At 45.5% G+C, this 143,779-nt stretch overlaps 1 protein-coding gene and 1 long non-coding RNA gene across 18 annotated transcripts; one reads left to right on the top strand and one right to left on the bottom strand.

Moving 5' to 3' along the window:
- Nucleotides 1-33,131: 33,131 nt before the first annotated feature.
- Nucleotides 33,132-44,767, bottom strand: LOC123784521 (uncharacterized). 14 transcript variants are annotated; one of them, XR_006777479.2, is made up of 7 exons: nt 39,233-44,542; nt 38,613-38,996; nt 37,569-37,628; nt 37,147-37,320; nt 36,904-37,045; nt 35,354-35,563; nt 33,132-33,634 (listed from the first exon to the last, which is right to left on the bottom strand). It is a non-coding gene; the product is annotated as an uncharacterized LOC123784521 (long non-coding RNA). The 14 variants fall into 14 exon arrangements; XR_015722021.1 differs by having other exon boundaries at nt 38,613-38,794; nt 39,233-44,532; XR_015722023.1 differs by adding an exon at nt 44,628-44,767 and having other exon boundaries at nt 37,147-38,996; nt 39,233-39,308.
- A 154-nt stretch (nt 44,768-44,921) lies between these two features.
- IRF2 (interferon regulatory factor 2) lies at nt 44,922-124,118 on the top strand. Of its 4 annotated transcripts, none has more exons than XM_045785822.2 (9): nt 44,922-45,101; nt 85,197-85,289; nt 92,598-92,697; nt 93,881-94,057; nt 94,379-94,425; nt 103,540-103,657; nt 114,704-114,868; nt 121,800-121,846; nt 123,135-124,118. In XM_045785822.2, the coding sequence occupies exons 2-9, from the start codon at nt 85,203-85,205 to the stop codon at nt 123,441-123,443; spliced, it is 1,050 nt and encodes a 349-aa protein (XP_045641778.1). In that variant the 5' UTR covers nt 44,922-45,101; nt 85,197-85,202; the 3' UTR covers nt 123,444-124,118. The 4 variants fall into 4 exon arrangements, with proteins under 4 accessions (XP_045641778.1, XP_045641780.1, XP_045641779.1 ...); XM_045785824.2 differs by lacking the exon at nt 44,922-45,101 and adding an exon at nt 45,415-45,494; XM_045785823.2 differs by lacking the exon at nt 44,922-45,101 and adding an exon at nt 46,338-46,582.
- The last annotated feature ends 19,661 nt before the right edge of the window (nt 124,119-143,779 follow it).

The raw sequence follows: 143,779 nt of genomic DNA, 5'->3' as shown, positions 1-143,779 counted from the left end.
TGAGCTGTGGAAGATTTTTGAATGGCCTAATAAATATCTAATTGGGAGACAAGGCTGGACAGAAAAAAATTTTGAAGAAGTAATAATAAGCAATTTTTTTCAAGTTTAATGAAAACTATAAACTCACAGTTTCAAGGCACTCTCAACAAGCCCAAGTTCAAGAAATATGATGAAAATCACACCAAAGCACATCATGACCAGACAGTTCAAAACTACTGATAAAGAGGTAATCTTAAAAACAGAGTAAAAAAGAGGCATATTACATACAGTAGAACAAAGATAAGGATGACAGTAAATTTCTTGCCAGAAATAATGCAGGTGATAAGACAGTGGAGCAATATCTTTAAAGTATTTTAAAGAATCTAAAAGGCTGCCTAGAATTCTGTACCTGGCAAAACTATCTTTGAAAGATGAAATTGTGACAAAGATTTTTTTCAGATATACAAAAGCTGAAGGAATTCAGCACAAGCAGACTCACACTACAAGAAATAATAATGGTAGTCCTTCAAAGAGGAGGAAAATGATAATAGATGGAAACGTGGATCTAAGCAAAGAAAGAAAGAGCACCAGAGATGGAAACTGCATAGGTAAAAATATAAGATTTTTAAAAGTATTTAAATATCGTTAAAAGATAATTGGCTGTTTAAACAAAGATAATAACTATGTACAACATATATAAAACTAAACCATGTGATAATAATAACAAAAAGGTTGGGAGGGGAGAAATGGAGGTATGTTATTTTTAGGTTCTTTATCCTTGTGCTGACTGTTATAGAAAAAAACCTCTTTATTTGCAGATAATATGCTTATCTGTCTGGTCTTTATTGTAACTACTCAACCTTACCACTGTAGTGCAAAAGCAGCCATAGACAATATATCACCAATGAGTATGCATGCATTTCAGAAAAACTTTACCTAAAAATCAAGCATCAGATCCCATTTGGCCCATGGGCCACTGTTTCCTAACCCTTGGTCTATGTAGAAAATCCCGTAGAACCTACAAAAAATTTCTAAAACTGATGAGGTTAAAAAGGTTACAGGACACAAGACCAATATAAAAAAATTTGTTTTTATTTAATGACAAAGAACAATCAGGGTAATTACATATATTATTATTAATTATACATATGAAATATGTAATTATTCATTATTATACACTACTAAAAATTGTACATTATTAAACTGTACATATGACAGACATACGATTTACTGTGTTTCAATTATAGCTTAATAAACTTTTCTTGTTAAAAAATGTAGCAAGAATAATGTAACATACATACTCCCATTAGTCCACTTCAGTAATTTTCAGCATTCTTCTGTTCTCTTTCAAAGACTTTTGTCGTAAAGGGGAGCAGAGAAATGGGCCGTATCTAGAAGGGATTATGGGATAAAGCGAGGATTTTTGCTTTTTATTAAGTTGGGAAGCGCTACAGCCTGTCTATAAGCGGATGAGAAGAGAGGACAAATGGAGGCATAGGGAAGTGGACCTGAGTCCTCGAGTGGGCGTGTGTCCTGTGCTCAAGGAAGGCACGGGCCTCGGAGAAGAGCATAGCTCCTCTGTAACACACAAAGACGGATAGGACTTGCTTAATATGCCACAGCGGCTCTTTGTTAGTCATGATGATAATACCAACAATTACAGGATTGCGAGTCATTGGGAGGCCTTTGTATTCATTAATAAAATGAGTCACACAAATTCAGCAATCCTTGATTTTCTTTGATGAAGTTTTCAACCAGCATGCTGAAGAGTACCTTACAGGTACAGATTTCTAGAGGTCTCCAGCTAAGAAAGAATAATGCCCGCAACCCCAACTCTCCCTTGAAGCAATGCTCACTTGGTCTAAATTGGAGGAATCCATTGATAGGGAGGATGGAAAATCCTCTGCCTGTGTATTCAGTGTAGAGTTATATTGCCATTCAAAGTTTGCAGTACTTGAAGTATTTTCATGAACAAAAACCTCTGTCCCTTTCCCTGTTCCCTTGTCAGTCCCACCGCCATGAGTCCCATCACTGTTACTCATGCAGGAAAAAATAGCAGTAGCTTCCGTTTATTAAGTGGTAGTAGGGGCCGCTACCTCACCCCCCTCTTCACAATAGCCCTGTGCAGTAGACAGTATTACTCAAGGAAAATGAGGCTTACAGAGCTTAGGTCAGGGTCTCAAGTCACATCTCAGTAGTACCAGAGCCAGAATTAAAATCCAAGCCCGCGTGACTCCAAAGTCTTTGCTCTTGACAAGGATTGTATGCTATGCCACCTGCCCTTCTGAATGAAAAGTTTCACTCGTGTAGATATATGCATGTTTCCCTCCAATTCTAATTTATCGTAAGGACCACATTTTGACATAATAGAGGGTAAAAATAATTCACGGTTCCAACATCCTGTTGTAGCAACTGTTCATTTTTCTCCATTTCCTTTTGATCTTTACCCATATGTACATGTTTTACATAGCTGTAGATATAATTTTGTATTCTGCTGCTACGGTTAATATGATACCAGGCATCCTCCTTGCTGCTCTTTGGTCTTCAATGGACGCATAATACTCCATTTTGTTAAAGTACCATGATTTCATTAACCAATCCCCACAACGGACAAAGTTGTTTCCATTTTTTTAGGTTGTATAAACTACACTGCAGCAAACAATTTGATCTCCGCCCCTCCATCTTTCTTAATTGTTTTAAGGAACAAATTCCCAGGAGTGAGATTATGAAACAAGAATTGGAACGCGTTTATGGCTTTGACACTTTAAAAGAGAGTCAGATTAAGAAAGTTTGTACCTTCGGTGATAGTAAATAGATATCCTGCCCCACAAGAACAGATTAACTACATGAATCATGGTTTAGGGGGACCAAATTAAAGACAGATAGGGAGTGATTGCTCATGCATACAGGGTTTCTTCTCAGGGTGATGAAATGTTCTGGAATTACATGGTGGTGATGGTTGCACAGGTTTGTGACTATACTAAAAACACGGAATAGTATGTACACTTGAAAAAGGTGAATTGTACGTTGTGTGAATTATATCTCAATAAAGCTGCTATAAAGAATTAAAAAGAATATTTCCAATATTCCAAGTAACAGTTTCAACCATTGCTCTCAAATGTGCTATGTTCGTTTTTATATTTGGAAGCAGCACATCACAGTGCTTGAGTGTCAGACTGCCTGGGTTTGACTCATGGCGTCACCACTCAGCTGCCGTGTGACCCCCCGGCCAGCGCTATAGAAGTTGGGTCCTGCAGAAGCCCACGCTGAGACAGAGTTTGGGGTACAGGATATGTATTGAGGCTCAGCACTTACGAAAGCAGGGCAGAAGCAGGGCTGGGCAGAAGGGGTAGGAATGACACGCAGGTCTGAGACAGCTTCAGTCAACCCTGCGGGGAGCTCCAGGCGGTCAGTGTCCTTCACTGAGCTGCAATGGCCTGACCTTTATACACCGACCTTGTATGGAACTTGATGTGTGTCACCAGGAAGGGCAGGACTGCAGGCCAGGCGTGCTCTGCATCTGTGACCAGCCCTGGGGGGAGCACCCGGCAGGAGGCTGACTGCTCTGCTCCAGCCCCACCACAGGTGAACCACAGGACCAAGCCTCTGGGTGGCATATCTCCATGTCTGTCACAACACGGGGCCCTAACCTCTTGCCTCAATTCCCTCACCTGTAAAATTGGGACAGTAATAGTACCTACCTCTTAGGATTGTTAGAGAATTAAATGAGAAAATATATGGGAAACACTTAGAAGATATATGATATGATATCTGTTCATATGATAACTGTTCAGAAAATTCTAGCTGTTGTTATTTTATTATTATCCTACTGAATAATAAAGTCTGTTTTGCCCAGGATAGCTGAAGAATTTCGATGCAGCATGTATACTGAGAAGGTTCTGAAGACTTCTTTTTTATCGACTCCAGTTTTTAGAGCATTTTCATGTTCATAGCAACATTGAGCAGAAGGTGCAGAGTTCCCATATACTTCTGCCCCTCCCCCTCCTGACAGCATCCCCCACTATTCTGAAGACTTTTAAGAAAAGGAATAATACCTTTCTGTGGTGGCTTGTTTATATTTTGAGGCCAGAATGGGCAGAACCTGCAAGGAATGAGTGGAATGATATTGTGAAAGCTTCCCTGCCCCACATCTCCCCATTGTCTGTCTACTCCGGACTAATATTTCTATCCCGTTCGATCGTTCTTGGTTATTAACACCTCTGTTTGTCAAGCGTGGGTTTAGTAGATCCTTCCTGCTATGGCAACCAGCCGAGAGCAGAACCTCATGTCAAGGAACTGACTTTCGATAAATAGATGAGGGTTATAGCTGTAGAACGCACAAGCTCCCCAGTGCAGGAATCCCAGGGCAGTGGGCCTGGATGTTACCCATAGCAGATCCTGTGCACTTGGGAGGAGGGCAGCATGAGCCCATGGGCACCCTGCTTGCAGGGTTGCAAGAGAGGATCAGGCAAGGAGGGCAGATGCTCAGAAAGGGAGTTGGAAGGGAAAAAGGAGCCTTTGCTTAGTCACGATGTGACCCTGGGTACGGTTTTCCTAGAGAGGAAAGACAGCTTAGACTTTTCAGTTTCTGATTTTTCGGTCAATTTCAGTTTTTATCCATATCGGATGGGAGAAATTTTTTAAGGGTTAAAACAATTTTTCTTCTTTTCCCCCTCCCCCTCCTCCCCCACTCTCCTTCCTCCCCCCCACCCCCCTCCTCCTCCTCTTCCTCCTCCCTCCTCCTCCTCCTCCACTTCCTCCTCCTCCTCCTCCTCTTCCTCCTCCTCCCCTTCCCCTCCTCCTCCTCCTCCTCCTCCTCCTCCTCTTTCTTCTTCTTCCTCTTCTTCTAAATCATCAGAGTAAAATGGACTTTTTGGGGGAATACATTCTGTGAACTTTAACATGTATAAATTTAGGTAGCCACCATCACAATCAGGATACTGAATGATTGTACTACCACACGAAATTTCCTGTGCTATGTCTTTGTAATCACACTAATCTCTGGCAGCCACTGGTCTGTACTCCATTACTATTGTTTGAGACAGCGCTGCTTTTAATAATCTAATGTCTTATCCTCACGGAGTTTGCAAAGATCGTGGGCTTTGGAGTGGGAGAGAAATGCTACCTCTTCCATTACTAAGCATGCAGTTTGGGGAGGTGAACTTCATGAGACATGGAAAGAAAGGTAATGTATCTATAGGGTCACCTCTCCCACCCAATGAGGATAAGCCCATCTTCGCCATCTTGGTAATTGGGCCCCACCTGATAGATCAGGGTAAGAGTAAGGGGCGGGGAGGGTCCAGACTAAATGAGATAATATATATAAAATACTCAGAACAGTGCTTGTCATATGAGAAATGTCCAGAAAATGCTAGCTGTTATTTTATTCCTCTACTGAATAACTCAGTCAGTGTTGTGCAGACGACACCAAAAAACTGTGACGCAGCATATAAACCAAGAAAGCTCTGAAGACTTGTAAAAATAGAGACTTTATTTTTTAGAGTGGTTGTAGGTTCACAGCCAAGTTGATTTACAGTGGAAAGGGCAGAAAGTTACTTGGGGAAAAAATGGATTTGGCAGGGGAAATGGGAGAGGCAAAAAGAAAAAAGAAAAAAAAAAGTCAACACAGGCTGTGTTTGAAGGGAGAGTTTTGTTTGGTTTTCTTTTGGGGTGGGGAGAGGTTGAGACATAGGCAGACAAAGATGGGACAAAGATGGGAGGTACTTGCGGGCTTTGATCTGTAGGGCTTTAGGCAGATTCATGCTAGATGAGAAGAATATTACAGACATTTCATTGTGTGTTCTGGATGAAATCCTCCTTGGCATTTTCAAGGGATGATATAAAGATTTGAGTTGCTTTTAAATTATTTGTGGGTATAATTTATTGACATCTTCTATTGTTGTGCAGACCATGAAGCAACACAGCAGTCTTTTCTATATTATTATGTTTAATTAATGTGATATATACATATATATACATTTTTAAATGTGATATATAGACATAGCTTAATATATGTATACATGCACTGTTCAAGTTGCCTTATCAACACTATCTTACTTAACCCTCACAACAACCTGTAGAGGTAGGTATTGTTATTATCATTCCATTTTTCAGAACAGGAAACCCAGATTTAGAGAGGTAGAGTAACCACTCAGAGCTGTTAAGTCGATTTGAATATAGGCTTATTTTTTTAAAGATTTATTTATTTATTTTAGAGAGACAGAGCGTGTGGGTGGTGGGAGGGGCAGAGAGAGAAGGGGACAAGCAGACTCCCTGCTGAACAGGGAGCCCGACTACGACTACACAGGGCTTGATATCAGAACCCTGAGATCATGACCTGAGCCGAAACCAAGAGTCGGGACACTTAACAGACTGAGCCACCCAGGTGCCCCTGGAATACAGGCTTTTTAAAGGCAGAATCTTTTCTTCTAAGCATTATGCTAATCTGCTACTACTCTGAGCCTCAAATTTCTCATCTGTAAGATAGAGAATAATTCCTGACTCATAAAAGCATTCTGAGGATTAAATGAGATCATTATAAGCTACCTGAAGGGATTTATTTTTATTCTTCTTTGATCCCAATTGTCTGCTACCCTGCCTCGCACATAGGAGAGATTCAATAAAAGCTCTACCATTTTATGACTAAGCATATTCCATGCTGACGCTAGGTTTTATGCAGGACAATTTGGAGTTAATAATCACTGTGCTAGCACTGGAGATACAAGGATGGACCCTCCCCTGCCCTCAGGAGCTCATAATCCTGTGGGTTAAAAGCATACAAAGACATCATTCCCGTAGACGGGGGGTAGGTGCAGTTACAGAAGCAGTACAGATGTACCGTCTGCCTGAAAGTTGTTTGAAGGGATCATTTGGAGTTGAGAGGGCAGGTGAGAAGAAAAGGATAGGTATAGGAAGGCAAGACACAGTTTGGCGAGTGGAAAACCACTGGTACTCGGTGTTTGTTACTGAGGCATAAAGTGCTGGGCAAGAAATGGCCAGAAATCAAGTTGGAGAGATAAGCACCTTGTGTGCCACGTGGAAAAACCTGAACTTCATCTTGTTGGCCCCTCTTCCCAAAACATCTCTTTTTCCCCAGGCTTTTCAAACGTTTTGCCATATCCGTGTTGTCACTGTAATATTATTTGTTTGATATTAACATCAGCTCACTTTTTACTTGATCTTGCTTAGTGTAATGTCCCTGAAATCACAGTTTCGTTATGATAGTTTTATTTTTCTGATACAGTTTACTTTGCAGTTAAAAATTTAGAAAATATTTATCCATGGATGACTTAAAATCATCTCAGATACTACCCAGGGTATGTGTATCATAGTTAGATTTACTTTCTTTATAAAAAACAAATTTAAAATGTTTTCTCAGGAGACGGATGAGCACATTGTTATTTCTCATTACAAAATGTCTTCTTTAAGACTTAGGGTTTATACTTCCCTCTTTCTACTCTGGCTCCCAGACAAAAACTAGTTGGTCAAGTTAAGCCACAGTACTTCTTTTAAGAAGGTTTAAATGGAGCATTTGTTTATTTTTATAAGCAAATACAAGCATTGTGGAAAAACCATTTTATTTGTATGATTTTGTGAACATATTGTTTTTTATTTTAAGAGTTTTCTTTTTTCCCTCTTACTCCAATTCAATCTTGTTTTATAATCATGCTTCTAAAGTAAAATCTACAAAACAAAGTATATTTGAAGAATCTAATTTCTACCTTTCACTTCTAAGCGGTTCCTTCAATTCACTCTATAGGGAGTCATTTTGTTTATTAGTTTTGTGGTTTACCCTTCCATTTAAAAGCATATATAAATTGCATTTCTACCTTGCTTTTTTCACATTGTTTTCTGGGAATCACTCCATGACAATGTAGAGAGATAGTCTTCATTTACAGTGTAGTTTTGAGGAGAAAAGTATGCAATGCAGAAATCCATACATGGTAAGCTTTCTTATCACATACAATTAAAGTATAAATCAATAACAGAGATATCTGGAAAAACTTTAAATATTTGAATATTAATCAACCCTGTCTAAATCATTTATGTTAAAGAAGAAATCACAAAGATGAGGAAATATTATAATTTAATCAATCAATTAAAATTATAACATAATTATAATATGAATGATTGATATGCTATATATATATAAAATTTCTATGATACAATTAAAGCAGAGCTTACAGGGAAACTTATGGCATTAAAAGCTTATATTGGAAAGAAAGTTCTCGAATTATTAACCTAAGCTTGCACCTTAAGATAAAGCCTATAAAGCAAGAACAAGTCAAATCCAAACCAAGCAGAAGAAAAGAAATAATAAAAATAAGAGCAGAAATCAATGTACTGGAAAACAGGGTGGCAAATAGAGAAAATAAATAAGACAAAAAAACTGTTTCTTTGAAAAGATCAATAAAATTGATAACCTCTAGCCAAACTGATAAAGAAGAACAACAACAAACACACAAATGAGCAATATTAGGAATGAAAGAGGGGCATCACTACAAGTCCTACAGATATGAAAAAGATTTTTAAAAAAAGAAGTAATGTGGTCAACTTTATGCCAATAACTTTGATAGTAAGATATAATGGACCAATTTATTGAAAAAAAGAAAAAAACTCCACAAACTATTAAAGTTCACTCAAGAAAAAAACAACCTGAACAGCCTTCTTTTAAGGACTTGGACTTATAGTTAAAACTTTTTCACAGTAAAATTCCAGACCAGATGACTTCAGTGATGAATTTTACCAAATGTTTAAAAAAGGAATAGTATCAATTCTACATAAATTCTTCCAGAAAATGGGACAACATTGCACTCATACCAAAATAGGAAAAAGATGTAAAAAAACCCTAGAGATTAATATTTTTCATCAACACAGATGCAAACATCCTTAACAAAATATTAGGAAATAGAATCCAGCAATATGTAAAAGGAATAATATATCATGACTAAAGAGGGTTTACCTGAGGAATGCAAGGCTCTTTTTTTTAAGTTTATTTATTTATTTTTAAGTAATCCATACACCCAACATAGGGCTTGAACCCATGACTCCTGAGATCGAGAGTTGTGCTCTTCCAGGCACCTCTGCAAGGTTCTTTATTTAAATGGTTGAAAATCAATCCATGTAATTCATTTACCAACAGATGGTAAAAGATAAGCCATATGATAATATGAATAGAAGCAGAGAAGATGGTTTACAACATTTAGCATCAATTTATAATAAAAAAAAATTCTCAGGAAACAAGGAATAGATTATAACCTCCTTCATCTGATAAGGGACACTAAATTTAACATTATACTTAAGGGTCAAAGTCTCAGTGCTTTACTCTCCAAAATGAGGACAAAGCAAGGATGTCAGTTCTCACCACTTCTGCTCAATATTATTATAGGTCCTGCCCAGTACGCTAAGGAAAGAAAATGATAGTAAGTGCATATCAGTTTGAAAGGGAGAAGAAATAATGTCTTTGTTCACAGGTTATAGGATCACTTGCATAGAAAATCCCAAATAATCTACAAAACCTTCTAGAATAAATAAGTGAGTTTATCATGGTCACAGATGGCAAGGTTATAAACAATTGGATATTTAAATAGAGAAATCATTTCCCATACCTTTTAAAAAGGAAATACTTGGGAGTAAATTTAAGAAAAAAGTAAGACATACACAGAAAATTACAAAATATTGCTCAGATTAGAGAAGGCTTAAATAATGTTCATGGGTTAGAAAACTCAATATTGTTAAGATACAAATTCTGACCAAATTGATCAATAGATACAATATAATCCCAATAAAAAGTCCAGCAGGCTTTTTGTCAAAATCAACAGGCCGATTTTATATCAGATGCAAAATACCTAGAATAGCCACAATAATTTAGAAAAGGAGGGATAGAGAAGTTAGACTACCTGACTGAGACTTATTATAAGTTAGAGTACATAAGACAATGTGGTACTGGCATAAAGGTAAGATATAGATCAATGGAACAGAGCGAAGAGACCTGAAATAGACCTATACATATATGGTTGATTGATTGATAAGGGTACTAACATAATTTAATGGGGAAAGGGTGGCCTTCTCAAAAATGGTGTTCAAACTATTGGACATCCATAGGCAAAGAAATAAACCTTGGCCCTTACCTTGAATCATATGGAAGTTAACTCAAAATAGATGAGAGGCCTAAATATAAGAGCTAAAACTATAAAACATCCAGAAGAAAACATAGGAGAAAATTTTTGTGACCCTGGCTTTGGCAAAGATTTCCTAGTAAGAAAGAAAAAGCAAGAATCATAAAAGAAAATAAATCCAGAAATTGTACTAATCAGAATTGAGAACTAATCAGAATTAAGTGTCTTTGAAAGACCCTGTGAAGAAAATGAAAAGTCAAGCCATAGATTTGGAAAGAGTATTTGCAAACATGTATCTAATAAAGACCTTGTATGTGAAATATAAAACTCTCAAAACTCAATAATCAAAAGACCAATTTAAAGAAATGAGTTAACGGTAGATACTTCACTAAAGAAGACAAAGGGATAACATATAAGTACATTAAATAGATTCTCAACATCACTAGTCATTAGGGAAATGCAAATAGAAACCGTAATGAGATACCACTATATACATACTAACATGGCTAAAATTTAGAAGCCTGGCAATACTAAGTGCTGAGAAGGATTTAGGGTACCTAGAACTCTCATTCATTGCTGGTTGGTATGCAAGGTTATATAGCCTCTTTGGAAAACCAGTTTGAGAGATTCTTAAAAAGTCAAACACACACATACATTTTCTATATGACCCATAACCCCATTCCTATATATTTATTTAACCAAGAGAAAGGAAAACATGTATTCATACAAAGACCTACATGTGACTATTTCTAGAAGCTTTATTCACAGTAGCCCCAAACTAGAAATAATTCAAATGTCCTTTATCTGGGAAATGGATAAGCCAGCAGCGGTGCGTCCATGCAAAGGAATATACTCAACCATAAAAGGGACCAAGCTATTCATACCCACAGCAACATGGATGAAGTCAAAAGCTTTATGTAAGTGAAGGTAGCCAGATGCCAAAGGTTATACACCATGTCATTCCATTTACGTTACATTATTTATTTTTTTATATTGCTAATTCTGTATTTTTATTTTCATATTTTTTATCTATTTACATTTTATTATTTTTTTATAATTTTTTTTATTATGTTAGTCACCATCATTTACGTTACATTCTTTAAAAGGCAAAACGATAGAGGGAAAAATCAGACTAATAATTGTCAAAGTCCAGAACCAGGAAAGGGCTTGACTCATAAAAGGTCAAGAAGAGCTTTTTGGGGTGCTGGAAACTACAGTATAATTTGTCAAAACTCATCAAACTGTACTGAAAAGGGGTGAATTTTATTTTTATATATTATACCTTTATATACGTGACTTTAAAAAATAAAATAAAGGTAAAAAAACGAACAGGGGAAAGAAAAGAGTGAAGGCAGAGAGACAATAAGAGGACAGAGGGAGATACAGAACTTAAACCAGGACAGTCATTGTTAAGCTAGAGGCTTAAGGTTTGTAACCCCTGGTCTTTGTAATTGGAGAAACCCGAGCTTGAATATTGGCTTTGCCATTTAATAGTGTGTGAACTTGGACAAGTTGTTTATCCTCTGTAGCCCTATTCATTCATCTGTAAAATGGGGTGATAATAGTACCCATCTATGAATGCCTAGTGTGATGTCTACAGAAGAGATCACATATTTTTTGAGTAGTGCTTAAAACGTTAAAGTGATCTGATGTTGACAACTGAAGTGATTTTGGAAGTGAGGGAGTAGAGGGAGGTAAGGCGGGTGCACAGGTTTGGATTCGGGGGCGATTGACGGCCGCCAGCTGACCTACAGATGGGGAGGGCAGACAATGAGTTCAGGTTTAAAGAGCCTCTCTGACAGACATCTCAGTGAGCATTCTGCTGAGAGTTGCATATAGGCACCCAGACCTCAGTGGAAGTGAAAGGCTGTAGTCCGTGTGGATCTCACTTTCAGAGCAAAGAGATTAAAAGAAAAAATTCACGAAGTAGAAAACGAGTTACATTTTTAATTTGGGCTCATATGCGTCTTTGGGGTTCCCACTAATAGTCCAGGGGTTAATTTTATTAGGCTGATACACCAACTTTTGCGATCATAATCCCTTGTGTCTCTGTGCTGAAACATGGTAGGCACTCAACAAATATTTGTTGAATGCATCTGTTGAACATTTCCAGTTGCAAAGTATTGGAGGCTTCTGGAGTCCCTGGACTCGGACTGCACAGAGGCAGCTAAGACCCCTTTAAATTCACGGAGTCGCGTGGAAGGATGGGAGGAGCTGGTGCTACTTGCTACTTGGAGACTTTGCACCAAATTGATGGTTTCTTTTTGTCATGTCTTCCCCCAATTGTCTCTTAAATGCAGCTGCAATTCTGCTTTATGCATTCATTGCATTTTTTATTGCACTGGCAGTTGGAACTATGCAGGAAAAGACTGGAACCTTCTCTGATTTTTTTTTTAACGTTCCTTTTGTGACTTTGGCCACAGGTCCTGGAAGTGTCACAGGGAGAAGAAGTTTGAGCATCATGACTTTATGGCTGAAAACCATTTCAGCTCATTGTTACCAGCTCAGTCCACCTTGGGCACCAAAGTATCCTGTTCCCAATCCTGCAGGAGCCTGCAAATTCAATTAAAATCTGGTGTGACTTCCTGAAAATCACCAGTTAGGATGACTGCATTCCCTTAATTGAGCAGGATGGCTCATGTCCTAAAACTTGCTGCTGTATCTTATTAGTAGTTATTTCTTACTCCCCACGGTCCAAGGAAAAAGTCCTTGCTCTGTGGTCATCATTTCTTCTGTGGACCTTCAGCTCTCACTGTGTGTTTTCTCAGTATCTTGTGCATGGAGCGGGTTGCCTTTGAATGTCATAGTTATTGAGCAAATTTGAAAATAAGTGGGTTTGTAGGAGTCAGAGTGAGAAGTTAACGGACTGTAGGAGGCATGAGTCATAGCTGCTCTGAGCTTCAGAAACAGCTCAGCATGGCCAGCTGTGGGCACTTGCCTCACCGTTTTAGCAAGTGAATCTATCCGTACTCCCCCAAAAGGGGTGGGACAGGAGTGAGTTGGGAAGTCCTGAATAGGAAAGTCCACGTTTAAAAACTGTACCTTAGTATCTCAGTTTCACTCAAGGACAGTCTTTGAGGGCTGGTCAACCGTCTGAGCTCGCAGGAGTGACCGGAAGCAGGAACTACAGGTCATGGAGGCTGGAATACAGAGTCTCACTTTTTCTGGTAGAGGTGCCCTGAAGGGTCTGCTGGTAGCGCATATTAAAAACTGGGACATCCTTCATGCTTCATCCTTTTTCTTAATTCCGACATCAGAAAATTCACATGTTACGTTTACACACCATGCCCTCAAATGTCTTAGGAGGAAAAAGTTTGTAATAGAAAGAAGCTGAAAAAAGAGGCATAGCCACGGGGTGAGGTTCCATTTGTACCATAATGATCGCACCAGAAAGAAGTTCAGACATGTCAGAGATGCAGAGAGAAGAAAAGGCAAGCAGTTCCAGGTTGGATCCACCATTCGGCACAACAAGGGCATCTTCAAACAGGAGTTGTCGCAAGAGACTCCTGGATTTCGTAGCTCCCTGAAGAATGCTGTGACCGGTGATCTTGGTGAGGCTTGGAGGCTAGGTATAGAGCAGGGGAGTAGATGGAGGAACGTTCCTTTTTTTCTGCTTCATTGCCCTCCTTCTTTTCTGTGTCCTTTTAGCATACCTTACAAGGATCCCAAATCGTCACTCCCTTTATGGTTGAAGCACTGACTCTACTATAAAAGGCCCTTCAGCTCTTGGGCAAATGCAGTAAGTACACATGCCTCTGAGTCACAGCTCTGTGTTAAGATATTTGCCCTTGGGATCCCAGTGTCAAACTCTGGGAACTGTGCGGGCTCTCATACCCCTGTGTCTAAGCTGCTTGGCACTAAAGGTACATAGATAGATACTAGCTAGCCCTCACATGAGAAAACCCAGCAAGGTTGGCTTTATCAGGCCCATATCTAGTTTCCTGTGAACATTACAGTATGACAAGTCCCAGGGTCTCTTCTTCTGAATAAGAGCCTCAGGGTTGGGACAAGGAGAGAGAAGGAGTCAGCAGTAGCATCTCCGTGCACCAAATCCTCTGTGTAACCTTGCATCCCAGGCCCCAAAGGTCACCTCCGTCAAGGACATCATGGTTTGGGGGAAAGTAAATATTTTTCTGAAAAGTTGCCACTTGCCACCTGGGTCTCATCTGGGAGGAGAAAAATTAAATTGATACATATGACAACCCAGTGGCAAAAACAAGACCTTGACATTTTGTTTCTATTCTATCTTTATGACAGAAACAAAAGCAAGACAGTGGGTTTGAATAGATAATAGAAGATCATGGCAATCATACCCATTATGTCTGTTTTCTAATTCTAGAACCTATAACCATTACTCAAATATTCCTCCAGAACACAACTAAATACCATTGTTTTACACTTAGTGTTAAAAATATTTGGTGCAAGTATTTGGAATGTAACCAACTCTAGTGTGGTCAAATCCTAAACAATTTGAAAAGAAAAACAAATGTTAGCCTAGCAATGATCCAGGGTCTAATGGCCACCAGAATGGAAATGCATGGATAGAAAAGGACACAGGGTATAAAGGATATCTGCTGGGACCTCTCTCACCCCATTGGTTTCACTAATCTAGCTTGCCAAGTCAGGTTTGGTTCAACTAATCTGGCATGCCAGGAGCATACACCCTTCCCCGCTCTGTGGGTGCCCCTCCCAGAGCGGTGTTACAACCTTGCAGCCATGTATTTTTAGAATTTGAAGGAAAGACTTGGACTTGGACAGAAGAAATTTTATAAAGGAAATCCTCCCTAAAGTTATGGTGTTCACTAATTACTTCATTCAACGAACAAGTTATCGTCCATCCGCGATGCATACCGCTTGTTTGTCAGGCATTCACTTCCAGATGTTGACCATTCGATAACAGCACAGAAAAATCCACAAACTTTTCCCTCTCGTTTTGCCTGGAGGGAATGAGGGCTTTGTACTCCCCCTGCATGCAGGTGTTTCCTTATTCAGAAAGAGGGCTGAGGGCTGCTCCGAACATCATCGAGCTTTGTCATCTCAAGAACAGCCTTTTTTTTTTTTTTTTTAGAGCAACTCTACTAACTCCTTGTCTCTTTCTTCTCACATTCAAAACTGACTCTCTAGGTCTGGGGCTTAATTGGAGAAATATTTTAAATTCCACTGATAGGTGGCCCTTCACTGGTTCTTGGAAGTGGAAAATGCTTTGCTTTGGTTTTGAAGTAGCTCCAGGGACAATGCAGGACATTCAACCTCTTGCAGAGAGTTGTCAAACAGCTGCAGGTTATTACAGGAGCCGGAGAATATTCTGTGTTTCAGCTGAAATCTGTGCACATGACAGCAGCTGCGGAAGCCACTATGCATCAGGGGAAAGGGGCTCCCACGAGTGAGGGCCTGGGAAACGCTAGGCACCGGGACCAAGCCCTCCTACTGTAAGGCAGGGTGAAATCTGCCTGCATCCCGCAATCGTTCCATGTGAAATCTCTAATTAAATTTACTTATTTGGGTCTCCCAATTTTCTTCTCCAAGCAAGCACAAGGGTTTGCTTGCCATCCGCCTACTCTTGCTTTTGCAAAAGCCTGTCACGCGAAGAACCATAACTATTAATGAAGATACTCACGAAACAAAGTAATATATATTTAGAATATTCATCCCTGCTGAACTTTCCTCCATTAGCATCAAAATGGTTGGAAAAGAGAAAAAGCCGTAAGAATTCCAGAGAGGGCTTTAATCCTAAAGCACAGAAAACCAAGTGAATTGTATTTCCAAGGCACTCGAGGGCATATTTCTCCTGCCTTGCAAAAATATAATCCTGGTCCCTAAGAATCTTACACCTGACATTTCTCTTGATTTAATTAGATACAAGAAAGGAACAAAGCCACATTTAAATGAATGAACATGAATGCCTAATTATTTGTGTTGCAAATGACTGCATGTTTTCCTTACATTTGTGTGGCTTGCCAAGCCTTTCGCAGTATTTTTAGCTATATGCTCTTATTTGAATTTCACAGCAATCTTGTGAAGAAGACAGGTGACAAAAGGGACTGTCACCATTTTGCAGGTGAGGAAATTGAGGCCCCAAGAAGTCTCCCGGCTGAAAATTGGCAGTGGAGCTGTGCACCGGAAGCAAGGATTTCATCTTTGCTGCTCTCCAGAAGGAAGTGAGGCAGTTTGTCAGGGCAGCTAATAGCTGTGTGTAAGCGCCGTGGTACAAATATGCGGGAGCAAAGTAGCCAAGAGATTCAAAAAGAAGGAAACAAATGGAAAGTGGACTAAGGGAGGGGAGGTGGGAATAAGTGGAGAAATTATGCTAAAGGGTGTTTCAGTGCAGCAAAATCAGCCCCATGTGCCACAGGGTGGAAAAAGTCCCAAGCGAGCAACTGTAATGTGTGTTAACCTTCATGATTTCCCCAAATCAGGTCAGTGAGAATTCTCTGGGTGGCACCCAAGCGAGTCACTAGGCATTGCTTCTAGAAGATTCTGTAGTCAGTGCATGACACAGCTTTGAGATAAAGTTCATCTCTGGGGCTAAGCCAGGAAGTATCAAAAGATAGCGAGTGAAGTCAGGCTAAGGATAGTCGGTAAATTATTGACTAAGGAAATAGAGATGCCCCATACTAATCAATGTGTTATAGCAGGACATCTATATAAGCCTATCTGAGATGGGACATCCTAAGTGTTATTACCATGGAGGAATAGGAATCACTTGTGTTTGCTCTATGTAGGGAAGGACGAGTGTTAATAGGAGAGGGATGGCTGAAAGACAGCGCTTTCAAGTGAGGAGCTGGACAGCTGAATTCAGCAGCGGGCGGGGATGGGGGGTGAGAAGTAAGTGGTAGTCACAGATCCCCTTTTGTGAGCAGGATTTTTGTCAGGTCTCACAGAGCCTGGGGTGCTCTGATTTCACGCTCCTCAGGTTAGCCCCTAAGGGACCTGGATGACTGGAAGGGGCTGCTGAAGATGGAGGAAATAGTCCTGGGGAAGTCCTACCCGCTTATAAAGGAATAAATTGGTGTTCTGGTTTATATTTCAGGTCTTTGGCGACAGCTGGTGTGAGTTTGTCCTCCCATGATGCAACCAATTCTGGGGTTTCTGGATCAGCAAAGCAGAACCCTGATCTTTAAATGTGATGTGTATGCCAAGGCCCTTTGCCCATTTTGAGCTTCCTGCCTGGTGGCCAGCCAGACTTCTTGGACTACAGCCCTGCTGATTTCCCTTTGTGACAGTGGACATGGTGCTTTTTTTTCTTTTGTTGTTTAAATGAGTAATTTACTCATGGCAGGCAGGGCAGTAGTCTGGTTCAAGGGCAGTGGCAGCCTCATACTGACAATGGAGAGAACAGGGGCTGTAGTCTTGGTGTTACCACTAGCCATGGCTTCGATATTTCAAACTGCTTAACCCCAGTCTAGGCTCCTCATGGATACAGTGAAGGGACTTCATTAGATGATATTTGTAATTTGCTCAAGGTCACTTAGCCGATGAGTGACAAACAGGCCTTTACTCCATTACCCTTCCCCTACCTTAGTCTACTTCTCCCCACATAAATTTGGGAGTAAAGCCTAGATTGAGGGAGGATTCCACGTGGATAGTAAAGTAGTTTGAAGTGGATTTCCCTTCTCCTTACCTAGCATGGAATCAGGGTAGATTATGCATAGACTTGTTACCTACAAGAAGGCCTTGCCAATAAATGATCAACTCAACTACAACTCCCAACTTTCTCCACCTCACTGGACACATATAGAAAATCACAGTGATACAAAATGTTTGTATATTCCATGTTGGGGTAAATGCACGGGGTTGCACGTGGCCACTCCCAGGGCTAAGGGACTCAATATTTTGGCCCACTTGTACCCCATTTGCTCAAGCACACTGGCTGGAATGTTCCATCAAATATCCTCTCAAACCAGGGTGCTATGAGAAGTAAAGCCAGATTATGTTATATCTTCTCTTGGGATCTGTCTCAGATTAGTAGGATGATTTTTTTTTCTCGCTCAAGGGCTATAGGTAGGAAAGAACATGCTTCTTTGGTTGGGTGTCTTGCTGTAAAGTGGGGCCACATTCTAGAGACCGTTGCTTTCTATCGTACTGCTTAGTTTGTTATTGCTTTTCTTGACCTCTGTCATGGCTCGCATTTTCTTGCAGCATGATTTATTTAATGGTCGAGCATGCTTTGTTCCTTAATGATTATCACCCTAACATAGGTCGGGAAGCCAACTTCCATCCTGCAGTATTCCACATCAGTGTTGTACATACCGTTGAAAGCAGAGTCGTCCTTATCAGATCTCTTCCTCTAATACACTCAAAATTTTAGGTCTCATCTCCAAATCTCATAGTTTTGCATTATTATTAGATATATAACTGACTTGAATGTCAAGATCAGTATACATTAGTCCAGTTAGGGCTGTTTTTTTCTTCATGACATAGAGTAAAGTGCTAGCACATTTTTTGCACAACACCTTGTCTGTCTCGGAGCTCCACACATGTCTGTATGCCTCAGCACATCTTTTCAGCTATCTCTCAAGCATTAGGCACTGTCCTGGGTCTCTGCCCTCATTTTCCATTTCTCACCTCCTGATCTTATCTCTTCCCCCCATTTCTCAGAACCCTGTGTCTATTTTTCCCATGCTCTTGCCATGTCCCTTTTATTTCCTCTTTTCTCTTCTTCTGATTTTTCTTTCTTCTCTTTAGGATTTATTCTGTATTTTTGACATTTCTTTAGATTTCTGTAGTATGATAATTACAGTAATTATACTCATTACTCTCTCTCACTTTCGCAAGGGGCTACTAAGCTTCTGACCTCTCTAGGCTTATTATCCCCAAGTCATGACAGGTCCTCCTTCCTGCTCTGCTGGTCCCACATCTGAAGGGTGAGGCTTGAGGGTGGATCTTAGAGGCAATGCCTAGTGTCGGTGTCTGGGCTACGGGGTTTCCCAGTCATTGAGGATCAAGATGAGAAGTGTGAACCACAGTGTGAGAACGACAGGGTGGGAAGCTTTGGCAATCAATATGCAGGGCTGGGTGTTCCAAGTGGGAGGTAGGAGAATAGACTTGGAGAAAGTCCAAAGAGCTGTTGAGCAAGAAACTGGAACAGCTATTTTCATGGTTCCTGTTCTAGTTACCTATTGCCATATAACAAACCACCCCAAATTCAGTGGCATAAAACAACAAAAAAATACTTTCTATTATTAGCTCTTACAATTGTAGGGGTTGATCTGGCTTTGGTAGGCGGTTCTTGCTTGGGGTCCTCCATGTGGTTGAAGTCTGGTGGTGGCTGGGCCTGGAATTTGAGGTTAACACTTCCTATCAGCAGGGATTTCAGCTGGCGCTGCCGTGAAACACTCATGCATGGCTTCTCCATGTGCTGTGGGCTTCCACACAGCATGGCAGCTGGCCTCCAAAAGCACATGTCCAAAGAAAAAGCCAGGAGCAAACTGCATTGCCTTTTATGATGGAGCCTTGGAAGTTCCACAGTATCACTTCTGTCATACTGTATTGGCTGAGGTAGTCACAAAGGTCCACTCAGATTCAAGGGGAAGAGATACAGACTTCACCTCTTAATGGAGATGATAAGATCACATTGTCAAAAGAGTACGTGGGATGGGGGATACTGTTATGGTCGTCTTTGGGTGATACAGTCAGCTATAGTCTGCCCTCTGGCCTCAATGACTCACACCCCTCCCACAAGCAAAATATACCCATCCCCTCCCCAAGACCCCTAAGTCTCAATGCTTTATGGAATCAGGACAGGTCAGAAGGAAACAAAAACAGATCCCTAATGACTCTCTCTTTTATGCAGGGACTACCCTTTCTATTCTTTTTTTTTTTTTTTTTTTTTTTTTGAGAGCGAGAAAGAGAGCCCACCCGAGCTGGGGTAAGGAGCCAAGGGAGAGGGAGAGATCTCTAAGCAGACTCCCTGCTGCGCATGGAGCCCTACATGGGGATCAATATCAAAACCCTGAGATCATGACCTGAGCCAAAATCAAGAGTCAGACCCTCAATGGACTGAGCCTCCTAGGTGCTCCACCCTCCCTATTCTTTTGATCAGAAAGAAAGGGTTTCTCTTGGATCTTTTCTGCCTGTGCAACTTAAGCTGTTCTGAGTTTCAAATTGCCGTGAGTTTATGCCAAGAGATGGAGAAGGAAAAACACCCCAGACGTCTCAGCACTTTATTGGCCTTTCTTGGAGTTTTGATTTCCCTCCCCAATTCTCCTGCTATTATTACCTTTCAGAGTTCTCCTTAGTTGTTTTATGTGTTCCGTCTAGTGTTTTTAGATGTAACCAGTGGGAGAGAGACTATGGAATCTGCTCACTCCGTCTTTACTGGAACCAGATCCAGAAGCCATTTCTTAATTTTAGATTTGTTTGCCATCTGGGAACGAGAAGCCATTTTGTTTTCAAACTCAAGAAGTCCTGTCACCTTTATAATTAATTGTTTGTTCTTTAGCTTATCTTTATAACTCTCTCATTTTATTGTAGGCAGCTGGAAGAGGCCAGGTGGCACTTTCAACACAGTGCCTGGAAATGTCCCGGGCCAGCTCACACGTTCATTGGTACGTTTTCTATTTTCCAAGTTACCGTGGGTGTCAATGTTGCTAAACTTCCCTAAGCCACTCCATAAAAATGTCTCCTTTCTTTCAGGTTCCAATAATATTTTCCTCATGTTTATTTAAGTCTTTGCTGACAGACTTTTCAAGGCCAGTCCCAAAGCCAGTGCACGTGTTTTAGGTTTTTATTACAGCAGCCCCACTCTGGTTCCAAAATCTGTATCAATTAAAGTTAGAGCGGAGAAGCAAAAGCACTTTGAGTGAAACAAGGAGTTTATTGTAGGGATTAGAATGTACATGATTATGGGAGCTGGTTAAGCAGTCTGTGCAATCTGTTGTCCCTCCGACAAGACGTGGGTCTGAAGTCAGTGGGCTGGGCTAGCTTCAGGAGGGGAACACGGACGCAGAGTGGAGCTGTGAGGAGCGCAGGCACGGACTGGAACCTGTGTCGAGGAGGTGGGACCTGTAGGTCCCACACTGCGCTTTTACGCCTCCCGTCCTGACTTCGACGATGAAGCACACTTGCAGAAGAGCTGGTGCACCTCGTCATGGAGTTATTCACAGACCTAGCCAGGATTCAGAGAAGGTGGAGAAGCAGCGAGCCAGCAGACACACGGCATTGTGTGCGAGCTGCCACTTACGCCGATCTTCTGCTACAATCATGGCTGCCGCGTCACTTCCGCCTTCCAAAGGTTGCTCCTATTTTCTGGGAAACATGGTTCTGGCTTAGCTCTATCGGTGTACAAAGCCACCACAGTCCCAAGGGCCCCGGCTAGGAATTAGGAGTACAGCCCGAGAATGCGCCGTTTGTCTCTAATGGCAAAGCCTACCCCTTTGAGCATTTGCGTGAATCCAGGGAAAAGAACTCACACAAAGCTAGGGAAAGTTAGTGCTTATAAACCAGGGCTACTAGGTAACCAATGCATAAAAATGAATAAATGTCCACAATAAATTTTAATATAATAGTATTGCAATGATTATTCATGCTATTTCAGCATATCCCAAACTGATCATTAAGATATTAGTTTGCTAGGCCTACCACAACCAAGGGCCACAGACCGGGTGGCTTCAACAACAGAAGCATATTTTCTCATAGCTCTGGAGGCTAGAAGTCTGAGACCAAGGTGTTGGCAAGGTTGGTCTCTTCTGAGGCCTCTCTCCTTGGCTTGTAACTACCTTCTCGCTGTGTGTCCAAATGGTTGTCTCTCTGTGCCTGGACCTGTTTGGTATCTCTCTCTGTCTGCGTCCTAATGTCCTCTTTTTATAAAGACACCAGTCATTGTAGTAGGGCCCACTCTGATGCCTCCACTTGAACTTAATTTCCTCTTTACAGGCCCTATCTCCAAATACAGTTACATTCTGAGGTACTGGCGACTCAGGCTTCAACATATGAATTATGAAGCCCATAATATTTTCTATTAGTATAATAAAGTTTTATAAATGCTACATGATATCTTTTCTCGGAAATTCACAAAGTACATTTGTAATGAAAGATTACACAAATTCCAGTATTTGTCTTTTACACACCCCATTGTTTTATACATTATTGGTAATCCTAAATTGTCTTTCATCTTCTATACATTGGGAATATTGAACTACTGCGTGGTGACCTTCTCTGCCGGCTGGTGCCAGTGGTCAGGAAGGGAAGCTGGACATGAGGTGGAGGAAAGGCCTCACACACTGGACCCCAGGTCTGTGAAGTTGGTCTGTCACCACCTCCAAGTCTTTAGAGATGCTTGGTGAGATTCTACAGAGATCTGTGCGGAGGGAATTGGGTTTGTAGGTGGACAAGGGAATTGGCCTTTGATACGTAGAACTGCCCCCTCCATCGTACCAAGGAGACCTTCCAGATTGCTAGGGGCCTGGACCTTCCTTGCTCACCTACAGTTGCTGGCCAGTGTGAGCAACCTCTCACCTGGCCCAACCTCTGCTCCCTACTCTCTTCTTTTGTTCTTTACAGGTGAGAACAAGAGCAGAGCTGTGGATGTCGTTGGGGTGTGACAGACAGTGGGGCAAGGGTCCATCCAGGAAGGTGTGGGCAGGTTGGCTAGCTCTGCAGTGGCATGGAAGAAAGAGCCCCACCACACCCTAGCGTGGACACCCCATGTCAACCATCTACAGGTACCACCTGCTTAGGCCTCTCCTGGGTCGTGGCCTACTTTCTGCTTCCTACTCCTACCTTTCCAACCACCTGGAGCTCAGTTCAGCTTTTCTGGCTCAGGCTTTGGTTTTCCTTCTTAACTACAGTGAGGGTTGCTTCTCTAGGCCTGTGGCCCCATGCTGTACAATCCCTGCGGCATCAGTCTTGCACGAATTATCTAAGTCAGACCCTGGACACTTCACTCTTCAGTCACGTGAAGATCCTCACCGTGAGGCTGGCCCAGGAAGAAGCTGAGGGTTCCGTCTATTCTTGCAGTACTCTTACCGCGAATCATCTCCAGGGCCCCAGATAAGACTTGTCAGCTTCTAACGTTGGCTATGCTTTAACACTAGTAGCTTTGCAACCTAGTGAGGACAGGACTTTTTTTTTTTTTTTAGATTTTATTTATTTGAGAGAGACAGCACAAGCAGGGGGAGAGGGAGAAGCAGACTCCCCACTGAGCAGGGAGCCCGATGCGGGGCTTGATCCCAGGATCCAAGGATCATGACCTGAGCGGAAGGCAAATGCTTAACCAACTGAGCCACCCAGGTGCCCCTGAAGACGGGACTGTTTTAACAAGTGTACATCTCTGTGGTTAGTGACCCGGCCCATTCGAACAGCAGCAATAGCTTCCCTTTGAGCAGCGCGCAGAGTGCTTATCTCTACTCACAACCACCCTGAAAGATAGAGCATATTGTCCCAATTTCACAGATGAGAAAGCTGGCTCCCAGGGAGCAACTTCATACGGCTAGAAGGCGCCAGAGCGTTCACTGGGACCTGCATCTCCTGACCCCAGGGACGGGGCCCTCACGCAGGCTGTAACAGACATACGGTGTTGATGTTAAAACCCGCTCTTGGCCCAGCACTGTCCCCACTGACTATGGATTTATTGCGTGTTTCTTTATTTTCCAATTCACACTTTCCCTTGGTAGCCTCTGTCAGATGCTCCCCGGGGCGGTGGGTACACTCAGTTGCACGGCAGCGCTTCCCAAGGCACACCCCATTCGCTGACTTGCTTTGAGAAATATATTGTTTTTAAATTAAAACTGCCACATAAATGTGAGAGGAGGTACCATGCATTTCTCCCTCCCACTTGACCTTGATCTGTTATCTCTGTGGCTTTCTTTTTCAGAATCTCCTGTCCTCATCTCACCTCAGGCAGGCTGCCCCCTGCATCTCACTGAATGTACTTGCATTTTAAGCTGACAACCCCTAAAATCTTACATGTATCTTTTCTTTATCTGTTTTTCAAAAGATTTATTTATTTATTTTAGAGAGAGAAAGAGCATAAGCCGTGGGGTGAGGGCAGGGGTAGAGGGAGAGAGAGAATCTCAAGCAGACTCCGAGCTGAGCACGGAGCCCGAGTCGGGCCCGATCTCACGACCCTGAGATCATGACCTGAGCCGAAATCAAGAGTCAGACACTCAGCTGATTGTACCACCCAGGTGCCCCTTCTTTATCTATTTTGAGAACAAAATAATACATTTAAGGACATACCAATTTAATTAAAAAGTCTTAAAATACGCACAAAATTGTTGGAGTTGTCACCGTGGGATTTATTAAGCAGAATAAGGTGTTCTTGTTCTATGGTATTAAGAGAGGGCTCATGAAATTCTTTCTATTCTTTAAGACTTAGTTTGCAAAGCAGTTTTACAAATGTTTTCTCATTTGATCCTTAGGACTCTGAAAGAGGATTAGGCAAGTTGGTATTTTGCAGAAGAGGAAGCTGGCTCCGAGTGGGCCAATGACAGGTATGGTCCTGCAGCTGATCTGGAGAGGGGACGTCTCTTGATCCAAGATCTGTGCACTTTGACGACACCGCAAACTCAATGTCTTTACCTTTAATCCCGAGGGCGACGGTCTTCCGCGCACCAGTGTGCTGTAAGGACAGAAACCTCATCCTCCTTTGCATTCCTGCGTCCACAGATTACACCAAGAATTCTGGACCTGCTTTGCTGGCTATAATGGGACGGAAGTGTGGCTGAAACAGCATGAGAAGAGTCTCTGAAGCCGCCTTTGTTCCCTTGAGTCCGGAAGATGGGACACACAGTCTCTCCTCCAGCGTCTTAGAATCTTGAGTGCGACAGGCGAGGCACAGCCATTCGCACTGGCTGCGGAGAGAACCATCAGGTCAGTGGAGTCCAGAGCCGACCCTGGCCTCCAAAAAGTTTGTTTCCTTTTCGATGCCAGACAGGAAGGGACAAGTCTGAAATCCGATCTCTTTATCCAGGGATCGGAGACTGACCCTTTCATAGGTGAGAGATACAATCGAACAGTACGTGACTTTCTGCTGGTTTTGTCCATGATAATGAGACCCTGTGAGAACACACCAACCATGCGGAAAGCTGGAGAACATTCCAGGAGGAGGGAACAGGAAATAGAAAGCCCCGAGGAAAGAACGCACAGGGCGAGTTTCAGGAACAGAAAGGAGACCAGTGTGACTAACACAGGGTCCAGCAAACTTTTCTTGCCAAGGACCACCTAGTAGAGATTTTAAGCCTTTGTGAGTGGCAGCTACTCAGCTCTTTGTCGCACAAAAGCCACCCCGATAATGCCTACACGAATGAGCATGGCTGGGTTCCAATAAAACTTTATTTATGGACCCTGCGATTTGAATCGCCCATCATTTCCACGTGTCACCAAATCTTGTTCTTCTGGTTCTTTCCAACCTTTTACAAATGTAAAATCCATTCTTAGCCCAGGGGCTGCTCCGAAACTGGTGGTCAGCTGTTTGCCAGTGAGCTGCTGTGGGCGGCCCCCTGAGCTGAGGCGCCGGGAGGGAGGGGGAAGGAGGGTCGTCCTGGATGAAGCCAGACAGAGCTAAGTAGGTGCGGGCCGACCCCATGCCAAGGTTTTGTAGGCATTGAAGGGAGTGTGGGTTTCATTCTAATTGCTCTGGGAAATGCCCAAAGGGGCTGAGGCAGGAAAGCGAGGCGATCTATTTTAATCACACCCGGGTGCCTCTGAGTCCAGAATGGGCTGTCTGGAAACCGAAGCCGAGGCAGTAAGGAGCCTGCTCCAGCAGACCAGGCAGAGATGATAGAATCCTGACACGGAATTAGGGCCTCAACCTCAAGGGCAATGGCCTATCAGGGTGACAGGGCGGTTAAGCATCCAGCAGAGTGCCTGGCTCCGAGTAGCCTCAGTAAAGGTTAGTTCTGTGCACTTCCTTCCTTCTTTGGTGGTCCAAAACCCGGGAATACTGGTTTGGTCTAAGTCTCTCAGAAAAAGGGGTCATTCTAGGAAAAACAGGTCAGATAATCTCATTAAAGCGAGTGTTTGAGTTTTGTTAATGAGTCCGTGATGGGATACGTGTGGGGGTGCTCGAGGTGCATTCATATTTTTATTGAGACACAGGGAATAGCTAAAATGTGTCTACTGATGAGGGTTTATCAAGATCGCTGGCCTTGCTGTGGCTCTGAAAACACATTTAATCTATTTAGTTGTCATCACTGAAAGTATTAATATATCAAAAAGATTTTAGAAAATTATTCTTAGGTATAGAGAGAAAAAAAATCGGAGCAAAAACTATGTGTCGTTCCATTTTCTCCCAATCTCTTGATCTTTCCTGGCATTGAATAGGCATAAAGATGTAAAAAGCACCAAGGTCAGAAATTTGTCCCATAGTGACAACTGATCAACTTGGAAAGGGGATAAATCACCCAGAACCCCATATGGGACCACATGGGCCCATGAAGTTGAGATGAGGTTTGATGAAATTCTAACCAACCCAGAATCTGGGTGTCAAATGACATAATGTAGACGCTGTAGGGTTAAAGATCTTACATCTATTTGATTTCGTGTACTTTGAAAGGTAGGGGTGGTTAATCAGTAGTTAGTAACATTATATATATAGCAAAAGCATCAAAACGACCATAGTTCTTCGCCTCCAAAGTTCTGGAGGAGAAGCCTTCTCTGCCTCTTTCTTTTTCTGGTGCTCCAAGCATCCCCTGTGCAATCTCTCTCTGTCTTTGTCTTCCTGACACTTTTTGTTCCGTGAGCATGTCTTCTCCTCTTCTGTCTCTCACCAGGACACTTGTCTTTGGATTTAGGCCCACCAGAATAATCTCGAATGATCTTATTTCAATTTCCTGACCTTAACCCTGTCCGCAAAGGCCCAGTCTCCAATAAGATCATATTCACAGGTTCTGGGTGCCAGGACATGAACATGTCTTTTGGGGAGCCACAATTTAACCCATCAACGGTGGACTCTGTCTTTTTTAAAAAGTTACGTTCGGGGGTCAGCAGCATACCTTGCCTACATATAATGCGCAAGTTGATACAGTGCCCTAGGATTATTTCCTAATTGATTCCACTATGTAAATCTTGTCTTTTCAACTAAATTCGAAGTTTTATGTCCACTACAGGGTTTTTTATTTTTTTAAGTTTTGGATTATTTACACATTTTTATATGAACAACACTGCTGCCATGAATACCACATGCCTTAGCTTATATCTACAAAGATAGCAATACAATGAATATCCAGAAATGCTGCGTTCGAGGTTATGGGAATTTACACTAAGGTACGTATTGTCAAGTTGCCCTCCAAAGGGGTGGCACCAATTTCTGTCCTACGACAGCTGTGTGAGAGCATCTTTTTCCCTTGAACTTGCAGAAAATTATTTCCTAGCAGGCCCTTTGATCTTTGCCAAAATCATTTATTAAAAATTCTTATTTCAAGGGTCAGTTATTTAATTATAGCTGCAGTAAATATCTTTATAAAGTGTCTGTTACCCATTTTTTATCTACGAAATCTCTCCCTTTGTTTATGTACGTGCCCATTTTCCTTTTGGAGTTTTGGTCTTTTTATAAGTAGACTTTGGAAGAAATCTCATTATTTTTTATTTCACAGAAATTAGGACCTTGTTATATATGTTGCAAATATTTGTTTTCAGTTTGCCATTTGTCTTATTATTTTGTTTTTTCTTTCATGTTGAATTTAAAAATATTTATATATAGTTAAATTTATTCATTTTTTTCTTCAGTGATTTCCAAGATTTTTATTTTATCCACTCCAAGATATTTTCTTCTTATTGTTTTACAATATCATTTTTTAAAAACTTTAATTTCCACTTTCTGGTTTTTAAAATGTCCATTTATTTAAACAAAAAAACAAAGAACAGTTCACCTATGTCTCCACCCCTATGCCTTGCCTCTGGCAATCACCAATTTGTTCTCTGTGATCTATGAGCTTGTTTTGTTTTCTTTTGTTTTGTTTTAGACTCCACCTGTAAGAGAGATCATGCAGTATTTCTTCTTCTCTGACTTACCTCACTTGGGATAATGCCCTTGAGGTCCATCCATATATTTGCAAATGGCAGGATTTCACTGTCTTTCATGGATAAACAGCATTCCATTGTATATATATCATAATTTTCTCATCCATCCACTGATAGACACTTAGACTGTTTCTGTATCTTGGCTATCATAAATAATGCTGCAATGAGCATGAGGATGCACACATATTTTTGAGTTAGTGTTTTAATTTTTTTCAGATAAATTCCCAGAAGTGGAATTCCTGCATCATATAATAGTTCTATTTTTAATTTTTTGAGGAACCTCTATACTGTTTTCCATAGAAGCTGCACCATTTTCCATTCCCAGCACAGGGCTCCCTTTTCTCCACATCCTCGCCAACACTTGTTATCCTTGTCTTTTAGATACTAGGCATCCTCACGGGGGTGAGATGATATCTCATTGTGGTTTTGATTTGCATTCCCTTGATGATTAATGATGTAGAGGATCTTTTCATGTGTCTGTTGGCCATCTGTATTTTCTTTGGAAAAATATCTATTTAGATCTTCTGCCCATTTAATTGGATTGTTTGATTTTTTTTTTTCCTTTTGAGTTACAGGAGTTCTTTATCTATTGGATATTAGCCCCTTACATGATACAAGATTTGCAATTATTTTCTCCCATTTCAATAGGTTGATGGTTTCCTTTGCTGTGCAGAGGATTTTTAGTTGTAGTTCCACTCGTTTAATTATGCTTTTTGCTTTGTGCTGCCTTATAAATTGAATTCATCAATCTGATTATTACCTAGTACCATTCCATTGTCTTCTGGGCTTGCAAAGTTCTCATGAGAAATCTGCTGTCTTCTTTATTTCTGTTCTTCTCTGTATAATATTTTTTCTTCTCTTGCTGCTTTTAAGATTTTTCTCTTTATCATGTGTTTTCAAAATGTGATTATAATATGCCTTACATGTTTCTTGCTTGTTTGGTTGGTTATTTTCCTTAGCGTTTGCTGAGCTTCTTGCATTTGAGGGTTTCATCAAACTTTGAAAACTTTTGGTCATTATTCTTTAAAGATTTTTTTTTCTGGCCTTCTTTCTCCTCACCTTCTGGGGCTTCCCTTACGCATGTGTCAGGTTGCTTTGCATTTTCCCAAAGATCACTCAGTCTCTGTTTATTTCTTCTTTCAGTTTTTTTTTTTTTTAAGAGTGGGAAAGAAAGAGAGAGAGCCCATGTGAGCAATGGGGGGGGGCAAAGAGGGAGAGAGAATCTCAAGCAGAATCAGTGCTGAGCGTGGAGCCCGATACAGGGCTTGATGTCACGACCCTGTGATCATGACCTAAGGTGAAATCAAGAGTTGGATGCTCAACCGAATGAGCCACCCAGGCACCCTTTTCGGTCTTTTTTTTTTCCCCTTAATCTCAGTGCTTTATTTTGGATAGGTGGTATTGCTACGACTTCATATTGCCTCGTCTTCTGTTTTTAAACTGCTGTTAATCCTATCCAGTGTATTTTTTAAAACTTATTTTAGTACATATTTTGATTTATATAAAAATTGCAAAGACAGTGCAGAGCGTTCCTGTATATTTCTCACCCAGTTTCCCTTTTTGTTAACTTTTTACATTACTGTAGTACATTTGTTACAAATATAATGACTCAATATTGATGCATTACTATTAACTAAAGCCCATGCTTTATTCACATTTCCTTTGTTTTTCTCCAAGGGCATTTTCCCCATCTAGGATATGACATTACATGTAGTTATTATGTCTCCCTAGGTTCCTCTAGGTTGTGAGTTTTTCAGACTTTCTTTGTTTTTGATGATCTTTTTTTTTTTTAAGATTTTTTATTTTATTTATTTATTTGACAGAGAGAGAGAGACAGCCAACGAGAGAGGGAATGCAAGCAGGGGAAGTGAGAGAGGAAGAAGCAGGCTCCCAGCGGAGGAGCCTGATGTGGGGCTAGATCCCAGAATGCCGGGATCACGCCCTGAGCCGAAGGCAGATGCTTAATGACTGAGGCACCCAGGCGCCCCTGTTTTTGATGATCTTGACAGTTTTGAGGAGGTATCTTGTGGGATGTCTTTCATTTTGGGTTTGTCTGATGTTTTTCTCATGGTTAGACTTAACGTATGTGTTTTTTATTGCTGTGGTAACAAATTACTCCAAACCTAGTGGCTTAAATAGCACAAATTTATTCCTTATGATTCTGTATGTCAGAAGTCGGACATGAGTCTCACTGGGCCAAAACCAGGGTGTCAGCATGGCTGTGACCCTTTCTGGCAGCTCTGGGGAGACTCTGTGTCCTTGTCTTTAGCAGCTAAAGGCCATCTACAATTTCTTGGCTGGTAGTTTCATCCTCCTTCTACAAACCTAGGAGCTCTCTCTGACCCTTCCATCTCTCTGACCCTTTTCCACTGTCACGTCTTTCTCTCTCTCTCCCTTACTGACCACAGAGCAGTAAAAGGTCTCCACTTTTAAGGACTCATGGAATTCGATTGGGTCTGGCCAGATAATCCAGAATCATCTCTCCACCTCAAAGTTTGTATCCTTAATCTCATCTCTGAAGTCCCTTTTGCCATGGGTAATATATTCACAGGTTCTGGGCTTTGAAAGGTGAACGTTTTGGGGGCCATTGTTTTGCTTGCCACATTGGAGTTACGGGTTTGGGGGAGGAAGACCACAGAGGTAAAGTGCCATTCTCATCATATCATATTAAGGATGTATGCTATCAACATGACTTATGACCAACAGTGGTAATTTTGACCACCAAGGAGCCCTGGTTTCTCCTGTTGGAGAATGGATTTGGAAGCCAAGATCTGCGTGTGGGTTCATCTAAGCCTTCTTTTCACATGGTGTACTTTTTATCTTAGAAATTTCACTATTTGGTTCTTTTTGATATCTTCCATGTATTTCCTCATTAGGTTCATATTTTCCTTTAAATATGTGTTCACAATTCTAATAGCTTAAAAAAATCCTTTCTGCTAGTTCTATCGTCTGTGGCTTTTATTTGTATCTGTTACTATTCCTTGATTCCCCCCCTCCCCGCCCCTTGATTATGGGTCACATTTTCTTAACTTCTTGGCACGTTTGGTAATTTTTTATTTGACTTTAGACACTGTGTATTTCATGTTGTCGAATGTCTGGATTTTGTTCGTGTTTTGTCTTACCTTAATGAGTCTTTGACTTTGTCTGAGCAAGTAGTTTTACTTGCATATCAGCTCTATCCCTTTAAGTCCTGTTTTTAAGCTTTGCTGAGACATACAGGAAGTAACCTTTACTCCAGGGATTGTTCAGTCCTACCTGAGAGGCATAAATGCCTTGGATGATCAGTAAGGCCTCTTCATCCTGCCTGTTGGGGGATGAATGTTCAATTTCAAGGTCTGTGTGAGCTCTGGGAATATTTAGTTTGCCAGTCATCCTTTGTTCAGCATTTTGGAGTCCTGGTTTCCACATGTCTGGTTCAGGAGTCAGCAAACACTAAAGGGGACCATACAAATTTCTGGGCCTTTTTTCTATATAACTACCTCTTTTGAGAGCTTTGCCTCACAACTCCCGGCCCCTCAGCCTCTGTGACCTGTCATATTTGTTTCCTTCCTTCCTTCCCTGGTTCTGTTGGGTTCCCCCCGCCCCCATCACTGCAACCACAGTTAGAAATGGCCTCTAACAGAAAGCACAGCAGCGCTGGCTTATTTGTTTCCTTTTTTCTCAAGGATTCTAGTCAATGCCTGAAACCAGTTGTTTCATGTTTTGTCCAGGTTTCTAGTTGCTTACTGCAGGAGGTCAAGTATAGTCCTTGTTACTTTTTCATTGCCAAATGGTCTCTTCAGTTCTTCATCGTGATGGTAAAATTGGTATGGATCTTCACATATCTTCCTTTACACATTGTGCTAGACACTGGGGTACCTTTTAAATTTGGGAAATCACGTTCCTCAGAATGTCCCGAGGAATTTTCTTATGCTTTTACTAATTTTCTGTCCACTGTTATCTTAATTATAATTTTTCTGGAATTTCTTCTAGATATTGGATATCTTGGATGAAGCATTCATTTTTCATATTTTTTCCTATTTTCCATTTCTCTTATTTTATTATACTTTTTGTGAGATTTACTTGACTTTATCTTCCAATTATTCTATAGAATTTTAAACATTCTTATTTTTAATTTCTAGGAACGTTTTCTTGTTCTCTGATGGTTCCCTTTTATATCATTTTGTTCTTATTATATAGATGTAAAATCTTTTCTCATATCTTTAATGATGTTAATGAAAGGTTTTTTAAAGTTTTCTCTCCTGCATCACCTTTGTTGGAGGAATTCTTTATTTTTTTTGTTTTCACTGTGGTTATGTTAAGGCATTCACTCTTAAGATTAAGGCACCAAAAAGCCGACCCAGCCAGAAGCTCTTTGGACAGGAGCTTATACACCGGTGGTCTTCACTGAGGCAAACTGGGGGGACCATTTGTTTTTCTACTGAGGCCCTCCAAATATCACTGTTGGCCAGTATCTCCTCTGGGGTCGCATCCAATCTCCAATCTCGGAATTTTACTCTGCATGTGGGTGTTCTGGGTCTGAGCAGTGGAAGGGAGATGGAGATTTCATGTTCAGCATACAGACTACCTCAATTCACTTGCTTTGGAAGGAAGTCCGTCTCTGCCCATTTCAGTATTTGGAGGGAAAGGAGAAGTCAACAAACTGTTTGGGAACTAGATGAGGGTGGAGAACTGTAAGGATCTAACTGCTCCTCAGATAGACTTGGAAATTAATCCTGCTGCCCCTGTCCACTTTTTCCTTTTCCTGTGTCTTTTCTGTGGAAAATTAGCCCACTTCTCATAGATATCCCTCCAGTTCCCTTTGCAGGTGTTAAGGTTGGACTTTCCTTCTCTTTGCTCAGCCTTTGCTCCTTGCTCTTTGTTATTCCTCTTTCCAAAATCTGTTTCCTTATATTGTGGGTATGGACATCACTTAGTTTCCCACTAATGGATATACATTTCTGTTACCCGTTCTCCCTGAAATTTCTTGATGAATTTTGATAAAAGGTGGTTGGTTTGGTATATGTTTACTCTGTGATTCTGAACTCAAGAGTGTCTCACATTTTTATAGCAGAAAACATGACTCACCACACATGGATTCTTAGAATTCCTTTATTTTTGTTTAAAGCCTAAACTTGGAGATAAATTGAATTTTAATCTAATTTGGGCTTTATAATGGCTAACAGGAAGAAATAAAGTATATAGTGAAAGGGTCATAGGCACACACCATCAAACATCTGGATAAAATACTAGGTCAGTGCACAGGTGTTTTGCCCACATGAGCACAAGCTAAACATCTAGACAATAAGTATTAAGTTTCCCACAGCTGTTTGGTATCATGGACGAGACACAGACTTGTAATCAAAGTCACTTGTGCGTGGAATGCCGAGTTGATAAGTAAGTTGAAACTATTCTTCTATACGTCCCGAACACGGCCGGGAATAGGTTCACCCCCATCATTGTAGCAGCTGCCCACTGCGGCGCGCCCTCAGAGCAGCCAAGAAATTCACATCCACAGGCACGGACCTGGTGACTGTAACTTTTCTCTTTCATTTCTAAGGAATCCGTTGAAGTATCACAGGGAAATAGTTTTCCATCTATAGTTTGAGAGGTGAAAGATCTGCTTTAGAGATCTTAGTAAACACACATATTTCTTCCACATGTGGGACCTAGGGGTCTTCCTCCTCACCCCCATCTCTAATTTTTAGTGGAAAAAGTTAGTTCCTAACCCTACCAATGCATTTAATGTATAATTCAACAAAATTTCTTTGGCTTAAATACAGAACTAGCTTGGACTATAGGCCCTGATGAGTTTGTTAGATGGGTGTTCTCTGTGGGATGAGAGGACATTTTAAAGTCTGAAAGCTTTGTCAAGGTTTTTTAAAGCTGGCTATTAATCACACACACACAAATATATGTTTTTAATTACTCTATTTTTAACCTATTCTTTAAGGTACAGCTCAAATCCTACTACTTCGGGGAAGTCTTCTGAATTTTTCCTTTGGTAGTGCTGGTTACGCTTTGTTGTTTACTATCTGGAATTTTTCGTTTTTGTGCTGATGAAAGTGTCATATTGATATAATGGACGTCTATTTCCTGGTGAATAATTCTTCAGAAAAAATACAGAGAAAACTGGACTAAGCTACTCACTTTTTCAGAGGCCACTGAACTAGTGTCATGGACTTACAAGTAATATTGAGCAGAAATGTATACACCATTTTCTTAAAATGTAGTTAGCGGACCGACTCTATTATCTGCTTGCTTCCTTCCTGTGAGTACATTCAGCTTGCCTGGTGGGAAGCCATGTTGGTTCTTTAAGATGAATTTTGGAAAATTCATGAGTATAAAGCAGAGAACCCTTAACAAGAGCAGGGCTCATACTGGCGTGAGAACAACACCCTTTATTCTCACATTTTTACACTTTAGGAATTCTTCCTTTCTCTTCAGGTAGGAGAGATACACAGAAAGGACTAAGATGGGCCATTCCCACAGGGAGAGTAGGCAGATCCCAAAGGGAACTGAATTGCCTTCCTGCTTAAAAGTGTCTCCATTGTGGGTCTATTGGGTGGCTTTGGATTAAAGCAGTTTTGCCAGAAGTTCCTTGAAGCGACGTAAACATAGCGGACAGTCAAGAAAAATCTACTTACAATGAATTATCCAGAGTAGTTCTCACACACACACACACACACACACACACACACACTCTCTCTCTCTCTCTCTCTACCCTAACAAAATAAAAATCAAAGTGATTTTAATTTTTTTCTTTAATCTGCTCTGTATTTCCAGATTTTCATCTTAAATTTTTCATTTTCTTCTCAATACAAAGGTAAATTAAGAAAAATAGTAACCCACTTGTCCTCAAGGTGGCCAATATTTACAGCTTTGTATATATATCTGTATCCTTTTTAATTCAAACACTTTTTTGGGAGAAGGGGGGGTCACTGTTGTCTTTGTAAAAATAAGATCATAATATGAACATTTCTTTACATCATCTTTTTCTCTTTAAAATACAGCCTGGTCTCCTTTCTAGATCAACAGAAAGGCTTAATGTGTTCTTTTTTATTTGTGCATAACATCCCATAGAATAGATCAACCACGGTTTATTCAATCATTTAGTTACCAATAGACATTCAAGTGCTTTCTGATTTTGTCACTACAAAATAGGCCTGTATTGCTCTAATACTCTACTATAATCACGTAATACTTATATTAGAAAATACTATGTAAAATATAAAAAGAGATAATTAATACAGAGTCAAGAAGCACACTGAATCTGTTTGCTGAACAAACAGTAAATAAATGTATTAAAATGTTACCTGGGTGTGGAGCCACCAACCATTTCTGTCTTGAAATAATCATTTCATTGCAGGCCCTGTCTCCCAATGGAGCCTGCAAATGCACTGAGGTCAGGAACCACGCCTCCTTCCTCCTTGTCTCTTCCAAACTGCCGAGCACAGCCCTGCAGAGGGCAGGCAGTCCCAGACCCACACAATCCAACGTGCTCCAACACTGGGCTTGAAAGACAGCTGTTAAGATTTCAGAATGAAAATTTCCCATGTGTATAGTGTTGTAAAACTGGATTCCCAGGCCACATATATATTTATTTATTAAAATAAATTCTTATTTTAACCCACAATGAAGGTAAACTATATTACTTATATTGTCATAATTTCTTATTATTTCTGTGGTTAAAATATATTCTGAATTCCAAATGCGCATTTGCATGCAAAGAACCCTCCTCTCCTGTGTGTGTGTGTGTTTGCGCGAGAGCATGTAGGAGAGAGGGAGAGAGAGAGGGATAGATAAAGAGAGATTCTTTCCTTCACTGCCCTCAAATGAGATGTTTTCCCTCCCCTTCTGCTGATCTGGTTGTATGTGGAAACTGAGCAAGCAGAATAGGAAATGTGATGACTAAATATGAAAGTGCCAGAAAGACGAAATGCAAAAAGAACAAATTTAACAGAGAAGTTTGATATTTTTCTTAGAGTCCTCATTCATGTTTGAGATCTAAGAATTTGAATTTGATTGCTAAGAATATAGTAACGGAAATTTGCATATAAGTGAAATGAAAATTTATAATTAGAAAAATTTCTTTAGTTGTAGTAGATTTCCCTTAATTCTTATTCTTTTTCACATACCATATTTAAGCCATGATGTGAATCAAAGCAAAGGGTTATTTAAAAATTAATGATCATGGGATTTATCATTTATTAATAGCTATTTATCTGGACACATTATAAGAGACACATATGTCTTTTATATGTTCATTTGGAGAGTCAATATTTGAACTGTTAGGATAAAAACACAAATGCATTTGAAAAGATGAATGTTTTGATAAAATAAAAGATTAGGAGAAACTCCACGGCATTTGTAGGAAAAAATTATCTTCCATGTAACTTAAAGAGACATAGGTTTAAAAATTCTTAAAAGAATGTAGTGTAAGATATAAGATATGTTAATCAGTGCTTTCTTTTTGGAAGTTCCATGGAAAAAACTAGCTAAGACTCACAAGTCATTTATATAAACATCATATATCAAGAAATACTTTTCTGAAGTCACCTATACAAATTATTTAAAATTTTACATTAATAAAAGTAAAATCTGTTCTCAAAAAATGTCAACTTTTCAAAAGGAGAAAAAAATCATCCCTAGTTCCATCACCCAAAGACAACCGCTGCTAATGTTTGATGTAGTTCCGTTTGGTTTTATTTACAAGACATCTTCGGGGTGGTCACACTGTACATATAAACTTTATTTTCCTTCTCCCCTCAATGTGGAGTAAATATTTCCTACTATCTACTTAAGTTCATCATAAGCAAAAATACCAACAAAGGAAAAGTGCGTATGCGGTAAAACACGTACGAACATTGTGAAAGATGACAGGCTTGGGGGTCACGTTTCTCCAGTTTCTCAATGAGGGAAAAAGGTCTGTCCAAACCTCAACTTTCATGAATGACCTCAACTGCACACATGAAAACCAGTAGTCATGATTCTTTGGTTCTGCATCACTGAAAAGATGAGAAGTTCTGATCAAGATGGGAAATAAAAACAAAGAAAAATGGGAGACAACTGAGCAAGTCAAGTGATGATGAGCCTGTAACGTTGGTACCTCTAAGATGGCCGGCTCTGCTCTATGGACGCTCACAACTGCCTCCCATCTCTTGGTATCTGTATTCTTTCTCTCCTTCAATCTTTAGTGGTTTTCCACTTACAGTTGGTTGTGTTTTCTTTTTTCTCTCCGATTATCTGAAAATGAAGTAAAACTAACAGCCAGTTTTTGTGGCTGTTAGTTTTTAAATTAAAAAAAAATTTTTTTTAAAGCAACAGGACCTTCTCCCTAAATTAAGTCTTATTCAGAACCTCAATACATAAAACAGAAAAAAAGTTGACCTTTTTTGGTTGTCAAGAGAGGAGTGGTGCAGAAACCAGGATCCACAGCTTGAGGTTGCAAAAATACGTGATGGGCTGTTTAAACCAATATTTGCTTTCAAATTACAAAACGTTCAAGGCAAACCATGAAGTTTTACTTACGTCGATTGTTCTGCCAACAAAAATTCAGTCTTGTGAAAACGATTTATTACACAGGAGTTTCTGACAGAAAAAAAATTGGAAAATTTTTAGAAATTAAAAAACTGAAATACTTTGGAGCCATTGAACTTTGGAATGAATATTGATTTTTGTGGTGACACAATCTCTGAAAATGATCACTGTTCACTCAAAACAGTCTGAGGAAAATGCCTGGAATTTATAGTTGAATATTTCTTCTCTTTTTCTTTCTTTTTTAAGGAGAGTTTCTTTAGGGGTAAAAAGAATGAAGTAAAAACTTCATTTCTGGAGATGGAAATCAGGGAGAAAGTTAACAGGAAATAAATATTTTAACTGAGGAATTAAAAATGAATATTAAATAGACAAAACTGGGGACGCCTGGGTGGCTCAGTCAGTTAAGCGTGGGCTTTTGGCCCAGGTCACCATCCCAGCGTCCTGGGATGGAGTCCCATGTCAGGCTCCTTGCTCAGCAGGAAGCCTGCTTCTCCCTCCTCCTGCTTGTGCTCTCTCTCTCTCTGACAAATAAATAAAATCTTTAAAAAAATAAAAAAGACAAAACTGTTTCAGAATATCTTAAGTGTGTTGTATTTCCTCAGTAAATTCAACATGTAATGAATTGAGAGGGCAAAGAAAGAACAGTTGTCAACTCTCCTAAGAAACCAACAAATTAAGAAACCCTTGCATTGCACTACTGAAGTGACAACTGGGAAATTTATAACATGACCTTTTAAAACCACAGAACTTGTGGAAATCTTCCCATTGATCCCAGAATAAAACCCAAACTCCTTGATCTGGTGTCTGCTCGCCTGCCTCTGCTCCAGTCCTTCTTACCCTCATTTGCAACTCTGAAGTCACATCTTCCCTTCAGTTTTCCAGAATTCCCCAGACCCTTTCCCTTCTAGAGCCTTTGTCCCCACTCCTTCCTCTGCCCCAGGGCTTTAGGGCACAATTGGTACCTGTTATGTGTTGCACTGCGTCCTCCCCATTCCCCCAACCAAATTCATATGCCCAAGTCCTAACCTTCAGTACCTCAGAATGCGACCTTACGCAGAAACAGGTCTCTGCAGATGTCATCAGTAAGATGAGGCGATACTGGAGTACCGTGGGCCTCTAATCCAATGACTGGTGTCCTTATAAAAAGGAGAAGTCTGGACACAGGCACACTCCCCGGAGAACACCGTATGAAGATGAAGGCAGAGAGCAGAGCTCATCTGTAAGCCAAACAATGCCCAAGACCCCTGGCAAACCACCAGCAGCCAGAAGGCACGGAGCAAATCCCTCCCTCAGCCGCAGAAGGACCCGACCTGTGCCACCTTGATCTTGGCCTATCAGCTCTCACAACTGCGAGACGATACATTTCTGTTCATTGAAGTTGCCTGGTTTGTGGTGCTTTGTTATGGCGGCCCTAGGAAACTAACACAGCATCCTCTAGTTCTTCTTCTCATTATTATTTTTTAAGATTTTATTTATTTATTTGAGCAGGGGGAGGAGCAGAGGGAGAGGGAGAAGCAAACTCCCCGCTGAGCAGGGAGCCTGACGTGGGGTTCCATCCCAGGACCCAGAGCTCATGACCTGAGCCGAAGGCAGATGCCCAACCGACTGAGCCACCCAGGCGCCCCTATCTTCTTGTTCTTCAAGCTTTGACTTACCTGTCACTTTCTCCGAGGAACAGTCCTTGACCACCTAGACCCGCCAGTATTTTCAGTCAAAGCTCTTGTTTATTTCCTTCAAAAACACCAAGACACATCTGTAACTTTGTTGGTTGGGTTGTCTGGAATGTAAGCTCCGGGAGACCAGGGCTTGCCTTGTTCCTACCGCCCTCCCAGCAGCTCGAGTGTCCGCAGCATGGCCAAGCTCCGCACACAGGCCTGCGAAATGTCGCCCTCTCGCCTCAGAGGCCAAGGAGGCAGCGCCAAGAGTCCTGTGTTGTCAACTGTCACGCACATTTTGGATTTAGCGGAGGGGAAGTTTTTGGAAGAAGTCAGAGACTTAAAAACACTAGCAATGCTTTGTTTCATGACACTCTTCTGTCTTTCTGACTGGCAAATTTCCAAACATTTGCAAATAGAACGAAGGGGTGTCATTCAGAATGCGGGGACGTTTGGGAAGAAAGAGAACAGGCTGAGTGTCATCGAGCTTCATACGCTGGAAGTGAGGAGCTGACAGAGAAAGACTGGAAGCTGTAACACAAAATTCTTCAAGTATCCAGATCCAGTGAATTGTGTGGTTTGCTGAATTTACGTCAAAAACTTGAAATTTATTTCTCGTTTAAAATATTTTTAATACTTGAAACTATTATAGTAATTCTTTTCTAAAGAACCTCAAGACAGAACTATGGACGCCTTTTCCTTCTGACTTTCTTTTTTTTTAAGGATTTTATTTATTTATTTGCCAGAGAGAGAGTGAGGGAGAGAGAGAGAGAGAGTGAGAGTCCAAGCAGGGGAGTGGTAGGCAGGGGGAGAAGCAGGCTCCCCGCCGAGCAAGGAACCAGATGTGGGACTAGATCCCAGGACCCTGGGATCATGACCTGAACCCAAGGCAGACGCTTAACCCACTGAGCCACCCAGGGCCCCGTCCCACTTTTTAAAAAAGATTTTTATTTATTTTAGCAAAATTTTAGCAAAAAACAATGTATAAAGTTTACAAAATTGTAAACCTTCCTTTTAGACAAGATAATATCTTTCTCCCCACCCCAACACAAATACCCTGGCAATTTTCTTTGCTTTTATTTATTTACTTTAAAAGATTTTATTTTTAAGTAATCTCCACACCAAATGGGGGGCTTGAACTTGCAACCCCGAGATCAAGAGTCACACCCTACACTGACTGAGCCAGCCAGGCACCCCTATCCTGGCAATTTTAAAGAATATTTTTTCCCTTACTTCATCAGAACAGGACAAAATTAATATTTATTACTAAGGACTGGGCAATAGATCACTCAATTGAAATTCATAATTTTCAGAGGATAATTGCAACAAAATGAACCTCATTTCAGAGTTTCTAGTAAAGTGGGAGAAACCATTACATGAGGTAATAGTTAAGAATTTCTCCAACCTGATGCTTCTGATCCTTGAACTTTGATTGAAGGTTTTTTCTTTTTTTTATTATTATGGTACGTTAGTCACTATACAGTACATCATTAGTTTTTGATGTAACGTTCCATGATTCATTGTTTGTGTGGCTTTTTCAATGTCATTAACAGTTCTGTTGTCTCAATTAAAATCTAACTCCACTGTATATTCAATGTGGACTTCACAATAATATTCTTTGGAGTTCAGGACTATAGTCTATGCCTCTGTATTGGTCCAACTGCTCTTGCAAGTGTGGAATATTCATTTTCTATGATTTTATAATCCCCTGAATTATAGCACCATGGGGGAGAGCCTGTGTGGCCAGGACAGAGTGGTACTGATAAGGTGAGAAGACTGGGCATCAATTGACGGATGGATGATGGGCTACTGATTTAATCAAAACTATAAATACTTAACAGTTTAGTGAGAGAGCCATTGTATTGCACATTCTTAACTTTAACGTACATTTCTAGAGGCTGTGGTTACGGATGGAGGGGATGCTGGGATACTGGGATGATGTAACGGAAATTAACATGCCTAAATACTAGACTGTAAGAACCCGACTCAGGAGCCAGAGATTTCCCATGTTTTTGGTTAGGTGCTATGTTCCCAGTGCTGAGAAGGGTTTGTGGGCACTTCATAAATGTTTGCTATTTGAATGATTATTTTATGAAACTGTTCTTGTTAGAAAAATAAATGAAAAACCCATCTGAAAGGGGTTAACCTTGAATGTATCTTTAAATTTCTGCTTTAGTTGAAATCCTTCAGGGCAAGATCAATCACTACGTGCCCAACTAATCACCACTCTTCCTCAACTTCCTTGAAAAGAAATTAGTCCTAACGCGTGTAGGTAGATCTTCTTTTAGAAGGTCCCATGCCACAGGTGAACATCAGCAGGCCTCACTCAGGAGATCACTCTGCTTTCATCATATAAGACTGCTTGAACAATGGTTTTTGTATTAGATCAAGGTGTCTGGTCAGATTTCTTTGGTATGGCAAAGGTTACTTTTTTTCAGAGACTTTCGAAAAGGTTATATTTTGCTATACTGGTCCATTTTCCACAGAGATTTATGACTGTATGTATCTAATCAAAGGGCTAAGATATATTTCTTGACTGTGTATCAATACCACATGGATTCTGGGGGCGTATTTACACTTTGGGTCTGTAGCGATAGGTCATCGAGGTCACAAGAACAGAGCGAAATTCATTCTACGCTTTATGTGTTTAGGGGCCTGAAAAATTGGAAACAGTACCCATGCCTCAGGGAGCTTCACGGGGCTCAGGAAAGGCAGGAGTCAGTGATGTCTGCCAGTTTGCTGGTGGGTCAGTGAGGTGACAAATATACAAGGTTGTTGGGAAAGATGTGATGAGTTTAGTTTTAGACATGCATAATTTGTTGAGCCCGAGAAACATCTAGGAGGTAATGCAACCAGCCCTCAGAAGCTACAGACTTTGGAGCTAACGCCAAATAGAGCTAGCTGAAGCTTTGGGCACGAGTGAGAGCACTCAAAGAGAAAGCACGTGGAATGAGAAAATGGAAGGGTTTAAGATGGAATGTCTGGAAACACCATAATTGAGTGGGCTGGCAGCAGAAGAGGAGCCAGCCAAGAAAGAGAACAGGATACAGGGAAGTCACACAGACATGGAAAATGGGCAGCACAACCGGCATTACTACATGAGACACAGAGACTGCGTCGATGAGGCCTGGAAATGGCCCTTTAGAAAAATTAAAGAAGGAAATACACAAAAATATCAACAGCTCAATTCCTGACTGGTGAGATTCCAGCTGGCTTCTTTTCCTCTTCCAATTTTGCTGCATTTTCTGCATTCTGTACAATAAATATCAGTTATAATATATTAAAAAATACAATACTCTAATAAAGTCTAAAATATTTCATGAGAAAAAAAGGGCAATCATTAATTACAAAGGGTAATTATTAATTCACCCGTATTTGAGCACCTGTGTGCTGGGTACCACGTGAAGGATAAAACGACGCACAAGAGGCTGGCTCTGTTGTTTTACAGGAAGGAATGGCAGCTGGTTTGATAAGGGACGAGTGAGGGCTCGTGGGGCCCAGTGGCAGGAGATGAGGCTGGCAAAGTAGCTTGGTGCCGGATCATAATGGATTTTATATGTTTTGTTAAATAATATGGACTTTATGGGGTGCCTGGGTGGCTCAGTCGGTTAAGTGACTCTTGATTTTGGCTCAGGTCATGATCTCAGGTCATGAGATGGAGCCCTGCGTCTGGCCCCGTGCTGGGTGTGCAGCCTGCTTAAGATTCTCTCTCTCTCTGCCCTACCCCCTTCCCACCTGTGCTCACTCTAGCGCGTTCTCTCTAAAAAAATCAAAAATATATGGACTTCATTCTGAAAGCTACAGAGACGCTTATGAGAGGTAGATTTAGGGCTGGAATCGTGCTTTATTTGAAGTTAATTTCCCACTGAATTGGACGGCAGTGTGGCCAGTAGCCCGGAGGAGCACAACGGTGGGCAGGGCTGGAAGCAGCTGCATAAGGCAGGTACAGCGGGGAGGGAAAAGGGGCCGGGTCCACACGTTTGGGAGTAAAATCAACAGGTCAGGAGGATGCTACCGACTGGATATATGTTGGGGAAAGAAGACATCAGGAATGACTACTGGGGTTTTCAACTTGGGTCCCTAGGTGGGTAAAGAGTGACAGCTGCCATACAGACTTTGTCTATAATGACTCTCAGTGCCTGTAGCGGTCAGTGTTCTATGAAATGAGAAAGCAAGTGTCTGTGTCAGTATTATAGGAGAGGGGAGAAGCAGCAATGTGTGTACATGAGATCTATTTCTGACATCACAGCCACAAAACAGAATCCTAAACACTCAGCTGTCTCCTCATCACATATGCATAGTCAGAGACTTTTCTTTTTTCCAATCCATAGAAATCAATACTTCTGTGGCAAAGAGGGAAGTTGGAGCCATGTGTTTAGAAGTGTTCACATATAAATAGCTATGGCCTCCCAGGAAGGGTCTTTCTGGGTTGGGTAGAGAAGTTTGGGGGAAGGCTGATTAAATTGCATGTGGGGGAAGAAAGAGGTGTAATTATATGAGAATTGATACTGTTAAGCCAAGGGACCCAGAAGTGGTAGGTCCCAAATGAATTGTATGAGCATGAACGAACACACCTTGAAGGTGACAGGTGCTGTACTTGTATGCTTGCATTGTGTCATGCATCTAGGTTTCACGGCATGGAAAACTGAGGCCTTAGGTCATGCCACTTGGCGGAGCGTGCCCAGCTGCTAAGTTGAAGAGGTCAAATCTGAATCTGGCCGAAGGTGTCGCAGTATGAAGCCCCTGTCCTGGACGGGCCACGATGAAGACATCAGAAGTACAGTTAACTCACACCCTTTAGCATCTCCTCCTGCAGTAAAGTACTTTCTGTTGCGCGGGCGATAATTCAGTCCCGGGTGCGCTGCTGTAGACCGACCAGGGCAGGGCCTCCCTTATCGCCCTCGCCCCCAAACAGAGAGCCAGGTGGTGCCCGAGATGGCGGCAGCCCTCAAAACGGTTACACCCTCAATTCCCGATGAGGGTTCAACTAAGGTTAGGGTCGCGAGTCCTCGCCTGGCCCAGTTCTTGCATCCGTATCTAAGTAATGCTGTCTCGCCAGTTCATTGTTCCTTAGTCCTCGGAGGCGGGCATGTTAAGCGAATTCTTACCCACTCTGAAAACAGCGGTGCTACACACCCCTTACACCTGCCCCCCACCTGGATGACAAGCGCCCCCTCTGCTCCCCTGCCGCCCTCCTCCTCCTTCCTCCCCACCTTCGGGTAACCCCGAGGAGGGAGGCTCAGGTACCCGCCTTCCTCTCCCACCGCCGCGAGCTTCTGGCCTGAAACGGTGCTGGCGCCGGGTCGCCCCCGGCCCCCCACCCCTGGCCCCCCACCCGGCTCCGAGTGCGTGCGCGGCGAGGGTGAGCGTCCCGGGGTGCCAACAACAGACTCACGAGCAGCCGCTTGTTGCTCCCGCTGCCGCGACGTGGGGAAGTGAAAATGAAATTGACTTTTCCGAGAAATGATGACAGCGGCGCGGGCCGCCAATGAGCGGCCGCGGCGAACTTCCGCACCTCCCGGCCGGCCGCTCGCGCCCTCCCTCCGCCTCCACCGCCGGCTTGCACAAGCTCGAAACAAACACTGGGGAGGAAGGGCGGAGGGAGGAGGGCGGAGGGGGGAGGCGAGGGAGGGAGGGAGCCAGGCCGGGAGGAGGGCGGGGGGTGGGGGGATTTCCAGCCTCAGCGCTTCGCAGTTTCCTCTCCTTGTTTTGCTTTCGATCTGGACTGTTCTCAGGCAAGCCGGGGAGTAACTTTTAGTTTTGCTCCTGCGATTATTCAACTGACGGGCTTTCGTTTCCATTTCACACACCCTAGCAACACTTAAACCTTGCGGAATTGTATTGGTAGTGTGAAAAAGCACACTGAGAGGTAACATTTTTCAAATAATGGTTGTGACTGTGCGTGTGTGTTTTTCTCGAGGGCATGTTTGTGAGGACTGGAGGGGATGTGTGTGCGCGCGTCCTGGTGCTTTGACACAGTGTTTTGCAGACGGAAAATGCTGGGGTTCATAAATATTAATACGGATATTCGGAGGGACAGTCGGCGCTCCTCGGGATCATCTGATTTTAGGGGAAGCAGGTTCTGCTGCTGCTGCTGCTGCTGCTGGGGCTGCTAAGGCTGCGAGGAGGAGGAGGAGGAGGAGGTAGAGAGGGAGGCGGAGGAGGAGGAGGTTGGTGGAGGTTTAATTTCACTTTTGGATTTGCAGATGCGGAGAGGTGGCTCCATGGACGCAGACCTGCTCTGTGTGATTCTGCGCCCCAGGTGCTGTGTGTGTGTGGGTGCAGGTCCGCTGGAGTCGGGCCTCCTTTTACAACAGAATTGTCGTGTGCATGTGTGTGCGTGTTTACAGACGCCGTCGCCACCGAAGGAGGGGAGCGGGTCTTTCTCCGGGTCCGGCAGCGGCGCCTCTCGCCGGGCAGTCCCAGCGTAAATAAGCCGGAGCCCGCCGTCCGCCCCGCTGCCTGCGCCCCGCGCCCGGGCCGGGAGAGGTGCCTCGCGCCGCGGCGAGACGAAACTTGGTGGGGCGCCCCGCAGCGGCCCCAGGGCTCGTCCGTCCGCCGGACTGGGGGAGCGGCCGCGGGCGTCGGGTGCCAGCGGCCGGAGGCGGCGGGCGGGCTCCGAGCGGGGCTGGGCGCCGGGCCTGGGCGGCCCGGCCGGCTTCCTGGGAGCTGGGCCGCTGCCGCCGCCGCCGCTCCGGAGGGACGCCGGGTCCTCCTTTCCGCCGGCCACCGTCCGGCCTGGCCCTGGGGCTTTGTCACTGCACTTGTCCAGGCGCGCTGGGGGCTCCGGCGGCGCGTCCCGGGAGGGCGCCGCGCGGAGGGGGTCATCCGCCCCGGCCGCGGCCTAGCGCCGGGCGCCGCCGGGTCCCCGCAGGCGCCCCCGGGGCCGGCCTGGCGCGCTGGGCCTGACCCGCCTCGGCTACGGAGCGAGCGAGGTGGGGGCGGGGAGCCTCCGGGGACCGAGCGGCGCCCTGCTGGCAGCCGTGGGGGCGGGCGTCCCCTGGGGGTCCAGGGGCGCGGGCAGCGGCGGGGTGGGGACGCGAGTGCCCGCCCCGCGCCCTCCGACCCCGCTCTGGGCGCCGAGTGGCATTCGCCCGCCGGCCGAACGTGGTTGGTGCACAGCCGTGGCCGCCACTTCCTTTCCGCCTCGCCGGCCGGGCTCGCCCACCGAGCGCTGCCCGCCGCGGCCAATCGTGGCGCCCGCCCGCCCGCGGCCGCGCTCAGTGCCCCGGCCTGGGGGCCGGCCCCCGAGAGGGGCTCGGGAAGCCTCCGCAAGTTCCAAGGGCCTCTGGATGTAACTACATCCCCTCGCCAGGACGCGCCGGCTTCTGTCTTTGGCCCCAGGTCTCGGTACGTTTGCAGCCCTACCCCCTTGCCCTGTTAGAGGGGGAGAAGGGAAGGAGGCTGGCAGCCCGAGCTGGGCGCGGAGACCGTGTTCCCGGCGCCCGCTGAGGCGCCCCGGTCCGTGGGTGTAGGCAGAAGCCTCGGGCATCAGCTGTGGATGTGCCCCCTGGGACTGGCAGTCGGGGTGGTCAGAGAGGAGCGGCGCGGCTTTCACTCGTTTGCAACCCCTTAGAGGAGTGTTTGGAACTTGGGAACGTTTTTACCCGCTCCGTCCTTCTTCAGCCTCCTCCCTCCAGCGCGGGCGGTGGGTAGTGCTCCCCGTCCTTGGTTAGGGAACAAGAAAACGCAGAGTCTTTCTAGGGGAGGAAAAGTGCTGGCATTTGCCTTCTTCCCCTGGCCTCCCTGTTGCTGTGACTTGGTCTGCTTTTGATGAATGGCTAGGGAGGGTGGAGGATAGTTACATTTCCTGTTGTGGATTTTCAGGAATCACCAAGGCTGCTGTCAAGCCTGCAGTCATTTATTAGTTTTCAGACCGATTGCAAATTGCATTGGCGCTTAGGACCCTGCACTTTTTGGTGCTCGCAGGGCAGGTGCAGACAGGGGTCTGGTGACAGACTGAGTTCGAAAGGTGGATCGTCTTGATGTTAGACAGATGCGCGCTCCCCTTCCAGGACGTGGAGGGTGATCCCTGTTTCACTTCAGGGTGCGCACAGATTCAGGATTCTCTAGTTTTCCCAACGCCCCATCCTTCCTTTTTGAAGGGGGAAGGGGTAGAAATAGAAACCTAAAATATCCTGGAAAAAATGGTCTTTTCTAAGGAAACTTTGGAGATGGAATATTTAGCAATTAAATGGGCATTTCTGTGGGGTAACCTTGGAACATCTATTGATTGATAGATGGCAAAGTCCAGAATTTCGCTGTAATTAGTGAATGATTATAATTTATAACTCAGCCTGTTGTGTAAGAAGTTAGATTTTGGCCTCTTGGATTCAGGAGTTCTGTTCTATGATGATTCGTAATTGCTTCCAAATATTAAACATTTATATACTTCATCCTTGGTGAGTTGTCTTTTTTCTTTTGATCTTCAAAAGTTGAAGATAATTTTGCATATTTCAGACTGACTTACCTGTAAAAATGCCATCTTAATCAAAAGTGAGGGTTTGTAGTTAAATTGGAAGCAAATTATGGCAAAGAAATTGCCCTAGAGTACTGACAGTTCTATGACCCATGGCCCCAGTTTTCTCTTACTCTGCCTTCCGAAGTAGTTTATTAGGCAGATACTCAATATACCAAAGCTAGTTAAGGCCGTTAAACTCAAAACTAGTAGTGGAACACTCGAGACTTCGGATACTTAACTTTTGATGTGCATCCATTGCTTCGTGTTTGCAAGGACACTGTACTTTTATTCTTAGGATTGTCGAATATGAGCTCTGTTGTTTCTAGAACATTTTCACACAGTTTCCTTTTGATAGAGAGCAGAACTCTAAATGGGGTATCTGGGACATGGTTCTGTTTTGTGCTTTGTACCAAAAAGGGCGTGAAGCAGATGAAGGACGTTATTTATTCATTTAATAATATTCCTGGGACATTCACTAGGCACCAGACACAGTGCTAGGCTCTGTGGGTTCAACTGGGAACAGGAAAACAACTTCCTCACCCACTGGGGAAGTTGTATTGTGGTTGGTGAGCTGGTAATACACAACCAAAAGATAAATAACAGTGATTACCTTTTGGGGTTAGTTCTATGGAAGGTGATTATGATAGTTAACTGCCTATCTGATAGGGTTACTTTGGGGAACAGATGAGATCCTGTGTATGAAAGAAGGTGGTGTAAGTTACAGCAGTCTGCTAATGTGTAAGGCACTAACTTTCAGAATCCTGTCATTATTATTAATAGGAAAAGGCCAGGAAATCGGGACTGTGGATTGAACACTGACTTTCTCTTACAGAATTTGCGGCGAAAAGGGATTTACTTCTTCCAAGAGTATATGGATAATGGCAAGGAATTAAACACAGAATAGCTGTTTTTTATGTAAAACATCAAGGAATTTAACAGTGAAATATAATATTGTCAGTGAATTTTTTCCTGTCAGAAGTTAGATGGTATCCATGGAGATGAAATGATATGGAAATAACAGTGATACCAATGTATTTTTTTCCTCTCTCCATATATATATATATACATATATATATATATGTATGTATATGTATATGTATATATGTATATTTATATATATATAAATCTTTTCAGGCTCAGTGTGCTTTAGTCTGAATTTCCTTCGTTGCTTCAGACTCTTTAATTCATTATCTTTATTACAGGTACGCCCCTAGCTGATTGTAGTATTTTGCTATAACATCTTTAAGGGAATTGGGTTAACTTTAATTTATTGAATGCTTAGTGTATGCCCAACACTACATATGTGAAAATAAATATAATAAACATATATATTTTTTATAAAATATAACCTCTAAAAAGTACATAAAGTAATACATAAAGAGAATGTAAATTGCTGTGACGTGTCAGTATTATTAATAATCAGTTCTTCTCTTCGTCAGGATGGGACATAAGGTTCTTCTCTCACAGGGGATAGCAGGTCAGGGCTTTCTGCGCATTTGGCCCAGATGTGTCCTGTTTTTGTCCTGAGTGTGATCAATATCGGACGCATAATGTCTGCCCAAGGCAGGGTTGAGGGATGGCCCTCAAGGAAGTGGCTGGTGGGAATGGAAGCGAGGAAGTTTGAATAAACCTCGATTTTTCAGCAAAGATTGATAAATTCTCTCTAGGCTCCAGATTTCAACGTGACGCCAGTATTTTGTGTAATATACCAAGGGACATACACCGGCAGCAGATCCAGCTGTCTGGCACCTGATGCCAAGCCCTAGCCTGTCCTGAGGACTCCACCAGGCCCCGTGGGCTGCAGGCAGCAGGCCCCCAGCTGCCAACATTTTACCTTCAAGCATCCTTTTTAAATGATTTTCTCCCTCACCAGTTCCATCTTTTGACAAACTGTCACTGAAATAGATTGTGTTTGGTTAGGAAGACTTTGATGCCTGTTTTTATTATTAGAATTGCATAAGACTTCCAGGCAGAACTCCTGATTGACCTGGGAGAATTAGCATCCTCGAATCTGGTTGATCTAATTCCAATCCAAAGTAGAGAAACTTGACATTTTAGATCCCGGGCAGCCTTTTTTTTTAGATGAACTCATAGTCCCCGTAGGATTTCTGAGTTCTGAAACAAGCCCAGGACCCCTGCTGGCAGCAGGCGCTTTGAATTCTGCTGGGGATCCAGGGATCCCAGGATGTGAACCATTGTAGTAACCCGGGAAATTATTTTATTGAATGAACACAAACCTGTACCCTTCTATCACTAATTTCTTAAGTACTTGTTGACAGCCAGCTGTGTTCAAGGCTCTGTGTAGTGCAAGGTTCATGAACTCAAGCGTCCAGAGGCCTGGAGTTGACTTTCGGCCCTTCCATTCGCTCTCCCAATCACTTCTCCTTTTGGCACCTTAGTTTTCATGTCTGTAAAATGGGGTGCGTAGTGCTGTTAGCTATGGGGTGTGGGGCTCGTGTGCGTCTCAACATCACCTGGGCAGAGGGGGCTCTCAGAAGCCACTAGGATCTTCTAGACTTAAGACTGTCTACAATGCCTTCCTCTCCTTGATTCTTTCACCCAAAGTACCCCCACCCCCCCCATAGCCAGCCTCTGTTATCTGCCAGGGCCTTCTGGATCCCTGTCCCTCAGATGTGTGGGCCAGAGTGAAGGCAGAGAACCACCGAATCAAGGATTCCTTCTAAGGGCCAGATCGTTTATTTCTCTATTATCTCAGGCCATGCTATGCAGACCTGTGTTCCACATTTTAGACAGGGCTTTGAGTTGGGAATCCGTGGTCACTCTCCATTGGCTCTGCTTTTGTTGACCTTGGTTGTCATATGAAAGAGATATTAGTGTGATGGTTGTAATCCTTTGAATTTTCCATTCTGAAGAGGCAAGAAGGACTTTGTTTTATGGGTATGTCTCTTGGTCTGGGAAGGCCATAAAGAGTTATGGGTCTGTTTTTTGTTTGTTTCTGTTTCAGCTCATATTCCGCTTTATCAGTGTAGTATTCAGCTCTGATAAACAAGAGAAAACTGGAGTCGAGCATCGTCCCCACTTTTATGAGAGACAAGGCTTGTGCGATTCTTTCCGATGAGGGATTCTGAGCATGTTTATCTCAAGGGCAAGGCCAGTGTCGTTCAACAAAATATCATAATTTAGGATTTTGTGTGATAAAGTTCTGTCGAATTTTATTAAACCAATATTTTTGGGAGTTAAGTACTTGCTATGTAATTTTCATAAGTAATTTCTTTTCAGGCATACTTAGCAATCTGTTGCTGCACTCGCACACCCAGTGTGATGCAAGCAAAGATGAGCTTCCACTTTAATTTGTTCTTATTGAGCTTATAAATGTCAGGTTTGTGTAGGATCTAAAGAAATGTTTTATAGATCGAATACGCTGTCCTGGCCCCGTAATCTTAGAATCCTACTGACTTGCCCATTTCATGAGGTTGACATTTTGACTTAGAAGGGACTGCATACAAATTGCTTTTTTTCAAGTAATATCTAACGTGTTTTTTTGAAGAGAGCTTTTTTTGTTCTCCTTACCCTAGAATTATTGAACCGGATGAGAAGAATTACAGTGTTGAGAAGAGTGTCCTAACACCTGGGTCGGGTGTTAGCGGGTGTGTAGGATGGGTGGGATAGGAGTGGGAGGGCATTGGAAGGTGACACTTTTGGGGGGTGAGGTGATGAAAAGAGACAATAAGGTGTAGGGTGGAATAGTGCCTCCTGAATTCTGGAGTGGGAGGGGAGAAAAGAGGGAATCAGGCAGGTGGATTTTCTGTCTCGTTAACCAATTTCGGGGTAGCAGGGAGCAAGTCGGTAGTTAATTGATAGGAGCTCAAGGTCATGTTGGCATACTAGAGGACCCCCCCAAATCCGACTTTGGAATTAAGCTTTTTTATCCTGCGGGAGGTAAAGTCTGATGGGAAACCGCTAGGCATCAGCCGACTTTAGGCAGGCGAACAGGAGGTTGCGGGTAGTTATCCCTTGGGCATGGTTGAAGCTTTTTGAGGTAGGAGTGCTGGGCCTGGAGCAGGTGGAGGAATTGCTACCCTCTACTGGAGGCCTCAGACTCCATCCAGAATTGCCTTTGGAGGCAACCATGGGCCCCGAAAGGAAGATACGTGGTGATACAAATTTTTAGAAATATTGTCATCGCTCTCTTAGACCCATGCTGGTCTTCCTCCCTGCTGTTTTATCTTCTGTCAGGTTGTAGGAGGTGACTAGGCATCAGGAAAGCAGAATGGGCCGATTCTGTGTTCCCCTAAAGAACAGGTGACAAAGTTAAGGTGAGCTGCCAGTGCCATCACTGGGTCAGTCCCGTAGGTCACTGATGGTGAAACTAAGTACTCTGTGGCAGTTGGGATTGTATGTTGAAATGAACCTTCTGGAATTCAATTTGGTGTTACACACGCAAAAAAAAAATGTGAAACTCTTTGTTCCAGTAATCCCACTTGTAGGAACGTACTCATGTGAAGTGAGCAGAGATGGGACAAGGATTTATTTTTGAGGATGTTTATTGAATTAGCTTTTGTTATATTGAAAATTTGGAAACACTCTAAATGGCCACAATGGGAATACATGTAAATGAATTCTGGCACATCCGGACGATGAGGATGGACAGCTCATAAAATTCATGTTTTTGCATTTAATGATGGAAAGATGCTTGCGATATATGTTGAGTGGAGGAAAACAGATACTTAATTGTGACCTTAATTTTATTTTAGAAATGTGTGTGTATTCGTATATTATCATTAAAAATAAATTGGCAGAAAACATTTGCATGGTGGGATCAAGGGTGCTTGGCTTTCTTTTTTTTTTTTTTTTTTTTTAATGATTTTTTATTATATTATGTTAGTCACCATACAGTACATCCCCGGGTGCTTGGCTTCCTTTTCTCCCTTGAAACACTTGGATTTTTCCAAATTAATATAGCAGTACGATTGCTTTTATAACCAGAAAAATCATCTCGAGACAACTCTGAAGTGTCCCCTCTGACCTCACCTTGATAAATGTAAGATCAGGACATTGCTGAGGACGGTGCTGTTCGTGGACGTGGCCATTCTTTTTTTTTTTTTTTTTTTAAGTAGGCTCCACATCCAAGCATGGAGCCCAACACAGGGCTTGAACTGATGACACTGAGATCAAGATCTGAGCTGAAATCAAGAGTCAGATGCTTAACTGACCGAGCCCCCCAGGCGCCCTTGGATGGGGCCATTCTTGAGCTCTTTCTGCCTTGGCGTATGGAGCCAGGCTCCAGAATCCGGGCTTTCCTCGCTCGTGCTAAGAGATACCCTTGTCCCGATGCAGCGCTTGCTACTTAAGCCACCGAGATTGAGGGCTCCTTGGTGAGGGTGGGACACGCTGTTTTGTCAAAAACTGTTGGGGGGGCACAGATGTTACCCTACTTCACAGATATCTCCTTTATGTACGTGAATACCGCAGAAACGAGACACTGGGGTGGGAGCAAAGAGTTCTTTGTCGATCCTTGCGGCCAGGTCAGCAGCCAGAGCGATGTTGCAGCAATGGAGGAACACGAGTTTGGGCTACACTCTGTGGATGACGTCAGAGCAACCCAAGGGAGAAACAGAAGGAAAAAAAACTCCACCTTTGCTCAGAGCTGATGGAAAGGATTCAGGGTTCTCATCCCAACCTTTTGGAATGTAAGGCTCTTTTTAGAAGTATTCCTGAGATCTGGGCTTCATCCCCTTTGAAATGTTCATGCTTAGAGACAGGTCTTCCTGGCATCCTGGGAACTTAACCCAGGGTCCTAGTCCTGGCTGTCACCAGTTGGCCCTCTAGAGTGGATAAGAGTAAAATTATCCTCTTGGATCAGAGCAATTAATATAGACAGATGGCTACGGATCCAATTCTCATGGCAGAGTGAGGAATAAAATGTTTCTAGGGGACGTGAATGCAGACATGTCCTGTCTTTAGGTCCTATTCATTCTCTGTATTGCATACGTTCCCGGGTCTCGGGTGGTGGAAGTGTCTCACGGGAGCACTGAGGGATCCGGGGAAGTTCTATTTCTTCACGCAACCATCTTTATTGGAGAATGACTTCGTGTGAGTCCATCAGAGTGTGACTTAAGATTTTTCACAACTGCAGAAACCTCCAAATCCCTGATTTGTATCCGAAAAAAAAATTTAGAATAGTTTTGATCCCTTTGTAGATCCTGGAGACCTTTTGGGGTTGTTACGAGCTAGTGTTGGATATAACCGTTACCCGTTTAGAGACAGAGTGCCAAAGCACAACTTTAAAAAAAAATACTGACTGGACAACACTGTCCAATACAAATAAAACATGAGCCGCATGCATAATTTTTAATTTTCTAGTAGCCATGTTAGGAAGGTAGAAAGAAAGCGGAGAAATTCATTTTAATATTTTATAAAGCTCAGTGTGTCCAAAATATGATCATTTCAACATGTGATTTATAGGAAAATACTGATGAGGTCATTTACGTTCTTTTTCCCGTACCGAATCCTCAAGATCCAATGTGTCTGTTATGCCTGGAGCACATCTGAATTCAGCCTGGCCACATTTCAAGAGGGCAGTGGCCACGTATGGCTGCCACGTTAGGTGTGGTGCAGGATGAGGACATGAAGAGAAGTGTGGGGAAAAGTTGTCACCCAAGGACTGAACCTAACAGGCCCGAGAGAAGGCAGGTTTGAGCGGTCATTTAGGTGTTGTGGTCATTCGGTGATAACTGCACGCCCCCCCCCCCCCCCCCCGCCTCCCTGGACAAACCCCACCTTGATCTCTTCAGCCTGAGACACCAAAATGCTCTGGATTCTTTAGAAGCAACACATGGCACGTGCCATTCCTTTGGCGATCAGCCTCAAACATCTAGAACCTTTTTGGCCCCTTGAACTGTTCAGAAAATTGTCGATTCGTTGGGTTTTTCCGTTGATAACACTTACAGGGCGAGTGATTTGGGAGCTGGGCTGGTGTTGTCTTCCTTTGCATTCCCCACCAGGACTTGATACCCAGTAAGAACTAGATAAATATTTGTTGATTTGATTTTCAGCGCTGAAGCAAAGGTTAGCTCAGACGGCGGGATTCCAGTGCAGGGTGGATGGCACGGAGCTGCTTTGTGTTAGAAACCTAATGGTATAAGTCCTGGGCACATACGCATTGGCTTTGTCGCTTTGTGTTAGGATTTGTCACTTTGTATTAGGGGTTCAACATCCAGAAGGTGAAAAAAAACTTTTTTTTCTTCTCCTTTGTACCTAGAACTTTCAAACAATCTTACCAGCCGCTTTCTTTGACATTCAAGTTCCATCGAGTTTACTAATACCTCCCTGTACATATAAATAAGCTACAGTCACTGATAAACCTGAGATGGGTATTTGGGTGCTGCTACTTTCTTGGTGGGTTAGTTATTGACAGTAACTTTATCATGAACAAACACTTAGCCGTGACGTATACGCAGTGAAATTCTTTTAAAATCAAGTACAATATTTGACAGTTACCATTATTTGTCCCCTCTGCCTATAACTGTTGGGTTGAAGCGACAGACTTCTTCTCCCCAGAGCCAAGGCGATTTATTTTTACTGAAGCCTACCTAAGAACTGCTTCGGTAGCTTTTCTGCACGAGATTAAATACGACCTTCACTGAATCATGTTAGCAGGGCCAGCAGCTAGAAAAATAAAGACTAAACCAAACCCTCAGCATAGAAATTCCCAGCTGCTCAGTGGGTCAGAGCTTTCCTGATTGCTTTCTACCAATGAAAACACTGTAGATTAGTTTTAAGTGAATTCTAGTAGGTTTGGGGATTTGCAACTGACAGAAGTACAGGAAAGTATAATCTCACTTTAAAATAGTAATCCTGAAGGTAAATCTTTATTGACTCTTTTTGGGGAATGTTGGGATTTTGTTCATATGGGAAAACTTAACCCATGTGCACTGTTTAGCTGACCTTGGAAGTTAAGGTCCTCGGGGTAGAGAAGTTGGACATGAGGCTCTTGCCCCAAAAGGACACCGTGGGCTTGTGGGATGTTCTGGGTACTCCCAGGGACCAACACAGATGGTAGTGCTCCCTTTTCTTCTGTCGGTTATAAAATGAAAGTAGAAATGGGGAGCCTGCCAAGAAGGCCCCAGTAGGGAACGCATAGATAGATGAACTGTATTCCAGTTCTGGGTGCGCTCATGCTGGTGAGTCGAGAAGTCAGGATGAATTTACGATATTATTGGGGAAGATTTGCCTCTCTTACGGGTGCTTTTCATACATTAAGACTTTAAAAAAATTATTTTTTATTTTTTTTAAAGTCAGGTTGCAGTTTGGTTTGAGATGGGTCATTCAGCCGGAACAGTTGGCTGTTTTGGTCCACTTGTTCGGTTATGTATCTCACAGACATTTAATCGTGCTGACTATACGGGAAGGGAGGTACAAACAGGTAAAAAGGCAGTAAGCTTGGGTTTGGGTTAGCCGGGTGGAGGGTCTGCACTCCCCCCTACAGGGAAACGACTGCACAGATACCACTGATTTTAACAGCTGCGTAAAACAGAGTCAAGCACTTGGGCAAGGAGGACCCCAGTTCCGGAAGGTGCTATTAGATATGGGTGAATCCCCTCTAGAGGTCTTCATGGGCCACATGGCCTTGTCTCAGAGCGTAGAGGAAGCCACGGTGCTGATAGGACACCATTTTGGCCAGGTGTATACATTTTAATTCCTAACAGATTCTTAATAAATTATATAATAGGCATAAAACAACATATTGCTTGGTTGTCACCATTTTTCTACCATTGTTCCACACTTCGTTTGGCCTGTAGAGTTCAACTGTTGCTTGGTATCTTTTATCATTCAGGAAAACCATGTGGGTAAGTCCTGATGGCTATCTCTGCTCTCTACTTCCCTTTCCCCTCAAGGTAGGCTCTGGGACTAGCAGTGCTGCTAGTAAATTTTGCTGCTCTCATCCCTCTCCTGACGTTGGTGCTGGGAGAACCTAGCCCTTTGCGTGTCCACGAGAGGCTTTCTCCTCATTTGGCTGGAGGTGTCATCACCATGAACAGGAAATTGGCACTTACTTGATTTTGAAAATCCTCATTTTCCCTCACTTCCCTCGTTTCCTCTCATGCTTTGTGTGTGTGCGCATGTGTGTGCGTGTCTGTGTGTGGCCCGCAAGCGCACGTGGGCGTGCGCACACGCATTTGGCTAGTGAATACTTCAAGTTGCCTGGAATCAGGGAATACCTACCACCCAGGACAGGCCTGAAGGAAACGGTGGAACCTGCAGTGAATTCATAAATGCCTGTCTACTAATTTTTTTATTGTGATAAAAGTTACATAACATAAAATTTACCATTATAAACCTCTTTAAATGTAGAATCTGGAGGCGTTAAGTGCGTTGGCGATGCTGTGCAGCCATCACTGCTCTCCACCCCAGAACGTACTTACCGTATCAAACAGAAACTCTGCACTCATTAAACAATAACCCCACCGCCCTCAACCCCTGGCGACAGCCATTCTACCCTCCATGAGCTCGATCCCCCAGCTCCCTCATAGACGTGGAATCACACAATATCTGTACCTTCGTGTTTGTTTTTCTTCACTTAGCGAGCACTTTCCAGGTGCATCCCTGTCGGAGCAGGTGCCAGAACTCCTTCCTTTTTAGGCCTGGCTAGTGTCCCCGCACTTTGTTTACCATTCACCTGTTGATGGTCGCTCGGGTTATGATGACCATCTAGCTGTTGTGAAGAATGCTGCTGTGATCGTCCGTCTAAAAAGTAGCAGTTTGAGTCCCTGCTTCCCATTCTCTCAATCCAGCGGATCATATGGTAATTCCATGTTTTAAAAATTTGAGAAACTACCAAACTTTCCCACAGTGGCTATACCATTCGGCATCCTTCTAGGAATGCATGAAAGTTCCAGTTTCTCCACATCCTGGCCAGCATTTGTTACTTTCTGTTTTTGTGTTGTGTTGTGTTTTGATACTAGCCCTCCTAATGGGCGTGAAGGAGTATCTCATTTGCTTATTCATTTCTTAGAGGGGGGGGGGCACTAGAGAGAGCACGAATGGTGGGGAGGGGCAAAGAGAGAGGGTGAAGCAGACTCCCTGCTGACTGGGGAGCCAGTCTGGGGCTCGATCCCAGGGCCCTGGGATCATGACCTGAGCTGAAAGCAGTCGCTTAACCGCTTAACTGACTGAGCCACCCAGGCTCCCCTCTCATTGTGCTTTTGATTTGTATTTCTTTAATAGCTGGTGATGTTCTTGTCCATTTGTATATTTCCTTTGGAGAAATGTCTATTCGAATCTTTTGCCCATTTTTGATTTGGTTATTTGGGGTTTTTTGTTGCTGAGTTGTAGGATTATGTCATTCTTTTCTGTGGGTTCCAAAATGACATGCTAGCTCGTCTGAAAAGCGCACCATGATTCCCCTCCTGTGTAGCTCGTGGCACAAAATCCTTCGTAACGTTTTGCGATGTTGTACAGTCGATAAAGAGCGCGTGGAGGAACTCAGTTACACTGCATGAGGTAAATCAGGGTGGATCGGCGCAAACGGGGTCAGATAGAAGGATTTAATCTTTTCTCCGAATACTGAAATTGGAAGTTTCCATAGAGAGTATAGTCTGCTGCTTCAGTTTTTTTAGCTGGAGACATTGAATGACCTGCCCAGGATCTTGTGGCCACGTGAAGTACTCGGTGTGTTGTGCTGAACTCTGTAGTAAAGAATTCATGTTTTTTTGTGTTGTATTTTGAATTTTAAAATTTCTGGTACAAGGAAACACCTAGCAGCGCTTGACTACGGTAATGAATTAATTGTAGGGGGCTGCTCCGTGGTGTTTGTGAAAGAGACCCCCAGGTTCATCAGCGTGTGGTACTAGGACACAAGTGGGTAGCAGCAGTCTTAGAATAACACTTGGGGCATGTGAGTTTAAACAGAATACATCCAGGAACGGTTTAATACTACTACTTGTGTGGATGGAAAAAAACGTATTGCTGTAGTAGCAGATGTGTAAAGTAAAATGAAAGCATTTGTGTATTTATTTGTGAATTATCGACCAAATGAGGAACCATTTATTTGTTCTTACGCAAGCTATAGGAGATGAGGAAATTCAGTGAAATATCACAAATGTGCCGCAGCAAATTTATCGTTGGTTTGCTTTTACGTTGTGCCCAGATTTTTCATTTCACTTGATCCTTTTGCAGAGTTGGTCTTTATTAAATCAAACAGCCTGGCAAGGTAACGGGTTATAACTAGGAGCGAGTTGGGACTAATTGGGAAGAAGATACATAATGTCTCTGACATAAGGCGGAGGGGGGGCATTTATATTCTCTTCAGGTTGGGGGCCCAGGCTTTTTAAAAAGAGGCCTCAAACTTGGCCGCAAGGACTATGAAAACAAATATAATCATGATGAAATGAAGTTGAAGACTCCCTTTTGCAAGCACGTATTTTAAGTGAGACTCTCAGGAGAATTAATTCCTTCAACAGACCTTTTTGAACGGCTGTGTGCGGCGCCTGGTGCTTGTGGAGACGTAAAGTTGACAATTTCGTGTTCTCAAAGAGCTTATCATTTACTTAGAGAGACAGGCGGTAGATAACCATCTGTCATAACAAAAAGAATGAAATGTGTGCTTAATAAAAGCACAGCAAGCCAAAGGATCTGTGTCTTTGCCCAGAGAAATGGGGGTGTGCTTCACCGTGGACTTTGCACCTGCCACAGGAGGATGGCCATGGCCACTGGTGGCAAATAGTGAGCAGGGCGCCTTTGGTTGAAAGCACAGAGCGAAGAGAAGACGGGCTGAAGATTCCCTTCCACTCTTGGCGCGTGGAGAGTTGTCCGGTGGGGCGGGAGCAGATGGATCACGGCAGTGACCGCGTCAGTCCGGGTGACCACAGCTACCTCAAGGCATGTGCTCCCTTGGTAAGGAAAGGCTTTGTTCTGAGCGTAGAGCAAGTTTTCGTGGGGGGAAAGGTGACTGAGGATTTGGAACATTGTCCCCTTACATTTTAGTGAGAGCTCGACGATGACTGTCGGCCGGGGGGGGCAGAGCTGTGAGCTGCCACATTGGAGAGGAGGTGAAGGGGGTGTGCGTTCGTCATTTCTACGCATGATGGGCATTGCAGAAAGGACCAGATTGTGCTTTTGATGAGAACCAGGCCTGCCTTTGAGGTGCTTTCATAGGTTCCCAAGAGGAAGTAGTACACAGGTATGAAAATACTTCTCTGTGCTTTCTTTTGTTTGTTGCGATCTGGGTTATAAAGAGAGTGAGTGGTTATGAACAGGTTTATCGTAGATGCTTGTCCTTAATACGGATGAGAAAGCCGAGTCAGAGAACCAAGACAGCGGGTGCCGGGCGCCCCGGAACAGTGCGTTAGCACAGCAGAAGTTTTCAGGCTAGGGTGTCCTGTTGGCTTAAAGAGTGATGGGGATCTCGCTCTCCCCTCGGGAGTGAGACTGGCAGCTGGCGGTTGGGTTAGGGCGCTCCTCCCTGCTCGGGCATGAGGTATGCTTGGTCACGTTCTCTGAGTTATGCCCGTGGGAGGCCATGGATCGTTAGGGTCAAGCCTAAACTACAGGGACTCAGGCAGCCCAGAGGAACTGGTGAGATCGGCTGCAGCACGTGGCGGCTCCTTCCCATCTGCATTCCCTCAGCATGGGTGAAGTCAAAATGGCACCTGGCATGTCAGGTGTGGGGAGGCCATGTCAGCCTGGTTGACTGGCTGCCTTGACAGCATATCATGGATATTTGCTGGGCTCTCCACTTCACTGTAGGGATAAGGTTTGAAGATCTTATTCAGCAGCCCTAGCTTTTTCTGGGTTATATTACAATATATCACGTTCTACATCTATTATTAATGACTGCCTTCTCGACCATGCTGATAAATTTTGGAGTGCTGTCATGTGTTCCTCAGGGCTCAGCAAAATGACTTGCATATACCCAATACTCAATAAGTGTTGACTGCATTAAGCTGTAATGACTGACCTAGTTCTCCGTTTGTTATTTCCTGTCCAGACATGGGCCCATCTGTAGTACCTTAGAGCCAATAGGACTCGTGTGCTGTGTTGCCTAGTAAGGAACAGGACCAGACGGCAGGTGGAGAGCACATCAGCCATGTTTGCATGTGTCGTGGGGTGTATCGGGGTGTTTCCCCTCATTAGTCAACAGGGACCCTGGTTAAGGTGCAAGGACAAATGGCTCTCTGTAATGAGCCAGCCTTAGACAAGCCTTCCAGCTGTTTCTCTGCCACTTCCACCCTCTCCCTGGGGCACAGCTTCTCCCTGTTACTAATGGTTCAAACATGCCATGCACACTTCCTCCCTCTTGCCTTTATTTGTTATTCTCCCTTTTGTCTGGAATATTCTTCCTTGCTTTTTACCTGAGGATCCCTTACCTCTCCTGGCCCAGTTCAGATGCCCCCTCTTCTTGGAAGTCTTCCAGAGTTAGCTCTTCTGGGATTTTACGTAATACAGTAGAACTCCCCCAGAATGCCTTGCAATAAAAATCCACCTGTCTAAAACTCAGGGTCACACTATTGTGAGGCTAATGAAATGGTGCTGAGGGCAGGGGAGTCTGATGATGCAGGGAATGAGCCGTGACCCAGTGGTGCTGAATGCCCCTGTCCAGTTATCAGGGGCTCTCTCAGATCCTGAAGCGCATCATCGAAAGTTTTACTGTCCTTAGTTTGTTTCTCTCGTGTTACCTTCAGGACAAGATACCTCATTTTGGACTTGGTTGCTTAGGTGCATGGGTCCATTATTGCTGGGTCAACGGTGAGGTTGGAGATCGTGTCCTCATCTCCTTTGTATTCCCCCACACCCCCCCGCAATGTTTGTCCTGGTGCTTGGCACATAAGACTCTTTACAGTCCTGGCTCAATACGATTTTTTGAATGAAAAGTTGAGTAAATGTAATTCAGAAGTTTGTTAACATACTAAGTTCAATTCATCTGGAAAATGTCATGAAAATAGTAGTTCTCTTTTTTAGGTTACATGCTTTTTGTAATCATTCCCCCACCCCCACCCCGGCTTGTTTATCACTTATTTGTAACAAGTTCCTTCCATCACAACATGAGTTCATATCATCTGCTTTTTCCTCCCCATCCCCTGCCCACCGTGGAGGGATCCGTCCACTTCCTTATCGCTGGGTCGCAACCCTCTCGGCGCTTCCCCCCTGTAATCTGAAACCGGCCCCTCTACTTAGAGGGCAGAGGGAGATGGAGGAAGAAGCAGCCGCTCCAGGTTGGTAGGTGGTGGTTTCAATAAAGCAAAGGCAACTTGCATATGAGGCTTGTCTCGGAGGCAGCAAGACGATTGGATCTCTGCACCTACCCACCAACCGTACCAGTTTCTCTAGAGGCCGTAACTGGGTTCGGTCACATACACTGTGCAGGTGTTCTCAACATCACTTCGCTATCTCAAGGCTGTGACCTTGGAGGAGCTTCTGGGAGCAGGAAGGGCAAGGAGAACCCATATTCCAAGGACAGGGGATGGGGCGAGGAGTGTCCTACTGCTGGGGTCCCGCTCACAGTTCAGCCAGCAGTTCCGTCTTTTCCGTGACGTTCTCCAACATTTATCAGTAAACAGTTCCTACATATTATTTGCAAGGCACTGTGCTTGAGATCTGGGGAGGCTTAAAGATGAATAAGATGAGATTCTTGCTCCCACGGACTTTATACAGAGATAGGCCTATTTTCAAATTCACGAAGCTGTGAGCTTCGGAAGGAATCGGTGGGTGGGATACGGAGTGGGGAAGGAGGGGCAGGCTGAGTTCTGGCTCAGATTTTATTCAGGGGGCCTTTTGGAGCCTCTGGAGGACGTTGTACCAGGTGATATAATAACAACAAGAAGAAGAGGACAAGGAGGAGGAGGGGGAGGAGGGGAGAGGGAGGGGGAGGAAGGAGGAGGAAGAGGAGAGGAGGAGAGAGATGGAGAAGGAGGAGGAGAAGAAGAAGTAAGGGGAAATCTTCAAAGGAAAAGTGGCTGCAGGAAGGAGGCTTTCGTGGCCCCAGGACACATAACAAGGACCTGAGCCACAGCAGCCATTGGGGGAGTTCAGGTCCTTTCTGTCTCCAGACGTGCCGCGCTCCTCCTCCCCACGCGAGTGTGCGCGGCTCACTGACCCACTGGTTGTGCACACTTTGCTGGCACGCACCGCCTTCCTCTCCACGCGAGTGTGCGCGGCTCACTGACCCACTGGTTGTGCACACTTTGCTGGCACGCACCGCCTTCCTCCCCACGCGAGTGTGCTCGGCTCACTGACCCACTGGTTGTGCACACTTTGCTGGCACGCACCGCCTTCCTCTCCACGCGAGTGTGCGCGGCTCACTGACCCACTGGTTGTGCACACTTTGCCGGCACGCACCGCCTTTCTGAACATCTTCCCTGCTTTCCTGGCATCCTTGAGGACCCAGATGTCCTTCCCGGGCTTTCGTTTCGCTGGCTTGCACGCGTAGCCCCGGGACAGCAGCCTATTCATGGAAAGAGGGACAGTTTGGAGTGACCGGTTCCCTCGACTCCCCAGAGAAGCCATGCCTCTCAGATGTTACACTTCTGTGCCGCAAAGGCAGCGCTCAGAGGACATGCTGATTAAGGGAAAATTAGGGTCGCTTGTTTTCCTGTTTTCCATATGGAAAGAAGGTTTGAACATGCAGGATGCGCCCGAGTCCATATGCTTGGAAATCTGTCCATGATTCTTGCTTTGCTGAATTGCAGAATCCGTGCCATCTAGGTACTGAGGTCCGGGCCCACACTCACCCAGCAGCCCAGCGTGATGTCTGCCCTTTGAGGTCCTTATTGCCTTCTGTGAATTCTTCTGGAAAATACTTGAAAAAAGGTGATGGATTTAGAAATGCTCATAGATGTTCGTAATTTAGGTGTATCTGGGGATTAATTTATCTGTGCAGCTGCACACCACTTTCTTATCTTATGTTTTTAATTCGAAGGAGTATTACCTTGCATCTGTAACAGATTTCATGATTGTTGTAGGTTTTTGTTTTTTTTTTTTTAAGAAAGCATGTTTCATACAGCCTTGTTTAAAGAGCTTGGGAAACATTCCTAGAAGTGGCGTGGTTGGGTCAAAGGATGTCGTCTAAAATTTTTGATACCAGGATTCCTGGGTGGCTCAATAGGTTAAGCGTCTGCCTTCAGCTCAGGTCATGATCCCAGGGTCCTGGGATCGAGTCCCATATCGGGCTCCTTGCAGGGAGCCTCCTTCTCCCTCTCACTCTGCCTGCCGCTCCCCCTGCGTGTGCTCTCTCTCTGATAAATAAATAAAATCTTTAAAAATAAAATAAAATTTTTGATACCTATGGCCAAGCTGCTATCTGGAAATTTTGTACTTTTTTATACTCTAAACCATGTGAAATAGAGCTGTTCTAGAAGTTTTACATGTTTCCTCATCTAATCCTTGCAGAGGCCTGTGAGAACAGATAGGGTGAGTAACCTGCCCAAGGTCACACAGGGAAGAAGCGACAGAGCTAGAGTTGGGAACGAGGCGTCTCCGCCAGACTCCATATTGCACACTGTTGCCTTTTCTGCTCTGTTACCTGCATGGCAGCTGGGGGGGGGCGATGAACAAAGTCGTGCTGCGATGAGACTCTTCCAGCCTCCTGTGAGTCCCTAGGTATGGATATAATCTCCTTCGGCCTCATTCTCGACGCAGCACATAGGACAGGTGCAGAATGATTTCCCCGGACCAGAACCTTTGGTCTGTACGTTCGTGATGAACTGTGTAATTCAGGAGCAGTCACTTTGAGGAAGGGAGCCCCAGGCCTTGCCTCATTCCTCCCCGCCTTGTTTTGTAAGCTGCAGGCTAAAAAAGGGGCCAGGGGCAGCATTCAACCTCGGACCCTGACGACCCCTCTCCATGCCTCTGTCGTCATGTGGTTTGCCCACAGCACCCGCTGGGCAGTCGTCAGGTGGAGAGGGGAAGGGTCTACGAGGTTCTGTGTAGGGACGTCAGGTGTTAAACCCCTGCTCGTCTCTGCTGCTGGATCGGTGCGATAGATCGCACACCCCGAAAAGTGTTTTCGTCAGCGCAGCCCTGGGTCGTACAGGGCCAAACCGCTCCCTCCTCTAGAAGAAGCCCCAGACGGCTCATTTATCTCCTTGTCCCATCCTTGTTTGTGGGTGATCTGCAGTCTTAATCGTACCTCCCTCAGAACAAAGAGCAAGTGAAACGAGTGTTGGGAAATGCTCGAGTTCTGGCTCTGGGTTTTCTTTCTGATCCGCAAGCCCCGGGTGGCTGACTGAAGGCTCCCGTTCCTGAACGTTCCTGACTTGAGGCGGCAACTGTCCGACGGAGGGAGGAGTCCCAAGGCAAGCTCGGGACACCCGCCAGCTTTCTAGCTGTGATGCTGGAGGACCCCGCGGGCACGTGAGGAGGAGTGCTGTCTGCTCGGGCTTGGCGCCTGGGTTGCGGCCTCGGTTCCCAGGCTAGTGGAGCTCAGTGGTGGGCCGTCAGCTCGGGCGGGGGCCGAGCCGCGGCTTCCTCTCCCCCGAATGGCAGTGATGGCAGCGCCTGCCCCACGGGGTTCCTGTGACGGCTAATGAGATCGTGCGCAGAAAGCAGAGAATTCAATCCCAGGGGCACCGTGGGTGCCCTGTAAGCAGTCATTGCCCTCCGGCGCCACCACCGTCATGATCTGCTTTTTTTTTTTTTTTTGAGGCAAGTTTTGACTTTTTAGTGTGGATATTTATAAACAGTTCAAGTCAGTAAATGTAAACACTGGGATAAGTGTTTTGGCCCTTAAAGTAGGAAGGTCTCTGGGGGCTCTTCACCTTGACCGTCGTTAGCCGTTAGTGTGTTTTCTTTCTTCACGCCTCACGCAGGAGAAACTGTGTGCCCCAGGACCTCTGAACTGACTTTCTGCCCAAGTTCCCCGGGACCGGGACAGTCTAGCGTGTATCGTACTTCTCACATGGCAATGGGAGCGAGGCTCTTTCATTCAAAGTTATTTTACGTGATTAAAAAAAAAATGAAGCAGGTAAACCTTCCAGACAATTCTTTGAGTAAATGTGCATTTGTGCCACTATAAGTATTTAGTGTTTTTGGTTCCTACGATGGTTGCCACAGAGCAGTCGAGCTTAAATGAAATGGAAGTATGGGTCCTGTACCCATCTCCGTGGATGGTGCCGTTCTCGCTCAGTCGACACAAACAATAATAAAACGAATAAACTTGCTCTAACCTGACACGCCTGAAAGTATTTTTTGTCATAAAGTTCATCTTGGAAATGAAATATTTAAAATGTTATAGTAGAAGGAACAGTGTCATGACAAATACCATTGTAAAGGGATGGATATTTGAAAGACCTTTTGCATTTTATTTAAGGCTTTTCTTATTTTATAAATATTTTGTGTATTAGATTGGTAAAGTGAAAATAGGTCCATATTGTCAGGGAGGTCTAACATAAAGGCAAGAATAATTTTTAAATGGCTGCTTAAGATTTCGAATTTTATAAAAATATTCCGCAGAAGTATTTCCCTGCTTTTTAATGTGCAAAAGAAGTTTGCATGAAACTTTTCCATTTTGGGACTAAAACAGTGCTATTATTATTCACTAATTTAAGCATAGTGCCTGCCAGATTGATTTATAATGTAGCTACAGTTTAAGGAAGAGGATGCTGATTTCCTTGTATAATATGGGAACACTGATATATTCCAAGGGTAGAAATAACCTGAAATTAATTACAGATCCCACATCTCTTATTTGCAACCCAAAAAGCCCTGGAAACTGGAAGTTTTTATCATGACTCACTCGGCAGGATGGTGTGGCCCGAACTGTCATGCAGCTTATTCGTAGCTTTCACTCATCCCAGTCAGTGCGAACGTTCACGTTTTCCTGCGGAAATATTGCTGGGCTGGAAACGGGGTTCTGCTCTGGATAATCCTGGGGGTGTTCTCGTTCCATGTGGCATATGCGTCGTATTCTCTAACACCCCCGCATGGCTGAATTCTGAAACCTCCCTGGTCCGAGGATTTTGAATAAAAGAGCAATATTCCGGGACGCCTGGGTGGCTCAGTCAGTGAAGTGTCTTACCTTCGGCTCAGGTCATGATCCTAGGGTCCTGTCATCGAGTCCCGCATCGGGCTCCGGGCTCAGCACGGAGCCTGCTTCTCCCTCTGCCTGTTACTCCCCTCCTGCTTGTTCTCTCACGCTCTCTCTCTGACAAATCAATAAATACAATCTTAAAAAAAAAAAAGCACAACATTCTCCTATAACCAGAACACCCCCATGTCCTGGTTTTTCCGGGTACAGTCCTTCTTTTCATCTGTTCAGAGGCAAGGTCTGACTCTTAGTAAGGCCCTGTTCACACTTAGAAGTGTTCCGTTTTGGACAGTAAATGAGTTGGTCACCATACTGACCATGGATGAGTTCTTGGTAACAAGCGGTGCGCGGGGCTCATGGGCATTGATAAGTTTCTAGTGAGCTGTCCCATATACAGCTTTGAAATAAACAAGGTTCCACATTACGTCTTGAAACCCTATGATAATTTGAAGCATTGCTTATAAGAAAGAAGTTTAAAGGGTGTGTACCCCCCTGCTTTCTTAGATGGGATTCCCCACAGCGTGTACGGGTTCCTTTTTATTCTGGTAGGTCCTCGCTTTCCTTGCTGTGATCGCTTGTGCCCCAGCCTTCTTCGCAAGCCCCTCTCTGTTGCCCTCGTGGTCGTTGGTGCCCGGCATACGTAGGAAGTTCACGGTTTATTTATGAAGCCTCCACCTTTGCCGTGCTCGAGGACCTGGGAACAGAGCGTGGTGAGCAAGCAGAAATGCTTTGGGGCCTCATGGAGAATCTGATCAAGTGGGGCACACGGATTTGGGGGCCTGGCCCAGAGAGCCTAAGGAGGCTTGCTCGGGAAGTGGTTTGGGGAGCTAGGATGGGAAGAATGGGAGGTCAGGCAGTGAAAGGGGACGCTGGTGAGGCGAAGGGGGACAATCGGGGCAGAGGCCTTGGGGGAGCCCCACGGGCTGGAGGTCTGGGGAGGAAAGACGGTGGAGGGAGAGGAAGCAGGAGCCAGCCCTCTTGGCAGCAGTGGTCTTCAAACAGATCTTATCTGTGCTCTCGCAGGGAGGGTTTGTGGCTGCAGGGTAGCTGTGGGATTGGGGCCGGAGCCTGGGGCGGAGCTCACAGAATGGCTGCTTGGGCCTGGCTCGGCTGAAGGAAGGAATTGTTCCTGACCCACTGGTGGCACTTTCTGTTCTCGCAGTGTGAGTTGCTCTCTTGCAAATCTGTGCTCGTTGCTGCCCTGTTCCGCCAAGTCAGAGCAAGGAGAGCTGAAGGTTATTCAGGCTTCCGAATTCTGCAAGTTGAGGAGAAGTTGTAAATGAGAGGCAAGCAGCAAAACCCTTACTCACGGTGGGCGTTTCTGGAGCCAAGTGCCTGACGGGCCGAGGGAGGGGGGCCCGTCTTCACCAGAGGGACGAAACTATGCCGGGAATGCCAGCTTTGGGGGCACCGGCTGACAACCAAGAGCTGGCCTGAAATGTCCTCCAGAGGATATGCTGGTATGGGGCCTCTGAAGGCTGAACTGTCTGGAAAAGGCGGTCGGTGGCAGCCCAGGCATGGGGGCTTCTGACTGCTTTCCTTTGCTGCTCACTTCACCGACGGGGTGAGGCAATGTCGCTGGGAAAGCACCCTCGAGTTTTCAAGTTTGGATAACCGTTAACTGCTGTTAAATATTAGTACAAAAGTTAGGAGGTCAGTGTTTCATGCTTAACTCTGAGAGCCGTCTCCAAAATATGCAGGCGAGCTCCTGGTCACTTCTGGTTTTCCCAACAACCTGCAATTTAAGTGAATTATGGACCATCACTCCTCATCTTCCCCAGGAAATGAAGCTTCTAGGCTCCTCACTGAGATAATTGTTGCTTGATTGCACTGCCCCTGATGGCTGGACGGATATCGTGATTGATGCGTTGACTTAATCCAGTCGTGGTGCCCAGACTGAGAAAAAACTGCTGGCAGTTTGATTGAAGCACCAGAGAGGGACTTTTCTAGAATTTGTTGTGTTTGCAGAAAAATGTCCTCTTTGCTGTTGTTTCCCCCTCTGGACGGTAAATCACTCATGTACTTTGCTCTTGTCTTTCTCACCAAGTCTTTTTCCTTGCAACTAATTTCAGACTTACACTGAAGTTGCGAGAACACTGCAAAGCATTTTTTTTTCCCCTGAAGAGAGTCACTTGCCACCACGACGTCCCATCGCTCCTGGATGCTCGAGTGTGTCTTTCCTGCACACGAGGGCACGCTCCCACATGACCACCGTGCAGAAGCAGGCCATTAGCATTAGTGCCACCTAATCCACAGAGCCCATTCAGGTCCACCAGTGACCCTCATGGCACAGGGATCCCACGCAGGCCGGTGTCCTGCCTCCTCCATCTTTGCCTAACTTCTGTGATCTTAAGATTTTTGACAGTGACAAGCCTAGTATCTTAGAGAATGCCCATCCATTAGGGCTTGCTGGCAGTTCACTCGTGATTACATTGAGGTTGCGTATTTTCTGCAGAGTATCACAGACACGGTGCTCCGTTCTCACTGCATCCTCTACGTGGTCAATGACGTTGACTTGTTCCTTCACTGGTGATGTTCATTTGATCATTTGGCTTAAAGAGGTATCTGCCAGGCTTCTCCTTTGTAAGGTTATTCTTTTTCCCTTTGAAATAAGGAAATATTTTGTGGGTGGGGCACCTGGGTGGCTCGGTCGGTTAAGCGTCCGACGCTTGATTTCAGCTCAGGTCATGATCTCAGGGTCGTGCGATGGAGTCCGGCTCCGGCTTCACGCTGGGCATGGAGGCTGCTTAAGATTCTGTCTCTCTCCCTCCACCCCTACCCCCCTTCTTAAAAAAATATTTTGTAGGCCGTACTTCAAGACCCTGTAAGTGTCCCAGTGGTAGTGAGCCGTTCCCTCCCCGGTGTTAGCATCCATTGATGTTCCCTGGTGGTGTGGTTACTTCTTCGATAGCTGCCAGATGGTGATTTCTGGTTCCGCACTCTGTCCACACTTACTACTTGGCATTCTGCTTTAGAGAAAAGCTTTCTCTTCTCCCTGTTTCCTTTTTCATTGATTCCTGTTTCATTCAATGGACCTTAACATACTTTTATCAGTATTTCAATGTTCAGATCGTCCCTGATGGGGCTGGTGGGAGCCCCTTGGCTGCTGTGCCCTCTTGTGTGCCCCCAGAGTTCTTGGGGCACTTTCTTGCTTTCTGGCCCCGCAGAGTGGTTCATGCTCATCTTTGGTCTTCTCTGCCCTAGACCTGCCCTCAGCCATTTTCCCAGGAAGCCTTTTAGTGGAGAATGGTATTTAGAAACTAAGATTTGGGCATGATATGTGCTCACCACCAGTGGCATGTGGCCACCCCCAGACCCTCTTAGTGGGCAGGGGATATATGTGCTGTACACAGATTTTTACATCTATATTTATTTCTGTATTTATCGAGATATATGATGAACTATGAACTCAGCCCTTATTCTCTTCCAACAACCAGGGTTTTTCTAGATTTCTTCCTCTGTTTGAACTTTCTTCTCCAAAGTGGAGAAACCCAGCTCCCATTATCCTTAATGTATCAATTAATTTACTCAGTTGTTTGTATGTATCTAATCTCGCATCTCCACGGCCTCTTCACGGCAGTGAAGCTGCCTGCCCCCTCCCCCACCTTATTCCCCCCCCCCACCTCATTCCTTGGCTCTGGATGGGACTGCTGCCCCTGGACAGGAGCCCAGCTACCCCACTTGGCCCTGACACCCCACTCTAGGCTGCCGTCTCCTCCAGTGTCTATCCTCGCTGCCCCACATGGGCTTCAGTACTCCGCATGCTACGTGCTACTGCTTCCTCCCCTCCCCAAAGGGGACACCCTCTCTATGCCAGGACCCCACACCAGCATGCTTCTGTGCTGCTCCCCGAATGTCTACTATTTTCAGACTGTTAGGGCTGCTGTAACAGAGTGCCACAAACGGGGTGATTTAAACAACAGAAATGTATTGTCTGTGTTCTGGACGCTGGAGGTCTGCAATCAGGGTGTTGGCAGGGTTGGTTTCTTCTGGGGGCTCTAAGGGAGAATCTGCTCCCTGCTTCTCCCCTCGCTTTGGTGGCGGCTGGTGGTCTTTGGCCTTCCTTGGCTTGTGGACGCATCCCCCCAACCCGTCTCTGTCTTCACACGGCCTTCTCCTCTCCGTATATGTGTCCAGATTTCCCTCTTCTTGTAAGGACACCAGTCATGTTGGATTTAGGGCCCATCCCAACCAGTATGACCTTATTTTAACTTGATAATCCAAATAAGGTTATCTCTAGCCACAGGTTCTGGGTGGGCATGAATTTTGGGGCCACACTCTTCAACACAGTACACCTGCTTTGCACAGTTCCAGCGAATGGGCTTTTGGACTCCATCATCCAGGAAGGGAGGGAGAGGGGAGGAAGGATAGATGGAGGCTCAGTCGTTCTGAGAACAATGTTCTTTACTGCCATATTATACTTATTCTCGAATCTAAAATTAGAGCACTGTGCTGCCATCAGGGCTGTTGGAAACCTCAGGTTTTGGACTGAACACAGGATGGCACTCATTACGGTGTGGCTTTATGATTCCTACTGTGCCCCCTCCCCCCTGCCCCGAGACACCCTATGCTGTAATGGACGGCAGCTTTTTACTCAGCGTTGGGCGAATTTCCTCCCCTGATCTGGGGCCTCTGGGGTTGGGGTGCTCCCCTGGCCCCTGGAAACCCAGTTCCAGGCCAGACATCTGTGTCTTGGTCCGTGTTGTCAGTCCTGTACCAGATGGTTCCAGCCTCAGTGGGAGTGGGCTGGAGCGTTTGTGCGGGTGAGCTCTGGCGGTCGTCAAGAAGGGCACCTGTGTCAGCACCCCGACTCAGCAGCCGTGCCCAGCATATCCTGGAAGTGTGGTGCCCTGCTTTTTTTTCACTTACTAACTTGTATTATATTCTGAACTATGTTAACTTACATATTACTTACATGGACTATAGACAAATACATAGAATATATACTTACGTATATATGCTGATCACTTTCCCATGCAAATGAAATACTCCTCTAGAGTCCCGGTTTTTCATTATTTGTGTCTTCCCTGTGTTGTGTAACCATCTCCCTACTGTCTAGTATTTGGATCAATTTAAATTTTTTGCTGTTGTAAATGATGCCCCATCAGATATCCTTGACCAAATTTTGTGTCTCTGGAAACAATTATTATATCCACCGTTGACCAGATGGTAGGCGAGGCACTTTACACATCTTATTAATCCTACTGCAAACTCTAAGGAAGTTATTATCCCCATTTTACAGACGAGAATACTGAGGCTTAAGGATTTGGGGTTCTGCTACCCTCTGCATTTGGTTCCTGAGGGAGTGCCCTGGAGAGTGGCCGGGGTCGCTGAGGGAAATACCCCTAGACCTGCATGGCTCCTCCAATCGTGGAGAAAGTGGCAGAGACTAAGAGATTTCTGAGTTTTTAGGGGAATGGCAGGTTGAACTCTCAGGGTCGCAATTCCCCAATTCTAGTCTCTTATAGGGCATGGTGATAAGGATGTGGCCCTAGGTCCTTAGGACACAGGAGACTCCAAGGCCTTCTTCCCTGGTCTCCATCCTGCTCATGGGTGGCCGTGCTGTCCCTGAGTCATGGTGCCTGTCAGCCCTGCACTGTGGCCACTGTGCTATTCGGTGACAAATACCAGTGCTAGGACGTGTGGGGATCATAATCACTTACTCGGAAGTTCCAGGTCAACTTAATTAGCGAAGAGTCACACAAGATCAATTGTCATTAACATCCAGCTGTTTCCAACATCCAACTATATTCCGTGAGTATGAGCAGGAAGGCTGTCGTGGGAGGAGTTGAACCTACATGGTCAGGGAAAGCATTTTGGGAAGGGTAGATTTAAAACCAGCCCTTCATTCCAAGAGGGAAGTGAGTTGGTGTGGACAGATGTGGGATACACAGGGTGCGGAGGGATGTACAGATGTAAGCAGGTTGGCCTGCCGTTTTGGGGGCATGAGGGTTGGCACTCGCTAGAGGTCCTGGTACTAAAAATGAGAGAGAAGCAAAATGCCCTCCTAGCCCGTGTTTGCTCTGCATACACACTGACGGGGTGGAGATTGACAGGTACCCCGAACGCTTACCACCTGACTCGTTTTCAGTACCTTACACGAATGTTCGTGCAAAGTGTGCGTTGAGCCCACCCGACTCGTTTTCAGTACCTTACACGAATGTTCGTGCAAAGTGTGCGTTGAGCTCACCTGACTCGTTTTCAGTACCTTACACGAATGTTCGTGCAAAGTGTGCGTTGAGCTGGTGAAGCATCTGTGGGTCTTCTGCGTGCTGCTGAAATAGTTCTCGGGGCTCATCAAGAAACCTTCGTATGTGGAATTAAAGGAACAAAACAGATGAGCATAGGAGAAGGAAAGGAAAAATAAAATAAGATGAAATCAGAGAGGGAGACAAACCATAAGAGACTCAACTCTGGGAAACAAACTGAGGGTTGCTGGAGGGGAGGGGCGGGGGGAATGGGGTAACTGGGTGACAGGCTTTAAGGAGGGCACGTGATGTGATGAGCACTGGGTGTTGTATATAAGTGATGAATCTCTAAATTCTAATCCTGAAACTAATAATACATTATATCTTAATTAATTGATTAAAAGAAAAAGGAAGAAGAAGAAGAAAGAAGTGTAGGCTGGGCAGGGCGCACTTTCTCCGCCCCGCCCCCCCTTCCCACTTTCTAAAGATGGCCCTGGGACCCAGGTGGCCATGCTCTGGGCCAGGTGACCCTGCCTTAGGGCAGAAGCAGACAGCTGGAGAACACACCCAGTGACAAGCACACAGGTACAAACCCTCGGGTTCTCTCCTGTTGATTTCTGAAAGAGGAGATGGGGGTGAAGGGGTGGAACGGAGGAGGGTGGTTTCATTTTGGAGCGGGGAAATACTGTTTTCCTAGTACAAATTACAAAAATAAAGCTCTAGCTGGACAGGATACGCAGTGCAGCCTGCTGATCTCCACCAGCCAGGAAGGCACCAAGAGGGGCAGGAAGTACGAATTAATGGGGGTGGGGTGGGGTGGTGCTGGGGAATGGAGGTCGGGAAGCTGCTTTCTATGCACGGGGCCCCGCCAGTGTGGCTGGAGCAGAGCTTACTGGCCACGGGGCTCTGTTGGCTCTGGGAGCCCCCTCAGCACAGGCTCCCTGTGCGGACACTGCGTCAGACGGGGAGGTCCTGGGCCCTCCATGCCTCTTCATGTGGACCCCACTTTGGCCTCGTGGTCCAAAGGTCAAGTAAGGGCCTAAGACCCCTTGTGTTTAAATGTGAACTCGGCCACTCTATAGCTCTGTGACCTTGGGCAAGTTACCTACCAGCCTTACATGGCTCAGTTCCTTCGTCTCTAGAATGGAGATTTTAGGAGCACCTGCCTTACAGGATGGTGGTAAATCAAGTGAACTAACTCATAACAAGCTGAGAACTTGCCTGACACTGGCGAGCACTTAAGACTCCTGAGCTATTGCTCAGATCGTTGTCACGTGGCCTGAGATACTGGGCGCTCTGGACCTGCCAGCTGGTGGTGTGTTCAAGGGCCTGCAGGTCTAAACAGGGATACGAATTACTCACACAGAAGCTCCCCCATTTACCAACAGGTTGCCTTCCAAAAGGTGATTAAGCTTGGAGAGCATTGGTCAGGCCTTTTAAAACCAGGTTTTTCTCCAAAAACAAAACAAAACAAAACAAAACACAAACAAAACAAAAAAACAGAGAAAACAAACCAAAAAAAAAAAAAAAACAAAAAACCCCAGGCTTTTCTCAAAACAAAACAGTTTCAAGGTCAGGTGGCTAACCTGCCTCTTCTAAGAACACCACCAAGGTGTCCTAGGCAGACGCTTGTTTTGACCAGACACCTGACTACTCACTATGATTTGGAAAAACTAGAACTGGCCTTGAAACTCCATGTCCATCTTTGGGGACAAATGGTTCCTCATTCACACGAGCCCCAGTTCAGGTGTTCAGCAGCCACATGTGGCTGGTGGCTCCTTGTTGACTGTGGGTACAGAACGTGGGCAGAATTGCCGGTTAGGGCAGGTCTGTATTTATCAGGTGCCAGCTGGATGCAAAGTACAAGACAACACAGGTGTCCATACTAACTTACGTAGCAGTGTTCACGCAGGTGTCCGGCTCGAAAGGAGCATAGGATATATACTGAAGGCAGTGTTTCAGGAATTCAAGGGAAGTTTTGGCTGGCTATTTCCAGACCAGGCCTTTCTCCTGAGCTCTAGCCTCGATGGATCTAATGGCCCACCCAACACCTGTTTTTTTTTTTTTTTGGTATCTCAAAGATCTCTCAAAGCCAGTAGACCCAAAGCCAATCTCAGTATTTCTCCTCTTGAGCCTTCCACATTCCCCTCGCAGAGAGCCGCATCACCACCCGCCTGGTCTGAAGAAGGAACGAAGGAGGGCATGGAAGTCCAGACACGTTTGAAGAGGGAGAGGAGTCAGAAATTCAGAAAGAAGAGCCCCGTGGCTTCTGTTTTTCTCTCTGAAGTGCGAGGCAAGAGCCTTTGCTGGGATTGATGAGTGTGGCTGTGAATTAGGCAGCGTGAGGCTGGAAAGTTCCGAGACCGCTCCTGTGGGGAATGGCCACGGGGGCCGATGAGGGAGAAGCAAAAAAGATGTGCAGAAATTTGAATGCTCGGGTGAGGTGATGAACCATCCCCGTGTCGTGGTGGAGTCGGGACTGGGCGTTCCTCGGCCCCAACGTGAGTTTGTGCCGCACAAGCAAGCAGGAGGGAGGAAGTGAGACCCGTTTGTAATGGAGAAGGACTAGAGCTGCTGTGTTGGGCAGAGAGTGGGCGCTGGGGACAGGGGACAGGGGAGCGGGGCTCGTTGGGTGGGGATGGACGGCAGGGCCCTGGGCCCCCTCTCTGAAAAGCGCATGTCTGCATAGACAGGGCGTGGCCCGTGTTTTTTCCAGGCTTGCTCTCTGGAAGGAGAGAACTCCTGCTGTCTTTAGGCTGCATTGAGAACTGTTTCCTAGAATGACCGTTGGCTCGCCGACATACGGAAAAGCAGTGATGTATTTTGGTGTCTTTCGAGCACACATGTGGAGGCCAGAAGTGAGTTTCGGTGGCAATGATGCAGCGCAAGTTACTATCAGAGGCCCAATCACGCTGTTTCAGGTACCAGAGTAGCTTGTGGTCAGAGACAGGGAAATTTTTGTGAAGCAGCTATGGTAATATCTTTTGAAAGGATATAAAAAACACGTCCAATAAGAAAATTGTGGGTAGAATGGCGAATATGCAAAACTATAATTTGGATGATTCTCAGTATGGCAAACTTGTTCCGTGGTATTTAAAGGCATTTTAGAATTCTAATTTCATATGTATTTATATTCTATTCATGATGAAATCTATTCACCATTGGCGTCCCCGTTTTCCTGTGACTCATTTGGAGATGTTTATTATACATTTGGGATCTGGAAGGCCGTTGAGCTCGTGGTGCTGAATGGCAGTGATATCCACACGTAGCCATATACCCGAATTTTCCTGGGATAATAAAAAAAAAAAATTCCTGGTTCCTAATCCCTGAAAATTCTTATTCAGTGAGTCTAAGATGGGACCAAGGAGTCTTTTTTTTTTTTTTTTAATTTTCCAGGTAATAATATAGCTTAGGCGGTTTGGGGATGCTGGTATAGGTGAATGGAAAAGTATAGAAAAGTATTACTAGGGGTAATGATACATTGAGGGTAGCGATTTCTGGCAACCCTGCCCCCATTATTCAAGGTTGAGGTCTTTTTTTTTTTTTAAAGATTTATTTATTTGAGAGAAAAAGAGAAAGAATGAGCAGGGAGGAGGGGCAGAGGGAGAGAGAGAGAGAGAAGCTGAGCAGGGAGCCTGATGCGGGGCTGGATCCCAGGATCCAGTGATCATAATCTGAGCCGAAGGCAGACACTTCACTGACTGAGCCACCCAGGTGCCCCAAGGTTGAGCTCTTGAAAAACCCACATAGTAGTAGAATTCATGGTTGAATTGTTTAAAACCTTGAGAAGAACTGGGCTAGACACTAAAATTATTAAATGAATCTGTGACCACGCATCTTCCCTAAGTTCAATAAAATAAAACAGCAAGTGCATGGAATGAGGATTACATCACTGATAACAGTGGATATCCCACAATCGATTTCCCTTGCATATTAATGCTCCTGAGGTTTAATCACACTTTTTGAAATTGGTTTTGCATTGGTGCAGGTAACATGTACACTGAGAGGCATGCTTTTTCTGGGTCTGGCCCTCATCTCAGTGTTAAAATGTCTTCCTGACTTCAAGACTGGTAATCGTTGACTTCATCCTCCAGGGTCCCACCAGAGTGTGCAGAGTGATGTGGATACCGTAGCTGGGCGGGTCTCAAACCCCACCCTCAGATACAGACAGAGTCCTAGTGTCTTAGCTCTGAACACGGTATTTTCATGCTGGGCACTTGCTGTCAAACTTCTCTCGTGCTTTTCACTTCTGTCTTCCAGGAATCCTTAGGGTTCTGAGATTCGCTGTATCCTTCTCTTCCGCTTCCTTCTTTCTACTCTGACCTCGCCCTCCCCCTGCCACCCACAGGCGCGCACACATCTGGGCACACACCTGGGGAGAGGTTCGGCCGAGTAAAATGCTTTCTGTACCCTTTTTGACCACAATACTAGGATAATATGATATAAAATTGAAAACAAAAAGCTTAATCAAACAACTGTACCCTTACTGGGGCCTCACAGTTTGTATTCTGTGTGCACACACATTAAAACTGAAGTACCATCAATTGACTTCATGACCCAGTGTTTGAAAAACCCTGGCCTGGGGGTTTTTGGCATCTTCTCTGGAATCAGGTGGATCCAGATCTGAATCCTGGCTTCACCACTTAATAGCTCTGTAAGCAGCTTCATTTCCTCATCTGTAGATTGCAGATAAGATTCTCTACCTCATATAGCTTGTTTGAAGATTAAATGCAGTAGCGCATGAAAAGCCCCTGGCCCAGGGTCTGATTCCTGGAAATCAGACGGGGACAAGGATGGCGATGATGATGGCCGGGATTTTCAGTTTTCAACTCCAGCTTCCCCTCAGTTCACATAATTTTGAACTGGAATTTTTGACTTTTGCCAAAAGGGTAGAGAGGGCGGTGTGAGGAGTATAGAACATCATGCAAAGATTACCGCGGGTTCAGGAAGAGTTACTACTAAATATTGCTAGTACTTTCTTACACGGGATTTGCCCCTTGTGGTACTTCCTGGGCGTTCCCGCAGCCCCCACCCTGGATCAGAGCAGTAGCCTCTGGCTCGTCTCCTTGCCTCCGTTTGCCCCTGTGTCACTGCTGCACAGGATAATCTCAGGCGCGCGCCCAGCCTTTTGGCAGCCTCTCTGCACCAGCTGGGCGATGGCGGAACAAGACGTGGTCCCTTCTCCAGGGGCTTGGGTGACTGGGACGTGGTTTTCTTTTTTTCTTTTTAAATTACCTTTTCAAGCCATGCTTTTCCTCCTCCCTAAAATGGGGACAACAGTATTTAACTGATAAGGGCCGGTGTGTGGGTTACCATGATTTCTGTAACCCACCCAGCCCGCGCTGCTCACCTGCTCACCTGCTCGCGGACTCTCACGAAGCTCCACCCACGCTGGTGCCTAAGTCAGTTGCTCCGCCCGCATCAGCGAACCCACCTTTCCCCGTCCTGCCTCTGCCCTTTATACCAGGCTTCACCTTTGCCTGGCTTGCGTGCCACCCTCTCGTGCCTGGACCCTTCTTCCCCATCCTAGAAGGTCTTCCCCGGGCCGCAAAGCTTTCCCTTACCAACCCGTCCAATCACGATTTATGGATTCCGCATGAACTGGTTCGCGTAGTGAGCAATTAATCGTATACTGCCTTCTGACCTCTAGCGCAGTTTTTTATTCTCATAATTACAGTATTATGAGGTCGCTTTATAGGATTTATGTCTCATACCCCCGGTTAACTTATTAATTCCTGGAGGGTAGTGATCGTGGCTCACCCATCTCCGAATCCTCCCTAGCACTTAGCAGAGTTTCTTGCAATGACGTGTGTTTAATAGAATAGTGTCCGTACATGGACGACTGGGTACTGCAGACTGTCCCTGCTGTAGGGTTAGAGGGGTCCGCTGGTCGGAGCTGTGAGAGGTTTTGTGGATGAAAGGAGGTTGGAGCTAGCTTTGGTTAGGAGGGCTGCATTTCCTTGGGTTGGTAAGAGGGGTGGGCACGTGGCTGCACGGGGAGGGCTATTAGGTAACAAGAGCCCTCGCAGGTTACTTGTAAAACAAATCAGTGTGGCAGGTGGCAGAGAAAGGGGATGGAGCGCTGCTGTGGTCAGCGCCTGCGACAGGGACTCAAAGTGAAGCCCTCTTCTTAGCTCCCCAGTGCCCGGACTCTTCGCCTTCCCTCTTCCCCGATTTTGACCCACCTCCGGTGCCCCTGCAACTGGGGATGGAGGAGCTGTGGGGCTGCTGGTGGAAATTCTCTCTTCTTCTCTGGGTGAAGACGCTTTTATTTCCACTTCATTCTCGAAGGAAATTTTTGCTGTAGCTCCGCTTTTAAAAAATAGCAGCTTTTTCTTTCAGTCCTTTACAGACACCTTTCCATTGTCTTCTGCCTTCCCTGGTTTCTGTTGGGTAGCCACCGTAGGTCTGCGGGGTCTTGGGGATTTTGTTATTTGTTCCTTGAAGGTGACGCCAGTTTTTTTTTCCTCTGGCTTTTTCGGTTTTTTGCTATGGTTTTGGTTTTTGGCACGCGACTGTAGTGTGGTGGTGTTTGTATTTGTCTGTTTGGGGTTTGTAGTGAGTTTGAATAATTTTATTCAATCTGTGGTTGAATAATTTTGGTGTTTGTATTTGTCTGTTTGGGGTTTGTAGTGAGTTTGAATAATTTTATTCAATCTGTGGTTGGAAGATAATTGGTCATTGTCTCCAATATCGCTTTTGCCTCATACTTTCTCTTACCTTCGTGGAACTACAAACCGCTCCATTTTAGATCTTTTTACCTCTAAGATAAAATCTGCTTTGGATTTTATGTTCTTTTTAACATTTTCCACCCTTTTGTCTCTTAAGTGCTTCACTCTGTTTATTTCCTTCTGACCTGTCTTCTCCTTCTTCTTTTTTTATCGTGGTGTCTAATCGATTAGTAAACCCATCTGTTGAGTTCTTAATTTTAATTATTTGCCCTTTAGTTTTAGAATTTCTCTTTCAGTTTCTAGTTCTCTGGCAGCATTGTCCATTTTGTCTTTTATGTAGGCATACATGTTTAAAGGCTGTTGAACAAGTTAGGTATACTTGTCTTAAAGGCTGTGTCTGAAAACTTCTGATATCTGTGTATCCCTTACGTCGGTGTAAGACCCGTGTCTGAATCCCTGTGGGTCTGTTTTTGTTGTCCATATTTCATTGATTTGTTATGTTGTTGTCTTTTATTCTTGTATTCTCAGCTATATTGATTGTGTGTATGAAAACCTCCAGAGATAATATAAATCCTAGGATAATGTTGTCTTCCTCAAGATATGATTACATTTACTTCTGGGAGTTCCGGATCATTTTAATTTGATCAGGTATTGAGGTGATTCAAAGCTAGTCTTCAGTCTTTGAGGTTAGTCTATTTCCATTTAGTTTTATCCCAAGCGACGCTTGTGTGTGTGTGTGTGTGTGTGTTGCTTCCAGGATTCCCTTTTCCCAGTTAGGTCCTGATCTTCAACTCTTGTCCCCCTAGTCACCTGAACGTGTCAGAAGCTTTGCTCAGCTGCTGTGCCCTGCAACCTTCTATTCAGGAATCGGCAGAGGCCCCCAGGCTAGGAGAAGAACGCCCCAAATGTCAGGCTTACCTGCTTGGGTTTCTTTCTTCTCCCAGATCCTGCTCTCCTAATTCTTTACTACTTGGTTAGCTCTCGGATTCTTCTAAACAGATTTTTAAAAAACATGTTTTGTGTAGGTTTTCTTGTTATTCACCTTGGGAGTTGGGTCTGAATTACCTATTGTGTCATTACCAGAAGCATACCGCCCCCCTCTCAGCCAAGGATTTTAATATCTTAAATCCAGCAGGGATGTTTAGAAGTCTCTGGAACAGAACATTAACATGATTTAAGGGGTATTTTAGGAAATTTAATATGTCAGTGGTATGCAAAACAGACAGGAGTTGGGAAAGGCTCAGTAAGAAGAAGAGTTAAAAAAACCATCATAACCGAGTGCTTTCTAGAGTAAGAAAAAACCAGGGGTTAGGGTTTCTGAAGCTGGGCATTTCCGAGAAATCCGAATGAGAGTCTTGGCTCTCCTACTTACTAGCAGATTGCCTGTAAGCAGTTCCTTTACCTAGCCCGTCGTCTGTAGTACGGAATACTAAAGTCCCTACCTTCTAGGATTATAAGAATTACATGAGAAACTCGGAAAAACTCTGGTTTTAATGGGTTGGCATATAGTATGTGCTCAGTAAATAGTAGCCATTGCTGTTACTATTCCAAGATCCAACATTCAGTTATTTAGGTTAAAATTCAAGATCACTGTTACTGGCTCTGAGCATGACCATACTATTGTCAACGTCATGGGGGACTGTTCACTTCCTGTGTATCACAGGGAAGAGCTTGCATGCGTTTATGCAGGTCACTGGTGCCAGTAGTATTCTAAATACCCACCACGTACTGAACTGATTTAAAGGCTGATGCCAGGGTTTTCAAGATGATGCCAAGCCCACATCTCAAAGGTGTAATGATAGGTGGTTTTAGAAAGTGCCTTTTGTCGGGCTTGAGGGTACATGCTTCATATTTTAGGCTTAAAGAGCCATAATTTTAGCATTTCACTTAAAAATAAAAGATTTATTTATTTGAGAGAGAGAAAGAGCACACATGAGGGGGGTGGAGGGAGAGGGAGAGAGAATCCTTGAGAAGACTCCTTGCTGAGTGAGGAGCCAGACGTGGGACTCGATCGCAGGATCCTGAGATCATGACCTGAACCGAAATCAGGAGTTGGACCCTTAACTGACTGAGCCACCCAGGTGCCCCAAGCATTTCACTCTTAACAACAACCCACTGCATAAGCATAGAAGCTTATAAAAAAGATAAATCAGATTATGAGCCTTCATGTCACAAAAGGATTCTTAGAGTCATAGATCCCTTGAGAAATTATCTTTGTGAAACCTGTCATTTTCCTAGATGACCGAAGTGCAGACCGGAGGGTTTGAGTGACTAGCCCAAGGACACACGCTAGTACTGACTGGAACACGAGTGTCTCGATTTCTGGCGGATTATGGTTCTCTTGCCGAAAATAGCACCTCTTTGTCTTTTCTAACCTGTTCCACGCCTTCCCCAACTCTGTTCGAGTTTTCTGTGGCCTATGGGACTGGGTGCCTATGGGAAACTTGCCTTCCAGAAGGAAGACCCATCTGTCACTGTGAATTTCATTGACAGAGCTAGAAAATGTATGCCAAGGAAGCCTCTTTTCTCAGTATCTAGTCTCTGACCCTCTGTGACTGTCCTCTCAGCTTTTTAATCTCTGGAAATCTCATTTATTTTTTGTATCAAACTAAGTGATGAGTTTCTGGCGCTAGGCTCAATATAGAATTTCACCTTCATTTTCTTCCGCACAAGTCAGGATGTGCAGTCAACTTGTGATAGTCATGGGAAACTTATGTCAAATGGCAGCTGTTTTCTTCTGCATCGTGTGGCGAGACCACTGGTCATTCATTACCTGTGTAGTGTGTGGGACGTGGGGCAGGGCTGTAAGATCAAGTATACATAGAGGAAGTATCTTCATGTAAAAGGATTAGTTTTTTTTCGGTGTGTAATATCGGGGAAGTCCTAGATGTTTCAAACAAAGCAAAACGTAGAACCTGAAATAAGAGAAGCCCTTTGAAACAGAGTTTGTCCTACTCTGATAAGGTGATACTTGCTATCTTTGCTTTTCCTAAAAATCTGCTTAGGATTAATGACAGTCCTGACTCAAGATTTAGAACATTTTTACATATGTGATTTCCACAGTATTTTGGCTAGGTGAGTGATAGACCGAGGTTTGGCTAAGCTGTGTCCTTGTTAGAAAGGCACAGCATGGAAATGAGGGATGAACCGATGGATAGGTGATACAGAACATGATACACTGAGCCTAATGGGGAGCGTCTGCCTGCCAGAATGACCAGACTCTGCAGGAAGAGCACAGAAGAGCAGGTGGCTCATAATTAAAAATAGAAGGCAATCTAGAGCCTTGCTGTTCAGAGTCTGGTCCAAGGACTTTGGAGCTTATTAGAAATAGAGAATCACAGGGTTCACCTAGACCTGCCAAATCAAGATTTGTGTGCCCATTAAAGTTGGTAACGTCCTGGTCTGGATTTTATAATCAGCTCTTCCCTTTCCTGTCAGCAGAATCGATGGTGTCATTCATCTGCATCAATCCCCAGTTCCCCCTCCAGTCTTGGGATGAAGACCACAATCCCTAGGCATGGTTTTCCAGGCTCTGTGTCGCTGGCACTCTCTCCGTTGCCAGCTGCTTTCTAGTATCATTCCATACACAGGACTCTGCGTGTGTTTTGGTAATCTCTTCCTTCCCGTCTCCTATTAAACTAGGAGTTTCTAGATGCTAGAGGATGTCTTGCCTTTTCCTGTTCCTGGAATATCATTCTCAATAAATGATCTTGAAAGGGTGGGTGAATGCATGAGGGACTGGAATGACTTGTGAACCACTAAGAGCAGCGGTGTTGGGGGCCCCTTTGGGCCTGTCCCTGAGCTTCCTGTTACTTATGTCAAAGAATGGTGGCCTGAAGCCTCTGCAAGAGTGGACAGGGCCAACCAGCAATGGCAGCCCAGCTTGGCTGACCTTCAGAGCTGGCCTGGATCTTGTTTGAATATCTCCTGGGTGGAAGGCAGCATTTGGGCTTTGTGGGAATATAAAAAGACCTATGAAGGGTAGAGTTCCTGCTCTCAAAGAACTTACGGTTTGGTTAGGAAGGGAAGTATTCGCAGTGGAAGAGTTTATAGTTACGGCAAGAGTTGGGTAAGAATAAAAACAGCATAGAATGGCTGCTCTCAAGCAATTTTTGATTCTCAAACGAGCAATGTAAGATCAGTGAGTATTGGGGAAGTCTAGGAGGAGAATTTCTTCAGGCTGGAGTGGTCTGGGAAGGCCTGTGGAGAAGGAGGGCAGAAACTGGGTCTCGGAGGGTGGGGAAGGATGGGCAAGTCCTGAGAAGGAGGAGCAGAGAGCGTAGTGTGAGCAAGGATTCCGAGGAGGCATCTGCAAGAGAGTGGATCTGAACGGAGTGAGAGGTGCGGGTTCTAGAATAGAGTTCTAGAATGTCATTAGGCTCTCAAGGCCAAGGCTGTGGTCCCACGTGGTTCACGTAGTGATGCTCGCACACTGGCATGAGCTGGGGGAGGCACAGAGAAGAGAGAAGTCCTTTGCAAGCTGGAAGAGAGAGTGACTGAGACTTTGATCACCACAACCCAAATTCATCTCATTAGAATTTTCGGAGCTCATTTTTGTAGGAGGAAATGAGTAAAAGAAGGAAGATACAGCTAAGGATTGAAAAGAGGATGATATCACACTGCCCATGAAGTTTATTGATAGAGTGGAGGCTTGAATGGATCTCATCTTTGCTTTTGAATCCCACATTCAACTTAAATTAACATGCAAATAAGATGAAGATGAGTGCTAGACAGTTCTTTGTTCGTGCTTGCGCTCTGGATGTATTTCAGCGGACAAGGGAAAGACTATCTAGAAATGTATCTGGAAGGAGGGAAGAGAGGCAGTATGTGGGCTGGTGGAGGAACTGTGTTTAGACCAGGCAGCTATTTTCAGAGGGAAGGTTGGTTAAAGGAAAGGGAGGACAATCTCAGGTCAGAGGGAGGTGGCCTTGATGGGAGACCCTTCAGGGAGGGAGCAAGAGAGTGCGTGAACGTGAGCACTGAGCTGAAGCCGGAGCAAGATGCTGCTGGGCTCTGAAAGTAGATAGGCTGCGTCTGACGGGAATAGCTAGTTGGTCAAAGACCTTGGAACCAAAGTGCATAGCATATCAAGTGAATTGATGCATTTAGACTTTCAGGTGCAGAAATTGGTGGTTCAAAACATTTGTCATCCTGATACCCAAAGCCACGAATTGGTTCTAAGCACTGTTTCCCAAAACTGTTGTTCTCTGACCACCCTGGGCTCTTGGAAGGGTAACACCCAAAGGTCTTTGTAAACTACTGGTCCTCCCACTACCCACCTAATACACCGAAGGGGTCTGCTACACAGCCGGGTTGGGCTGGGGCTAAGACCTCTCTTTAGGCCAGGTCACTTGGGTGTCCAGGCCCTCGAGCTAGCAGGGTTTCTGCCAGTCCAGGCTTCCTACACCCATGGGACCTTCTCAGCTGAGAGCAGGCTTGGCCCGCACCATTGCCTCACTGAGATGGCTCCTCAGGACTGAGTGTGCTCCGGTGGGTTCAGAGCCCCTCATGCCCGCCCTGGCCCTCGATGCCCGTCCACGTCAGCTGTGTGGTTTTTGGGGAAGGGGACAATGGAAGAGGGTCAGGCAGGGCTGTAGAATTTTATGATTCAGACCTGACAGTCACTAGTAGAATTACCTGATGCTGTTTCTCTTCTGCAAAGGGTACCATGCCGGTGGAAAGGATGCGGATGCGCCCGTGGCTGGAGGAACAGATAAACTCGAATACGATACCAGGGCTAAAGTGGCTTAACAAGGTAAGCGTGCTGGGTGCCTGTGTGTGTGTGGAGGTGGGGGGTCCTTACTAAAAGACGTGCATGGGGACGGCCAAAAAGTAAAATTGTGTTCTTTGTGTTTGAAATCTTATGCTTATTAATTACAAAACCAACCAACCAAAAATGATCTGTGTTCTTTAATGATTCTTACCCCCTTCCTTCTCTAAATGCCTCTCTTGCTTCTCCTTTCTTCTAGGATTAGAGGGCGTGGAAACCCTTGCTCCATTCCCAAATGGAGCATATTGGCTTTCTTCTCAGGATTGTCTGTGTAAAGAAAACTTTTTGTTTTTTCTCTTAAAGAAAGTCTTCTCTTTATATCATGAAACACTGTTAGTGTGCCTACCGGTCCTAAAAAAACAGGCTGTCATTTACAACCCCCACATATGTACACACACACACACACACAGGTCCTCTCTTACTTGATCAACCTCAAATTCTCAATCTAATTGATCCTACTTGTTAGGAGTGAATCAGGAAGGGAGTGGACGTCAAAGAACACCTGAAAATATACAGTTATCACCTGGAAAAGCAACTAATATATCGTGCCTTCTTTAAGAGGGCCCAAGGGAGAGGTTTCCCTCCCGCTACCAGGAATATCACAGTTCTTCTGAGTAAATTTCCTTTTCCTCTTCTGCCTCCCCCTCCTTTTAATCTTAAGGACCCCATGAATAATTCAGCTGGTCAGGCTTTATCTTCACATGGCGTGCCTGAGAGCTTAGAGCCCGATCGTGGCCCACTTGTCACAAGTGTGGAGGGTCCTGCGGCATCATCGTGCCTACTCATACCACTCCTGGCTTCATCTTATCTTTTCAGATATCTCTCAAGCCTCATTTCTTGTTCCCTCACCCACTAATTTTTTTTCACTTATTTTAAATGTAATGGTATTGTGTTGAGTGCCTCGGTTTCAGTGGGCCCTTTTCTGCAACAAGGTGGGGTAAGAAATGAATAGAAATAACTAAACCACATGCTTGCTTCATGGGAACTGGTCTATATCTTCAGGTCTTATGGCAAATAATTTCTTTTCCTAGGCTTGCTATATCCAAAGTGTTTCAGATTTGTATCCTGGAGGGGGTTCGCAGTTAGTCTGCTCCAAAGACGCAGACCAGAAGTCAGGTTGGGTCTTGGCTAGCAGGGCCACGGGTGGTGGTATAAGGAAGGGGTGACTGTCGTCAAGCAGAAGGGAGGAAACACAGGGTACTCAGTAGTGATCGTCATCATAAAAACGAACGTCGACGAAGTGCCTGGTGCTCCTCTAAGCAAGACACGTGCATTAACTCACATAAGCCCCACAATGGGGGGGCTGCTATGATGTTTTCCACTTTACAGGCAAGGAAGCCAAGGCCGGGACATTAAGCAGGATTATATTTTAAAGACCAAGATAACATTGTCTATATTGATGTAGAGTGTCTCATTAAAACAAAAGTTCTGAGTTCTGAAAAGAAGTAATTTTTTTTTCTTTTTAAAAAATATACCCACCAATTTCGGCTGGCTTGATGCAGGAGCAAACTTACATGTTACTGCGTCCCCTCTACGAGCAGGCACTCGGTATGGGGCGGTCAACTGTCCTTCGAGTAGGTTGAGCTGTGCACCCACCCCGCTCCTCACAAACAGTATATCCACGCCTAACCCCCAGGACCTGTGGATGTGTCCTTACTTGGGAAAAGGGTCTTTGGAAAAAGTGCAGGATCTCAGGATTATCCTGGATTATCCAGCTGGGCTGGTCCGATGACGAGCGTCTGTATGAGACAGAAGAGCAGAGGCCACGTGAAGACAGACGTAGAGATCCCAGTGATGCTGCCATGAGCCGAGGAGCACCCGGGGCCACCAGAAGCCGGAAGTGTCGGGAGAGGTTGTCTTTACAGCCTCGGAAGGGAATGCGGCCCTGCCGACATCTTGGTTCTAGATCTCCGGCCTCCACAGCTGCGGAGCGTAGATTTCTGGGGTCGTAAGCTGCCCACTTGGTGGCAGTTTGTCATGACAGCCCTGGGAAGCGAACACGCCCTCTTAGGGTGCTTCCTCCCCAGGGCTCTCCATTCAGACACCTTTTCTTCCACCCACTTTGTCCGTGTTTTTCTGATAGGCTACTGGAAAGGCAATGGGAACGCTTGGCCCCTCGCAGGTGGCCCTCCCCGCTGAGCTTCACTCAGCCGGCTCTTGGCTTGTGAGTTCTCTTCCCTAGTGCAGAGGGACAGGAGACCCCTTACCCACCTGGTCTGGCTGCTCTGCCTGCTCACCTCTCAGGGCACCACTGGCACAGGAGGCCGTGGGCGCCAGGGCTGGTCGGGCAGGTGGCCGACGTGCCTGGGTGGAGTGTGCATGTGGCTGTGTCTGTGCGCGAGGGCAGGGCCGTCCCGGTCACTGTGGACCTTGGATGGTGTCAGGGACGTTTTCTCTCCACACCCACACCTCCTCAGGCCATCTTTTTATATGTTTCTGTTAACTTAGGCTTTGGCATTCATCTGCCCACATAAATATTTCACTGGAGACCTTACTGTTATTTCCTTCTTTTCTTTTTTTAAAGATTTTATTTATTTATTTGAAAGAGAGAGAGAGAGAGAGAGCACAGCCACAGGGAGGGGCAGAGGGAGAGGGAGAAGCTGGCTCCCCGCTGAGCAGGGAGCCCAGTGTGGGACTCGATCCCAGGACCCTGGGATCATGACCTGAGCCGAGGGCAGATGCCGAACCGACTGAGCCACCCAGGCGCCCCCTGTTACTTCCTTCTTATTCAGAAGCCTTCTGCCTCAGAATCCCTGCTTGTGAGCGCAGTGGTTTGAGGTCATTGTAACATCTCTTCTCCCACGGAAGACTGGCTGCAACTCCGAAAACGGCACTGTCTGCGGGGCTTTATTACTCGCTCACGTCTTAGCTGCCTCGTTCAGAACATGGTGGTGTTGGCGGAGAAGTGCCCCGTGTTGGAAGGCCCCGGCGGGCAGGCCAGGGATGTCTTGATGGTTGCTGCTCACTGGCTCGGTGCTAGGCCACTTTAGAACGTACCAGGTGGGTGCTGTTCCTGCGTAAATGGGAGAAGGATGTGTACTTGAAGAGAACAACGCCGATGACCGTGTCCTTGTTCTGTTAAGATAATCGGACTTAAGAACATCGGGTTGGCAGTCGTCATGTTTCTCTCAAGTGGAGAGCCCATCATACTGGGGACAGTCTCAGTAAGAGACAGATAGGCGGTGAATGAGTGCCTTAGCCCGTTTCCATCTCTTAATCTCCGTACGTGTTGAGGACGGTGGTGACGGCGTGTGTCCTCCGAAGGAGCCGTGAGGAGGTCTGGTGAGGCGGCATTATCACGAGCTCCTGCAGGGGCCGTGGCTTGGGCCCGTTGCTTTTTATTATGAGTGTTTGCAAACAGACAGCAGGTTTGAATAGCCTAATGCCTAGAAAGAATAGTATAGCCAATTCTCATGTAGTTTCAGAATTCACATCCAGATTTAAAAATTATTAACCTTTAAAATCTCTGTGTGTGTGTGTGTGTGTCATTTGAAAACAACTCCATGACAGCATACATCTCTAAGACTTAAGACCGTTTTCTGTATATTCACAATACCATTATCAATTGAATAACCATAAATTACTCATCATTAATCTTAATTTGTATTATCATCGCTGCTCCGTCCGTATGCAGAATGCCTTGCGTATTCCCCAGCATGTGTTTTTACGATTGGTTTGTTCAGTCAGAATCCGGAAGGCTGTTCCTACTTGAAGTGTCTCCTGCTTGTCCTCATTATGACAGTAGCCCCTTCTTGCCTTTGACTTGTCGAAGAGACCAGGTCCGTGCTGGACCAGTCCAAATGCTTGCTTGTGGTTTTTCTGGGCCGTCTTGAGGAAGGAAGGAGGCAGCCACAGCCAGGTTCATCGTTTCTCTCGTAGCTCTGATTGATTCCCACTCTGGTTCTTGACACGCTCATTGCACATGGGAGATCGGCCTGGACCCCAGGGCCGAGGCCACTTCCCAAGCGTTCAGTGTCACCACGTAGTTTCAGACCTTATCCTTCTGTTCACTTTGAAAGGAGGCTTGTGCTTGTGTACATGTCAGGCCGTCTCAGAACAAGGTAAGGAGTCCAAGCAAAAATAGCAGAGTAAATTGGAACATCTTACGAGTACTGGGGGAGAGAAGAGGCAGAGGAAGTGAAGAGAGCTCGTGGCCACTTGGGGCCAAGGTACGTTCTTCATTCCTCAAGATAATCTTAAATGTTCTTCTCAACTCAAGCACTGCTTACTCTCTCCTTCCCTCAGGTGGCCAGAGTCCTCCCTCTGAAAACACGGGCAGGGTCTGGAACATGCTGTCCCTCCAGACACGATGTGCACAGACCATGTGGATGGGGCGCTCAGGGCTTCACAGAGTCTGCGCAGACACAGAGTGACGCCGTCACCATCCCATAGGACACACTGATCGATGACCAGAATATGTGCTAGTCAGAATCTCTTCCAGTTTTAAAACGAGTCTCACCTTCTTTATCTTTCCGCATCGTCTTAAAAAAAAAAAGATACATGTGATGCGTTTATTAGCAGTTTATTTTTTGCAATACGAAAAACTAGTTAAAAGTTACATGTGGTTTCTTTTTAATTTACCACTCTATTTTTAAATGTACAGTTCAGTGGCATTGTTTACTCACAGTGTTATGTACAACCATCACCACCGTAATGCCATAATTGTCATCACCCCAAAAGGAAACACTTGGGGTTTGGCCATTAAGCAGTCACTTTCCATTGCAAAGCATTTCAGATCCTTTCGTTGTGCAAGGCGTCCACTAATCTGCTTTCTGGCTCTTTGGATTTGCCTTTTCTGCTCATTTCACATAAATGGAGCCATTTGGTATGTGGCCTTTTGTAGGAAGCTTCTTTGTCTTAGCGTGATGTTCAAGGTTCATTCGTGTTGTGGCACCTTTCAATACTGCATTCCTTTTTGTGGCTGAATAATATTCCATTTTATGCATGTACAACGTTTCCTTTATCCATTCACCAGTTGACGGACACTTGGCTATTGAGAGTAGTGCTGTTACGAACATTCATGTATGAATACTTGTGTCAACGCCTATTTGTAAGACTCTGAGTGAAGTTACCGGGTCACGTGGGCACTCTGTGTTTAGCTTTTTGAGGAGTAGCCAAATTGATTTCCGCAGCGTCTACACGGGGTGGCATTCCCACCAGCAATGTAGGAAGGCTCCAGTTTCTCCACATCCTTACCACCAGCTACTTATTTACTTATTTAAATACTTTACGCTAGCCACCCTGGGGGTAGGAAATGGTATCTTGTTGTTTTAATTCGCGTTGGCCTGATGATTTGTGATGTTGGGTGTCTCCATGTGCTTATTGGCCATTTATTTGTCTTCTTTCGAGAAGGTCCATTCAGACCTTTTGCCCAGGAAAGAGGATCCATGGATGTATGGTGGATAATTGCTAGGTTTAGTCATTATGTTTGTGGGTTCGTGGTTTGGGCATAGTTTCTGTGAGACTAGATTTGGTAGGGGGTGTGTGTGCACCCGTGTGTGCTCACGCAGCTGCCGGCATGCAGATGCTGAAAAAGATCTTATCAGAATCAACTTTGCGTTTTATGAGATAGACTTTAGATCGTGTCCCGTCTGGAACTCCTCTGACCTGCAGAAATGTGCCAAAAATGTGCCACACCAGATTCTGTGAAAGGTCTGCATCTTTACGCGCAAACCTTTAGCTCCGGTTGAACTTTCGGGAGAAGTTCTTTCACCGAAATAAATTTATTTTTTTCATTTTCACGTAAACATCAAAAAGTGCCAGAAATGACTCTGCTCTCTGATTTTCATCTACATTAAAAAATAAAATTTCACTCAGCCCTCGGCTGATCCCTGCCCTTTGGAAATGGCTAACCTGAAACCGTGCTCTCTCAGTGCATGATGCAGAATGAACAAGGAGGGGTTTATGAAAAGTCTCTCGCTTTCAGTTCTTTATTAGCTGAGTTTTAAATACAGTAGAATTTTCCCTTTTAACAGTTTTTGGGGAACTCTCAAATATTCTGAAATATTTTTAGTTCAGGCTTCTACAGAGGCATTGAGTCCCTTTGGGGTCAGTTGGGACCCTTTCTGTCTTTCATTGGGTGAGACCAACATGGTGGAAAATCCCTACTGACATTCTCTTTCCTTCCTCAGAGCCCCGTACCTAGAAACTACCTGAACTAACTATAGGGCTTAAAAATACACAGTTTTCCTGGGCTTGGTTTCCACAGAAGTCAAGACAACAGATGTGTCATAGGGTGGGAAATCTCAATCTGACCTCTGGGAGACAATGTGTGGTGTGATGATGTGATGGAATATGGGGTCACATGGCCTGGTTTTGAATGTAGACACTTGCTAAACAAGTTCCTCGGCTGTAGAATCAAATTCTGTTCCTCAGTTTCCTCAACTGTAAGGCAGAGATAATTACATACATGGAGCTCAGTAGGTTCTCGCAAAAAACAAAACCGAGACCACGTGAACACGTGGGCAGTCACGTGTAAAGCGCCTTGGGAACTTAGTAACTGCTGGGACTGTTGGGAGAGCTGGTTGAAGAAGTTGCACGTGAGTGAGACTTTATTTCCAAGGCGCTAGTTTCTAATCCTGTGTTTAAGCGCCAGGGTTGATTGAAGCTATTTTGAGTTACCTCTTGGGCAGGCGCTAAGAGAGATGGAAGGGGTCTACTGTAAGAATTGTACCAAGAGACTTTTCTCTAGAAAAGTAGCACCGTCTCCACACACTTAATACATCTTTTGTGTACTTCCCGCTGTCTCATGCAGGGCAGTAGACCAGATCTTCTTCTTCTGTTGGCCACCCAGTCGATTGAGGTATTTGATCTCTGTGGCAGTGACCTCAGAGAACCCCGATTTCCCTTCAGCGGCACAAATGGGTGTAATTTTGGAAAGTCGCCGAAGTTTTCATTTACCTAAGGCAACTAGAGTTCCTCTCTAGCAAATGGTGGAAATCAATGATAATAATAAGCATTAGAAGTTTCAGTCCATGGGCAGTTCTCAGTGGTCCTTTAAGAAAAAATGGCACAAATAATGGAACACATTAGGTATATCCCAAAATCAGCTCCTTTGACCTCGGAATGCATTCCTATTCTGCCAGACTCCACACGACTCTGAATCTTTCCAGAATAGACTGTCAAGATCTGGGGCCCAGTGGCAAAGTGGGGTTGGTTCCTAGTGGATTTTATTGTAGACACTCGGCAAACCCAGTGTCACTTAACAGAGAATCTTACTGGCTAGGATGTAAGGACCTTTGGTAAAGGTGGTCTGAATCCCATGGCTACAGTCTTTTTTTTTTTTTTTTTCAGGAAAAGAAGATTTTCCAGATCCCTTGGATGCACGCGGCTAGACATGGGTGGGATGTGGAAAAAGATGCACCACTCTTTAGAAACTGGGCGATCCATACAGGTATTAAAGCCCCCCCCTTCGCGTATAGAAGCAGACCCTGTTTGTTGGTGCTTTCATACCTCCTTCTTTTTTTTTTTTCTTTTAAAGATTTTATTTATTTATTTGAGAGGGAGAGAGAACAAGTGGGTTGGGGGGAAGGGGCAGAAGGAGAGGGAGAAGCAGGCTCTCTTCTGAGCAGGGAGCCTGATGCGGGCACTCGATCCCAGGACCCCGGGATCATGACCTGAGCTGAAGGCAGATGCTTCACTGACTGAGCCACCCAGGCGCCTGGGTACCTTCTTCTTTTTTAACTGACGTATAATGGACAAATAAAATCGTAAGATACTTAAGGCCTCCCATGATTTGATGTATGCACTGTGAAAAGATTCCCCCCATCAAATTAATTAACACATCCGTCACCTCTCATATTTGCCTTTGATTGCTTTTGGTTTTGGTGAGAAGGTCCATGTTCTACTCTCTCAACAAATTTCGATTATACAATACAGTGGTAGCCATTTGAAAAAGTTTTTTTTTTTTTACTACTACTCATGAAGATAGCTCTCAAAAACCTGTGGCGTGTCCCCAGACACATCCAGGACACGTGGGGCACAAACTCCATCACTCAGAAGTGATGCTTTGCCCATCCTATGGAAACTGTCCTTAAATTTCCTGTAAATGTGGGATTCTGATTATGTTCCCCATGAACTTACTTGTTCTGGAGTGGTAAACTTGGTTTGAATTTATCTCTCCAAAACGTAGTCAAGAATATATTCATTTATAACAGAATTTGAGTAGGGAGCGCTGTTTACAAGCATAGACTTTTTACTAATATTTGAGAATCATTTGGAAAAGGGACACTCTAGTTATCTGGGCTTGAAGGCGTCCCTAGCCTGCCGGCTTTCTCTGTTACTTACCTTGATTCTCCGTTCAACCATTATTAATTTTTTCTCAAGCTCTTAGGTAGAGCTGGGGTGACCAGTTTGTCCCAATTTGCCCAGAACTGTCCAGGTTTTAAAACAAAAATTCTCACATCCCAGGAATTCGGTGTCGGTCCCAGGTAAACCAAAACAATTTGTCACTGTCGTAGCCTGAAATTAAACAGGGATCTCTGTACTACCCATCCAGCAAGCCTATGTTTCCAGAAACTTCTCTCTATTTTTCCCCCTCTTTTTCTTAACCTTCGTTCTTTTGGCTATTTTGTTAGGAAAGCATCAACCAGGAGTAGATAAACCTGACCCAAAAACATGGAAGGCGAATTTTCGATGTGCCATGAACTCTCTGCCTGACATCGAAGAAGTCAAGGATAAAAGTATAAAGAAGGGGAACAATGCATTCAGAGTGTACCGGATGTTGCCCTTATCTGAGCGACCTTCTAAGAAAGGTAGGTATTTGCTGACTAAAACAATGGGCATGTAATATATATCGTCATACCTCTGAGGTTTCTTTAGTTCCACATCTGTGGTCACTCTGAGGTGAGAACACTTGTCCACACTGTGGTTGACAGTCTTCCCTTTGCCTGGCTGGGGGAAGTGACCGTCGGGTCACCAAAGGCGGTCAGGGAAACATGTGGAATTTTGACCACATGTGGATTAAAGCGTGTACGGGTTCCTCGAGAATTCCAGAAAGAATTGCGGGGAAATGGTTCTCTGTACGTTCCTCATGAATTAACCCCAAACTATTGTTTTTGTTGTTGTTGCCACAGGAAAGAAACCAAAGACAGAAAAAGAAGACAGAGTTAAGCACATCAAGGTAATCTTTGGTTGTTCAGAGAGAAAGCCAAAGTTGTGACCATTTTAATGATTCCTGTTCTGTCTCATAAAACCAAGTAACGTGATCTCTGGGAAGTATTTAATCTTTCTTCTTTGGCTCTTGTGTTTTATGTGCTTTTCATGTCTTCTCTTTGGCTTGTCCCCTCGAGCAGACTCCGGTACACGTATCCCCTGCTTAATCCAGTTTCACTGAGCAGTTTATGAATGAAATCACAAAGTCACACTGAGCTGGACCCCAACCTCCATCTGGTCCCCACGACGGTGGCCAGCTGGTCCCTTCGTTCTTGCTGAGCTCCAGCAGCCAGCTACTCTCTGATCACATTATTAGGTTTTCAGGCTATTAAATAGATCTGAAAGTCTACGAAGTATTATATACTTATATTAAAGTGTATCAGCTCTGTGTTATGCTTGTATGCCATGACAGGCCCTCAGGGTGGAGGCATGGAGGTCCGTGTGAACACCCTATTAGTGTGGTTCTCACTAGCTCTCTCTGCGCCACCGCAGAACTAGCTCTCGCGACTCCCCAGGCCCTTCCGTAGGGATGTGTGTGCGTGCGTGTGTGTGAGCCTCCCAGTAGGGCTGTTGTGGTCTGGAGTCCCCTGCGGTATGAGGATCCTTGTGCCTAGATGGCGTGGCCCTTGTCAAAGAGTCAGAGAACAGCCAAATACCTGTGCAAAATTGAGGACGAGCTCCGGTTGCTAAGGGAAGAGCAGACACCACGCTCCCGGGCCTGCAGACCGTCAGAGAGAAGGTCGTCAGATTGTCTTAGGGTTCACGGCACTTGGTTTGCAGATGGAGAAACTGAGGTTCAAGGGAGTTGAGTGACGTGGGCCCAAGGGCGGTGGACACGTGGCCAGAGTCACGTGGTCATGCCAAGTATTCTGATTCCTAACCCAAAATCGCTGTCGAAGGAGCAACCCAAACTGTCCAGACAGCACGATGTTTAAAAACAAGCTGGTTGGTCCAAATAGTCAGACAACATACAACAATATTTACTTCTGATCTAAAGTCAGACTTGTGAAGGTAGATAGAATTTGAGGGGCAGCTGAGATAAAACTGTTAAAGTTTCAGAAATATTCACCTTCCCTTCAAAGTGGAAAACAAATATTTTCAGCAGAATATTTCAGTAGTGACACGTCCAGTTTCACTCTAAATATTTTTAGTTTGCGACTTATTTTAAATATAGCACAGTACTGAGACCTAATTTCATTTTAACTTTTTTATTGTGGATGAATTTTATGCACACAGGAAGGAAACGACTGAGGAGAATTTTCTCTGTGACCGTCACCCCAGTTTCCACATGAATAGCTCGTGGCTATTTTGTTTCAGGAGTGGGTGCCTCCATCCTTGTCCCTCCAGCCCGTAGGGATGACCAATATTCGGCCATTTTTGACTCACAAAAACCATTTCATATGGTTCAGCGCACTATTCGAAGCAAATCCCACATTGTATCATCTTTCCCCCATAACTATTTCAGTATATACCTTCAAAATATGGGCATTCTCTAAAAATAACACAGTATCATTATTGCATCTGAAGAATTAACAGTAATTCCTCAATCTCGTCAAATATCCAGTCAGGGTTCAGATTGCCAGTTGACTCATGAATGATGTCATTTTTATACAGTCTGTTTATTTGAATTAAAATCCATATAAGGTTCACATATTGTGATTTGCAGGTATGTCTCTTACATTTTTGTATTTTATTTTATTTTTAATTTTTTAAAAAGATTTTGTTTATTCATGAGAGACAGAGAAAGAGAGGGAGGCAGAGGCAGGGGGAGAAGCAGGCTCCCCACAGAGCAGGGAGCCCAATGTGGAACTCGATCCCAGGACCCTGGGATCATGACCTGAGCCAAAGACAGACACTTAACTGACTGAGCCACCCAGGCGTCCCTCTTACGGTTTTTCTTAATCTATAGGTCTCCTTTGACATCACTTTTTTAAAAATTTATTTTTCCTTGCAGTTAAAAAAAAAAACAACTAGTTATTAGTTGTATCAAGTTTCTCAGAGTTTGGATTTTTTTCTGGGGCCTACATTTTAGTGAGTGTTGTTTAGTCAGAAAAGTGTGACTTCCCCACAAATAGGTGACTTTGAAGAGTTTGCTACAATCTTGAGTATGACTATGTCATATTTACTACTATTTTTGTAGCATTTAGCTCAATGCCTGGTACAGAACAGATAATACACTTTCGATAACTAAATTGGTGTACAAATAAATAGAACGTGTGAGGCACGAGCGGGGGTTTTACACGGCAGTGCAGGTTCAATTTCCCAATCTCAGTTAATAGACAGTGAGAGTGGGGTCACCGAGGTTCACTTTCAGCAAATGTTGCTCAAACGTACCTTCCATACCCCATCGGATATGAGACGCCAATAATAAGAGAATACCACTAGTTTAGGTATGTCTAAGCAAGAAAAACTGCTTGCAATGAAACCACGGCCCATAATTGATTACGAGGCACATCCTATTTTAGGGCTGTGGACATTCGAGGAGACGCGCAGTTTAGAATTGATGACACGGGCTGTTCTCAGAAGCCCAGGACATGGCAGTGTCTTCCCTATGGCTGCTCCGTTGAGCAAGCTGTGGAAGGGGCAGCCCTGGGTGAGGCATGGCCGTGGTGGCCCAGGGAAGCAAGTGAGAGCTTCCTTCTCAGATGGAAGTGTGTGGGTCAAGTTCCGTCCCGGCAAAGTGTCTGTTGTGAAATCCTCCGGTGACGACAGTATGGTCAGTACCTGAGACTTGTCCCTCAGAGGGACGCTGTTGCTTCAGCAGAAAGCAGGCGATTCAACGTAGAGAAGGCCAGTAGCCTTCCCGAGCTCTGTGGTTGCGGACAGCTAAGGCCATAGTGTTCATCAGATGTTTCCGTAGAACGTTTCCCAAGAGGACTCTCCAGCTTGTCCGGAATTGTACGGTTGAAGGACTTTATCCTTACCGAGCTGTTAATATGTTACTTTTCGTTGTCGCAGCGCCTCAGCTCTGAGTTAATACGCCCTGTGCAGATGTGCGACAGGAGAGACTAGACGGGCTTCCTCCGCTGAGAACGTGTGTCTCGTGTGTAGGAACCCGGTGGGAAAATTTGCTATTGGGAAAAGCTCCTCCCAGTCTTCATTCAGTTCCAGCTGAAGTTTTAACTAGCAAATGATGTTTAGACCATGTGGGCTACGTGTCAGAATTTTTTGGGGGGGTCACTCAGGCAATTTATCTCCATGCTGCTGTGTTCCCTCAGCAGATAGCTTCCCCAAGACTGGGAAACTGAGGCCTACTGGCCATGGAGTAGGTGCAGAAACTCGGCCTCCATATACCTCAGTGTTCTCTTTGTGGCTAGATAGGCTCTGAACTCAGTGAGCTGTGTTTTGCTTGAGCCGGGCCTTGCCTGTGTGGGGGTCACTGGCCATCGAAGGAAATAAGACGAAGACACACTATATGGTGTGTCATCAGTGCATGCACATGTTCCAGAAAAATGTCACAGGGCCAAGATCAGTAAGGAGAGAAGGGGATAAACAGAGGGGTGGTAGCGGACATTTTTGAGCCCCTACCAAGTTCTGAGCTCTAATTAATATGTCATCTAGCTCTTCCTGGGGTGGGCAGGTCATCTCCTGTTTGCATATAGGAATTAGAGGCACAGGGAGGTGAGTAATTTCTCCAAGGTGGCACTTCCAGGATTTGAATCCAGGTCAGTCCAGCTCCCAAACCCACACTTTCACCACACCTGGTGGCTCTGGGCCTTTAGGAAGCCGTGGGACTGAGCCAGGCTTTGGGGCATGGATTGAGTCACATGGTGGTCCGTCCCCAGCTCCAGAAGCATCACAGGAAGGCCAGGAAGTTAGAGTTGCTGTTTGGTCTTCCCTGGATGAGTCAGGAAGCTGGCTTAATTAGAGCAGGAGTCTGCGTGAGGCAACAGTGGGAAACAAAAGACCGTGGGCGGGGAGGATCAGAAATGAATACTTCCCGCCTCCTAGGATTGTTTGCAGATGAAGCATGCACGCTTTGGAACTAAAAAGTGCTTCCAGATCAAAGCATGGGTGCTGTGATGGGAACTGTATTTGAGGAGGGACAATTGAGAGCAGGTCACCTGGCAGAGAGCAGGTCCGGTCTGTATTAGTTCTGAACACAGACCTCTGGGTGGAAGTTACAGAAAAGCAGGTACTGGTTTTTAGCAGAACTTTCTAATCGAGCTGTGGGCTCTAACGGTGACTTGAGCGGGTCGAAAGCAACATGCTCCCTGTCACTGTCCGAAGACCACCTGCCAGGGCTGGTACTGGAGCAATCCTGTCATTGGTTGGAAGAGGGCTTCAGTTTTCAAACGTTAATCAGATGGAAACACACACTGGCAGCCCCGGTGAAACACAGACGGGGTCAGAGCTGCCCCGGATGGAGCAGGAGAGAGGGCTTGCCTGCCTCCTGGTGCTGGCCCCCACTCCCCCCCCCCGCCCCTGGCGGCTCGGGAGGGTACTGCTCAGGGCTCAGCCCGAAGGCTGGGGGGCTGAAGAAGCTGGATGGGTGATGTTGTGCAGTAAGGCTTGGCTGAACTCCTCAGGCAGAGCGGAGCATGACAGAGTTGATATTTAAGGGGGAAGGGCTTTCTCCTGGCGGTAGGAAGGGAAGGAGGGGAGAAGAGCGCAGTGGCAAGTTAGATGAAGATGGTGGCCCTCAGAACGGAGCGGGGGAGACGTTGGAGAGGATGCAGAGGGTGTAGACAGGAGTGGATCATGAGCGAACGTTGGGAGTGGAGCACGGTGTGTGAGGAGGAGGATGAGTTTAACTTGGAACGTGTTGAGTGTGAGATGACTGAGAGCTCTCTGAAGCAGATGTCAGGTAGAAAGTGGGAAATAGTGGGCCCAGAGCTCAGGTAAGTGTGGGAGCGCAGGGGTGTGGTCACGTACGCAGGAATGGTACCGCAGGCCTTGACCGCAGGTGCCTCGTCCAAGGAGAAGCTGTGCGAGAGGGACACGGAGACTCAAGCACAAGACGAAGAGGAAGGGGAACCAAGGAGAGAAGTCACAGGGAGGTTGCAATGAGAGTAGGAAGAGAATGAAGTTCCAGGGAAGGGAGGGAGGGAGGAAGGAAGGAAGGGAGGGAGGGAGGGAGGGAGGGAGGAAGGGAGGAAGGTGTCATAGGACCGGGCAGGAAGTGTCAGCCTGTTTTACTAGCGGCCTCATGATGTGGAATGTGCATTCCCTCTGGGCTACTTTTATTTATTTTTATTTTTATTTTTTTAAGTAGGCTCCACACTGGGCTTGAACTCACAACCCTGAGATCAAGACCTGAGCTGAGATCAAGAGTTGGGTGCTCAACCGACTGAGCCACGCAGGCGCCCCACCCCTGGGCTACTTTTATGAAGCCCAGCTGTCAGCCTGAAGTTTCAGTTAGTAGACAGACCTAGAGGTGTCCTTAAATTTGGCTGCAAGGAGACCGGCTTTGCACAGATGACTTAGGGCATCTCCGGCAGCGGGGGCTGGGTTGCAGATGGAAAAGTTCCGACGGCCATTGCATTTTGCCTCAAGGAAAGGGACATCTAGACAAGGGGCTGTGGCACAGGGATGAGGTGGAGTGGACTGGGAGTAGAGGCCCAGTGGCCCTTTCTGTCCTCTGACTCGGGCCCACCCCAATTCCTCCAGCAAGTGCAGCTTTTGAGACCAGTCGAGGATGTGTTCCGTTAGAGGTCTCAAGGGAGTGGCTTCTGTCCTTGGACTGACTCTCTTGTGTCAGTGTGCTTTTGCCCCAAACCCTTAAACTGCAGGCCAAACTTTAGAGAAAAGGTGCTTGGGCATAAAGATTTGGCAGAGTGAATGCGCCGGGAAGGGTCTGAACCTCCGCATAGTCTCTGTTTGGTTTTCTTTGGGGCAGAAACCAGAGTAGTTGACTGGAAACCAAAACTAGTTGACTCACGGGAGGGCCGATGTCTAAAGTCAGAAAGGGAACAGAAAGAGGAGGCCGGCTGAGGGTGAATCCAGGCCAGGCCATGGGACAGCAAGGTAGGGGACAGGGTGGGAGTGGGCACCATACAGGGCCGGGAGACGCTGGACAAAGAGCTGTCTGCACAGGTTCCGTAGAGAACTGGGCACCCCCCCCTTTTTTTTTAAAGATTTTATTTATTTATTTGACAGAGATAGAGACAGCCAGCGAGAGAGGGAACACAAGCAGGGGGAGTGGGAGAGGAAGAAGCAGGCTCCCAACGGAGGAGCCTGATGTGGGGCTCGATCCCAGAACGCCGGGATCACGCCGAGCCGAAGGCAGATGCTTAACCGCTGTGCCACCCAGGCGCCCCGTGCACCCCTTTTCTTAAGTTGAGTTCCTTGCTTAAAAAAAAGGTATGTAGTTGAGGTTTCACTGAGTACAGTGAAGGTCCTTGTTCTGCACCCCGAGTGGAGCCCTTTTGAAGAGATGCTGACTACATCTCACTGGGCAGTTGACTCTCCTGGCCTTGCAGAGTGACCGTACCCACGAGATGGTTTGCACTGAAGACTTCAGAAGCAACAGGGCATTTTTTTGAAGTGGGATGGGAGGAGTGAAACCATGTCCGAAGTAGTCCGACTCGGTCTCCATTGGTAGACTTCTCTCAGAGAAGGAGTGCAGGACTCAAGGGAGGGATGGGGTGGCAGGAAGACCAATAGTTCTGTCTGAATCTCTGTTGGGATTCGGGCGGGCTCCGTGAAGGCAGAAAGCTCCTGGAATAGGCTCGTGTTGCGGAACCAAAGATTGAGTTCAGTTCTTGTCGCTCCTTAGGCTAGAAGTAGTGTGATCTTGGAAAATTAATTTAGTCTCTGAGTCATAGTTTTCTCAAGTGGAAAGTGGTAGAAGTATCACTTGCCACTAATTAAACGGTAGATCATGTGAAACTCAGAGGCCTTCAGTTGAGATCAGAATAATTTAGGTTTTTAAATATATGCAAGTCTGACTGCCTCATTACTTTTATCAGAAACCTAGAAGCAGAATGAGTAAAATAAATAAATAAATAAATAACTTGACAACAAAAGAAACCCATACAGATTAGCAGGTCTTTTGATAATTCCTTCAGATGTTCTGTACGTGTCTCCTTTTGGGCAATCGAGGAAAAGGAAGTGGCGGAATGAAATCAGGGGCATGACCAGGGGGCGGGGGGAGACATGGGAAAGGAGCCCCGAGGAGGCAGCGAGAGAGGCAGGTGCCGTGAGAAGGCAGAGAATTGTAGTAACATCGGACAGTCATGTTGTCAAGAGGGACAGTGCAGTCCTTCCTCCCTGTTGGATGTGGGGTTGAGGGACAGAACTTGAGGACAGGTCACCGTACTTGAGAGCAGTTTTATTGGCCGTCTTTATTTACGCTTGCGTAATGGAAAGCATTAACTTGAGAGTAAGTGCCAGGTGCCTATTTATCGCATTTAATCCTCACATCATCCCTGGGAGGTGGGTCCGTTCTGTCCTCAGTTTACCACTGTCTGCAGGGCCCTGGAGGAGGCTCCGAGAGGGTTCAGTCAGGTCCTGCATCCAGCGTGCAGTGGAGGAGCCAGGCTCTGACCCCTGTGCGACTGCAAAGCCTGACAGACAACAGGCTTGTCATGCCAGCCCTGCAGGAGCCCGGAGCTTGAGGCTGAGGCTGGAGTGGCGGCCAGAGCAACCGCAGGCTCTAACACCGGCGTAGGGGAGGAGGCGAAGGTGGGAAGGGCAGACCCTTGTTCAGAAGTTCAGCTATAAAGGAAGAGGAGGGATGGAGACTCAAGTCACAGGCACACGACTTTCCCCAGAAAGGCCTCGTAAAAGGTGGAAATGCAAGGTGCTCCAGGAGAAAGGGGGGCTGGCCTGGGCCCCTCCTCTGTTTGCCCTTTGGTGCCTCCTGTCAGCCATGCACGTGGGAGTTGTGTGAGCACCGAGCTACGTACTGAAGTGATGTCTTCCACGCTACAGTTGGTAATCATGTGGGAGTTTGCCGGGGTGGGGTCGTGCAGGAGCAGGTAACTCCCCCTCCTTCCCTCTGTGGCTTCCCCAAGATTTGGGGTGGGTGGAGGGGGTTCATCACTGATTGCAGGCAGCACAGAAATAGACTGGTAAGTACACCCCACATGCCTTAGAGATGCCCACCACTCTGGATTTTTCAAAGCACAGGCATATCTCCCTCTGACGATCTTCTGCTCCCGTCTTGTGTTCTTTCTGCCCCACTCTCCATCTTGGTTTCCCAAAGGAGCTGTGCTGTGTGGCTTTTGTTGTCTGACTCGATTGCTATCATAGATGCAGGTGCAATCTTACCTTGAGGAAAAGCTCTCTGATCAACATGCTGAAGGTCAATGTGTACCTCGGGACTGGCTCCCCCACAGGTGCTTGGCTCTGTCAGAGGTTGGAGGGTTCAGGGACTTGAATAAACACAAGTAAGAGCTACACTAAGGACGAGGAGCTTGTTGCTTCATTAGTTAGGAATGAGTAGCCTCTCGGGCCCGCTGGGACATTCAGACACTCGAACACTCGAAAGGCATTTGTGTGAAGCCACGGGGTGGGGTTGCCCAATTGGACTCCGCTGGGGGAGGTGGCCTTCTGCGCAGTCTGGCCCATGTTACCGGCCACCCGCCCAGTGACAGGTGCTCAAGTGGCCAGGGTCCAGGGCAAACCTTACCTGAGGAGAAGTCATTCACAGAGTCCCCTGACTTCCTGTTCTTGGCCCAATGGTGGAGGCAGACCTTTTCCTCGGAAGTCATGGTAAAAGAAGTGGCAGGATTCCTTCCTTAGAAAGCGGGAGTTGACCCTTGTGAGCGCTCCCTCCCTCCGAGAAGGAGGAGCTGGCAGCTAGACACGAGGTTCTTTCCACAGTTACACAGCCCCGCTGAACCCCCAAACTGTCATCTACAGGTGTAAGCCTTTCATAAAAGCAAACCAGATGTGCTCTTACCCTTTCCTCAAAGGAAAACGAAAGTAGGCAAATACCTGGCAGCATATTCCGTGCAGAAATGTGCTGCTTTAGCTCCAGTCTGATTTAAATTCGTAGGGAATGCATTCAGGGAATGATCGTGACTCCAGCAGTGAGAAGGAAAAAAAAAAAAAGTAGACAGAGGGTAGAATTTAAGCTAAGAAAAAGGAGGGGAAAGGAAGTATTCTCAATTCTTTTTTCTTTTCTTCTTCCTAGCAAGAACCAGTTGAGTCATCTTTGGGGCTTAGTAATGGAGTGAGTGATCTTTCTCCTGAGTATGCCGTCCTGACCTCAGCTATAAAAAATGAAGTGGATAGTACGGTGAACATCATAGGTAAACTGTTTTGACATCTCATTTTTTCTCTACACGAGCAGCCCCTGGGGTCTAAAATTTGTAAAACGTGATTTGAAGTAACATAGTCAGTGGGAGGAGGTCTTGGAACCATCTCAAAATGCAAAGTTCCAGCCCCCAGACTTCAGGGCTGAGAATAAAGGCCTTTGAGGATCAGATAAAGGAACTTTTGATGGGTCAGCCTCAAGAAAATAGGCCAAGAGTGACTTCCCAGGAGACTCCAGTAGATGAAATGGGTTTTCCCCCCCAGTGATTCCCCCCCTTGATTAGTGGTTCTCCAGCTTTCAGTAAGCGGCCACATGGACAAAAGTGTTATTCTTCACTTGGGAACAAGGAGACGGGAGACCTGACCTCACGGGTCCCCTCAGAACCTGCCACGAACGTGGCGCTCATCTTATAAATGAAGGTACTGAGGCTCAGAGACCTGTGGCCAACGGCACGCTCTGATTCCCCAAAGATTCTCGAGCGCCTTCCCCAGACCAGACTCGGTGCTAGAAATAGGTTGCGGAACAGGACAGGCCCCATCCCTGGTTCCGTGGAAGGAGACAGCAAACAAATATGGCCGCAGATAACTACAGCGCTAGCACGTGTGGAACATGCTGCGAAGAACAGAACAAGGGAGGATGTCGGGGCCGGAGTTAGATGGGACGCTTCTCGAAGGACTGGCATGTCCTCTGAAGTGGGTGGGTGAGGGGGAGCCCCGGACTGCTAGCCGTGGACCCCCACGTAGGAACCCGCTTGGAGGGCTAAGACAGTCCAGAGTGGCGGAGCAGGGGTGAGCCTGGGGAGAGGGCACGGTGGTCTGTCAGGGAGGGACCAAGGGTGGGGCCCTGGGACTTTTCCCCAGGGAGAGGACACTGGGCTTTGTTCCCAAACCGCTGGAGGGTGTGTTTCAAAACAAAATCTTTTTTTGTTGAAGTACAAGAAACAGTCAAGTGCGCAACTGTTTTACACACACACACACACACACACACACACACACACACGCACACACACTGTAAGCCCCAGCCCTTGGAGGGTTTTAGGCAGGAAGGGGGCCAGAGTGAACTTCATCTCAGCCAGATGCCACTGGGCCACGGCGCTGAGTGATGGTGGAGGCCCTGCGGTGAGCTCGTCTTGCAGCTCCAGCCCCAGAATCCAGAACCGGGCTTTGCCCTCGGGCACCTTGTGGTCCATTAAACTCTTCTCCACTTTGTAGACTGTCAGGGCTTCCGATGCTGGTAAGAACCAGCGAGATCACGCAGAACTAGGAGAGCAAACCTCCCACCCAGGTGCCTTCATTTCCTGATCCTCGGCCGAGTACGGACAGGAGGCTGCAGATGCTACGAATGTTAGCCCCCACCTCCTCGCCTGGGCTTTGGCGTTTGGGAAGTAGGGTGATGTATGCAGGGACTCCCTCGAACGCTGAGGGCTTTGGCAGAGCGCAGAGTGAGGGAAGCACGGGAGCATGTGCCTGCGGGTCCCGCTCACCTCAGTGTCGCTGAGGTCTTACAGACGCAGTGTTCTTCCCGCGTCCCCAGGGGAGTGAGGCCTAGCCTGACCAGCACTCCCGCCCCCCGGAGCGGCTTCACCCCCCCTGGGTTCTCGGCTGTCTTCCTGTCCTCAGCGGGGGCAGCCTCTGGAAAGCCTTGCCCATTCAGCCCTTTAAAAAAAAAAAAAAAAGAAAATATTGGCCAAGACTCCAGGCACTTTTTCTTAAGATTCAGCCGTTTTGACCGAGCTGGTTGGTTTTGAGCTCTCCTTCATTTATGAGGTGAATTCAGCCTCAGATAAAATGGCAAACCAAAGTCACAGTGGTACAGAGGTTTCTTCACTTTTTTTTTTAAACATCTGGTTGAGTCTATGGCATGTAAATTCTGTCGGGGTGATTGTTCTTTGCGCTTCCATACGATTGCTGCTGTCAGGATTGGTGCTAACTTAATGAGTCCTTAGCTCCAGGGCAAAGGCGGATGCCCAGTCTGGTTAGAAAATCACCTGCTGGATTCAGTGGGTCTCTTCCTTGGCGTAATAATAAAATAATAACGGATGGCAGTACGAGGAATCTGAATATCTCTAATTAGTTGGTGGCCCTTACAAAGGTGTGTAATACACCAAGTGCATCCGTGCAAGTATTTTAAAGAAGGGGTAATTTGTGATCATTGTTAACAGTAGCACGACCTCGGATTTTAAACCCTCCACACCGCTTTTGTCTCCACTCCCACGGTGACCATTAATTAGCCGTCCCCAGCCTTTGTGATTTGGGGACAGAGGTGAGGAACACACGGATTCTGACTCCAAGGCCAAGACAGCGGAATTTGAAAGACTCTGTCTTGACCTTTTATAAAAGTGCTTTATTTGAAATGATACCATTTCTTGCTTTCAGTTCCTGTGTCTCTGAGCCCGGAGTTCATTCCAGTTATGTGTTCAGGCACCAAGAAGAAAGCCTCCAGGTGTTTCTTTCTGCTTTTATAAGCATATATGTGGATAAGTGTTTCAAAACACTGAAATGAGTATTTTATATGGTAACTGTTTTTCACATGATCTGTCGGTTCTTAGTGAGGGAAATAGATTGAAAACCGGTAAATTAATCCGGCGAAGGCCAGCCTCCTGGTGCGTTTTTATTCCAGACGGGGCGAAGGTCATTGTGAGTGAATCCAGTAAGTGGACAAAACGGGGAGTGTACAGTGGTCCCGACATGGGAACTCTTGCTTGATGGCTGCTGTGGTTTACTTTTGTTCTTGCCGTGAGTGATACAGCACGCACGCACACACACACACACGCGCACACACACACACACGCACACACACACACACGCACACACACGCACACACACACACACGCACACACAAGCAGGCACACGCACACAGGCACACACACGCACGCACACGCACGCACACACGCACACACACACACACGCGCACACAGGCAGGCACACGCACACAGGCACACGCACACACACACGCATGCACACACACGCACACACAGGCAGGCACACGCACGCAGGCACACACACACACACGCACACACAGGCAGGCACACGCACACAGGCACACACTTGTGGCTGTCAGCCGGCTGGGCCCGGGTCTTGCCGTCGTCTTGTCCTTAACAGCTCAGCGAACTTTCCGACTGAGCCAGTTGTGCTGAGACACCAAAAAGCAGCGCGGTGTCTCAGCACTTAAGACTTCTCTTCCCATGTTCCTTCTCTCCTGGATGATTAAATGGCCCAGGCGAACACGCCCAAAGACCTAACCCTGCTTTCCTTTGAAGGGTGGCAGAAAAAGAAAAATACTCCTTATTTTTATTTTTACTTTGCTTTAGCATTGAATTCTTTTCTGTATGTGGTGACTTCTGTTTTTAGGAAGCGGAAGACGCCAGCAACATGTTGAATTGTTCTGACAATACCCTGCTGGCATCCTGCCCAGGTTAGCAGTGCTTTTGCTGAGCTGTATTGAAATCTTCTCCAGGCCAGTGTAGAAAGTTTGCAGGTGTGGATGCTCTGTCTGAGTTGCCCAGGCAGTGCTTTATAACCCCATTGTGTTTCTTGATAAAAGGTAACCCCGCCCTTCAATAAAGCAAAGACTGCCATGAAACAGGGAGGCTATTCATTACTCCCAAGTCAATCAGGCAATCCTTAGTGACTAGACATATAGCCATTAGGAAATAATGCAATTGGAATTTTGTCTGCCCACAATGCACCTTATAGGATGTGCTTTTTTTTTTTTTTTGGTAATGGCTTCCACATTTGACTGACTTGAAAAGTAAAGCTTGAGTAGCTCTTTCAGACAAGCTTAGAAACTCAGCTATCACCAGGGAGGACTTGCAGTTGCAAGAGAACAGATTCACAGCGTAGAGACCACCTTGGGGTCCCTGCGAGGGCGTCATGGTTATGACTCAAGGTTGGCAGCCTCTGGCACCAGAATTCGTCATGATTTGGGGGTGGTCAGAGGTGACGCGAGGCTGTAGACCTGTGTCTTCATCTTTTTCCGGTCCGTTTGTTCACTCTTCTTTTTTGCTATTTTTCCTGGTGCTTAAGATGTAAAAACTCCATCTACAAGATAAATAAGAGCTTGAGGTGGATCTTTAGATGAAAGGCCCCCCCTCATCAGGGGGAGGGAGTGAAGGTCTTCGATGCTCCTTCTCGGTGGGCTGTGTGCCGTGCTTCGTGCCTTCTTTGGGGAGGGCTGAGCTCTTTGCGTCTCAGGAGACAAAACATCCAATTGGACCAGAAGTCCTAGAAAACTGTGAGCACCATGAAACTCCATGTGGGATGTGAAACCCAAATGTCCCTATATATCCAGACTCAGACCCGATAGTGCACCTTATTTTTCTTCAGGGGACTGGAGCTGGGGAAGCCTGGTCACAGAGGTGGGATGGCACGGGACACTCTCCGTTGCCATGTGCCAGCACGAGCCTTGGCAGTAGTTTGGCTATTGCCTTTCAACCTTGAGAAGTTTTTATTTGCCCAAGAAAACTGCCATGTTTTTTTATGAGGCTATATATTTCTCACCCTCCCCTCTCCCTTGCCCCCCACCTCCTTCATAATTAACCATCAGCTCCTCCTGTCTCCCCTCATATTTCTCAAATCCAGCTCCTTTTTTCTCCTTTTGGTATTTCCCCGTCACCTTCACCCTTGCCAAGGCTCTGCTTCCATTCTGCCCCCTCCCCATTCATTCACTACATGGAGGGATTTTTTTTTTAATTTTTAATTTTTTAAAATTTCTTAAAAAGATTTTATTTATTTATTTCAGAGAGAGAGCACGAGCACGGGGGCGGGGGGCAAAGAGAGAGGGAGAAGCAGACTCCCTGCTGAGCAGCGAGCCAAACTCGGGACTCGATCCCAGGACCCCGAGATCATGACCTGAGCCAAAGGCAGACGCTTAACTGACTGAGCCACACAGGCACCCAGGATTTTTTTTTTTTTTAATGCCTGTCTCACCATGTCACCATTGCCCCCAGGATGAAGACCCAAGTCTCTCGTGTCCCCAGAGTCCTGCTGACCTGTTCCCTGCTGACCCCTTTTATATTTGTTTTTGAACTTGAATTTTTCTGAACATTTTGACTTCCGTGTACCTTTCTCTTGAGAAAGCGAGGTGGGCTGTGTGTGTTGTCCTCGGGGAGCAGCCGTGAGGGCTCGTCCACACAGCACGGAAAGACGTGCACGTTTGCCAGGGAGGGTAAGCTGCCACCCCGAGAAGTCTCACCCACATGTCCTCTCCCAGACCATCGACCCTTGAGATGTATTGATTAACTCGACTGAGATTTTATTGGGACAGATTATTTGCTCGCCTTTATGATAGCGCGTGGCACTGTTTTCTCATGGGAGTGCAGGCTGTGTACTGCCCCAGCCCCGCTCTTGCTTCGCCCTGACCTAGGTGGGCACCAGCTGCAGCTGGGGCGGGCTGGCCTGTGCAAGGCCCGAAGTCCATGCTCTGACATCATTCACCCCATGGTAACTGTCTTTCCTATCGTTTCTCCTGGGCATCTCACCCAAATCATGGCTGAATTTTATTAAAACAAAACAAAAAAAACCACACAGATTAGAAGTTAAAAGACATAGGTTCTAGACCTACTTCTGCAGTTTTTTACTTACCACATGACCCTGGGCAAACTCCCTAGCCTCTCTGAGACTCGATGTCCTGAAATATAAAATGGAACTAATGATACTGCTCCTGCCTGCCTCCCAGGGTTGTTGGGAGCACAAAGTGAGCATAATGGAGACATCACTGTGTAGTTAGAAGGTGGTAAGATAATATGGTTATGATATTATCAAAGTCATATTAAACTATATTTGAGTAAGGAAAGTAGCCTCCATCTGTGCTGCATCTTCAACGCTAATATGAACAGTTTCAGTTCTCGAACTTTCGGGTGGGATCAAGAAGAAATTTCTCTCCCTAGGACTGTGGGTAGCCTGATTTTCTATGCCCACTGATAAGCTTTATGCTCAACCCTACAGACCCCTGAGTGACCTTGGCGGTCTACCTGGCCTCTCTGGGTTTCAGCTTTCCTTAGCTATAAAGTAGTAGGACCCCCGCCACCCCCCCACCCCTCTCCAGAGCCCCTTGTTTTCGTTTCTAATAGTCTCTGCTCTGAAGAGCTTTCTGTGAGGCATGGGGGCACTGCTTTCTCAGGGGGAGGCCTACATTAAGTCAGCAATTGTTCCTAAAGTTGGAATGACCTTTTAAGGAACCAAACTGGTTCATCAGTAAGCAGCCATGAATAATATTGTTGTAATTCTTAGCAACTAGGTCCAGATAAAATTACATTCCTGTGGGTGACTCTTTTCCTGATGGGCTGACCTGATGTGCCGGAGACGCTTAGTGGATTGCTAGCCCCCTAACCATTGGAGAATTTCCCTGGCACCCAATACAGAGCTGCTGAAAAGCAATTTCACTACTGGTGACGAGCCCAGAGTCTCATTGAGGTGAGATTCCTAAGTTTTTATCCTCAGATGGGCTTAGAAGGGCAGGAGCAGCCCGGTGGGAACTTGGTGAGCTCTTCCGGTTGGGGAGACCACCCTGCAGCGTGTTCGAGTCGAGCCTCCGGGTCAGGGAGAGTGGAATTTGGTTCCAGGTTCTGCCACTTACCGGCTATCTGACTTTGAATTAATATTTAACTCTCCACGATGCCTTTCCTCATGTCTAGAATGGGGACGATAATTGTACCTTCCTTGTGGGGTCATGGAGTCTTCCAGGTGGGAGGTCAGGGGTGAGTGGGAAAGGCCATGATGAGTGCTCGGGAAGCATTCGGTGTCGTTACTATTATTTCTCAGTCAGGGTACTTGGGCGCCCCTCATGGTGCCACTTTTTTTTTTTTTAAGATTTTATTTAAGAGGGAGGGAGGGAGAGAGAGAGAGAGAGCACAAGCAGGGGGAGTGGCAGAGGGAGAGGGAGAAGCAGGCTCCCCGCTGAGCAGGGAGCCCAACATGGGACCCGATCCCAGGACCCCAGGATCCTGACCTGAGCCGAAGGCAGACGCTTCACGGACGGAGCTCCCCGGGCGCCCGCACGGCGCCCTCCTGACTCGTTTGCTGTAGCAGATTGCGGACAGTTGGCTACGTGTGTGTCTTTTTGACTGTCAGGAGTCAGTGTTACCGTGTGGGTTGTCACTTGGGGCAAAGGCTGGTGGTTTGGGGAGCTCATCAGTGAGAGAGAGAGATCGGTCAGATGACTAGGGCTAGTGCCGAAAGCATCCAGGGAGCATCTCGGACGTTGGGAATTCCTTGCTTTTCCTTTGGGCTTGCAGCTTGTGAGTTGGGCTCCCAATGATGTTCAGATATTAAGTGAAATAGAGGAAAATGAGCCCCTTTTCGGTGTACAGTTCTGTGAATTTTGACAGAAGCACTCGGTTGTGTAACCACCACTATATTCAAGACCCAGGACATTTTACCACCCCCAAACATTTCCTCCTCTTCCCCCCGGCTTCTGGCGACGATGGCCCACTCTGTCTCCATCACTTCATCTAGGTTCTGAAAAGCCCCCTTGCCGGAAGTCTTGACATTTGCTAGGAAGCGCTCATTGTCACATCCGGTGTTAGCAAGTGGTCGTCATCTCCTGTGGGACTCCGGCTCCGGTCGCTGAGCCTCGGTCTGCCCCCTGGTCGGTTTGTTCAGCAGATCTTCCAAGGAGCTGCTCGCGGGCGTAGGCCATGAGCCTGTGCTGGGACTTGGTACAGAAAGTTCTAATCCCGGTTCTCAAATCTCTCAGGAGCTGCAACTTGGTGGGGAGATGACGCACCCAAAGAAAAAGTTAAAGGGAGATACATAGACTTAACTTGCGGTATGAGGCAGAAGGTCAGGCAGTGTGACAAGGTTGTGCCATGTTGCTGTTAGGGCCGAGCAGTGGGGACAGTGAGGGAGAGGCGCTCTGGAAGGAGAGGTCCGTCTGTTGTGAGGTGGTCAGGAGAAGGCTCCAGAAAGACAGAGGCATTCAGAATACTGCCTGTTGCTCCCCCTCCCCTTCCAACCCGTGTGTTACTGCCTCAGTGAAGCCTTTGAGTACTCAGACTGGAGAAAAATAATCCACTTTCTCAACTCTTTTCATGTGGCCTCTCCCCGGCCCCCTTCCCTTCTTTTTCTCTTCACAACTGTCCTGAACTTAACCTCTAGAGCGTTCTGTGCTGGCCCGGAGCCCTACCAGAGTTCTCACAAACCAGGCCCTTGACTGGATTGATCGTGCTCTGCCCGTCCTCCTGCTTGACAACAATGTCTCCCACAAGTAGGTGCTCGGTCAATCTTGCATGAGCTGAATGAATGACTGAGCTGGGCGTTGTGGGGAAGAGCAGCGAGGGCGAGAATTGCTGGTCAGAGCAAGGGGCTCTGTTAGGGTAGGAAGACATTGGAGCTGTAGCCGTTGTGTAGACCCCCAGCTCGCTCGCTATCTACTCGAAACGACAGGGCAAAAGAGAATTGAATTTTGGAGTATTGGAAGTTAGAGCGGCTTGGATTTAAATCGAATTTATAGAAGAGCTTTATAGCCTTCGTGGGTAGGGTATCTCTTGTAGCCAGCCCCTCCTCAGACACACGTATGCGCCCACACGCACGCGCCCCATTTGGTTTCTGTCCGCCAGCTGCTCAGGACTTGGGAAATCTTGTGTTCCTGCCGTTTTATCTTCCGTGGGAGAAAAGGCAGAAGAGGCTTGAGAGAGGTCAGTGTCGGCGCTCAGTCTGTGTCTGGTGAACTGCATAATTGATGCCCTTCGTGCTCAAGTAGGGTAGTCCAAAGGATAAAATAAGACTTCGGGAGTCGGCCTGCCATATATAGCCTGCCTTCCTTCTTTAATTTTATCCCGTCCAGGAGAACCTAAACAACATTCCATTTCCCTTCCTCTCTGAATGCTGCGGCCTTGTGGAGGGTTATCACATCCCACATCTCCTTCCCCCAGCCTCTCGGTGCCTTCCCTCTCTTCATTCCAGAACTCGAGAATTCTCACTCCCCTCTCGAGCCTTCTCTGAATAGAATCAGGTCATGTTCTCTCTACCTCGTGCTAGTCATTTCACTTCTGTCCAAAAAGCAATTAAAACAGGAACTCATTTTTAAACAAAAATACTGGAGCAATTAAAATACCGAGCAGTTAAGACCAGAGCTTGTCCGTGGTGGCAAAGTTCTCGAGAAGATCGGGACGTGGTGGCCTTTTTGTGCCTAACCCGATGGTCGAGAAACCATGAGGGACAGAGAGCCCTGCCCATAACCCGAACTGTGTGACTTTGGGGAAGTTAATCTCCTTCTCTGTGCCTGAGCTTCTTAATGGATAAAAGGATTAGGACGGCTTGCCTGTCGTTCTCGCAGGGGAAATGTTAAAATAACTTACACAGGCATGAGTAAAACGTCGATTATGATGCAAAGTATTTTGAGACCCTTGGGAAAACATTGTTATTCCTTTGTTGTTTCCATTTGTTTGTTGGTACCCGTTTTCAGGGATATTTCATTCAGTCAGTTGCCAACAGAAGTACAAGGTCCGTTCTGTTTAAAAGCAGGGGAGGGCGTTAGGGGCTTTCAGATTAAAACCACACTGAGACACCACTCGAGGTAGCACAGTAGCGACGACACCAAGGGCTGGTGAGCATGCGCGTGAACTAGGTCATCCATACGTCGCTGGCAACGGGAAACAGGACAGCCACGCCAAGCAGCAGCTGGCAATTTCCAGTAAAATGGAACATGAACTTACCATGATCCAGCAGTTGCACTCTTGGGCGTTTATCCCGGAGAAATGGGAACTTGCATTTCTACAAAGCCTGTACACGAATGCCTGTGGCAGCCTGGTTTGTAATTGCCCGAGAGCGGAGACAACCCGGAAGGCCTTCCGTGGGCGAACCGGTAAACAGACGGCGGTGCCGCCGCACCGGGAGCATTACTCAGCAGTGGACAGGAGCCGGCTGTTGACAGCACGACACCGCCGCGTGCGTGACTCTCCAGGGAGTTATGCTGCGTGAGAAGAGCTCCTCCCACAAGGTTACTGTGCGAGCTCATTTTTGAAACATCTTTGAAAGGACAAAAATCATGGAACTGGGGACAGATGAGTGGATGTCAGGGGTTAGAGACGGTGGGGAGGGGAGGCTGACGGGAGGCGGGTAGAGGAGATGCTTGTGTTGATGGCCCTGGTTTGTATTTTGACCATGCTGCCGGACACATGAAATGACATGTGTGAGAAAATTGCATGAAACTAATTGCACGCACACACACACACCCGCAGAGCAGTATGAGTGAGACTGCGGACATCTGAACAAGATGTGTAGAATGTTATCGGTATCAGTGTCCCGATACAGTGCTAGAGTTTTCCAAGATGTCTCCATTGAAGGAAACTGGATAAAGGACACCCAGGATCTGTCTCTGTTATTTCTTGCAACTGTATGTGCTATCTACTACAACGAACTCCAACTAAAATGTCTAACTCGAGGCAGGATTCAGAACCAAGGTGGTGGGGATTCATCTTATCCGTGTCCTGGGGAGCTGGTGGGCTCATCTGTGTGAGGCTTGGGGAAGCGTTCTGTCCCGTTGTTCTGATACTTCCTCCCTTGGTCACATTGCCTGGAGGGTAGGAAAGGGCTGGGAGCATGAACAGAGCCCCCACGCTGGAAAGGATACAGTGGAGTGGCTTTTGGTGGTCCTTTCTCCTTAGTAAGATTTGATTATGTCTCCCTGGACCCAGGACCTGGAAAACAGCACAGCAGTCTTCCTTTGGAGCAAGAGCAGGAGACAGAAATGGGTCAAGTTTCAAAGCACTGTCTTTCTGGCCCTGGGGATATGGCTCTGGATATGGCCTCTGGTCCTGCAGGCTTGGCTATGACTGGGTTGAGTTTGGGACATTGCCACATGGAAGCACCGCTGGCCAGCCTGCTAGAAATAGCCCCGGGGAACCAGGTTCCTGGCAAATGTCTCCTGCTTCTCTGGAGACATTAACCCAGAGCTAAGGCCGTTCTTCGGTTTCACGGCCGATGACATGTGGTGACTGAGGATCTGATTCGGCTCTTTTGGGAAAGGTGGTCTTTCTTGAGAGTGCATGCTAGAACGCTGAGTCGGGCCTTGGTGCTTGACTGCTGTCTTTTCTTTGAAGTTGTAGGACAGTCACATCTGGACAGCAACATCGAGGATCAAGAGATTGTCACGAACCCTCCGGACATCTGCCAGGTTGTAGAGGTGACCACCGAGAGTGACGAACAGCCGGTCAGCATGAGTGAGCTCTACCCTCTGCAGATTTCCCCCGTGTCTTCCTATGCAGGTAAGAGGGTAGGAGGGAGCCTTTGGAGCTGAGCAAGGATTGGGGAGGAAGGGGTAGCCCCTCAGTGTGGGGCCACCCGCTTGACTGCACAGCCAAGAACCTCTCCTCTGTCCTGGGGATTATTCTTGCTTTATTTTCCCCACGAACATCTTCTTGGGTACTTGTGTTCTCAGAAGACATGGCCACAGCATTTCTTGACTTGATCACCCATAATGTTTTCGTGCATGACTAACAATATTTCTTTGGAGAAGTAGTTCATTGAAGTCTGTTTTATTTGCATAAATTATCGGAAATCCAGAAGGGTGTTTTCAATGGAATCTGAGTTTAACCAAGCTGGAGAGAACCTTGAAGACCATTCCTTCCAGCTTCTTCAGATTTTTTGGAAGTGAAGGCCCATATTCTGGGTCACATGGCCAGTGAGCATTTGGGTCAGGACTTGAACTCAACCTTTAGACCTGGAGCCTCATTCCATCCCGCCATGTTTACTTGTTTCCACTTATTTTGCCTTTCTCTTTCAATTCAGTGCAGCTTCGAATCAGGCCAGGTGCCTGAGCCCAGATCTGATTCCCCAGGGAACAACCATAGAACGACCCAGGAATTGACCCAGACAGTCCTAGGATTAGAACCAGAGTCAGGTGGTGCTTCCATCTTTACAGAACAAAGTGGTGGCTTCTTTGTCTGCCACCATTACATCATCTTACGCTGTCCGATGAGCTCCGTTTAATTTTCCAGGAGTCGACTATAATTAGAAATATAAATTCTGAGTCAATGTTATTGCTTACAAACATTAAAAATAGAAAGCAGAGGCCCTCTCCTGAGGAACCACAGTCAGCTCTAATACGCGTTCAGGAATCTTCCCAGTGAGCTCTATGTGCGTCCAGGCAGTGTCCTCCAGCTAGGGCGCCGCCCCGTCCCTGGCACACAGTATTAGAATTAGGTTGATTTAAATGACAGGTTCTTGGTGAATTATCAGCCACTCACCTAACCTTCTATTTTCTGAGCACGAACTTTCTATATTTTTAGCTTATTTTTTAAAATTGCGGTTAAGTGGACATAGCCCAGAATTTGCCATTTTTGCTATTTTTAAGCACACATTTTGTGGCAGTGAGCGCATTTGCATTGTTGTGCAATCATCACCACCATCCAGCTCTCTAACTTTCTCATCTTGCAAAACTAAAACTCTGTCCCCATGAAACACTCAGCCCCCCTCCCCCTCCCCGCAGCCCCTGGCAACCGCCCCGCTCTACTTTCTGCCTCCGTGAATTTGGCTACTCTCGGTAACTCACGGGAGTGGAATCATACCGTGCTTGTCCTTTTGTGATGGGCTGATTTCATCCAAGGTCCTCAAGATCCTGACTCCCTTCTATGCCAGGAGCATCGAAGGCACGTGAGAGCAAGCCTTGGCTACAAGAAGCTTATAATCTGTCAAAGAGGATAAGCTGGTCATAGGTTGTTTCGTCCTCCCCTACCTGGGCGAGATCCTTGGTGGTCTTTGCCAGGCCCCAGTGATAATAACTACTATCTGCTGCGTGGTTACGGTGCCCTGGGAACTGTGCTCCAGGCTTGGAGGCAGCCGACTTGCTTCATCATCAGGAGAATAACTCGGTCAGCCTGGGGATCATCGTTATTCCCTCTCTAAAAATTAGGACCCTAAGGCCAGTGTGGGTAAGGCGCTGTGTCCGGGGAAGAACGGTGGCACCACCCACATGTGGCTCAGCCCTCCCCCGGAACGCTGCCCTAGACCTTGCCCAGGCTCTGTGGTGCAGAACGCATCCGCCCCGCTGATCTCCAGGGCCCTCCGAAGGAGGCAGAGTGGCGGCGTGTTTATGCCTTCGCTTTACAGTTGAGATAACACCGGGCTACTTGGCTTATGTTTACACAGCCACGGCTGAAAATGCGTGACTTTCCCCTACGTCGTGCTGCTGCGGGCGTTCTGCCCCGGACAGCTTTGGTCATTGTTTTAAGGGTTGGAGCTTCAGAACAGACTTTTCTGTTTATCTGTTGAAGACTTCCTGAAACCTTCTCGAGGCTTCTACAAAGACGGCGTCTTGCTGTTTTGCCCTGGGTGGCATTTTGCCTCAGCAGCAGAATCCCAAGGACAGCTGATACTGTGCAGAGAGAGATGAAAATTTCAGTACCCTTTTCAGGACATTTGCATAGATTTGAAAAGAAGGATCGCAGTGCCAGGCTGGAAGGGAGCGGGAGTTTTGTTGGAGGCTGGCTCTTCAGTCTGGCCTTTGGTTCTCTCCCTTGTTTTCATTGTCTGAATTCTCCAGAACCTTCTGGAGTGAGGCTCATTGGTTGGAGCCAAGATGTTTCATCACTGCTGCTTTTCCAGAGCTTACAGACCCAGAATTGACCTGCGAGGGACTGTGGTTGAGGTCTTTTGGTCAAGGAACTTCATAGCGTTCTGCTAGGAAAGGCAGCTCTTGGGTCGTCTTTCACCCTTCCTACTTGATGTTCCCCGATAGGATAGGCTGCTTGTCTGTTTTTTTGTGATAAGTTTCCTTGTTTTGGACTGAAATTCAACTGAATTTCAACTTCCTCTCACCATTTCATTCACTTGCTTAGGAAACTGGTATTTGGAGGCTGTTGTTTGTGATTTTTTTTTTTTACCCTTACCGATCATTGAAATACAATCCAGTAGTGTTCCAAAACCACAGTCTGTTTTGCAAGTCCGTCTTCTCTATGGTCTACGTTTTGTGGTGAGCAAGAAAAGAGGAGGTTTCTTTGAGTGGATGTACTTGCATGGGATGTTCTAAGACAATATAAATTTCTCGTTGGATTCTTACAACTTTCATCCTGCAGAGAGATATCCCAGAGCCCAACCGTAGGAGACTCTGGAGGACAGTCTTTTTCTATTTAAAGGTCTAAATATGGTGGCCTTTTGCCTGATGTATGTATGGCATCAGGATTTTACTAGGTTATTGATGGTTTAGTAAAAAAAAAGCCATGGTAGTATTTTGTGGAAGGCTGGACGAGAGGATGGAGAAGAGAGCGTAACAGAAAAGATTAATAGGTCATAACCGAGAAAATGGAGATTGCCTACTGACCAGCAACTGGCTGTAGCGACTTTGGGTCCTCATGGAAACCATCGCAGCCTTGCATTTTGTTGGGTGGACAAAGGTAAAAGTGCTTTGAAACCAAGAAGACTCTGATTTGAACCTTCTGATTGAGCTTTCTGCTGAGTTGAGGAAAGGATCGAGGGAAGGAAATCCTTGTCAATCTTATTACTAAAACTTGTTGAACAAGAACCTTCCAGAATATGTAGTAGGATGTCCGAATGCAAAAAAGGCTTTAACATGAAACCTCCTGTCTCCCTCCCCGGGATGTTCCCGAGGTGATTTGACAATAAAACCTGGTCTGAAGTGGTGTGTGAAGCTGAGACTAGTGTCCCCCTAGAACCACAGGTCGGGAAGAAGAATCTCTGAGACCCGCCTGTCCCAGGGTTGATCCCCGTCCCTCCCAGCAGTCACCTGCAGGGAGACTGGGGCCACAGTGTTGAAAGGAGCGACTCGTGGACCTGTTAACTGCTCTGCAGATACTTTCCGCTTAGTCACGCCCCGCTAGTGAGGCAGCTCCCGTTTTTTTTTATTCCATTGTATTCACCACCAATAAAAAGACAAATCTAAAGTCTTCAAAAGGGACAGTGAAATAACAGGGCAGACGCATGCTCAGCGGTGGTATTGATCTGGACGCAGCAGCTGCAGGGAACTCATTTGTGACATGAGAAGGGATCTTGAGAATGGCAACAGTGAAGGAAAACCAAGGAGACGGAGGAAGATGGGCCTGTGTGCACCCAACAAAGCCGTGAGCCGGTGATGTCAGGGCAGCTGTGAGAGCCACGCTTATTCCGGAGAGAAGGGTCTCGGGTCCTCAGGCTGGAGCTGAGATGGCGCAGTGCTCCTGGGTGAAAGGCACTCAGGGCCATTCTTTTAAACAGTGAAAACTAGCAATCTCAGCTTGCTAATATGGAGAGCCTTTAGCCTGCCTTCAGAAGCAGGTGATCTTAATGTGGAAGCCAGGCTCTCGGCGCACGTTTGCGTCAGCTGGAAATGTCAGTTCAGAACACATACGTCTTTTCTTGTCTCAGACTGGTTCCCTGCAGTTTTGAAAACTGGGTCCTTAAGGGCAGTGAGCCCTTCCAATCTTGTTCATGGTCTCTGCGAGGTCTTAGCAAGGAGTCTGCCCAGGATCTGCCTGCCACCCCTCCCATAGCTGGGGCTGGGGCAGAAGGAATCCCAGAACCTTGGTGTTAACTGCTCATTTCCGTGGATTTCCAGCCCCCCCCTCACCCCACATGTCTGTTGGCGTCTGTTTGTTTCTATTTGAAGGCGAAAAGGAACAGAAGATGATGGTGTTTACGGAAGGTAATTAGGAGCAAGGAGGGTCTAGACATGTGTGAAAGGAAGAGGAACCCTGGCTTTAGAGCACAGAGAGAGCTAAACATAAAAATGGAAAGGGGATCTTGACATTTCAGCCGGAGCGGCAGGAGGGGGTGCGGGCAGCGCGGCTGCTCTGTGTCCAGCACCCAGAGCCCCGGAGTCAGACGGGCAGTTTTGTTTTCTCTCCTCTGCGCTGACTCAGGCCACAACTTTGGCAGGTTTCTCAACATCTCTGTTCCTCATTCTGCTTGGGAGTGGCCATATGGATTCCTGCCTCCTTGGGATACTGAGCCAGCACGGGGGCTATGTGAGCAGGGTTTTTACCTTGTTTGTGTGCGGACATTGCTTGTGGCTGCTGTCGCCCGTTGGCCTTGAGAGCTAGGGTGACCGTCCGCCGAGGCGAGGCCTGCTCGGGGGCCACTGTTGCTCCCAGCTGGGGATGCTTTGGGGAAGTCTGCTCAGTCTGAGGAGAGGAGAGGCCAGGCCCGAGCTCTGGGTGCTCCCGGTCGGCCCTCGGGAATCACTCATGCCCTGGGGGGAACGTCACTGGAGAAAGGCTCCAGGGCAGGCCCAGGGTGGTCAGCATTCTCGGTTGTGTGTTGAAGGGTGAACTGTGGCTCAGTTTATCCATTTGTTAGCCTGTTAAGTCATAAGAGATCCTGCTCTGGGGCTAGGGCTCCGAATGGGCGAAAGGGCTCGGTCTGGGCTGGAGGCATCCGGTCCCAGCTGTACCACCAGCCAGATGTGAGCCTGGAGGTCAGCCGATCTGTAGGTTTGGGACAGAAGAGGTAGAAGGTGCTAGAACACCTGAGCTCTTCTGCATGAAGCGGGGCGATAGGAGCTGCTTCCCACCGAGGATCTCTGCGGGGGCTAAACAAGGCCTCTATAAACGCTCGCTGTGATGCTCTCTCTAGGCCTCGTGTAGAGAAATGGCCCAGACTTAGGGATCTCTAGGGCTCAGTGTATTTCTCTACCCTCTGTGCTTTCATTTCTCAATGCTGTAAACACTGAGGAGCTGCACACCATCCATTTTTTATTTTAAAAAATTAAAAACATTTTACTTAAAAAAATAAAAATTTTAACTTAAAAGATTATTATTTTTTTAAAAATCTGGTATTATATGCACAGGTGCTGTGTGATCGCTAGCTATCGACTTAGACTCTGTCAATGTAGCCTGTTGTGCAAATCCAGTGTCGAGCAAGGCCCACGAGCTCAGGACAGAGGCGTGCTGTCATTTGAGTGTACGCTGTGGGCCAGGCCCTGTGCTGGGCTTTTTCCCACACATCCTCTCACTGATTCACCACTTAATCCTCTTTGGGAGGTGTTAATGCTCCCATCATACAGATGAGGAAGCTACCCTTCGCGAAGTTAGGGACCTGCTCCGTGTCTCGCAGCTGGGAGACGGAATCAGGATGGTAAGCGAATTAGTTACCTGTTGCTGCGTTACAACATAACCACAGGCTCAGTGGCTTAAGACGACACACATGTATTATCCCACCCCAGATTCTGGGGGTCAGGAGTGCAGGCACGGCTTAGCTGGGCTCCCTGCTCAGCATATTGCCTGCACAGACCTGTGGTCAAGGTATGGTCTGAGGCTGCTGACTCGTCTGAGGGCCGAATGGCGGGGAGGAGGTCTACTTCTAAGCTCACGTGATTTGGGGTGGAATGGAGTTCTCTGTGGGGTGTCAGACTGAGAACCTCAGTTTCTTGCTGGCTCTTGGCTGGAAGCAGCTCTTAGTTTTTTTGTCATGCAAACCCAACATGGCTCCTTGTTTCCTCAAAGCCAACAAGGGAGAAAGTCTCCTCACAAGACAGGATTCAGTCTTACTTAACGTAGTCACATATATCCCATCGCTCACTCTGTTCTGTTGCTTCAAACCAAGTCACAGGTGCCACCTACGTTCTGGAGGAGGGCATCCCAACATGCAAGTAAACACCAGGAGATGAGGATCCTGGGAGCCACCCTAGAATCTCTCCACCACCGTAACCCTGGTGGAGAATGCAATTTTATAAACCCAAGCTCTGAGTATGAAAGGGATATGAGGGAAAGGAGGGATCTGAGTAAGTGGGGGTGACCCAGCAAGACTCTGAATTGGGATTGAAATGAACTAACCCACAGGGATTGGAAGAAAGCATGAGTGGGGTGTGTGGATAGAGCAGCCCTGAGGAAAGGGGGTGACGTGGATGCAGGAGAGAGCAGAGGTCCTGGGGAGCAGAGAGCAGATTGGCACCGTGGGGGCCAGCACCCCAATCCTGGGAAGTAGCGGCCGGGAGAAATCATAGCCCGGCCCTTGGAGAGGGAGCTTCCTCCGACTCTAAAACCTTTCTCGGACGAAGGGCCAAAATCAGGGAAAGAAAATCTGCTCTAGCGTCTCCCAAGTGCAGATGTTCACTGAGCCTCACAAAGAGAGTGAAGGTCATGAGTTCGCTGACCCATTTCTCTTTTGAAAACAAGAAGTGCTGATGTATTTTTTAAACACTGCCTGAGCCTCACCACAGTCTGAGCGGCAGGAATGATGGCCCTGTGTTTTTCTCTCTGTGAACAGAAAGCGAAACTACCGATAGTGTGCCCAGTGATGAAGAGAGCGTTGAGGTAAGCATGGCGGCCGCCACTGGGCTCCACCAGACGCGGTGGGAAAGCCTCCCCACCAACACCTCGGGGGCCCTGCGGCTAGTTACGTTTCTCTACGTCTGATCACGAGTTCTACTGGAGGAGTCTGTGCATGCCGTAAAATAGACATAACATGAACTTTTACCGTCCTTTTGCATTTTGAATGATACATTTAAGCTTTGGGAGCTGAACGGGAGGAAAGAGAGTAAAGTGTTCCTACTAGAAAAAGAGGCTATGACGGCAGGAAATGGAGACTGAAGTGGAGGCCGGGAATCGTTGCTATTGTCACCACTATACACATCCCAATTCACCAGCAGAAACGGAAGGGCCAGGTGGCCAAAAGCAGTGACCGGAAGTCACCGTCAGAAAGTGCTAAGCAAAAGAATCTCCGTGTTTACCCAGAGTCCCCTCCCTCTGTGGTCCATGCCCAGAGGCTAGGTGTGTGTTCAGTCTGGATTTGGAGTCGCCTGCTTCCCATTCCCCTGCTCCAGGCTGGGCTCACACAATGGCAGGAAATGGCTGTAACCGCCTGCTTTGTGTCTGTGTTTGAGAGAGAGAGAGAGAGAGAGAGAGAGACTGATTGACTAATGGTTGTTTCAATTCGTGATTTCCCAGTGTACTAAATACTTCAAGTGGAGTCCAGGAACTCTGAAAAGACAGGAAGTGTAGATGCTCACAGACAGTCCAACCCTGTTTCGTCAAGGTCAGAAATTCCAGCTCCTTCTTTGAGTGAAGCCACCCCCGAGACCCCCTGTTTGCTTGGCACGCTGGAGCCCTAAGCCGTACCCACTTAAAAGCAGTGGAAAGGCATTCACCCTCTGGGTTCCTCACTTCCCTTTCTCTTAAAGCACATATTTGACTCAAAAGACTGGATTGGGCCATGAGTGAGGAAGCAAGACTCTATGACAAACCAGCCGTGATGACCTAAAACCTACTTCATGATCAGGCTGGGGGGCTGGGGGAGAGGGGAACCAGAAACCAAGTTGCTATCTTGTTTTCCTGCCTTCATAGAACACTTTGGGCCATTTTTCTGGGAGGTAGCAAATGGGAATTGATAAAAAGGGAAGAGAAACCGTTGCTTGGGATGTGAACAGCTGGGTGTGGATCTCAGTTGAGGGATGTCGAGTCGCTAAGCTTCTGTTCATTCCACGCCTCTTAAGAAACTCAGTTAACACACCAACATGTGGGAACAGGGGTGCATTTTTTTTTTTAAGCCATTCGATAGACGGCAAAGAAAAAAAGTACATATCTTGATTCTTTTCTTTGAAAGGGACGACCACACTGGCGGAAGAGGAGCATCGAAGGCAAACAGTACCTCAGCAACATGGGGACGCGAAGCACCTACCTGCTGCCCAGCATGGCGACCTTCGTTACTTCCAACAAACCTGACCTCCAGGTCACCATCAAAGAGGAGAGCTGTCCGGTGCCTTTCAACAGCTCGTGGCCCACTTTACCAGACCTCCCCCTCCCTCCCTCCGTGACCCCAGCGCCCAGCAGCAGTCGGCCGGACCGGGAGACTCGGGCCAGCGTCATCAAGAAGACATCAGACATCACCCAGGCCCGCGTCAAGAGCTGTTAAGCCTTTGACTTCCCCCGGTGGTTGTTGGGATTTCTTGGCTTTGTTTTCTTGTTTGTTTGTATTTTATTTTTCTCTCTGATACCTATTTTAGACAAATCTAAGGGAAAAAGCCTTGATAATAGAACATTGATTGCTGTGTCCAACTCCGTACTGGAGCTTCTTTTTAACTCAGGACTCCAGCCCCTTGGTAGACGTGTATCTCTAGAGCCTGCTGGATCTCCCAGGGCTGCTCCCTCAAGTTCAAGGACGTCATAGGACCAACACTCACACGGGCAGCGAGGTGCTGCATTGCCTGCGGTCAAGGCCAGCATGGTGGAGTGGATGCCTCAGAACGGATGAGAAAATGTGAACTAGCTGGAATTTTTTATTCTTGTGAATATGTACATAGGGCAGTACTAGCGACGTTGCAGTCTGCTTCTGCACCTTATCTTAAAGCACTTACAGATAGACCTTCTCCTTGTGATCTTGCTCTATTTCTCAGCACATTCAGCGCCCCCAGCCCCCTTTGCGGTCCTTTGTCCCGCTTCCTGGCCCATCCCCTCCAGTTCCTTTCCTCCTTTTCCTCCCCGCAAAGGCTGTATTCCACACCCCTGAGGAGGAGAAGAAGAAAATGAGCTTCTCCACAGATGTCCCATTTTTAAGACTGCTTAAAAAAAAAAAAAAAGAAAAAGAAAATCTAATCTGCTGTGCTTGAATGCCACGCGGTACAAAGGAAAACTATCATGGAGATATTATGCAAATTCCAAGATTTGAAGACAAAAATATTCTAATTCTAACCAGAGCAAGCTTTTTTATTTTTTATACAGGGGAATATTTTATTCAAGGTAAAATTCTAAAGAAAATATAATTGTTTTTTATCTTTTCTACAGCAAATTTATAATTTTAAGATTCCTTTTCTTGTTTATCAGCAATTGTTATTACATCCTTGTGGCACATTTTTTTTTAATTTTGTAAAGGTGAAAAAGCTTTTATGAGCTCATGTAGCAATCAAATTATCCTGTGGATTGATAATAAATGAATATGATATATAGTTAAATTTTTAATGGGCATCATGCCTGACTTTGTCTGTGTCTACTTGAGAGTACCACCGTGGGACAGGGCTGGCAAAGTGTCATTGCTTCTTGGGGATCAGAACTTTCTCCCATTTCAACCACAAGGAACCCTGAAGGGTTCGCACCATGAAGATCGAATGGCCGCCTCTTTCGAGTACTCACCCCGAGCCAGGCGCCCGGCTGCGTGTTTAAATGAACTACCTTCACTCGTCAAGGTTATGTCCCTGATAGGGACTTAGCTCCATTTCACATGGAAGAAATGGAGGCTTCAAATGAAAATGCCTTTACTCCAGGTCACGTGAGTAGTAAGAGTCAAGGGCATGAGTTAAAGCCACGTCTGGTGTGACTGCGGAGAGAGTCCAAAGCCACCCCACTATCTCCTTCTCTACTGTGGGCACATTCCACCCACCTCTGTGCTTTTCCTGTTCTCGTCCGTAGGCTTATACGTATGACTAAAATTTTGTATTTATGTCACATACCAGGCCCATGGGCAAAACATTTTCAGTAATAGGAAATACATGTTGGGTTCCTGGTCTACCTCAGTCTTCTTTCCAGGACCTGGGGCCTTAGAGAAGCCGTCTTCAGTACTTAGGGCATGTCTTTTTGCATGACAGAACTCCAGACTCCCTCCCCCATTTGTCATTTCAAGGTGTGTCCCTGACCTTGGGAAAGCCCCTGCACTAACCTCTCATGCATCCATGATGTCTATAAAATCAGAAAACTAAGACCTACGTGCCTGTCTACTACCTCTGGGCGTTGTTGGAGGAGATTGCTAAGTTAATATTTGAAAAGTTTCCTTCAATGAAAGGACAGAGAGCTATTTTTATGCTTTTCTCCATGTGTGGCTACAGACATAATTAGTAGTCATAAAATTATCCAGCTCGGAACAGAAATTAACTGAAGCATTTTACTGGCGGATGTGTTGGGTTGAAACACCACGTCTTGATGGTTGACTGCTTCTGTGAGGGGCACTTTGCTGACTGTGTGTTGAACCTCGATTTCATGGGAAAGCCTCACTTGCTGAGCGAAAGAAGTCCTGAAGAGGAAGGAGAGGCTCCCGGCCTCCTAAGCACTATGTTCTTCAGTGAAAACCCCCTCTTGTCCTGAGTCCTAAATAAACGAGTCCAGTTTGTTGTGACTTCTATCTAAGTCCTTTTATTTAGTCATCCTGTTTTAAAATAAATGAAAAAATAATGACAGAAAGTGGCCCTAAGTCACGTGGCTGGCAGTCAGAGGTTTAAGGGTGGCTTCTCATCCCTGTCGCCCTCCCCTCTTCCGACAGAAGAGGAGCCAACTCACATCCTGTCCCCTTTGCGCAGCTCTGCAGGTCCCAGACGCCATCCCCGCTCACGTCCTCCACCTCCGTGGCTGTCACCAGACTTACAGAACCTGATCGGCTGAAGGAAAATTCGGGATCTGGAAATGCACCGCTGAAGTACTAAAGAGAATCATCCGTGGCCAACAGGCCACGGAGAACGGAATCGTGTTGAAATTATTTCTGAGAGAGGCTGTATCGTTTCCAAGGGTTACTTGCCAGTAGTGTAGGAAAACGAACCAGTCCTACAAAGCCGAGGGTTGACGTGAGGAAGAAAGACAAACGAGATGGGGCATCTCAGGGACTCAAGCTTCAGACCTTGTCAGTTAGAGGAAGTACTGGGAACACATGCTTCATTCGGCCAGGGTCTGTGGGAGCTGATACGCTTTTATGATGGGCTTGGGGGTGTGTGCGTGTGAGGAGTGAGTTCAGTGTAACAACCTTCGGGACAATCATCGCCGTTCTCTGCAGCCGGCACTCAGGTCTCTCCTGATAACAGGAGCGTGGTACACTGGGCACTGTGAATCCAGGGACAGCAACTTCCTCCCAGTCAGAACGCTGAGAGAACCCAGCCCATTGTGGAACTGCAAAGGGCTTCCAGAACACCATTTGCAAATATCTAAATAAATCCATGCTCCACCCTAGCATTTTTTCAATGTTTTGATGAAGTAGCTGCCAAAGGAGGTGTTTAGTCTCTTCAAATGTGTTTATAGAGAAGAAGAAATACACACGGGTAAGAAACACACACAGATCCACTGGACATCAAAACCCCCACACGGTACCCCTTTCTTTTTCTTCACATCTGCAGTGTGCTAAACTATACCCACTACTGAGGTAAACGTTGTAGGAATGAGGAAGGTCATTAGTGATTCGGTCTCAGGATTCTGAATTTGAAAACTTGTGCTTTTGAAAATATTTTGCATGTGAATGAAAAAGATGCTAAGCCCCAATGGCCTCCTGCCTTAAGTTCCAGCCATGGAACATTAGACATTCCATTTGCTTGAGGCCATTCTTTGAACATTGAATTCATTGGGTTTTTAAAAGCCCCTGTTATTCTAGCTGTGGACAAACAGACCCAGATAAAAGGTGAAAAGAAGAATCCCGCTCTTCTGCCAAATTTCTACTGAAGAAAGACAAAAAGCCCGCTAGGAAGAGGTCTGCAATGAGGTAGCCAAAATGGGTCCCTGGCATGCAATGCCAGATATCCAATGTCTCGGTGCTAGTTCTGGTTTGGAAAGAGCACAGAAGCACAAACCGGTTTTTACCTGGCAGTGCTCAGCTACCTCCTGCTAAAATTCTGTCCAGTGGCGGACCCAGGGACAGGATGATCCGAGCCAGTGGGACCCGACCCTGACCAGTCAAGGGGGCCGGGAGCCAGCTCTCCATCTGTTCCCAGAGCAGTGGACCCCTCCCCAAAAGCGTCACAGCCCGTGCGACTGTAAGCATCTCAAAGCTGTGTCTCGGTCACATTTGCATCCCAACATGATGAACGAGGTTGGCAATCACCCCCAGAACCTTCTCCTCCTCTCCTCGGATCCACCATTCCAGTATCAAAAGAGCAGGGCTGGAATTCTTGGCTATGCCCCCCGCCGCCCCCCTCCCTGGGGAATGTGGCCAGCCGCAGACCCAGAGAGCAGCCCCAGGGTGTGCCGAGAAGGTGCTGGGTGAAATGTTCCCCTCCTGAGGCTGCCTGGCCTCTGAGTCCCCACCAGCCCCTCTGGACACGGACACTGGCTCCTGCCGTAGCCCAGGCATCCCTAGCTGTGCCGTGGGGACAAATGAGGGTTTGTAGAGGTTTCCTTCTGTGGCTGCACCAGCAACAGGTGCAGGGGCTCCGTGTCTCTGCTGCCGAAAATAGTGCCAGGAAGGAAGGAAGTGGCCAGGCCTAATAGCTGGTTTTAGCAGAGATGTTAAGTCTGTCCAAGAACTTGAGTCATGCTGGGGAAGGATCAAGATGTAGGACATTTCAGAGTGCACACGGTCTGAAAAGCATTTTCTGGAGTCCTCTGACCAGTTTCTGAAGGAGAGAAGCTGCGTGTGCACTTCTGTTGCTCTAAGCAAGCTGCTCTCTGGAGGTTTGGCCCGTGTCTCTGGATCTGCTTTATAAACATGTTGGAATGGTGAATGCTGGCTCTGTGAAAGGTCCCGCGCCGGGCCTGGATGAGCGCCCCACGGTGAAGCCCTTACGTGCCCGGCTGGAGAAACAGCACCATCGCATGCGGCAGCCCGCGCGGCCAAAGCAGCTGAGTTTAGTAACATAACTGTTTTTGCAGGTGCAAAAAATTCCAGAGTGATTGCACCTCTCGGTTTCAATTTTGGTTGAGAAGAACGTTTTTAAAATCTAAACACCCAGGCACCCATCCACATGAATCATCAGGGAAAGAGAATACCCGAGATGTTCCATCTGCTGGGAGCTTGGGTCATAGATCAGAGAACGCTCATGTTCTCCGCATTCTCTCTAATGCACCCGTTCAAAGGTGTGGACATTTTCAATCCACAAGTTCTGTTTGAACCCACTGTCTGAAGTTTCAGGATAACCTTAGCAGCTAAAGGGGGTGAGTTCCTTAGCATTAGGGATGACTAAGAAATAGAAATGGCTTAGAAATAACATTGATAAATATTCTCTGGGGGCGCCTGGGTGGCTCAGTCAATTAAGCGTCCCACTCTTAGTTGTGGCTCAGGATGTGATCTCAGGGTCACGGGATGGAGACCCAAGTTGCGCTCCATGCTGGGCATGGAGCCTGCTTAGGATTCTCTCTCTCTCTCTCCTTCTCCCTCTGCCCACCCCCCCCCCCCCAAATATTCTCTGGAGTTCACGCTCCTGACTCTCCTGACTCCCGAAGAGATCATGGACTTGGACTTCTCGTGCCTTCCCCACGGGATCTGCTGCAGCACCTTCTCTCTGGGAAGTTGACGAATCGTAGTTTTAATGTAACTAGGAAATACAGAAGAGATTTCATTTCCTAGGCTGAGCCCTGACACCTCCACTGTATAGGCGAGCAGGAATCTTAGTAAAAGGGCGAAATATAGCTCAAAGCCTTTGCTCAAATTTCACCTGATGGCTTCAGGGATCGTTTGCAACACGGCTGTGATACGGGAAGGAAACCACAGGCTGGTTTCACAGATTTGAGTTTGCAAACTTTGATTTGCAAGGCTGATTTAAAGTAACGTAATTCCGGGGCACCTGGGTAGCGCAGTCGTTAGGCGGCTGCCTTCGGCTCAGGGCGTGATCTTGGCGTTCCGGGATCAAGTCCCACACCGGGCTCCTCCGCTGGGAGCCTGCTTCTTCCTCTCCCACTCCCCCTGCTTGTGTTCCCTCTCTCGCTGGCTGTCTCTGTCACATAAATAAATAAAATCTTAGAAAAAAAAGTCTTAAAAAATAAAGTAACGTAATTCCAAATGCCACCTCGTGAATTTAGTTAGGGTAGCCAGTCATCCTGGTTTGCCCAGGACTGAAGGCGTTCCTGAGATGTGGGACTTCAGTGCTATAACTGGGAAAGTCTCAGGTAAGCTGGGAAGAGTTAGTCACCTTAAATTTAATGCTAAGATCCAGAGAACAGATGTCACATTGTGTTCTTTCAAGATGTTTCTAAGCCTAGGTAGAAGCTTCATGGAGAGTCATCATGGAGGGCATATTGTTGATGAGTTGATTAGGAACACGTTAATTTAATAGTAGTGTTCCGTTAACATAGATTTGGGGCACCTGGGTGGCACAGTCGGTTAAGCATCTGACTCGGTTTCAGCTCAGGTTGTGATCTCAGGGTCATGTGATCGAGTCCCACGTGGGGCTCCGTGCTCAGTGCAGAGTCTGCTTAAGACTTTATCTCCCTCTCTCTCTGCCCACTGCCCTGCCCCTGCTCTCGCTCTCTCAAATAAATAAATAAATCTTAATTAAAAAAAAAAAGAAAAATAGATCCATTCATTCAGCACTGTGTATTACGTTCCCGGTCTTTGCCGGGGCTGTTCTAAGCCTTAGAGAACTGTATAGACACGAACAAAACCAAGTCCTTGTTCCTGTGGAGCTTAAATTCTAGGAGGGGTGGACATTCAACCAATAAATTATCTTTGAGTGACAATGAGTACTATGGAGAACAATAAAGCTGGATAAGAGAGATAGGGAGTGAACAGGGGATACTCAAACTTTCGTTTTAGAGCTTATAGGATCGGTTGAAGTGTTGGCAGTTGCAAAGACCCGCAGTTAGTGGGAAAGAAGGAAAACAGTATGTATCAGCAGGGTTCCGTTGCAGGAAACAGAAACCACTCCAGCTATTTTAAGCAGAAAGGCATTGAACAGAGAGAAGCAGGTGTTTCTAGCATTGTGTGGAAGGCTAGAGGAGCCGACTTTAGGGCTGTTTCCTCATCCGCCATGGCTGTGAAGATTGGTGAACAGGAGGTTGTCACTGGAAGTGGTGACTGAAAACATACGTCTGCCCTTGAAATGTAAAAATCAGAAAGTCCATGTCACCCCCATTCTGACTATCTCCTGGTGCCCATTAAATTAGTGACCCAAAGCCCCAGTGTCTCCATGATCATGTTTGCCGAGGGTTACAGCCAAATCAGCTGGAAGGTGGATTTTGCTGCCATTCTGACTTCCGGTCTCATGAAAATGAATATAATTAGTTGAACATAATTCACAGTTAGAAGCCCCAGCTACAAAAAAGACTAGGAAACATGGTTCTAGATTTCCAACCTCTGCATTAGAGAAAGACATACTAGAAAGAATCGGGAATGGGTACTCGGGGCCTACTCAGGACATCCAGGCACCTCGAAGAAGCCAGTCTTTGCCAACAACCAAAGGAAGTAGGAAATCCCAGGTAAGACTGTCCAGGGAATGGAAAGATCCCCCTGTGCACCCACTGCATATTGGAAGGCAACATTGTATAGTGGGAGGAGATTAGGTTTTTGAAATCAGATAAATCTAGGTTCAGTTCTCACTTGTTGATGACTTTGAGCAATCTCTTAATATCTATGAGAAGTGGATTCTTTGTGTATAAAATGGGGTATTAGCACCTTACTTGGAAGGATGTTGTAGGCATTAAATAAGATAATGCTATGAAAATATGGAGCATATTGTAGGCATTCAATTTTATCAACCATACAACTTGTATATAAAATAGCTAATATCCATATTTTGGAGTGCTGATTCTAAATGACCCATCTCCCAGACTTAGATTAAGGATTTGTCGCTGAGGACCCCAGAGCTCAAACATGCGACCCTAGTTTCTACGCAGCTGAAGTTAGTGGGTCTTGTTTTTTGTTTTTGTTTTTTAAGACCCTGGACCATCCTTTATGGGGACAGGCTAATTCTATTATTGAGTGGCTTAGAAGGAGCTAAGAAAACATTCCTGTTTGGTAGAAGTTGAAAGGGTCAGAACCTGCTGGTAGTTACTTTTAATTTTAACAACATAGACACAACAAATTTTTTAAATGCCTTATAAAACCACCAAGTGGAATTAAATAAGCTTTTGATTATCGAGGTGGTTCTGATTTGCTTCATTCTGGGTCAGCAGTATAATACCCTACTGTATTTCCCACAAGATTCACGTGATGCATGATATTTGACTCAGCAATTTCGAAACTAGGTGTATTTCAACATACATATAAAAGAGACAAACAATTAAGCTTTTGTGCTTTCTTGATATATTCCTACCCCCCTAGAATGTTACCCCACTTCGTGGATGGGACGAGGGAACTTATATGGCAGATGCTCTGTCAGAGCCCAAACATATGCCAGGTGTGAGCGCAGGAGTACTTCCTTCCAGGGCCTCTGTTTGCCTAAACTGATTAACACAGGCTGAGAAGGCTCTGGAAAAAGAGCTAGAAGGGTGTGTCAGAGACTAGATCCTGGTATGTGACCAGCTGGAGCCAAACAGACTCTGAAGATGGTAGGCGAACAGATGAGCTGTTCTCAGTAGTGTCAAGACTGTTGCTTAAGCCCATAAGGACACCTGTTCCCTGAGGAGAGAATGACTGAGGGTGGGGAAAGCTACCACCTGAGGGCCCATCCCCCTTCCTTATTTCCTGAGCTAGTGGTTTAATGAGCTGTGGCCTGAAGCTGAGTGGCCAGAGTGACAAGAATTACCCGGGAAAGGGCAGAGGCAGGTGGCCAGGAGAAGCTCACAGACATTCTGGAGTAGGATCACATCAGCAGAGCATGTAGCAGCCATAGCCAAGAAACGGGAATTTGGCTAAAAGTGGCAAGGCCGTGGGGCTAGCAGCCGGCCCAGGGAAGCAGCAGCTCCAAGGCTAGAGATGGAAGAAGTGTACTTAGTAGATTGGTACACAAAGCAGAGAGCCTAAGATACAAGAGCTGGAGAGACCTCAAAAAATGGGTGGTAGGAGTGGCAGGGGGTTATGCTTCTGAAAGCCTGAGGTTGCATAGGCTGGACTTTCAAGTTTAGGGCAGCTAGTCTATGTGTCTTATGGCATCATTTGTATACAAGTTGGGAAACACTGGGACGTTCAGATTATAAATGAGTAACAAAAACAGTTTTTTCATTATAGTGTGACCATTATGATGTAAAAGCATATTTCTTTCGTTTCTTCAAGATTCTCAAGATTTCCCCTCTTGTCTTTTTCTTCACTTCCAGAACCGCAAGGAACACCACTGCTTCTCTATGTGTCTGATTCTCTTCCAGAAGCAATGCTTCTCTTAGTGCTGTCTTCACTCACATTGAAGACCCTTCAGGGAATCAATACCACACACACGGGCTCTCCTAGGGAACTCTCTTGAAGGATGAGCTGCTTCCAGCAAGGGATAAGTGGGGAAATTTCAACAAAAGCACTGATCGTGAAAATGCATGTAATTGTGTAGCTAAGACCAAAACAAGGGTGGGGACATGATCAAATAATAGTATGTAAACATCATGTATTCTAGCCAAGAGGGAAGAATAGTAGAAGGGAGAGAGAAGGAACAATTGTCATGTTCATTATTCATTCTCTTGTATTATTCATTATACCAATGATATTGATAGATATGGGGTATAAGTCCTATCATACCACTTAAAATGGACAGAACAGACAGTAAAAAGCTAAAAAAAAAAAAAAAAGAAAAAAAAGAACCAAAGTATTACAAAAGGCATAAGTCTAGAAGTATCCAAACATTCCTGCATCAAAACAACTATGGCAAAATATCCTGATCCAATATTATGGCTGCTACAGACTGAATGTTTGTGTCTCTCCAAAATTCATATGTTGAAACCTCTTCCCCTAAAAGGATAGTATTAGGAAGTGGGGCCTTTGGGGGTGATTAGGCCATGAGGGTAGAGCCCTCATAAATACTATTCATGCCCTTATAAAAGAGGCTCCAGAGAGCTCCCTCCTCCCTGCCATCATGCGAGGAGAGAGCAAAAAACAGCCATCTGGCACCTTTATCTTGGACTTCCCCCCTACAGAACTGTGAGAAATAAATTTCTGTTGTTTATAAGCCACCCAGTCTATGGTATTCTTGGTATAGCAGCCTGAATGGACTAAGACAATGGCTCTGGAAATTACTCAGTTCAGTGATTTGGAGCAGAGGACAAGGAAATGTTCACACACCAGAATCTGACGAGGGGAAAGTGTGTGTCTAGAAGGAAAATAGTAGTGCTTTCTCTCGTTGCTTTGATTTGGTTTTAGTAATATGATTTCTTCTATTTTGAGTTTTATAAACATTTCAATAGTGTATGAGATTTTGTGATGATACAAAGAGAAAATGGGCCCAAAGGAGTTAAGAAGCACTAATCTAAGGGAGTTTCCATATTTGGAGGAAAGGTGTAGCCACCTGAAATCGAATCTCTTCATACAGACCTTAAATTCAACAGGAGCACAAGAAAACCACCCATGGTTCATGACTTCAGCATTAGAAGAGAAAGAATACCTCAAACTTCAAATTACCAATAAGTGTAGAAATGAACTCCATATCCCAAGAGAGTTCCTATCACTTGTCACTGTAAGCTGGGTACAGAGTGTAGGAGAGAGGAGACTTATAATCTCCAGGGAAAAGAGTAAAGAGACACCGAAAGAAACTAAGGAGAAAACGTAGGATCTTGCAGAAATGACATATAAATGTGGCATGATGGCTCTGCTCCTCTTACTGTCCACTGAAGACATTTTGCTTCAGTGTACTGATAGCTGAGGGCTGAGGACATTCTTGAACTAGGAACTCTGTTACAAAATGCCCAGGAAAATAAAGAAAAATCAACCTAACTCCATAAAGAGTTGCTATTAGAAGAACACAGAAAATAAGAATCACAACAGTTGAACTGATAAAAATTCTCCACCCCAAACCAATCACAAAGCAGAAGAAAACTGTACAGCAACACTCCAAACTAAAGTAATTATTTTCAAACAACTAGAGATGTTTCGGAAAACACCAAAATCATACATTTAAAAAGTAAGGCTGTAAATGGGCACAAAATAGGAAGAAATTGCAATAAGAGTTGATTGACTTAGGGAAATAAATTGAAGAAAAATACAAAAACTTTTTGAAAATGAAGAATAAATACAAAGTGCTCAAAAGAAAGTAGATTTGGATATTATATGATTTCAACATTGGAGGAAGGCAGAAAAATAATCAAGAGAATGAAAATAAAATTAAGAAAGGTGTAACCAGAGTTCAAGACAATGTGATTGAAATGGAACACAGGCAAATAAGGTCCAACACACATACAGTAGCAGCTCCTGAAGAAGAAAAACAAAGCAATGAAACGTACCGACAACTCAAGAAAACTCTCCAGAAATAAGAAAAAATGTAAATCAATATTTGAAAAGTCTCACCATATATCTAGGAAAATTTATCTAGAAAGAGAAATTTTGAGACAGTTTCTAGCAAACCATGAGATTTTAAAGACACACACACACACACACACGCACGTGCACACACACAAAATCCTCAGTGCTTGTATTAATAATAACATACCTCAAACTGGTGGCTTAAAACAACATAAATTTATTTTTCTACAGTACTGGAGTCCAGAAATCCAAAATCCAAATGTCAGCATGGCCACGTTCCCTCTGAAGGCTGTAAGAGAGAATTTTCTATGCTTTCCTCAGCCTCTGGTGACTCCAGGTGTTTCTTGGCTTGTGGTCACATCACTCCAATCTCTCTTCTGTCTTCATGTGGCCTTCTCCTCTTTATCCCTGTGCACTTATTCCATTGCCTCTCAAATTTATGTCCCTGTCCTTTTCTCTTATAAGAACACTTGTCATTAAATTTAGGGACCATTGGGTAATCTAGAATGATCTAATATCAAAATTCTTAATTACATCTACAAAGACCCTTTTTCCAAATAAGGTAAGATTCACATGTTCTGGGGACTTAGATAGATGTATCTTTTAGGGTTGCTATTCAATTGAATACAGGGCCTCCTAACTAAATGACCAAACTCCTTATAAGGGTAAGAATGTTAAAGGGACATCAGACTTCTCATGAGCAACTTATAAAGCCAGTCAATAAAGGGCAGCATTCATAAGAGGCTCAAGAACAAAGAGTATGAGCCAAAGATTTTGTATCTAGCCAAGCTGTCCTTCAAATACCAAGGTTACAGGAAATGGTTTTAACATGCAGTAACCCAGGGAACACTGTACACGGGCACTGTGGGGCTCTTCTAGAAGATGAGCTTTATCTACCCAAGAGATAACTGGAAAACTTTAGCAAAAGGACTGGTGGTAAAAATGTTATTTTATGGGGCGCCTGGGTGGCACAGCGGTTAAGCATCTGCCTTCGGCTCAGGGCGTGATCCCAGCGTTGTGGGATCGAGCCCCACATCAGGTTCCTCCGCTATGAGCCTGCTTCTTCCTCTCCCACTCCCCCTGCTTGTGTTCCCTCTCTCGCTGGCTGTCTCTATCTCTGTCGAATAAATAAATAAAATCTTTTAAAAAAATGTTATTTTATGATGTTGTTTTATTATACTATTCTATAATATTAATTAATTATTATATTATCTATGTTGTAATATATTTAATTGCATAGCTAAGACTAAAACAAGGGTGAGGATATGGAATGAAGAGTAGTATCTCTATATTTTATGTTTTGGAAAAGTAAAAATAAAACAACCAAAAAAAGACAGGGAAGGGAGAGAAACAGGAAGGGAGAACAGTAAAACTGACAGTTGTATAGTTAATGAGTGAAGAAGGACATACCGGAGGGCAAAGTCTCAGTATGAAAAAAGAAAAAGGAGATTAAGGGCACCATAAATGGAACAAATACCAAGACAGCCGCTGGAAGAAACATACACACATTCTGAAATGGCAAAAATGATGAAAAAATAATTAGAATAAATAGCGAAGAAAATATGCCCAATTAAGAAGGAAATACAGTAAATACAACATGCCTAATTATAACGTGATGTGACAGCTTTGAGACTAAACATGTAAGTCATGTCAGGTAATGGAATGGACTTCGCTGGTTTCTTCTCCTTTCTTGCTATAGGGACAAATGAGCCAATTCTCAAATTAGGTCACAAGGCAGAAGCGGATCCCATATTATATTTAATAGACACACCCCAAACACAGTGTTTCAAAAGACCCAAAATAAAGAAATGGCCAAAAATATACCAGAAAAATAAAAACAATAAGAAGACAGGGTAGTGACTCATACCAGTTAAAGTGAATTCAGGCCAAAAAGCTTTAAAGGAGACAAAAAATACACTTACGGCTGATCACCACAATTCACAATGAAGAGAAATTACAAATATCTATGCACCAAATAATACAGCAACCACCAACATAAAGCAGAAATTACATGAGATGAGAACCGAAGACAGAAAATAAAGATTTTAACACGACGCACTCAGCATGACAGGTCTAACAGAAGGGAAATAAAGATATAAATGTTTTGATTCACTTAATAAATAATAAGGTAGAACTTGTGTATATATTTTATACTGTGCCCTCATAATAGAGATTCTATCTTCTTTTCAAATGGAAGGACATGGATCGTTTTGAGACCTTGATCACATACTCATAGTTACAGCCACGTTCAATGAACCCGGATAACTTTTATCGTATGAGATGCATGGGCACTGAAAACAGTTCTTACTTTAACATGTATCCCTGACCCTTTCCCGACACAGCACAACGAATACCTCCTTTTGAAGGACAGCACGTGGGGTGCTTAAAATACAAAATGCTTCCAGACATCCGCGTCTAGGGGTCGATGACTCCTCCAAGTCTCCGGACCTCCTGAGAGTTGTCGCTTGGGCAGGCCGCTTGGTAGGCCGGCCAGTTGTGCTGTGTGGTCTGCGCCTTGGCCTGTGAGGTGTAGGGCGTCGTCACGTTGCCATTCGGCAAGGTCAGTGGCAAACACCGGAAACTATGCGCTAGTCGTGCGTGTAATACGGGCAGGATACCCAAGTGGAGTGTGGCCCCCACAGCACGTAGACCAAGTACCCTGAACGCTCTTGCTGCGTGGTTTTGTCATATATCGTATGGTCTGAATCCACAACTATTTATTTTGGTATTTAGTAATTCCTTCTTTTCTTTTATAATGAACAATTTGGGGAGCAAGATGTGTTTTACAAACTATGTGCTTAATGAAAAAAAAAATATTACTATCTTTCTGATTCTCAAGGAAGTTACGATGAAATGTAATTTACACCGAATTTCTGTTGACATTTACCAGCCGGCCAGGGACTGACCACAAGAAAACCTGTGGACGAAATCTGCTCAGGAACAATCAGCATCAACGTCAAAAGTTAGTTGTTATTTTGAGAAGAATGTGCTTGAAGATGGCGAGCTAACACGAGTAGATACGAAAGATGTGTTTCTGTATCTCACTGTGACAGTGCGGACTTTTTATTTAGGTCAAGGGTCTGTTCTCCTAAATGAATTTTTTCATTTTCAACAGTGGTGCCCCTGGGAAGGGCCTTCGGTTCAGGGAGGATGGCACTGCTGTTCAGCCTCGGCCGTGTCAAGTGCCAGAAAATTCCACGACTTCCAAGTGTGCCATGCAGAGACAGTCGGTAATGGAAAAGGAGTCCTTTTCTCGTGGAAGAAATCTCGGTAAGATAGATCTGAAAGCTTGCATCGAATGTGGAGGATTTCGTGGCCAGAAATGAGAGGAAAGGGTTTCTAGCCGCCCCAGGAGCGATGTTGCACTTTCCTGTCCAGCAACCAAGTGCTGCTAAGGCGGGAGGAGCAGAGGCCTGTGGTCCCGTGTGCTGTCTGTCTGTGTGTGACACGGCCGCACGTGCACCAGCAGGGGCGCGTGGCTGCAGGGGACAGAGGCAGGGCACTCATTCTCACCCTGCGGCTGGCTTTCAGGGAGAAGCGCTGAGCCCCCACAAGGTGACTCTTTCTTCCGGATACTTGCATCTTGGCCTGGTTTGGCTTTGCCCTCCCGTGTGGGTTCTTGTCACGTATTTCCAGACTGGGGGGCTTACTCGGCCTTCTAAAAGCTGGGAATTTTTCCAGAAGCAGCAAGGCAAAGCTCTTACTACTAAAACAGGAAGGGAGGAGTTTTGCCGTCCGAGAGCTTGGAACCACGTTTCAAAGTTTTGGCTTTATGATTTTATTCAAAAAGAAAGAAACAAAATACACCCCAAACAAAAATAACCATACACGTGAACACACAGACTGCAGGCTACTTTTCTAGGATTAATTCCTAATTCCTGTTATCACCGGTGAGTTGGTGTTTCACAAGAGCTAAGTCAAGTGAGGTTCAAGGCCCCAGAAAAGGGAGCTGCCATGTTTTAGCAGAGCCATGAAAATACATATTGGCCCACGAGCCTTCCAGGAAACCAAGTCCGATCTGAAAGGAATTAGGCTTATGGCATTTCAGGCAGGAAGTTTAAAATAAACGTTAACTATTGTCTTCTTCTTCCTTTTTAGATTGGTTTTCCCTCCAAACTGTGATGTGAATTCTGCTATCTCCAAGGTTGGAGCTGGAGGGGGAGTGGGATTACAGAAAGTGTAGACAGAACTTTTTGGTTATGGATTGGTTTGGCTCGTGGATAGGGCTCCAACTCTGTGGGCTAAAGAGAAGTCTCAAGGCCTTGTGAATTTATTTTTATTTATTTATTTTTTAAAGATTGTATTTATTTATTTGACAGAACGAGAGAGCAAGAGCAAAAGCAGGGGGAGTACCAGAGGGGGAGGGAGAAGCCGGATCCCCACTGAGCAGGGAGCCCAATGCAGGGCTCGATCCCAGGACCCTGGGATCATGACCTGAGCCGAAGGCAGATGCTTAACTGACTGAGCCACCCAGTCACCCCTGGCCTTGTGAGTTTTGAGAGCTGTCATATTTCCTCTAAGACTCAATTTTTTTTTTGTATGTTAACACTTACTGAATCGAGATCTGTAATGCACACTCTGTCAAAAATATTTGCCAGTTGCTGGGCAGAAGAGTGAGGGGCCTGCGTGGTTGACATGGCCCACGGCCACATAGACTGAGCCAGTGGTACAAGTACCTCTTCACTTCGCCACTTCTGTTTCTTTATTTGGTGGCACCCTTAGCTTAGATTTGTGTCTGGAAATGTCTTCACCAAGATTACACTCCTTTGCTGGATTGAAACAAACATATGTCATATGTGCATGAGATTGCCCAGCGCATGCCAGGCATCGCAAATCGCCCCACCACACAGAGAGGGTTAAAAAGTTTTCAAAGCTAGGAGAAATAGTTATGACCATTTCATGCAGCATTTAAAACAAAACCCAAAAAACCAAACCCTGTTATTCAGAACTCAAAATCTATAGAAAATTTTTAGTGACTTCCAGTAGAAGCCGTTTAACGTTTATCCTTAAAAAAGGAAAAACAAAATTATAAGTTTATCCAAAGAGGAAATGCCAATAAATCCCTAGGAGTCTCCACGATGCCTTCAAATTACATGATCAATCTTAAGTGTGTTAATAAGGCCAAGCTCTTAAGTGTGGCTGAAAAGCAGCAGGTCCCCACAAGATTATGAATAACTGTGGGGATCCAAAATAATCTGGAAGAATATTTAATCTCTATGAAATAAGCCAGAGTGAAGCTTTGGTAATTGTGAATGGTGGTGGGGTCTGTGTCTAGAAACTTTTTTTTTTTTTTTTTTTTTTTGCATGTAGACATCCATTGTTCTAGCACCATTGGTTGAAAAGACTATGTCCTTTCCCCCCTGTATCACTTTGCTCCTTTGTCAGAGATCAGCTGACTATATTGATGGGGATCTGTTTCTGGGTTTTCTGTTCGGTTCCATTGGTCTGCTTGTCCTTTTCAACAATACCACACCCTCTTCTTTACTATAGCTTTAGAATAAGACTTGAAATCAGGTAGGGTCAGTCCTCCAATTTTGTTCTTCCCCTTCAATACCGTGGTGGGTATTCTGGATCTTTTGCCTCTCCATAGAAACTCTAGAATCAGGTTGTTGGTGTCCACAAAATAACTCGCTGAGATGTTAGTGCGATTGCCTTGAACTTATAGATCAAGTTAGGAAGAACTGGCATCTTGAAAATACTGAGTCTTTCTATCCATGAACAAGAAACATCTCCCCATTTATTATTGGTTTAGTTCTCTGATACCGCTCATCAGAGTTTTATAGTTTTCCTCGTGTCGATCCTGTACAGATTTTGTTAGATTTGTACCTAAGTATTTAATTTTGGGGAGTGCTGAAGTACATAGTATTATGTTTCTAATTTCAAATTCCACTATTCATTGCTGGTTTATAGGAAAACAATAGCAGCATGTAATTGCATAGATAAGCAAATGCTAAAGAATTTAAGAGAATATGCAGTAAATTTAGCCCCCCACTCTCTCCCTGTCTTTTTCCCTCCCCCTTTCTTCTTAACTTCTCTAATTTCCTTTCTTCCTTCCTTTCTCCCACCAAAAGGCTTCTATTTAGTGATAGGACAGCTTACTATCAATAGCATCTCAGAACTGGGGAAATAGCATCTCAGGTTGCTTGAGTGAAGCTTTATGGGATGAAGGGCTGGGGTGCCTTCAGACAAGTGAGATTACTGGGTCTCTTTAGAGAAGAAGCTGAAGAAATAGAATCACCATAGCAAAGTTGAGTGCAGATAAACATAAGCAAGGGCCAGGTTCCTCCAGCCTATTTGGGGTGAATGGAGAAAGGGCGAATCTTGGTTTTGTGAGCATGGCAAGTGGGTCCGATGGGCAGATCAGCAAGTGGCATTCTCAAAAGAAGAGAAGGCAGTAAAGTGTGAGCATTTAAAGATAAGGTATACAACCTCCCTCAGGGCCTTTGCACCTCCTGTTCCCTTTGCCCAGACCATTCTTCCCCTAGGTAGCCTCATGATTTTCTTCCTCATCTCCTACAAGTTTTTGCTTAAATTTCAATTGCTCATTGAGGTTTCCTTTGAACGCTATATTAACAATGACAAATTTCTACTCCCCACATTCCGTAATCTCCTTCCCTGCATTTTCTCCCATAGTATGGCAAAGGACAGAGAAAGAAATTCTGAAAGAACAGGGGGAGGTGTCTCTTCCCTTATTTTCAACAGGGATGATTGAGCCTCTTATTTTTAATTTTCATTTGCCCTCACAGCATGTAGAACAATGCATATGGTAGGTCCTCACTAAATATTTGTGGGATGAATAAATGAATGATGGATCCTAGTGTGACTGTCGGAATGTTTAATCTGTGATTTCAAACCCCAGTTACAAATTATGTTCCATGTAAACATAGTTCCAAGGGATGTGAATGGGCTTTTTTTTTTTTTACTTGTTTGACATTCATTCTCTGTCATTTTTTCCTTTATCCCCATTTAAAATGATTGTGACACAACTTATATGCAATAAAATTAACCTTTTAAATGCATCCAATTCTATGAATTTTGACAAATGCACAATTGTGTAGCCATCCCCTCAGTTATGATGTAAAATGTTTTCTTCACCTCCCAAACTTCCCTCTTGTCCCTTTCTAGTCAACCTTTGGCAGCCACTTGTCAGCTTTCTACTCTTACAAGTTTTGCCTATTCCAGGATGTCATATGAATGGCATTATACAATATGTAGCCTTTCAAGTCTGGCTTCTTTCCCTGCATACAATGTACTTGACATTCAGCCGTATGGTTGCATGTGTCAGGAGTTGATTCTTTTTTGTTGCGGAGCAGTATTTCATTGTACGAATGTATCAGTTTGTTCGTCCATTCATTCCTTAAATGTGTAGGGGAAGAAAAACACTTTTTCCTCTACCTTCCTAGGTTCAGTGGCTGGAGGCCTGCAAATTGAACTGAGAAAAGACAAATTAACAGGGGAACAAAACGTTTATTTCATGTGCATAAGGAGGGCCTCACAGAAATCAAAACCCTAACAATGCAGTCAGCCCTGAAAGCTTATATACCATTTTAGCAAAAGGGCAATAAATTTGTGGAGATGTAACAAGACACAGGAGAAGGATTTGAGCTCCTAGGGGTGGTAAATTGGGGGAAGGTAAATATATGGGGAAACTAATGGAAGATAAGGATTATTTAATACAGATTGCTTGTGTAGGTCCCTCTTGGTGCCAACTTTCCGTCTTCTTTCTGGCCATAAAATTCCTCCAGGAGAGGGGATTTATGGCAGTCCTCATTTCTCAGAAGTTTCTGTTCTTAGTCAGCTCTGAGAAGGCTTCTTTCTTCATCTGTTCATTCATTCTCAGTTGCCTCCAGCTTATACAAAAGTGGCATATTTTGGAGTGGCATATTCTGGTCCCCTTCAGAGGACATTTGGGTTGTTAGTAGGTGATGATGAATAAAATATTTTAAGCATTTGTGCCCTAGTTTCACATGGATGTAAGTTTTCATTTCATTGGTTAAATACCTAGGAGTGAGATTGCTGGGTGTATAGTAAGCATAGATGACAGACTGAACGTGAGGACAAAGAGAAGGCGACCGTCTGTAAGCCAGGAAGAAAGTTCTCACCACAAACCAACCATCCTGGCACCTTGATCTTGGACTTGCAGCCTCCAGAACTGTGAGAAAATAAATTTCTGTTGGCCAAGCCACCCAGTGTACAGTATTTTGTTACGGCAGCCCTAAGCTAAGAGAGTATGTATTTAACTTTATTTTTAAAAACTGCCCAGTTGTTCCCCAAAGTTGTGGTACCATTTTGTACTCTGACCAGTAGTACAAGCGTTCCATCTGCTCTGCATCCTCACTAATACTTAGTATTGCCAGTTTTTTTTAAGTCATTCTAATAGAGTGTTATGTTTTAGATTTTCACTTCCCTAATTAGTAATGATGTTGTACATCTTTTCATGTTTAGTAGGGCTTTAAACCAAGTTAAACAGATTTCTTTCTTTATTGCAGGACTACTTTAAAGTGCAGTGTGAATCACCTAATGGAAAGATAGCTGGGACTGTGATTTTTACTTGACCATGGAACTCTTTTCTTATGCTCAAGATTATAAGGCTAGTATTCCAGTGAGACTATTTTGACAAATGCTGGCCTGTGTGTGGTCAAATACATACCCTGCAGCAGCGCGTTTAATCTATTTGCAGTCAAGTCATTCAATCTTACTTCCCTTTGTTTCCTATTCCTAACAGAAACACTTTTGAGGTATCAGTTATGCTACCTCTGAACCTTTGCTTGTGCCATTCCAACTGCTTGAAATGCCTTCCCCCTGCCCTTCCTCTCCCTTAACTCACCCAGCTTTGCCCATCTGGCCCATGACCATAGGGAGCTTTTCCAGCCCACAGTGATCTTTCTCAGACCTCCCCAGTGACTGGGCCACTCATGGGGACTCTTGATCACATCCTGCCTATCTTGTTTCGACATTTTCCCGAAGTTGCTCTGCTCTACTTTTGTAACTGGATAGTTAGCGGAAAGCTCTGATATCCTAGATTTTTTTAAAAGTCCCCCGATGCATTGAGTTGTGTGCATAGCTCCTACTTAGAAACCCCTGTTGACTTCAGCTAAAGTAAATTAATAGGCATTTACATCAGTTCACTTAAATGTTAACTCTCCATTTATCCAGGCACCAAGGACAAATGTCAAAAAGAGAAGTTTGTTCACAGTTCCTGACTGAATGGTGAGAAGAAATTTAATGGAAATACGAAGCTCATGCTTAGGTCTCCT

Source organism: Ursus americanus, chromosome 27 (assembly GCF_024610735.1).
Source record: "Ursus americanus isolate L20-20 chromosome 27, mUrsAme1.1.p, whole genome shotgun sequence".
NCBI lineage: Eukaryota > Metazoa > Chordata > Mammalia > Carnivora > Ursidae > Ursus > Ursus americanus.
This window is presented reverse-complemented; position numbering and strand designations above follow the sequence as displayed.

Excerpts from the sequence above, each read along its gene's own strand:
- IRF2 (XM_045785822.2), top strand. The coding sequence starts at position 85,203 with ATGCCGGTGGAAAGGATGCGGATGCGCCCGTGGCTGGAGGAACAGATA. Across the intron at positions 94,426-103,539 it reads ACAGAGTTAAGCACATCAAG|CAAGAACCAGTTGAGTCATC; the intron begins GTAATCTTTGGT and ends TCTTCTTCCTAG. Across the intron at positions 121,847-123,134 it reads GTGATGAAGAGAGCGTTGAG|GGACGACCACACTGGCGGAA; the intron begins GTAAGCATGGCG and ends TTTCTTTGAAAG.